Source organism: Erinaceus europaeus, chromosome 3 (genome assembly GCF_950295315.1).
Source record: "Erinaceus europaeus chromosome 3, mEriEur2.1, whole genome shotgun sequence".
NCBI classification, from domain to species: Eukaryota; Metazoa; Chordata; class Mammalia; order Eulipotyphla; family Erinaceidae; genus Erinaceus; species Erinaceus europaeus.
Window position 1 is genome coordinate 117,903,507 of NC_080164.1, and position 109,414 is coordinate 118,012,920.

The 109,414-nt window shown below is 42.6% G+C and overlaps 1 protein-coding gene across 1 annotated transcript; it reads left to right on the forward strand.

Moving 5' to 3' along the window:
- The first annotated feature begins 52,608 nt into the window (after positions 1-52,608).
- LOC103127540 (broad substrate specificity ATP-binding cassette transporter ABCG2-like) lies at positions 52,609-104,834 on the forward strand. Its single transcript, XM_060187790.1, has 15 exons — positions 52,609-52,831; positions 60,614-60,673; positions 62,189-62,303; positions 63,921-64,073; positions 66,946-67,103; positions 69,475-69,626; positions 73,253-73,357; positions 74,575-74,822; positions 81,849-81,931; positions 84,380-84,469; positions 84,666-84,790; positions 98,398-98,552; positions 101,787-101,876; positions 103,208-103,290; positions 104,625-104,834. Exons 1-15 carry the CDS (start codon positions 52,629-52,631, stop codon positions 104,770-104,772), a joined length of 1,968 nt encoding a protein of 655 aa, XP_060043773.1. The 5' UTR covers positions 52,609-52,628; the 3' UTR covers positions 104,773-104,834.
- Positions 104,835-109,414: the final 4,580 nt, after the last annotated feature.

Below are 109,414 nucleotides of genomic sequence, written 5' to 3' on the forward strand. Positions count from 1 at the left end.
TGCAATGCCACTGAAATCCTGACTAGAAGTGAAATTCAGATTATAAACTGAAAGTACCAGGGAATTGAGGCTGGGCAGTTGAGTGCACATGTTACAGTGCAAAAGGGCCCGGGCCCAAGCTCCTGCTCCCTACCTGCAGAGGTGAAGTTTCACAAGCAATGAGGCAGTGTTGCAGGTATCTCTCCCTCTCTCCCTCTCTGTTCTCTTTGTCTTAATCTCTCTGTCCCCCTCAAAGTCTCTGTTTTATCAACTAAGCAAAAGAAACAGAAATGAAAGAAAAAGTGCCAGGGAATCCCAGCCTCCAGGAACTTTACACATCTTTCTTTTTCTTTCTTTTAAGATTTTTATTTATTTATGAGAAAGATTGGAGGAGAGAGAAAGAACTAGACATCACTCTGGCACATAGGATGTGAGGGATTAAAGTCAGGACCTCATGCTTGCGAGTACAAACCTTTACCACTGCACCACCTCCCAGGCCATATATCTTTCATATAAATGTTGATTTTGGACCACTAATTAGTCACTTTGAAAGTGAAAGGAAAGTCACAGTCTGAGAAAATGTCTGCAAATCATATATGGATTTGATAAACAAATAATAGTTATAGCATAAATGCTATTTATCTCTCCAAGATAAACAACATTTCTAGATGTTTGACTTAATTCTGTACATGAAATTAAAAATACCCTTTCTTATTGTGCAGGGTAGAGAAGAAATTTGCATTCAGATTACATTTTTAGAAAACCTTATAACTCAATGCAAGAAGAAAATCCTATTTAAAGATGGACAAAAGGGCAACCCAGGAGGTGGCACTGTGGATAAAGCACTGGGCTCTTCAAGCATGAGGTTCTGAGTTCAGTCACTGACATTGCATGTGTCAGAGTGATGCTCTGGTTCTCTCTCTCCCCATAAATAATCACTCTCCTCCCCATAAATAAACAAACAAACTTTTCAAGTTGAAAACCCTACTTTAAAAACAGGGACAAAAGAGGCCATCTTTGTCTTATATGTGACCAAGATTCAAGTCTACCCTCAAAATAATGGCGGAACTTTTTAGGCTGTGGGATCTTTCCCTGTTTCCTCCTGTTGTTCTCCCTCTTTTCTGTCTTTTTCTCTGAAAGAAGTCAGCCAAGAATGGCAAAGTTCTGGTGATGACAAAAAGAATTTAATAAGTAAGTGGGCACAGGATTGAAATGGACAGTTGGCTAATGGTAAGCACAGACTAGATGTGCACTACTGGTTACTAGGGAAACCCCAATCAAGACCAAACAGAGATTGCATCATACAGCTGGAGAGGCTAACTGGCCAGAGGAGGTAGAGAAACTGGAGTCTTTATATGGAGTTGGAGAGAATGTAAAAGAGCACAAGCAGCCAGTCAGCTTATCAGACATTAACCATGTGTTTGCCATATGACTCAGCAAATTCAGTCCTAGGTATCTGTTCAAGGGAGGCAGTACATTCACAGAAAGATCTATTGGCAGATGTTTACAAAACCATTGGAAAAAAAATAAACCTGAATGAGAAGCCACCTAAATGTCCATCTGCTGGTGACTAAATACACAATCCTGGGCCACTGTGGAGCAATGGAAAGGTGTGACTTGTGAAGGGAAGTTGATAAACTTTAAAGCTATGCTAAGAGAAGGGAGCCCAGTGAAATGGTTATAGGAATCTACCTAAGTGAAACATCCAACATCCGGGCGGGGGGGGGGGGGGGAGACAGAGGTCACCAGGTAGCGCAGGTGCCTGATCACTCATGAGGTCCTGAGTCCAAGCCCCACCTAGGAGCACTGGGGCAAGTTCCATGGATAGTGAAACAGTATTGTAATGTCTCTCTTCTCTGCTTCTTTTCCGACTTCCTAGCTGGAGGCCCTGGGTTCACACCTCAGTGTAACATAAGGAAGAAAGAAGAAGGAAAAAAAGAAAGAAAGAGAGAGAGAGAAAGAAAGAAAGAAAGAAAGAAGAAAGAAAGTAAGTGAAGGAGAGAGGATGAAAAAAGGAAATAAAGAAAGAAAGAAAGAAAGAAAGAGAAACAAAGAGAGAAAAGAAAAGGGAAAGAGAAGAGAGATGGAAGGAAGGCAGAACGAGGGAGAAAGTGAGAGGGAGATAGAGAAGAAAGAAGGAGAAAGAAAGGAAAATAGAAAGAAGAAAGAGTGGTAGAGGAGAAAGAAAGGAAGGAAGAAAGAAAGAGAAAGGGAAAAAGAAAGAAAGGAGAGAAAGGAAGGAAGAATGAAAGGAAAGGAAATCCCTAGAGATAGTAGAGCTAAAAAGTCAAAAAGCTTGCATTGTTCACTGTTTAGCCATGTGCAGGACCCAGGCTCAAGCCCAGCCTCCACCACATTGAAGGCAACTTCAGTGCTGTGGTGTGTTTTTGCTCAGTCTCTGGCTCTCAGATTTCTCTGTCTCTATCTAGATGATGTTTATCGGGTCGGGTCACTGGCCACGACTGCCTGGTGTCTGGTGGGCAAGGGAATGACCGCAGACAGGCATGAGAAACTGCTCCTTGAGCACAGCGGCCCTTGCCATGCAGAGGCTGGTGCTGGCTACAGCAGCTTGTCACACTGGCTCAGAGAACCTCTCCATGTGTCCCACCCCCCCTCACCCATCACTATGCAATAAGAGGTCTGTTTCCAGAGCCCAGGTAGATCTCCAGCTTGGTCAGTGGGGAGAGGGGGGTTCTAGGAGGAGGCACAGTGGCTTGTCACTGCTCATTTAACACTGAAAGGAGGGGCCAACCTGCTTCAAGTGGCATCAGGCTCCCAAGAGGCTGCTGAAATGAGAACCCAGCACTTCAGCCTCTAGTCAGGGAGGTAAGGCTGTATTCCCAGCCCTGGGCCTGGGAGGAGGTGATACCAACACCCTCTGTGACCATCTGTCCAGGCCACACAGACTTCAGCTAGAAGCCCTTTTTGCCCCCTTGGTCTCCATCCAGCTCATCCTTTCTGTCATATCCTGTCACCTGAATGTAGTTCCACCTGACCCACATCCCTTTCACTGAGGGCCAGCTACTCAATGTCATCTTCAGCTCTAGGCCTGTGACTCTGTTATCTCTCTCTCTGCCTCTGCAACTTCAAGGACAAAAGTTCAAGCCCCTGGACCCCACCTGCAGGGGGCAAAGCATCACCACTAGAGAAGCAGTGCTGCAGGTGTCTTTCTTTCCCTCTCCCTATCTCCCCTACCCTCTCAGTTTCCCTTTGTCAGCTCAAAATAATAATAATAATAATATGAAATCATGGCCACCAAGAGCAATGGATTTTTCATGTAAGTACAAAGTCTCAGTGATAGTCCTGAAGTCAATTTAAGAAGTTTTTAAAGAAGATAATACACACAGGTTAGGAATAAATAAAAAAGATAAACCAATGTTACTCAGAAGGTCACACAGTAGATAAAACTTGGACTTGTGTACATGAGGTCCCAAGTTCAATCCCCAGCATCACAGGTGTCCAAGTGATGCTTTGCTTCTCTCTCATATAATATAAATATATATCATATATATACACCATATATATGATAGAGCATGCATATATTAATAAAAAGGAAACTGGAACACCTATACTAATTTCAACAGAACAGACTTCAAAATACACATACTTACTAGGGATATTACATATTGATAAAGGCTCTATTTTCAAGAAGGCATAACAAGGTCTTGGTAGTGACTTTCCGGGTAGAACACATAACTTACCAAGCTTGAGGCTCCAGGTTCAAGCTACCAGTGCCCAGCTGTGGGGAGGGGAAGCTTACACATGGTGGGGCATTGTTGCACCTTCTGTTTCTATTACTCTCTATCAGAAAGATAAAATTCCTACTGGGAACAGTGGAGTTATATAGACACCAAACCCCAGAAATAATCCTGGTGGAAGTGAAAAAGGAAGGCCTAGCACTATTTAATATGTATGTATCTGTCATTACATAAGCCTGTCAACAGGTGCAGGAAAAACATTTTAAATATTATCTGTTTATTTATTTATTTATTTATTTATTTATTTATTGAACAGGGACAAAAATAAACTGAGAGAGGAGAGGGAGTTAGAGAAGGAGAGAGACACCAGCATTGCTTCACAGGAAAAGCATTTTATAAAACCCAGTGTCCATTTATGATTACAACTCTCAGCAAACAAGGACTTCCTCTAGTTGTTGAAGAGGATCTAAAAACAAAACAAAGTAAATCTACAGCTATTTAGGGTACTTAATCATGAGAGATGAGAAGCTTTCCTACTCTCTCACCACTGCTTTTCAACAGCATAGTGGCAGTTCCAGCAATGCAATAAGACAAGAAAGGGAAATCAAAGTTATACTCCCTTGGTCAGAGGAGACAGCATAATGATCATGCGAATGACCTTCATATCTGAGTCACCAAGGTCCCAGGTTCAGTCCTGAACACCACTATGAGTCAGAACTGAGCAGTGCACTGATAACAAACAAAATAAAAAAACAAACAAACCAACAGCTTCCTCTAAAGTTATACCAAATGAAAAGAAAGAAATGAACCTGTCTTTAATTGCGAATGATTGTCTACACAGAAAATCCAAATGAATCAGCAACATCAAAACCCACAAGAACTACTGACAATACTCAGTGATGCTAGCAAGCCTCTGGGGCAGAGATAAATCTAGAAAAATCAACTGCTTTCCTAGAGGTCTACAACAAACAAGTAGAATTTGAAACTGAAAACACACCTTTTCTGTTAGCATGCCTCCAAAGGAAGTACAACTGTCTAAATAAAACATGCACAGGATAAGTAGGAAGAGAACTGTCAAGTTCTAAAGGAGAAATCTAAGAACATCTAAGTAATTGGAGAAGTAACCTCTGTTCAGAACAAGATGATGAGGTTGTCAAGATGTCAGGTATTCCCAAGAATGAGAAATCGGGAGTTGGGCGGTAGTGCAGCGGGTTAAGCGCACATGGTGCAAAGTGCAAGGACCTGTGTAAGGATCCTGGTTCGAGCCCCCGGCACCCACCTGCAGGGGAGTCGCTTCACAGGTGGTGAAGCAGGTCTGCAGGTGTCTATCTTTCTCTCCCCCTCTCTGTCTTCCCCTCCTCTCTCCATTTCTCTCTGTCCTATCCAACTACAATGACATCAATATCAACAATAATAACTACAACAGTAAAACAACAAGGGTAACAAAAGGGAAAATAAATAAATATTTTTAAAAAATTAAAAAAAAAAAAGAATGAGAAACCACCACACGGATATTAGAAAGGGCACAATCTGAAATGCTGGTGACATCAAATTCTTGGCAAGATCCAGAGCAGCAGAAGCTGTCACTTACTGCTCCTGGGAACATGCTGTGGCAAAGTCCCACAGGATGACAGGTTTACAGTTTCTTAGAAAACTAAATATGCCCTTATCACGGGATCCAGTACTGAGTTTCTTAGTAGCTCCCCAGTTGAACTGGAAGCCTATGTTCTTACACCAGTTCCAAGGGACATATGCACTCCTATGTGGAAACAGCGTAAATGCGCATCAGCAGATCTCTACTCCATGGAATATGATTCTGCAATCCAAAATGATGATATTGTGTCCTTTGGGACCAAATGGAAGGAACTGGAGGTGATTATGCTTAGAAAATAGGTAAAGAAATGAAGGACAACTACTGATGGTTTCACTCATATGTAGGATGTAAAGAACTGATGCTGTTTTTTGCCCGGGCTGGCTTCGCGGGTGGGAGACAGAGACGACCAGAGACTCATGGGTGAGCTGAGAACGCAGTTCAATCTTTATTCACGAGCGGGGATGCGGTTCAACAATCTAATCTAATCTAATCTAATCTAATCTAATCTAATCTAATCACAAACCAATTCTGTCTTGCATCTCTCTCCTCCAGTGGAAGAGTCAGGAATAAAGGAAATATATATGATAGGGGGCGGGGAGAAGAAAGAAGCTGGAACCAGCAATGACTAAACCAAATGTCCCAGAGGTGGGGAGTGGGGTGGGGGGAGGAGCAATGTAACAGAAGGGGTTTTAGAAGCAGAATTTAGAAGCATACCAGCAAATGGACACACATAAACTTGCAAAAAGAAAACCGGAAATAAACAAACTGTCCCTAAGACTTTGTGAGAACACAGGTGGTTATCGTTTGGAGGGTGGGGACACAGAGCTTTGATGGTGGGTACAGTGTGGAACTGTATCCTGTGTTCTCACAAAACCCTAAACACGTGTGTTTATAGCAGTTCTATTTAAATTTGTCCTGATTTACTTGTTTATTTATGAGAGAAAGAGAGGCAGAAAGAGAGGTGTAGAACCAGGGTTCATGTTCCAGCCACAGGCTATGTTTAATTTTTTAACTTCATTTATTTAATTTGATAGAGACAGAGAGAAAGTGAGAGGGAAGGGAAATAGAGAGGGAGAGAGACAGAGAAATGCCTCCAGCAGTGCTTCACAGTTTGTGAAGCTTTCCCCCTACAGGTGGGGGCTGGGGGCTTGAACCCAGGTCTTTGTGCACAGTAATGCATGTACTTAGCCATGTGTGCCACCCCCTGGTCCCCTGGCTATGTTTATAACTGATGAAACTTGGTAACAACAAGGGTAACTATCAGTAGGTGAAAGGATAGTGGAATACTCCATTAATAGTGGAACACTATTCAGTGCTATATAGAAATGAGCTATCAGGGCCCATGGTGGCACACCTGGTTGAGGGTACATGTTACAAATGTGCAAGGACCTGGGTTCAAGCCCCGCACCCCCCCCCCCCGGCCCCGGTTCCCATCTACTAGGGGAAACCTTTGACAATGGTGAAGCAGGTCTGCAGTTATCTCTCTGTCTCTCTGCCGTTCTCCCTCTCTATCTCCCTCTCCCCTCTCAATTTCTCTCTGTCCTGTCAAATAAAATATTTTTAAAAAATCAAGGAAAAAATTGCCACTGGGAGTAGTGTATTTGTAGTACAATCACCAAACCCTAGCAATAACCCTGTTGACAAAAAAAAATAAGAATAAAAGAGAATATATATATATATATATATATATATATATATATATATATATATATGCAGTGAGGCAGTGAGCTGAGTGGGTAGAGTGCTTTCCTTTCATTGGGTGAGATTTTATGTCCCATCCCCTGTACCATACAGAATGGATTATTGCTCTACTCTCTCTCAGTGAATACATAAATCTTTTCTAAGACATTAAAGAAATTTAGATCCATATTCCCAAGTGAAGGGACCAGTCTGACTCTAACATATGACCTTGAAGAAAAGGACAAATTAAGCACACAGAGAAAAGGCCAGTGACTGTCTGGAGGCTGGACAGAGGAAGGGATGGAGTGAGGATGTGTAGGTGAAACACAGGATAATGGAGACAGTGGAACTATTCTGTAAGATGCTATAGGGTAGGTACTCATACAGGTATCTAAAAAATATATAAGGTTGGCAAAAGAGCTCACTTGGATGGTGCACTGCTTTGCCATGTACATGACCCAAGTTCAAGCCTGGCCCCCACTACATTGAAGGAAGCTCTGGTGCTGGGTCTCTCTCCCTCCCCTCCTCTCTTGGCATCTTATCTCTATCCACATATTAAATAAAACCACCTACTTAACTACTCTTAAAAGAAAGAAGAGGAAGCCTGGCTGTAAACCATGGATTTTGGGTGACTATTGTGTCAGAAATTGTTCGATCACAGATAAGAAGCATACTACTCTGCAGGTGTGCTCTGTGTGTTTGTCTGTGCATGCACATGTGTCTCTCTGTGTGTGTTAGGTTGTGGGGGAGCACATGGGGAGCTCTGCAGTGAGCCTGATAGTACTCTAAAAAGGAAAATCAACTCAGAAGGAAAAGAAAACACACCACTGATTGAAGAATCATGAACCTGTAAACAGCACCACCCAAAGCAGCAAGGCCCAGGCCCAGAATTATACAGCCTGGGAGGAGACACAGTGGGTGAAACTTTAGACTCTCAGCCACGAGGCCCTGAGTTCAATAGCCAGCATCACATGATGCACTGGTTCCCCCCCCTCTCCCCCAACCACCATCCCTCCCTCCTACCCCCTATTCTTTCCTTTCCTTTTCTTTCTTTCTTTCTTTCTTTCTTTCTTTCTTTCTTTCTTTCTTTCCTTTCTTTCTTTCTTTCTTTCTTTCTCATTAGTAAATAAATGAATAATGAATATTTTTTTAAGTATGCAGCACACCCACAAAGCTTCACAACACATTTCTCCATCCTAGTTTGTCACTTTGACCAAGTTCTCAGTTGTGTCATCTCTCAAAAAGGACACAATTCCTAGGCTCCAAGGAAGACAAACTGACTTCAACCAGGTTAATGTTTAGAAAGGTTCCAGCAGTGATCAAGCACACACTTAATATTAGCTGTTGGTAGTACTGTAGAAATGAGAATAATTTGCAAAGCCCACTATCACAGATGCCACATCTGCCTACCATGGAAAAGTGGCCAAAGCTCCATCTCACCTCCTGGAGTCAGAACAGGTCAGAAGAGACCAGCAGACCCGAGGTAATGGCTAAAGGCTCAAAGCAATGAGAAGACAGAACACTCTAATATTTTGCACCAACTGAGGGATTATCAGAATACATAAAGCAATTTTAAACACTGCTTGGCAAAACAGCTCAAGGGGAGTGCACTGCTTTCTCATGCGTTTGACTCAGGCACCACCATCTGGCCGCCATCTAACTTCTTTTAAGCTGCATCCCAACACTGCTACTTATGCTTTTCTGACAACTTTTTCCTGACCCTAGTGCACATAGTTATCTGGAATCACTTCTAATTCCCTTTTGTTGTTTGAGGGAAAAATAAAAGAAAACAAGAACAAACTGTTGCCCTGTTGCAAGAATAACAGGTGTGAGACTTCGACTGTTTGCTTGGTGCACTACCTGGACACAGTGTGGGCAGAAACTTGCTCTCTCCTAGTTTCCACACGGACCTGTGCATCTGCAAAGGATTGTTCAGCTTCAGTACATTGTAGATTCTGGATAAAGGAAATTCACTTAGCAAAGCAAGAAAGTTTCATACTCTTTTCTCAGTTGAGTTGCCTATATATAAAGGCAGATAACTGAAAGTGCCTTGAAGAAATGGGGGACTCTGGGTACTTTTGGTGCAATGGAATTGATCATTCTACCAGTGAGTACTAGCTGTGCTGTTCTGAAGGCATTGGTGATGAGGTTAGATCCCATATAAGAATCTTTAGATTTTTTTGTGTGTGTGATTTAATATTGATTTATGAAATTATGAGATTACAGTGGTGTAATTCCTTATGGCTCCCACCACCAGAGTTCTGTGTCCCCATCTCCTCCATTGGAAACTGCAGTCATTCTCCCATGGTCACAGATATGAGTTCACTGTTACTTCTAAAACTATATACATTTGCTCCCCCTTGTATTCCTATGAATATTTAATTTCTTATCTAGAGCAGCTGGTTTTGTGTGGAGAATCTCAAAGCTTAGGTCCTAAGCAGCTACTACATTTGTGAGTTAAAACCAAAGTGTTTGTAGAGAGCCCATGCAACAGGAAGGGCAGGCCACACTGAACAATGCTACCCAGTCACTTAAGAGTGCTGCCAACTCCTTGGCCTTGCTTCCTTCAAGCTGCTTCCTCCTTGGCTGGCCTTGGCCAGCAGGGACATAGGAGGGCAGAGGCAAGATATTCCTGTGGTCCTATTTCCTTTACCTTCCACTGGGAGAGAATTTGACTTCCTGTCTTCTGTCCCAAAACAACACTGCCAAAGTTGTTTGTGCCATGTGCTCCACTTCCAATGGCTGGATATCCTCAAAGACCCTGGCAGCCTACGGGGTCCCAGCTCAGGGCACCTGTCCTGTGCAGGTCTTTTGAGGGTTTCCAAATTTATATGGTAGAGCCAAGATTGAACCTTCAGGGTTTCAAACCACAGCCTGCCAAATCACTTTCCCTCCACATGTTCTTAATCATTTTTTCTTCTGGACTTAAAACCTACTTGTCTGGGGATCAGTTGTACTTAAGCTGTTTGTTTTCCTTTCTCCTTCTTATTTATTGATATATTTATTTATTGTTTGTCACTACTAGGACTTCACCACTCCAGGCTAACTTTTTCAGCTAGAAGTAACAAAACAGAATCACAGAGACAGAAGAAGGGAAAAAAAAAACTCTGCAGCACTGAAGCTACTTCCAGTGCAGTGGGGACTGTACTAAGACCTGCATCTTGTGCATAGCAAAGCAGGTGAACTATCCAGGTGAGCTATCTTGTTAGCCTTTAACATTTTTTTTTTTTATAGGTTTACTTACTTATGATAGAGAGAGAATGGGCATCACTCTGGCATGTGCTACACTAGGGCTTGAACTCTGGACTAAGTTCAGCGCTCTAGCCCCAGTGCTGCCTTCTGGGCCTCACTGTCTTTTTTTTTCCCCCCACCACATCACTACTCTCAGTTCAGCTCTGGCTTATGCTTGTGCCAGGGATTGAACCTGGGACCTCAGAGCCTCAGACCTGAGAGTCTTTTGCAGAACCACTGTGCTATCTTCCAGGCCATTTAAAGTAGTTTCTTTATTCATTTATTTACCTTTTAGTGCTCAACAAAGCAGTATTTTATTTCTTATTTTATTTTTTAATTTTATTTGAGAGAGATACAGAGAGAATAGCTCATAGAAAAAAAACTAGAGCACTGCTCAGCTCTAGCTGATGGTGGTACTGGGGACTGAACCAGGGACTTTAGAGCTTCAGGCATGAAAGTCTTTTGCAAAACCATTATGTTGTCTCCCCAGCCTCAAGGCAGCATTAAAAATATGTGCATGGGGTGGGGAGACAGCATAGTGATTAAAAAAAAGACTTTCATACCTGAGGCTCTGGGGTCCCGGGTTCAATCCTCAGCACCACCATCAGCCAGAGCTGAGCAGTGCTCTGGTAAAACAAATAAACAAACAAACAAAACCACAAGTAGATCTGGGCCATGACTTCTGTCCCAGAGGCCTTTGTCACCCTTTATCAACCCAAGGAGAAATGTATCAAGTGACTTAAAGACTGTCAATAGATTACATTGGCTTTTCCTGGGTCTCACTTTAGAGCTACATGCTCTTATACAAGTTCAGCTGGACTCCCTACCTGTTGATGCTTTCTATAAAGATCATAGATTTTTAAATATTTTATTTATTCCTTCCCTTTTGTTGCCCTTGTTTTATTATTGTTGTTGGTATTAATGTCATCGTTGTTGGATAGGACAGAGAGAAATGGAGTGAGGAGGGGAAGACAGAGAGGGGGAGAGAAAGATAGACACCTGCAGACCTGCTTCACCACTTATGAAGTGAATCCCCTGCAGGTGGGGAGCCGGGGGCTTCAACTGGGATCCTTATGCCAGACCTTGCGCTTTGCATCACCTGTGCTTAACCCACTACACTACCGCCTGGCTCCTTAAAGATCATATTTTAATAGCATCAACACAGGCAGACTCTTGTGAGCTAGTGGGAGAGGCACAACATTCAGTGGTATAAACTGGGATAGAGCACAGGTTTTTTTATTATTATTATTTATCAATGAGAAAGATAGGAGGAGAGAGAGAAAGAATCAGACATCATTCTGGTACATGTGCGCCGGGGATTGAACTCAGGACCTCATGCTTGAGAGTCCAATACTTTATCCACTGCGCCACATCCCGGACCATGTATTTTTTTTTTTTAATTAAAATCTTAGTGATATGGGACTGTGAACAATAGAATGATGTGAATTTCTAGCAGAAACAAGGAGGGCAAACAGTCTGCCATATGCAGGTGAGATCTATTCAGTTTGAGCTTTCTGATACACCTGTGGGACATTTTTTGAGCCGGCTTGGGTTGTAGAAATCAGCCCATGAATGTGAACTCAGATCTACAGGGATGCAGAGATCACATAGGCTCTTAAGCTGAATATGGGCCCCAGATCACAACAAATCAATGGGGTTTACAGTCAACAATATTTATACACCTTTCTCATATTTGGGAGCTACTCTCTTCCCTGATTTAGCCTTCTGGTCCTTTTTTGCAGCCATGACATCATCTCCGCAGACAATAACTTGGATCCATTTGCATATCAGATATTAGGCTCAGGGGAAAAAAAAACTAGTATAGCCACAGGCCCTTTGGAATATAACTAAAATATGCCTACTAGTTACCTACAAAACAGAGGACCCCCCCCCCAACTCTTCATCTGCACTATTCCAGCCTTTATTTTTATGATTAGTCAACAACTTGTTTGGCTTTATATGTTAACTCTCTTTTCAGCCACCAGGTTCCAGATGCTGGAATGATGCCAACCAGACTTCCCTGGAAAGACAACCCCACCAATGTGACTTGGAGTTCTGTTTCCCCAGAGCCCTTCCCCACTAGGGAAAGAGAGAGGCAGGCTGGAAGTATGGATTGACCTGTCAATACCCATGTTCAGTGGGGAAGCAATTACAGAAGCCAGACCTTCCACCTTCTGCATCTAACAATGACATTGGGTCCATACTCCCAGAGGGTTAAAAAAAATAAGAAAGCTATCAGGGGAGGGGATTGGATATGAAGTTCTGGTGGTGGCAATTGTGTGGAGTTGTATCCCTTATATCCTATGGTTTTGTCAATGTTTCCTTTTTATAAATAAAAAAAAAGTACATAGTACATACCCCTCTAAAGTAAAACTCAGTACCTGTGCAATGTTTTGGTGCAGGAATGTCCAACAGAGGGTCTAGTGGGTTTTGCATGCTTACCTTGGCCTGCTCCAACGTCCCTGCATTAGCCATATTGTTTACACAGGCTGGCACAGTGAATCTGCCTGGTGGGGCCATTGGTGGTTGGAGGCACTCTGGACCAGCTTCCCAGATGCCAGCCAGGAGCAAGCCCAGAGAGCAGGCCTTCCTAAGTACAACAGTCTCAGACTGCTGTGTCAGTTCTTCCCTGCAAATATTGGCCCTCCTTTTTCTGACTTAGCACACGAGCCCCTCTCAAGTGCTCAGATAACTCACACACTGCCAGTGATGGAAGTGAGAAATACGGTCAGTGTGGTTCTTTTACGTGTCAGGACATCAGGGGCTAGGGAGATAGCATAATGGCTCTGCAAAAAACTTTCATGTTTAAGGCTCTGAAGTTCTAGGTTCAGTCCCCAATACCACCAGAAACCAGAACTGAGCAGTGCACTGGTAAAGAATGAGAGAAAGAAAGAAAGGAAGGAAGAGAGAAAAAGAAAGCAAGGAAGCAAGGAAGAGAGAAAAAGAAAGCAAGGAAGAGAGAAAAAAGAAAACAAGGAAGAATGAAAGAAAAGAGAGAAAGAAAGGCATGCTATTTTCTACAAATCTGATAAGATTTCATCTTTGATTCAAAACTTAACTTGGGGCCTAGTGAGTGAGCTCAGCAGCAGAACATAAGCAAGTCACCAGTGTGAGGAACTATGCAGGTACTTTGATCCCAGCCTTGCATAAGCCACAGCAAATAAATAAACATCTCTAAAAACAGAAAACTTACGTCACTCACTTAATTGAATTGCACATTTGACATTGGACTGACTAACTTAGCCTCAGACTATAACAGGTTGAATTCTACGGAATAATAGGTGTATGCTAACCTCAAATAGGTAAAGATTCTTTAAGATGGAAAAATTAACATGCACTTGAGTAATATGATAAATCCCACTCCTTTCTTCTCTTTTTTTTCTCCCCTTTCTTTTGTCTTTTCTTTCTTTTTTTTTCTCTTCTTTTTTTTGAGCTAGAGATGGAGAGGCAGAGTGAAAAATATCACAGCTCCAGAGCTTCCTTCAGTGGTAGGGGCTGGGTTTGAACCTGGGTCACACACATGGCAAATCAATGCACTATCCGACTGAGCTATTTCACCAGCTCTCTCATAACTTTCTAGAAAGAGCCCTATTAAAACAGTAAGGAAGCAGACCAGGAGGAGTAGCACAATGTTAGTATGCCTGAGAGTTAGAGGCCCCAGGTTCAGTTACCAGCACCACCATAAGCCAGAGCCGAGCAGTGCTCTGGCGCCTCTCTCTCTCTCTCTCTCTCTCTTTCTTTCTCTCTCTCTCTCTCTCCACTCTCTCTCTATCACTCATTTAAACAAATAACTCTTTTTAAAAATGAGGACAAGCAACGTCTGTTTCCTCTAGTTCTGTTAGCTCTTCTTAGCAGTTGGGTAAACTGTGGAGATTTCTACAGGGAGTGATCTTACCCTACTCCTGATTACCCAGTTCAAAAACATGTTATTGGGGACCCAGAAGATAATATCTTGGTTCTGCAAAAGTCTTTGGTGTCTGAGATTCTAAATTTCCAGGTTCAATCCATGGTACCACCATACCAAAGCTGAACAGCACTCTGGTTAATAATAATAATAATAATGTATGTGTATACACAAACATACACACACTCTATCTCTGGTTAAACACACACACCAAATAACCCTTCATTTGAGAGTTTTTTCTGGTTCTTAGCAACACTGAACAGTCGGCACAGAGGTTCGCCTACACCCAGTGCCCTCCTCACCCTAACTCAGCCTCCTCCACTCCCAAAATATCCCTCCTGAGTGGGACATGGTTCACCAAGCCTGGGCCTATCCAGAGTGAAGAGGGGGCATTCTCAGTGTTGTACCTTCTGGATTGTGACAAATGAACAAACACATGTGTTCACCATGGCAGTATCATACATGACAACTTATCTCCCCTATATCTTCTATGGGCTCTAAGCTCCCTTCCTTCTCCACACTCCCTGGTGGTGGAGTCTGGTCTTTTATGTGTCAGCGTAGTGTTTCTTTTTCCTGAATGTCGTCTGGCTGGAATCGCATAGCATGTCACCTTTCCAGAGGGGCCTTGCTAGCTCACTTCAGTTTAGCACTAAATACTATTTCACTGGATGTACCAGCCTCGTTTTCCATTCTCTACTGAAGAAAAAAAAAAAAAAAGAAACAAAATCTTGATAGCACCTGCGTTTGGGCAGTGGTGAAAACAACCAGTACAAACATCTATGTTCAAGATTTTACGAGAGTCTCTATTTTAACTCCCTTGGGTCTGTGCTAAGAAGCATAGCTGAAGGATCATGTGATAAAAAGAGCATGCTTAGGGGAGCAAAATGGCACCCTCAGCAAAGCTCATACTTTACCACAGGCAAAGACCTGGGCTGGAGCTCTTGGCCACCACATGGAGCACCATACAAAGAAGCAGGTTCACAAGTGGTAGAGTCATGAGGTAGCTCCTCTCATCCTCTTTCTAAAATACGAACAAATGGGAAAAGTCTGCCTGACTGGATGGAATTGGGCAGGCACAAGGTCTAGCAAAATGTTCTGAAGGTAAAAAAAAAAAAAAAGAGAGAGAAAGTATTTAGTTTATTTATTTATTATTAATTTTTTTTTTTTGCCTCCAGGGTTATTGCCGGGGCTCGGTGCCTTCACTACCAATCCACTGCCCCTGGAGGCCACTTTTCCAATTTTGTTGTCCTTGTTGTTGCTGGATAGGACAGAAAGAAATCAAGAGAGGAGGGGAAAACAAAGAGTAGAAAGAAAGATAAGACACCTGCAGACCTGCTTCACTGCTTCTGAAGTGACCCTCCTGCAGGTGGGTAGCTGGGGATTGAACCAGGATCGTCATGCCTATCCTTTTGTTTGGTGCCATGTGTGCTTAACCCTCTGCACTATAGCCCAACGCCCCAGAAAATAAATCTTTTAAAAATATTTATTTATTTATTCCCTTTTATTGCCCTTTTTTATTGTTGTAGTTATTATTGCTCTTGTTATTGATGTCATCCTTGTTGGATAGGACAGAGAGAAATGGAGAGAGGATAGGAAGACAGAGGGGGAGAGAAAGATAGACACCTGAAGACCTGCTTCACCGCCTGATGAAGCGACTCACCTACAGGTGGGGAACCCGGGGCTCGAACCTGGATCCTTCTGCTAGTTTTTGTGCTTTGTGACACGTACGCTTAACCCTCTGCACTGCCGCCCGACTCCCGTCCTTGTTTTTTTATTGTAGTAGTTATTATTGTTGTTGTTACTGATGTCGTTGTTATATAGGACAGAGAGAAATGGAGAGAGGAGGGGAAGACAGAGAGGGGGAGAGAAAGATAGACACCTGCAGACCTGCTTCACTGCCTGTTAAATGACCCTTCTGCAGGTGGGGAGTCGGTGCTCAAACCGAGATCCTTACACCACTCCTTGTGCTTTGTGACACCTGCGCTTAAACGCTGCGCTATCACCTGACTCCCCAGAAAATATATATTTTAAATATTTTATTTATTTACTTATTTATTTTCTTGCCCTTGTTGTTTTTTATATTTGTTGTAGTTATTATTTTATTGACGTCTTCATTGTAGGATAGGACAGAGAGAAATGGAGAGAGGAGGGGAAGACAGAGGGGAGAGAAAGATAGACCCCTGCAGACCTGCTTCACCTCCTATGAAGCTAATCCACTGCAGGTGGGGAGCCAGGGGCTCGAACTGGGATCCTTACAGCAGTCCTTGTGCTTTACGTCACCTGCACTTAACCTGCTGCACTACCGCCCGACTTCCCCAGAAAATAAATATTAAGGGCTGGGGAGACAGCATAATGGTTCTACAAAAGTCTTTCATCCCTAAGGCTCTGAGAACCCAGGTTCAGTCCCCAGTTCCACCATAAGCCAGAGCTGACTAGTACTCTGGTCTCTTTCTCTCTGTAGCTTGCTCATAAATAAATGAATAAAATATATTTTAAAAATAAAATTACATATATACAAATATAACAGTGTTGGTGAGATAACATAATAGTTATAAAAAAGAAACCTTTCATTTCTGAGGCACCAAATGTCCCAAATTCAATCCCGAGCACCACCAGAAGCTAGAGCTCAGCAGTGCTCTGGTATAAATAAATAAATAAAGAAAGAAGTCCTGAAAACAAAGAAGGGCTGGCAGAAGAGCTCACTTGTATAGTTAGCTGCTTTGCCATTAGCATGACCCAGGTTTGAGCCTGGTCCCCACTGCACTGAAGGAAACTTAGGTGCTGTGGTTTCTTTCACTCTCTCCCTACCTCTGCCATAAAAAAATAAACAAATCAATAAGGTGGGGGGAGATAGCATAATGGTTATGCAAGGAGAATCTCATGCCTGTGGCTCCAAAGTCTGAGGTTCAGTTTCCCACACCACCATAAACCAGAGCTGATTAAGTGATCTGGAAATGAAGGAAGGAAGGAAGGAAGGAAGGAAGGAAGGAAGGAAGGAAGGAAGGAAGGAAGGAAAGAAAAGAAGGAAAAGAGAGAAAGAAGATGAAAGAAAGCAAACGAGTATTTAGTTCATTAAGAGACTGCCAACCTATACTGGCTGCCGGTCATACTGGTTTGCATTGCAAGTGACAAGGAGTAAGAGTCCCCGTGCTCTCTCTGTGTTGCCCAATATTTCATATTGTCAATGTGTTAGATTTGGGCCATTCTGACTGCTGTGTGACTGTAGCTCACTCTTGTAACTTGCAGTTACCTAATGAAATCTGATGACTGAGATCCTAAAGTCATATTTACCATAGTTATATTTGCCAACCCTACAGATGTTTAGATGTACCGTCTGTTTAAGGGTCTTGGTCCATTTTTTTCCCCAGTGGCTTGATTATCTTCTCAGTGTTCAGTTTGAAGAGTTGTCTCTGTGTTTTGTGTTCAGACATCACTCACAAACGCTTTCTCCCAGTCTGTGTCTTGTCCCCTCATTCTCTCAACAGTCTCTTTCCTGAGGCAGGAGTTCCAGATTTTAATGTCACTCAGCTCATTAATGAATTCTTTTTAAAGTATTTTTATTTATTTATTATTGGCTAGAGACAGAAATTGAGAGGGGAGGCTGAGAGAGAGAGAGACAGAGAGACACTTGCAGCCCTGCTTCACCACTTGTGAAGCTATCCCCCTGCAAAACCAGTATCCAGAGCTTAGCAATGCTCTGACTAGAGGAAAATAAGACAGAAGGAGGAGGAAGAGGAGAAGGAAAAGAAGGAGAAGAATTCATGATTGGAAGTTCCACCTACACTAACTGGGGTCTCACTGAAAAAGAGCCACCCTGACTGTCCAATTGGAGCAGAAGCAAGGAGTGAGCCCCAGACATAATCTTACATGCAGCTCATTCCTGCTCTCGGAGTGCAAATTGCATTCGATTCTTCTTCCTGCTCAGAAACGAATGCACTGGGGCAGGCTGGGAGTAGCAGGTCCTGGTGCTGGGTTGTCTTCACTGAATATAGGACCAGACAGGTGGTGAGAGTGGGCTGCATCAAACAGGACTGGGAATGACAGCACCAAGGCTGTGACCTGGGGGGTGAAACACCACCTAAAGAACAGAAGAGTTCTGGGCACCAAGATGGGATATGGAATATAGCACAGTAATTTATATGTCAGACTTCCATAACCAGAATTCCCAGGTTCAATCCCCAGAACCATCAGAATCCAGAGCTGAGCAGTCCTCTGTAATACGTGTGTGTGTGTGTGTGTGTGTGTGTGTGTGTGTGTGTGTGTGTGTGTGATTGTGCACTGAAGTCACTGGGATTAAGATAGAAGCAGTGGTGGAAGAGTGTGAGCAACTACTGTGCTCAAGGACCCAAGTTCAACTCACTGATCCCCACTTGCAAGGGGGAAACTTTAGGAGTGATGCTACAGGTTCCTCTGTCTCTCTGTTTTCCTTTCTTTCTTTCTTTCTTTCTTTCTTTCTTTCTTCCTTCCTTCCTTCCTTCCTTTCCTTCTTTCTTTGTTCAAATATTTATTTATTTATTACCTTTTGCTGCCTTTGTTTTATTGTTGTATGTTGTCGATGTTGTTGGATAGGTCAGAGAGAAATGGAGAGAGAAGGGGAAGACAGAAAGGGGGAGAGAAAGATAGACACCTGCAGACCTGCTTCACTGTTTGTGAAGCTACCCCCCCCTTGCAGGTGGGGAGCTGGGAGCTTGAACTGGGATCCTTATGCTGGTCCTTGCACTTTGAGCCACGTGTGCTTAACCAGCTGTGCTACCGCCAGACTCCCGTTCTCTTTCTTTCTTCCCTCCATCTCTCTGTTCTATCAGATTAAAAAGAATAAGAAAAAAACCAGCATCAGGGAATTTGTTCTGTAAGCATCGAGTCCCAGCAATAACTGGTGCAGAAAAAAGAAAAGAATGTACACAGCTGAAATGATGGACAAATGGGAATGAGTGTACCTGGGGCCCAAACACACAGCAATCACAAGGGGGAGCCAGAAATACAGTCTGTGGCTTGAAATACAAAACAGATCTTTTGGGGGTTGTGGTTTGGGAAGGAGGTGGTAGGTGGTCTGCTCAGTTTCTGTGGAGTTTTCCCCTCTGGACAGAGAATTGTCCAAGGGGAAACCTCAGGCTCCCTAAAAGTTTTTCCTTCTTTTATCACAAGGGGGCACCATAGTCCAGCTAAAGATTTTTTTTTTTTTTTTTGGATTTTCAGTTATGTAATTATTAGTAAAACTAGTAGCAAAAGGTGAGTTCTTTATTAGGACTCAATAATTTGTACTATTTAAAATAACAGTAGTTATCTATGGTGTTGTATATTATAAAATAGAATGAACAATAACACAAAAGATAGACAGGGAGATTAATGTTATTTAGAATGTAAAATATTTTTTTCAAGTGCTAAAGCAATTATAATGGCTATATATTATATATATATATTAATTTTTAAAATTTGCTTCCCCCCCTTTTGTTGCCCCTGTTGTTTTATTGTTGTTATAACTGATGTCATCGTTGTTGGATAGGACAGAGAGAAATGGAGAGAGGAGGGGAAGACAGAGAGAGGGAGAGAAAGATAGACACCTGCAGACCTGCTTCACCACCTGTGAAGTGACCCTTCTGCAGGTGGGGAGCCAGGGGCTTGAACCGGGATCCTTAAGCTGGTCCTTGTGCTTTGTGCCATGTGCACTTAACCCGCTGCACTACCGCCCGACCCCTATATGATATATATATATATATATATATATATATATATATATATATATATATATATTAATTTTACTTATAAAATGGAAATATGACAAGACTATAGAATAAGAGGGGTACATTTCCACATATTTCCCGCCCCCAGAGCTCCATATCCAATTGCTCCCTTGATAGCTTCCCTATTCTTTATCCTTCTGGGAGTATGGATTATTGTGGGGTGCAGAAAGTGGAAGGTCTGGCTTCTGTAATTGCTCCCCCACTGAATACGGGCATTGGCAGTTTGATCTAAACTCCCAGGCTGTCTCTCTCTTTCCCTAGTGGGGCAGGGATCGGATATGGGGAGACAGGGCTCAAGGACACATTGTGGTGTCATCTGCTCAGGGAAGTCAAGTTGGCATCATGGTATCATCTGGAACCTGGTGGCTGGAAAAGAGTTAAGATATAAAGCAGAACAAATTGTTGACTAATCATGAACCTAAAGGTTGGAATATTGCAGATGAAGATTTGGGGTCTCTGTTTTAGAAAAAGTTTGTAGTTCTATTTTAGGTATATTTCAAAGGACCCATGACTTTGCTAGTTTTTCCCTGAGCCTGAAATCTAATATGCAGGTGGACCCAGGTTATTTTCTGGGGTGATCATGTCATAATTGGAAAAAAGGACTAGAAAGCTGGATCAGGGAAGAGAGTAGCTACTAAATCTGGGGAAAGTATATAAATACTGTTAACTGTAAACCACATCAATTTGATCTGGGGCCCATATTCAGCACAGGAGCCTATGTAACCTCTGCATCCCTATAGGTCTGAGCTTGTATTCTGTGGTCATGACTAGGAACATTCCAGGCTAATTTCAGGACCCATCCTCCTTGGATAGTAGGTAGAGTATATTGTCCAACCTCCCTTCAGAGAATGGAAAATTCCCTACCATTATTGATCCACATTGAGGGAAAGGTCTTATAGGGACCCACAAAGGGGTCCATTATGTTGTTCCTGATGGAGTGACAGTGACAAGAGAGTTCTATTGGATGTCTAGGCCCATCATGTCTGTGTGGGAATTCCAGGACTCCGTGACTAGGGACCAAGGTGATGAGGGTGGCCTGGTAGTGACTAAAGAGTCATCATTAAAGTATGCCAGTCTCTTGCCCTTATTCGGCTTTTGTAGTCCTTACTTTGTCTGACAAGGCTAGCCTTGCAGTGATTTAGGGAAATGTAATAGGAGGTAGGTGAGGAGGGTATCTAGGTCTAAGTAGAAACTATTTCACTAGGTACTTTAAGGTGTCTTTTTTAGGTCTTTCTACTTGCTTGCTTCATTTATTGACTCTGCAAATTATTGTGCACTTCTACTTTAAGGTATACATTTTCCCCTAACTTATAAATACATGTACATATGCCCTGTCTCATGGGCCCTGGTCTATATCTAGGTTTTGAGACTTTGTTAAGAAGTGCACCACCTGAAATGTAGTTAAGGAGTCCTGTGGGCTAGGAAAGGTCTCACCTGAGCAATGAGGCTGACGTGTTGCCACTCCTCACCTGAAGTCTCTGGACACAGTCTGAAGTGAAGCATGCGGAGGTGGTACTTGTTGGCGTTGATTAGGTTGGGATCAGCAGATGCCGTGTCAGTTGGTATGACTTGAGAGAAGCATACAGGAAAGTGAGCCCTGCCCTAGAGGTTCCAGGACTGGGAGATGTATGGACTTTGTAGAGAAGGGGAAAGTTCCTTGTTGGGAGCTGTGGGCCCAGGATAGGCAAAGACCCCTGGACCCATATGTGCAGAGCATATCTTGAAAAGCACTTAGCATAATTTATGATTAACTAGACTAAAAGATCAGAGCTGAGCTTGCTTTTTTCTACTGGTGTTACTGGATTTGTTTTTACTAAGCAGAATGTTCCTCAGAACAAAGAACTAGATGTTAGCATGAGCAAGAACAATCTATGGATAACCATGAATAAGATGTTATTGTATTCTGCTGAAATTCTGAAAGTTTCCACTAAGGCTTGCCAGTTTCTATTGCGCATTTGATTGTTTTCCCCTCTCATATTAACTAAATAGTTATTTGTGAGACTGGAAGTTAATAGGAGTGTATATTAACACCATTCCTTCTACTAAAGGTTTGTGCCCTCCCCCCATGAAGCTAAACATCTACCGTTACCCTCCACCAAAGATTTTTGTTTACTTTGGTGCCCTACTCCAAACTCAGTCACATTCTGCTTTGAGTCTCCCTTTCTGTTCTTCTTTCTCTACTTTTGTTTATGAGTGGGATCATCCCATATGCATCTTTGTCTTCCTGACTTATCTCACTTAACATAATTCCTTCTAGCCCCATCCAAGATGGGTCAGAGAAAGTGAGTTCATTGTTCTTAATAGCTGTATAGTATTCCTATGCTGCTGGTGGGAATGTAAATTGGCCCAGCCTCTGTGGAGAGCAGTCTGGAGAACTCTCACAAGGCTAGAAATAGACCTCACATATGACCCAGTAATTCCTCTCCTAGATATAGCCTAAGGACTCCATAACATCCAGCCAAAAAGATATGTGTACACCTGTGTTCATAGCAGCACAATTCATAATGGCTAAAACCTGGAAGCAAACCAGGTGCCCAACAACAGATGAATGACTGAGAATGCTGTGGTTTATTTACAAGATTCTTTTTCTTTTGCTCTAAATCTGGGGTCTCCATGTGGACTTTGGACATTGTTAATAATGACACAAGACAATATCTGCTAGTTAGCACCTCTCCACACAGCCCTGCAGAATGTAAGTTCCACCTGCTCAGGAAAAGCTCTTAATCGCCCCGACTCACTAGTGAGACTTTCGACATCAAAGAAATCAGAAAGGTAAATATGACAAAACTTGTGTTTATTTTGAAGAGAAGATTAAGAAACACCATGGTCTTTACTCCAGGTTTGAACCCCAGCACCACATGGGAATACCACAGCACCAAGGGAAGCTCTTCTGCTGTGATGCTTCTCTCCATCTCCCTCTGCCTCACCCTGACATAAAATGAACTATACATCTAATTTTAAGCGTTTTATATATAATATCTTTTTCTATATATCGAAACAGAGAGAAAGAGAGAGAGAGAGAGAGAGAGAGACCAGAAAGCCACTCTAACATTTATGATATTCTATTTGCTTTCGTTTTCTGGTTTGTATGTGGAGCCAGGGATCAAGCCCAGGATCTCACCTATGAAGGTAGATACTTTACTTATCAGTCATCTGCCTGGGTTCTATATACCTTTTTTTAATGGGAGGGACAGAGAGAAATAGAGAACACAAGAGATAGAAGAGGAGAGAAAGAGAAACACCTGCAGTTCAGCTGCACCACTTGTGAAATTTCCACTCTGTAGGTGGGGACCAGGGACTTGAACACCATGTGCACTTTACCAGGTACAGCAACCACCAAGTATCCTTTATCCTAGTGGCTGTTAATGCAGTTCTTCTTTTAGACATGACTTCCTTGGGGAGACATTCAAAAGGAGAAGTTGAAAAAATGGCTCTTGTTATACATTCTGTTCATCATATTCACTCCATTATATGAAGCTAAGCTTCCTTCTTAGTGAACACAAATAAAATCAACACCTAATTATGTCATCCTCTAAAGGTAGCTGTTTATCTCTAGCTATCACTAGCATTCATTGGGGAAACTGACGATCCTTCCTAGCCGACTGAATCCACATGGATCCCAGTCACTTTCAAAGCCAGCAACAAGCAGCTCCTGACAGCTTTCAACCTGATGCTGTTGACTGGCTACAGAAGAAGGGCAAACGCTAGAAGAAGAAGACTGGCACATACTCTTATGGGACTTGTTTGTATCTGTCTGTTTGCTTTTGCACTTTATTTTTGATCAGTGTGGAATGCAGGGCAGAGAGCACACATAGCAGCAGCTCAAGAAAGCAAGTGGAACTTTAAAACAACTGGGAACAGCACTTGGCATCAGTGGATACCAGTGGGTTTTATCATTTATGTATCTCTTAATTAATAAAATTATTAAATTATTTATATTAATTTTTAAAAGATTGACTTCTTTGTTTTTTAAATTTTATATTATCTTTATTTGTTTAGTGGATAGAGACAGTCAGAAATTGAGAGGGAAAGGGGAGATGGAGAGGAAGAGAGACATCTGCAACCCTGCTTCACTACCCCAAAAGCTTTCAGTGCTCCCACAGGGGGTGTTTAATCAATTTCCATGAATATAGGTCTTGCCAAAAAATATTGCAGTTTCAGAAATAAGATCTTTAGCACATGTCCTGGATCAGGTTTCTCTCTCTCTCTCTCTCTCTCTCTCACACACACACACACACACACACACACACACTGAGCATTGGGTCTGGTAAAAACTAATAAACAAAACATGAATTCTGGTTTAGACTCAGTGACGATAAGATCCTTGTTCATTTCCAGCTATCAGGCTTTCTTCTTTCTAGAAAATGGGGCATCCCCTGTATGCCTAGAAGCTTGGACTGTCGTCCCATCAACAGTGTAAAAAAGGAAGTGATAACTTAGAAAAATTATTATATTTATTTATTTATTGAATACAGAAAGCCAAAGATTGAGAGGAACAGGATAGATAGATAGATAGATAGATAGATAGATAGATAGATAGATAGATAGATAGACTGCAGCCCTGCTTCACCATTTGTGAACTCATGAAGCTTTCCCCCTGCAGGTGGGGACCAGGGGCTTGAACCTGTAAGGTTGGCAAATACACCTATGGTAAATATGACTTTAGGATCTCAGTCATCAGATTTCATTAGGTACCTGCAAGTTACAAGAGTGAGCCACAGTCACACAGCAGTCAGAATGGCCCAAATCTAACACACTGACAATATGAAATATTGGGCAACACAGAGAGAGCACAGGGACTCTTACTCCTTGCCACTTGTAATGCAAACCAGTATGACTGGCAGCCAGTATAGGTTGGCAGTCTCTTAATGAACTAAATACTCGTTTGCTTTCTTTCATCTTCTTTCTCTCTTTTCCTTCTTTTCTCCCCTTCCTTCCTTCCTTCCTTCCTTCCTTCCTTCCTTCCTTCCTTCCTTCCTTCCTTCCTTCCTTTCCAGAACACTTAATCAGCTCTGGTTTATGGTGGTGTGGGAAACTGAACCTCAGACTTTGGAGCCACAGGCATGAGATTCTCCTTGCATAACCATTATGCTATCTCCCCCCACCTTATTGATTTGTTTATTTTTTTTTATGGCAGAGGTAGGGAGAGAGTGAAAGAAATCACAGCACCTAAGTTTCCTTCAGTGCAGTGGGGACCAGGCTCAAACCTGGGTCATGCTAATGGCAAAGTGGCTCACTATTCAAATGAGCTCTTCTGCCAGCCCTTCTTTGTTTTCAGGACTTCTTTCTTTGTTTATTTATACCAGAGCACTGCTGAGCTCTAGCTTCTGGTGGTGTTCCGGATTGAATTTGGGACATTTGGTGCCTCAGAAATGAAAGGTTTTTTTTTTTTTCATAACTATTATGTTATCTCACCAACACTGTTATATTTGTATATATGTAATTTTATTTTTCAAAATATATTTTATTTATATATTTTATGAGCAAGCTACAGAGAGAAAGAGACCAGAGTACTAGTCAGCTCTGGCTTATGGTAGAACTGGGGATTGAACCTGGGTCCTCAGAGCCTTATGAATGAAAGTTTTTTGTAGAACCATTATGCTGTCTCCCCAGCCCTTAAGATTTATTTTCTGGGGGGCCGGGTGGTAGTGCTGAGAGTTAAGCGCACATGGCACCAAGCACAAGGACAGGCATGATGATCCTGGTTCGAGCCCCCTGCTCCCCCACATGCAGGGGGGTCACTTCAGAAGCAGTGAAGCAGGTCCTCAGGTGTCTTATCTTTCTCTCTCCCTCTCTGTTTTCCCCTCCTCTCTTGATTTCTTTCTGTCCTATCCAACAACAACAAGGGCAACAAAATTGAAAAAGTGTCCTCCAGGGGCAGTGGATTGGTAGTGAAGGCACTGAGCCCCGGCAATAACCCTGGAGGCAAAAATAATATTAATTAATTAATTAATAAAGTAAATACTCTCCTTTTTTTTTTCACCTTCAGGGCATTTTGCTAGACCTTGTGCCTGCCCAATTCCACCCAGTCAGGCAGACTTTTCCCTTCTGTCTTATTTTAGAAAGAGGATGAGAGGAGCCACCTCATGACGCTACCACTTGTGAACCTGCTCCTTTGTATGGTGTTCCATGTGGTGGCCAGGAGCTCCAGCCCAGGTCTTTGCCTGTGGTAAAGTGTGAGCTCTACTGAGGGTGCCATTTTGCTTCCCTAAACATGCTCTTTTTATCACTCGATCCATCAGCTATGCTTAGACAAAGGGAGTTAAAATAGAGACTCTCGTGAAATCTTGAACATGGGTGTTTGTAGTGGTTGTTTTCACCGATGCCCAAACGTGGGTGCTATCAAGATTTTTTTTTTCTTTGGTAGAGAATGGACAATGAGACTGGTACATCCAGACAGTGAAACAGTATTTAGTGCTAAACTGAAGTGAGCTAGCATGGCCCCTCTGGAAAGGTGACACGCTATGCGATTCCAGCCAGATGACATTCAGTAAAAAGAAACACTACGCTGACACCTAAAAGACCAGATTCCACCACCAGGGAGTGTGGAGAAGGAGGGGAGCATTAAAACCTAGAGAAGACATAGGGGAGATAAGTTGTCATGTATGATACTGCCATGTGTTTGTACATTTGTCACAATCCAGAAGGTACAACACTGAGAATGGCCCCCACTTCACTCTGGATTGGCCCAGGCTTGGTGAACCATGTCCCACCCTGGAGGGATATTTTGGGAGTGGAGGAGGCTGAGTTAGGGTGAGGAGGGCACTGGGTGTAGGCGAGCCTCTGTGCAGAGTGTTCAGTGTTGCTAAGATGTAGAAAAAACTCTCAAATGAAGGATTATTTGGTGTGTGTGCTTAACCAGAGATAGAGCATGTGTATGTTTGTGTGTGTGTGTGTGTGTGTGTGTGTATATACATATACATTATTATTATTAACTAGAGTGCTGCTCAGCTTTGGCTTATGGTGGTACCATGGATTGAACCTGGGACTTTAGACATGAAAGACTTTTGAAGAACCAAGATAATATCTTCTGGGTCCCCAATAACATGCTTTTTTTAACTAGGTAATCAGGAGTAGGGTAAGAAATCACTGCCTGTAGAAATCTCTACAGTTTATCCAACTGCTAAGAAGAGCTAACAGAGCTAGAGGAAACAGACGTTGCTTGTCCTCATTTTTTTTCCTTTTTTTTTTTTTTATTTAAGAAAGGATTAATTAACAAAGCCATAGGGTAGGAAGGGTACAACTCCACACAATTCCCACCACGCAATCTCCATATCCCACCCCCTCCCCTGATAGCTTTCCCATTCTCCATCCCTCTGGGAGCATGGACCCAGGGTCATTGTGGGTTGCAGAAGGTAGAAGGTCTGGCTTCTGTAATTGCTTCCCCACTGAACATGGGCATTGACTGGTCGGTCCATACTCCCAGTCTGCCTCTCTCTTTCCCTAGTAGGGTGTGTCTCTGGGGAAGCTGAGCTCCAGGACACATTGGTGGGGTCTTCAATCCAGGGAAGCCTGGCCAGCATCCTGATGGCATCTGGAACTTGGTGACTGAAAAGAGAGTTAACATATGAAGCCAAACAAATTGTTGAGCAATCATGGACCCAAAGCTTGGAATAGTGGAGATGAAGTGTTAGGGAGGTACTCACTCAAGCTCTAGTGTACTTCTGCTTTCAGGTATATATTTTGCAGTAGTTTATAGATACATGTGAAGATATGCACTCTCTCTCACAGATATTGGTGTATATCTAGGTTTTGGGACTTTGCTAGAAAGTGAACCACCTGAGATGAAATTAGAGTATACTATGAAAGTAAAGATCTCACCCGAGTAATGAAGCTGAAGGGTTGTCATTCCACATGTGAAGTCTCTGGACACAGTCTGAAATGAAGCATGTTGAGGTGGCAATCCTTGTGTTGGTTAGGTTGTGATAGGCGGATGCAATATTATTTGATATGGATTGGGGGAGGCATACGGGAAAGTGGGCCCTATCCAAGGGTTCCAGGACTGGGGGAAGTAGGGGCTCTATAGTGGAGATGTGAGGTTCCTGCTGTCTCAGGGTTCAAAAAGGCAATCGATAGTTAATGTTATCATCACATTATTTGGTAATTGGGTTAACTTTGAAAAGTCCTTTTGTTAGGGTTTGCTGTACAGTACCCAGTATAACCTGGGACTTTAGACATGAAAGACTTTTACAAAACCAAGATATTATCTTCTGGGTCCCCAATGACATGTTTTTTTAACTAGGTAATCAGGAGTAGGGTAAGAAATCACTGCCTGTAGAAATCTCTACAGTTTACCCAACTGCTAAGAAGAGCTAACAGAGCTAGAGGAAACAGATGTTGCTTGTCCTCATTTTTTTTTTTTCTGGTCTGCTTTCTTACTGTTTTAATAGGGCTCTTTCTAGAAAGTTGTGAGTTGAATAGTGCACTGATTTGCTATATATGTGACCCAGGTTCAAACCCAGCCCCTACCACACTGAAGGAAGCTTTGGTGCTATGGTCTTTTTCATTCTTCCTATCTAAAAAAAAAAAAAGAAAAGAAAAGAAAAGAAAAGAAAGAAAGAAAAGACAAAAGAAAGGGGAGAAAAAGGAAAAGAAGAAAGGGGTGGCATTAATCATGTTACTCAAGTGCATGGTAATTTTTCCATCTTAAAGAATCTTTACCTATTTGAGGTTAGCATACACCTATTATTCAGTAGAATTCAACCTGCTGAATACAGGTCCATGAAGGATGATAAAGGACATAGTGGGGGTTGTATTGTTAAATGGGAAACTGGGGAATGTTATGCATGTACAAACTACTGTATTTACTGTTGAATGTAAAACATTAATTCCCCAATAAAGAAATAAATAAAAAAAATAATTCAACCTGCTATAGTCTGAGGCTAAGTTAGTCCAATGTCAAATGAGCAATTCAATTAAGTGAGTGACGTAGGTTTTCTGTTTTTAGAGATGTTTATTTATTTGCTGTGGCATATGCAAGGCTGCAATCATCAAAGTACCTGCATAGTTCCTCACACTGGTCACTTGCTTATGTTCTGCTGCTGAGCTCACTCACCAGGCCCCAAGTTAAGCTTTGAATCAAAGATTAATCTTATCAGATTTGTAGAAAATAGCATGCCTTTCTTTCTTTCTCTCATTCTTTACCAGTGCACTGCTCAGTTCTGGTTTCTGGTGGTGTTGGGGACTGAACCTGGGACTTCAGAGCCTTAAACATAAACGTTTTTTGTAGAGCCATTATGCTATCTATTTCCCTTCCCTCTCAATTTCTCTCTATCAAATTAAATGAATGAAGTTAAAAAAATTAAACATAGTCAGTGGCTGGACCATGAACCCTGGTTCTACACCTCTCTTTCTCTCATAAATAAACAAGTAAATCAGGACAAATTTAAGTAGTATTTCTATAAACACATACGTTTGGGTTTTTGTGAGATAATAAGTTGTTTTTATCCGAGTCATTTTTTGCAAATTGTGGTTAAAAGTGCTTTCTGAGATTGTAAGAGTACAGGGTACAGTTCCACACTGTGTCCACCACCAAAGCTCTGTGTCCCCACCCTCCCAATGATAACCACCTGTGTTCTCACAAAGTCTTAGGGACAGTTTGTTTATTTCTGGTTTACTTTTTGCAAGTTTATGTGTCTCAGTTCTTTACACTGCACATATGAGTGAAACCATCGGTAGTTGTCTTCCATTCCTTTACTTATTTTGCTAAACATAATCACCTCCAGTGCCTTCCATTTGGTCCCAAAGGACACAATATCACCATTTTGGATTGCAGAATCATATTCCATGGAGTAGAGATCTGCTGATGGGCATTTAGGCTGTTTCCACATAGGACATATGCATAGAGTGCATATGTCCCTTGGAACTAGTGTAAGAACATAAGCTTCCAGTTCAACTGGGGAGCTACTAAGAAACTCAGTACTGGATCCCATGATAAGGGCATATTTAGTTTTCTAAGAAACTGTCAACCTGTCATCCTGTGGGACTTTTACCACAACAGCGTGTTCCCAGGAGCAGTAAGTGACAGCTTCTGCTGCTCTGGATCTTGCCAAGAATTTGGTGTCACTAGCATTTCAGATCGTGCCCTTTCTAATATCCATGTGGTGGTTTCTCATTCTTGGGAATACCTGACATCTTGACAACCTCATCATCTTGTTCTGAACAGAGGTTACTTCTCCAATTACTTAGATGTTCTTAGATTTCTCCTTTAGAACTTGACAGTTCTCTTCCTACTTGTCTTGTGCATGTTTTATTTAGACAGTTGTATTTCCTTTGGAGGCATGCTAACAGAAAAGGTGTGTTTTCGGTTTCAAATTCTACTTGTTTGTTGTAGACCTCTAGGAAAGCAGCTGATTTTTCTTGCTGATTTTATCTCTGCCCCAGAGGCTTGCTAGCATCACTGAGTATTGTCAGTAGTTCTTGTGGGTTTTGATGTTGCTGATTCATTTGGATTTTCTGTGTAGACAATCATTCGCAATTAAAGACAGGTTCATTTCTTTCTTTTCATTTGGTATAACTTTAGAGGAAGCTGTTGGTTTGTTTGTTTTTTTATTTTGTTTGTTATCAGTGCACTGCTCAGTTCTGACTCATAGTGGTGTTCAGGACTGAACCTGGGACCTTGGTGACTCAGATATGAAGGTCATTCGCATGATCATTATGCTGTCTCCTCTGACCAAGGGAGTATAACTTTGATTTCCCTTTCTTGTCTTATTGCATTGCTGGAACTGCCACTATGCTGTTGAAAAGCAGTGGTGAGAGAGTAGGAAAGCTTCTCATCTCTCATGATTAAGTACCCTAAATAGCTGTAGATTTACTTTGTTTTGTTTTTAGATCCTCTTCATCAACTAGAGGAAGTCCTTGTTTGCTGAGAGTTGTAATCATAAATGGACACTGGGTTTTATAAAATGCTTTTCCTGTGAAGCAATGCTGTAGGCATCTCTCTCTTTCTCTCGCTCCCTCTCCCCTCTCAGTTTCTTTTTGTCTCTGTTCAATAAAAAAATCATAAATAAATAAATAAACAGATAATATTTAAAATGTTTTTCCTGCACCTGTTGACAGGATTATGTAATGACAGATACATACATATTAAATAGTGCTAGGCCTTCCTTTTTTCACTTCCACCAGGATTATTTCTGGGGTTTGGTGTCTATATAACTCCACTGTTCCCAGTAGGATTTTTATCTTTTTGATAGAGAGTAATAGAAACAGAAGATGCAACAATGTCCCACCATGTGTAAGCATGTAAGCTTCCCCTCCCCACAGCTGGGCACTGGTAGCTTGAACCTGGAGCCTCATGCTTGGTAACTTATGTGTTCTACCTGGAAAGTCACTACCAAGACACTTGTTATGCCTTCTTGAGAACAGAGCCTTTATCATTATGTAATATCCCTAGTAAGTGTCTATATTTTGAAGTCTGTTCTGTTGAAATTAGTATAGGTCTTCCAGCTTCCTTTTTATTAATATATTCATGCTCTATCATATATATGGTATATATATATTTATATTATATGAGAGAGAAGCAAAGCATCACTTGGACACCTGTGATGCTGGAGATTGAACTTGGGACCTCATGCACACAAGTCCAAGTTTTATCTACTGTGTGACCTTCTGAGTAACATTGGTTTATCTTTTTTATTTATTCCTAACCTGTGTGTATTATCTTCTTTAAAAACTTCTTAAATTGAAATCAGGACTATCACTGAGACTTGGTGCCTACATGACAAATCCATTGCTCTTGGTGGCTATGATATTCTTCTTCTTCTTCTTCTTCTTCTTCTTCTTCTTCTTCTTCTTCTTCTTATTATTATTATTATTATTATTATTATTTTGATCTGACAAAGGGAAACTGAGAGGGTAGGGGAGATAGGGAGAGGGAAAGAAACACACCTGCAGCACTGCTTTACTACTGGTGATGCTTCCCAACCCCCCCACAGGTGGGGTCCAGGGGCTTGAACTTTTGTCCTTGAAGTTGCAGAGGCAGAGAGAGAGATAACAGAGTCACAGGCCTAGAGCTGAAGATGACATTTAGTAGCTGGCCCTCAGTGAAAGGGATGTGGGTCAGGTGGAACTACATTCAGGTGACAGGATATGACAGAAAGGATGGGCTTGGATGGAGACCAAGGGGGCAAAGGGCTTCTAGTTGAAGTCTGTGTGGCCTGGACAGATGGTCACAGAGGGTGGCATCACCTCCTCCCAGGCCCAGGGCTGGGAATACAGCCTTCCCTCCCTGACTAGAGGCTGAAGTGCTGGGTTCTCATTTCAGCAGCCTCTTGGGAGCCTGATGCCACTTGAAGCAGGTTGGCCCCTCCTTTCAGTGTTAAATGAGCAGTGACAAGCCACTGTGCCTCCTCCTAGAACCCCCTCTCCCCACTGACCAAGCTGGAGATCTACCTGGGCTCTGGAAACAGACCTCTTATTGCACAGTGATGGGTTGGGGGGATGGGACACATGGAGGGGTTCTCTGAGCCAGCGTGACAAGCTGCTGTAGCCAGCACCAGCCTCTGCATGGCAAGGGCCGCTGTGCTCAAGGAGCAGTTTCTCATGCCTGTCTGCGGTCATTCCCTTGCCCACCAGACACCAGGCAGTCGTGGCCAGTGACCCGACCCGATAAACATCATCTAGATAGAGACAGAGAAATCTGAGAGCCAGAGACTGAGCAAAAACACACCACAGCACTGAAGTTGCCTTCAATGTGGTGGAGGCTGGGCTTGAGCCTGGGTCCTGCACATGGCTAAACAGTGAACAATGCAAGCTTTTTGACTTTTTAGCTCTACTATCTCTAGGGATTTCCTTTCCTTTCATTCTTCCTTCCTTTCTCTCCTTTCTTTCTTTTTCCCTTTCTCTTTCTTCCTTCCTTTCTTTCTCCTCTACCACTCTTTCTTCTATTTTCCTTTCTTTCTCCTTCTTTCTTCTCTATCTCCCTCTCACTTTCTCCCTCGTTCTGCCTTCCTTCCATCTCTCTTCTCTCTCCCCTTTCTTTTCTCTCTTTGTTTCTTTCTTTCTTTCTTCCTTTCTTTATTTCCTTTTTTCATCCTCTCTCCTTCACTTTCCTTTCTTTCTCTCTCTCTCTCTCTCTCTCTCTCTCTCTCTCTCTCTCTCTCTTTCTTTTTTTCCTTCTTCTTTCTTCCTTATGTTACACTGAGGTGTGAACCCAGGGCCTCCAGCTAGGAAGTCGGGAAAGAAGCAGAGAAGAGAGACATTACAATACTGTTTCACTGTCCATGGAACTTGCCCCAGTGCTCCCAGGTGGGGCTTGGACTCAGGACCTCATGAGTGATCAGGCACCTGCGCTACCTGGTGACCCCCCCCCCCCCACTAGGATGTTGGATGTTTCACTTAGGTAGATTCCTATAACCATTTCACTGGGCTCCCTTCTCTTAGCATAGCTTTGAAGTTTATCAACTTCCCTTCACAAGTCACGCCTTTCCACTGCTCCACAGTGGCCCAGGATTGTGTATTTAGTCACCAGCAGATGGACATTTAGGTGGCTTCTCATTCAGGTTTATTTTTTTTCCAATGGTTTTGTAAACATCTGCCAATAGATCTTTCTGTGAATGTACTGCCTCCCTTGAACAGATACCTAGGACTGAATTTGCTGAGTCATATGGCAAACACATGGTTAATGTCTGATAAGCTGACTGGCTGCTTGTGCTCTTTTACATTCTCTCCAACTCCATATAAAGACTCCAGTTTCTCTACCTCCTCTGGCCAGTTAGCCTCTCCAGCTGTATGATGCAATCTCTGTTTAGTCTTGATTGGGGTTTCCCTAGTAACCAGTAGTGCACATCTAGTCTGTGCTTACCATTAGCCAACTGTCCATTTCAATCCTGTGCCCACTTATTTATTAAATTCTTTTTGTCATCACCAGAACTTTGCCATTCTTGGCTGACTTTTTTTCAGAGAAAAAGACAGAAAAGAGGGAGAACAACAGGAGGAAACAGGGGAAGATCCCACAGCCTAAAAAGTTCCGCCATTATTTTGAGGGTAGACTTGAATATTGGTCACATATAAGTCAAAGATGGCCTCTTTCGTCTCTGTTTTTTAAGTAGGGTTTTCAACTTGAAAAGTTTGTTTGTTTATTTATGGAGAGGAGAGTGATTGTTTATGGGGAGAGAGAGAACCAGAGCATCACTCTGACACATGCAATGTCAGTGACTGAACTCAGAACCTCATGCTTGAAGAGTCCAGTGCTTTATCCACAGTGCCACCTCCTGGGTTGCCCTTTTGTCCATATTTATTTATTTATTTATTTTATTTTTTTCCATATCCCACCCCCTCCCCCGATAGCTTTCCCATTCTCTATCCCTCTGGGAGCATGGACCCAGGGTCATTGAGAGTTGCAGAAGGTAGAAGGTCTGGCTTCTGTAATTGCTTCCTCGCTGAACATGGGCGTTGACTGGTCGGTCCATACTCCCAGTCTGCCTCTCTCTTTCCCTAGTAGGATGGGTCTCTGGGGAAGCTGAGCTCCAGGTTTTGTCCATCTTTAAATAGGATTTTCTTCTTGCATTGAGTTATAAGGTTTTCTAAAAAAATGTAATCTGAATGCAAATTTTTTCTCCACCCTACACAATAAGAAAAGGTATTTTTAATTTCATGTACAGAATTTAGCCAAACATCTAGAAATGTTATTTATCTTGGAGAGATAAATAGCATTTATGCTATAACTATTATTTATTTATCAGATCCATATATGATTTGCAGACATTTTCTCAGACTGTGACTTTCCTTTCACTTTCAAAGTGACTAATCTGTGGTCTGAAGTCAACATTTATATGAAAGATGTGTGAAGTTCCTGGAGCTTAGGATTCCCTGAAATTTCTTTCTTTTTCTTTCATCTCTTTCCTTTCTTTTTCTTTTCCTTATGTTATAACTGGCCAGTTGTTTTTATGAGTGAGTGTGTTGAATGACAAAAAATTTTTTTTGCATGACCCATCTGCTCAGAGTACTCTAAAAGGTAATTGGCTTTATATAAAAATGCTGGAGGTAGCCAAAGTTTCTGGAGACGTCCAGAAACATTCCAAAATTTTTGTTTTTCTCCCTCTTTTGATTTTTATATATAGTTTTGGTATATATGTAAGTGTTTAGTCTTAAACTGTGTGACTAATGATGGATATAAATTTGTTTTTAAAAATAATATGTTTTTATAACAAAAGTTCTTTTCCTCCAGTATGTTATAACTAAATGTTTGTGGGTATGTCTCAAGTTTGGTAACACTAACTTAATGGTCAAAAGTGTAACCCTAGGGAGTCGGGCTGTAGCACATCGGGTTAAGCTCAGGTGGCGCAAAGCACAAGGACCGGCATAAGGATACCGGTTCGAACCCCGGCTCCCCACCTGCAGGGGAGTCGCTTCACAGGCGGTGAAGCAGGTCTGCAGGTGTCTATCTTTCTCTCCCCCTCTCTGTCTTCCCCTCCTCTCTCCATTTCTCTCTGTCCTATCCAACAATGACAACAACAACAATAACTACAACAATAAAAAACAACAAGGGCAACAAAAGGGAATAAATAAATAAAATAAATATTAAAAAAGAGTGTAGCCCTACAGCTACACTATTACCAGACAAGGTAAATATTAATTTGTTAAGGTAACTAACTATTTAGGTAAAAGTCTGAATGTTTAACGTGACTATACATTCCCAAAACTAAAATATATAAATTTTATATACAGGACACCTTTGAAGGGCCCCCAAAGGTGCCCTGTAAACTATCTTGTGGAAATTAATCCACAACAGATCTGGCATCAATCTGGCACTGTAAACGTTAAAATCATTATCACGAAAATGCGTTAACTCTCTAAGCAATTTGAGTCTGTTTAAAATACATATTTTAGCTAAAATTGGTCTTCATGAGAAGCAGATTGTTTGTGTTTCTTTCACAGGAATCCCGGGAAAACCATCTGAACCCCTGCACACCAAGACGTCACCCACTAGACGGCATGACTACAGTGGCACACCTCCCGAAACCCTAGATGTCACTTAACGCGATCTGAAGTACCTGATACACAGACTCCAAGGACAGAACTTTCTTAATGCCTGCTTGCCATTCCTGCTTCTGATCTGCCTGTCACGTGTTGGCGGTTCCAGCTGGATATCTACAGAAAAGCAGAATTCCAGCGGCTGACCTCCCTCATGCAGCGTTGCATCCCCTGCCAATTCTTCCCCTAGCCATTTACTTTGGACTGAGACTTGTATCGGACTTTCTGACATACCCTATAGACATTTTACACAATTTTAAAGCAGCTTATTTCCCTTCACGCTGCTGGTTTTTTATAGACTGATCCTGAGTAGTTCACAGACTTTACAGACAGTTGCCTTGAGGACTATACAATGCCAAATAGCCCCTCTGTTTGGTGGGTCATGCCATCCCACCTCCCCCTCATTATGTACCCTTGCCCCTCCCCCCCCAAACAGGGAATGTTCCTTTACACACCAATCCTTCCCTTCACTTCACACTGGCTTTTACTACTCCCCTACTTGTCCCTTCCTGTTTTGTTATATCATTTAGGTTTATGCCCCAAAGGTTTCTGCTCCATGATAGTCTTTTACAGACTTTGAACCATCTTATGCTATTACTAGATAGAAAGACAGAAAAGATGTAGAGATATTGTGAAGAGATGGTTGAGCAGGCTGTACTTAAACCTAAGAGATGAGTCCCTCCAGGTAAGTCTCTCTCTCTAAAGAGGGGTTGAGCACAGGAGGACGCATAAATCTCACAAGGTTGGCAGCCATTTAAGCCTTCCCTCCTCTACAGAAAGTCCTACATCTTACCACCTGAGCACGGCATTCCTTAAAAACATTTAAGCCTGCTCTATTCCATTTTTCTTTACTGTGTCCATTTAGATATAAAGGGATAGGAGATGTTTCTGAGGAATTACTCTGATGCAGTCTCCGCCCCTAGGTTTTACCACGCCCTGCGAAATCCTAGCAGTGCCCCCTTCAACCAATCCTGGCCCCACACGTGACCCCTGGTTGTTGCCCAATAAAAAGTCCCCTCACCACTCCCCCTCACTCTCTCTGGGCTCTCGGCTCCCCCTCTCACAGATCTCGCCCCCTTCTCTCGCCCCGTGGTCAGGTAGTGGGGATGGCCATTGCCGGCTGACTCCACGTGGCCTGAGTCACCCCCCCATCCTATAATAAAGATTTGTGTACCCCCTTGCTCCGGACTTCCTCTCTCTTCTCCACGGTGCAGCCCGACACCTGGCCCCAACTACAACAACAGATACTAATTAAAAGGGAAGGGGAAATAGGGTGAGAGAAAGGAAGACTCCTGCTGACTTGTTTCACCACTTTCCCCCTTGCAGTTGGAGATAGGGGCTTGAACTCAAGTCCCTCAGTTCAAATTCCAGGCTCTGACCCATGCATATCCTGTGTTCCACCTGCTATCCATCTCTAAGCCACACCTTGTTATTGCTCTCAGTGATTGCACTTGTAATGAAGGGCACTGTTTCTTTCTTTTCTTTTTCTTGTTCTTTTTTAAAACTTAGTGATTTAGGGGATTCGACTTCCGGAGGCGGAGCTACGAGCAGCAGATCGCATTCTCTCCTCTACTCTCCTCTCCCGGATCAACTAGGAATACCAAAGGAGACCACCTGGACCGAAACAAGACAGGACTAGAATGACCACAGAAACCCAGTAAATCACCCGTGAGTACAAACACGCGTGGCTGGTGACAGAGAGGAAAGAGGGGCCTAAGGAGAGATTAAGGGACTGCTAACAGTTCGACAGTCGGTCAGTGGAGACACCACCTCCAGTCTGCTCCACCAACAAGGGGACAGCTGAAGGGAGGAAAGGACTCCCCAGAGACTCACCAAGTGCAACTCTGAGTCTCAATTGCTACTACCCTCAGAATCTGGAGCAGCAACAGGGAGGGACACCAGAGTACAGAGATCTAACTGGGAAACCCAGGAGAAGACCTATACCTCGGTGGCATAGCTGAGGGGCTGTGAAAGTCTCTTTGCATAACCACTGGATTATCTCTGCCACACCCTGCTTTATCTCTTGGTCAGGAGTCAGTGATTAAGCCAAGAAGCCTATTGATAGTTTAAAAGCCCTCAGGCTCCCATAGCCTACAGGGGGAAAAAAAAAAAAGGCTTTTACACCACTGAACTCCAACTCAGGGATTGAAAAAACTGTTAACTTATATAAAATGGTTAAAACAACAAGAAAAAATATTGGAGACTTGAAACAGGACAAGAGTCCAGCTAAAAGTCCTCCAGAGGGTGAAGCACAAAACAACGAGTTCAACATCCAAACATTAGCTAAGGAAATAATAACAGGAGTGAGTAAAGAATTTGAAAAAATTGTAATCAGAAATGCAGGAACAAAAAATGAGAATATGGAAGAAAATTCTAATTATCTCATGGTTATTAGAGAGCTGAAAGCTGAAATCGCTGAGCTAAGAAGGCAACTAGCTGAACAAGCTAAAACAGTATCAGAGCAGGGCAACAAAATAGATGAACTCCAGAAAGCAGTAGAGGGCAGAGAGAATAGAATCAATGAGGCTGAAGACAGAATTAGCAAGATTGAGGATGAATTAGAGACAACTAAAAAAGAAGTAAGAGATCTCAAAAAGAGATTAAGAGATGCGGAAAACAACAACAGAGTCCTATGGGATGACTAAAAAAGAAACAATATACGCATTATTGGCTTACCAGAGGAAGAAAGAGAAGGGGAGGAAGAAAGCGTTCTCCAGGCCATAATAGCTGAAAATTTCTCTAGTCTAGACAACACCAAAGACATAAAGATTCAAGAAGCCCAGAGGGTCCCAAACAGAATTAACCCAGACCTAAAGACACCAAGACATGTCATACTTAGATTGGAAAGGAATAAGGATAAAGAAAGAATCCTCAAGGCTGCAAGAGAAAAACAGTCACCTACAAAGGAAAACCCATAAGATTAGCAGCAGACGTCTCCAGACAAACGTTACAGGCCAGAAGAGAATGGCAAGATATCTATCGAGTGCTCAATGAGAAAGGCTTTCAGCCAAGAATACTATATCCTGCTAGATTGTCATTCAGACTAGATGGAAGCATCAAAACCTTCTCAGACAAGCAACAGTTGAAGGAAGCAACCATCACCAAGCCTGCCCTGAAAGAAGTTCTGAAAGGTCTCCTATAAACAACCAGACCACCACAAATAGGACATATATCAAAACACTCTAAAACTCTACAAGAATGGCGTTAAAATATCTTCAATCTTTGATATCAATAAATGTCAATGGCCTGAATTCACCTATTAAAAGACACAGAGTAGGAAGATGGATCAGAAAACACAACCCAACAATATGTTGTCTACAGGAAACTCACCTAACGCGACAAGACAAACACAGACTTAAAGTGAAAGGATGGAAAACTATCATTCAAGCCAATGGCCCACAAAAAAGGGCAGGAACAGCTATTCTCATATCTGACATGATAGACTTTAAAATACATAAGATTAAAAAAGATAGGAATGGACACTACTTAATGCTCAGAGGATCAGTCAATCAAGAGGACTTAACAATTATTAATATCTATGCACCCAATGAGAAGCCATCTAAATACATCAAACTTCTACTGAAAGAGCTACAGCAATATATTAACAGTAACACAATCATAGTAGGGGACTTCAACACCCCACTATCTCAACTTGACAGATCATCCAGGAAGAAAATCAGTAAAGACATAAGGGAGCTAAATGAAGAGATAGATAAACTAGAACTATTGGACATTTTTAGAGTCATTCATCCCAAGAAACTTGAATACACATTTTACTCAAATACACATGGATCATTCTCAAGGATAGACCACATGTTAGGCCACAAAGACAGCATCAGCCTATTCAAGAGCACTGAAATCATCCCAAGCATCTTCTCAGACCACAGTGGAAATAAACTAACACTTAACAATCAACAAAATATTAGTAACAGTGCCAAAATGTGGAAGCTCAACAGTACACTTCTTAACAACTTCTGGGTCAAAGAGGAAATCAAGGAAGAAATTAAAATGTTTCGAGAGTTCAATGAAAATGAAGTCACAAGCTATCAAAATATTTGGGACACAGCTAAAGCAGTCCTAAGAGGGAAGTTCATAGCTATACAAGCACACATTAGGAAACAAGAAAAGGCACAAATAAACAGCCTGACTGAACATCTTAAAGACCTAGAAGAAGAACAACAAAGGAATCCTAAAGCAACCAGAAGGACAGAAATCAATAAAGTTAGGGCAGAAATAAATAACATTGAGAATAGGAAAACCATACAAAAGATCAATGAAAGTAAATGTTGGTTCTTTGAAAGAGTAAACAAAATCGACAAACCTTTAGCCAGACTCACAAAACAAAAAAGGGAGAAGACCCAAATAAATCGGATAGTAAATGAAAGAGGAGAAATCACAACAGACACTGCAGAAATTCAACATATCATGCGAGGCTTCTATGAACAATTATATGCCACCAAGCTAGAGAACCTGGAAGAAATGAATGATTTCCTAGATACCTACCAACTTCCAAAACTAAGTAAAGAGGAAGTGGATAACATGAATAGGCCCATCACAGCTAATGAAATTGAAACAGTTATCAAAAATCTTCCCAAAAATAAAAGTCCTGGACCAGATGGTTTTACAAATGAATTCTACAAAACCTTCAAAGAAGAACTAATACCTCTACTTTTAAAAGTCTTCCAGAAGATTGAAGACACTGGAATACTCCCTGCCAGCTTCTATGAAGCCAACATCACCCTGATACCAAAAGCAGACAGGGACACAACCAAAAAAGAAAACTACAGACCAATATCTCTGATGAACATAGATGCGAAAATATTGAACAAAATTCTAACCAACCTGATACAGCAGTATATCAAAAAGATTGTTCATCATGACCAAGTGGGGTTTATCCCAGGCATGCAAGGTTGGTTTAATATACATAAATCAATCAATGTGATCCACCACATCAACAAAAGCAAGACCAAAAACCACATGGTCATACCAATAGATGCAGAGAAAGCCTTTGACAAAATACAACATCCCTTTATGATCAAAACACTACAAAAAATAGGAATAGATGGAAAATTCCTGAAGATAGTGGAGTCTATATATAGCAAACCTACAGCCAACATCATACTCAATGGTGAAAAACTGGAAGCATTTCCCCTCAGATCAGGTACTAGACAGGGCTGCCCACTATCACCATTATTATTCAACATAGTGTTGGAAGTTCTTGCCATAGCAATCAGGCAGGAGCAAGGAATTCAAGGCATACAGATTGGAAGAGAAGAAGTCAAACTCTCCTTATTTGCAGATGACATGATAGTATACATGGAAAAACCTAAGGAATCCAGCAAGAAGCTTTTGGAAATCATCAGGCAATACAGTAATGTTTCAGGCTATAAAATTAACATTCAAAAGTCAGTGGCATTCCTCTATGCAAACACTAAGTTAGAAGAAATTGAAATCAGAAATCAGTTCCTTTTTCTATAGCAACAAAAACAATAAAATATCTAGGAATAAACCTAACCAAAGAAGTGAAAGACTTGTATACTGAAAATTATGAGTCACTACTCAAAGAAATTGAAAAAGACACAAAGAAGTGGAAAGATATTCCATGTTCATGGGTTGGAAGAATTAACATCATCAAAATGAATATATTACCCAGAACCATCTACAAATTTAATGCTATCCCCATCAAGATCCCAAGCACATTTTTTAGGAGAATAGAAGAAATGCTACAAATGTTTATCTGGAACCAGAAAAGACCTAGAATTGCCAAAATAATCTTGAGAAAAAAGAACAGAACCGGAGGCATCACACTGCCAGATCTTAAACTATATTATAGGGCCATTGTCATCAAAACTGCTTGGTACTGGAACATGAACAGACACTCTGACCAGTGGAATAGAATTGAGAGCCCAGAAATGAGGCCCCACACATATGGACATCTAATCTTTGACAAAGGGGCCCAGACTATTACATGGGGAAAACAGAGTCTTTTCAACAAATGGTGTTGGAAACAATGGGTTGAAACATGCAGAAGAATGAAACTGAATCACTGTATTTCACCAAATACAAAAGTAAATTCCAAGTGGATCAAGGACTTGGATGTTAGGCCAGAAACTATTAGATACTTAGAGGAAAATATTGGAAGAACTTTTTTCCGCATAAATTTTAAAGACATTTTCAATGAAAAGAATCCAATTACAAGGAAGACTAAGGCAAGTATAAACCTATGGGACTACATCAAATTAAAAAGCTTCTTCACAGCAAAAGAAACCACTAGCCAAATCAAGAGACCCCTCATAGAATGGGAGAAGATCTTTACATGCCATACATCAGATAAGAGTTTAATAACCAACATATATAAAGAGCTTGCCAGACTCAACAACAAGACAACAAATAACCCCATCCAAAAATGGGGGGAGGACTTGGACAGAATATTCACCACAGAAGAGATCCAAAAGGCCGAGAAACACATGAAAAAATGCTCCAAGTCTCTGATTGTCAGAGAAATGCAAATCAAGACAACAATGAGATATCACTTCACTCCTGTGAGAATGTCACACATCAGAAAAGATAACAGCAGCAAATGCTGGAGAGGTTGTGGGGTCAAAGGAACCCTCCTGTACTGCTGGTGGGAATGTCAATTGGTCCAACCTCTGTGGAGAACAGTCTGGAGAACTCTCAGAAGGCTAGAAATGGACCTACCCTATGACCCTACAATTCCCCTCCTGGGGATATATCCTAAGGAACCCAACACATCCATCCAAAAAGATCTGTGTACACATATGTTCTTGGCAGCACAATTTGTAATAGCCAAAACCTGGAAGCAACCCAGGTGTCCAGCAACAGATGAGTGGCTGAGCAAGTTGTGGTATATATACACAATGGAATACTACTCAGCTGTAAAAAATGGTGACTTCACCGTTTTCAGCCGATCTTGGATGGACCTTGAAAAAATCATGTTGAGTGAAATAAGTCAGAAACAGAAGGATGAATATGGGATGATCTCACTCTCAGGCCGAAGTTGGAAAACAAGATTAGAAAAGAAAACCCAAGTAGAACCTGAAATGGAATTGGAGTATTACACCAAAGTAAAAGACTCTGGGGTGGGTGGGTGGGTGGGGATAATACAGGTCCATGAAAAATGATGAATGAAATAGTGGGGGTTGTATTGTTAAATGGGAATCTGGGGAATGTTATGCATGTAAAAAAAAAAAAAGAAGTAGAAACGCAAAGCAGAAATTGCCTGAGTTTGGAGTATGGCACCAAAGTAAGAAAGCAGAAGTATACTAGAGTTTGCAGTGAGTACCTCCCTAATACTTCCTCTCCACTTTTCCAAGCTTTGGGTCCATGATTGCTCAACAATTTGTTTGGCTTTGTATGTCAACTCTCTTTTCAGTCACCAGGTTCCAGGTGTCATCAGGATGCCGGCCAGACTTCCCTGGATTGAAGACCCCACCAATATGTCCTGGAGCTCAGCTTCCCCAGAGACCCACCCTACTAGGGAAAGAGAGAGGCAGACTGGGAGTATGGACCGACCAGTCAACGCCCATGTTCAGCGGGGAAGCAATTACAGAAGCCAGACCTTCTACCTTCTGCAACCCTCAATGACCCTGGGTCCATGCTCCCAGAGGGAGAGAGAATGGGAAAGCTATCGGGGGAGGGGGTGGGATATGGAGATTGGGCGGTGGGAATTGTGTGGAGTTGTACCCCTCCTACCCTATAAAAAAAAATTAAAAAATTAAAAAATTAAAAAAAAAAAAAACTTAGTGATTTAATAGTTACTGATTAGGGAGTCAGGTGGTAGCCCAGCCGGTTAACCACATGTGGCACAAAGAGCAAGGACCAGCTTAAGGATCCCCATTCATGCCCCTGGCTCCCCACCTGCAGGGGATTCGCTTCACAGGTTGTGAAGCAGGTCTGCAGGTGTCTATCTTTCTCACCCCCTCTCTGTCTTCCTCTCCTCTCTCCATTTCTCTCTGTTCTATCCAACTTCAAGGGCATCAATAACATCAGTAAAACAACAAGGGCAACAAAAGGGAAAATAAATAAATATAAAAAAATTTAGAAAAAAATTAAATTATTATGCATTCTTTTACGTAGAGGCAAAGAGAGAAAAGAAACCAGAGCACCTAGTGCAGTGGGGGCTGGACTAGAACCTGGGGTGCACACATGGCAAAGCAGTGCACTAAGTGAGCTCTTACTTTTCCCTAGCCTGTTATGATGCATTTTTCTTAACCAGAGCAGAGCAGTGTTGTGCCAGGGATTCAACCTGGGTCTTGCACATGTAAATGTCATGCCCTTTTGCTGAACAATCTCTTCAGCCCTTCTTGGTTTCCCTTCCTTTAAATACTTATTTTATTTACTACAATAAACTTAAGAATGGGATAAAATATAGAAGGTCTAAGAAAGAATAATGGGTTTTATTATCAGTTCTAATTAAGTATAATGATTGTGTTAAATTAGGAGAAGAGAGGAGAGAGAACAGGTAGTAAGCTGATGATATTTTCACCAAAAGCCCCAGTGCCAGGCGGTATGAATGCTGGGCAGATACTCCTCAGCTGCAGTAACAGAGGCCTTGGAGTGGAGGGTAGAGGGCTGTGATCTAAGACACTGTGAGTCACCCATTTGTGCCCTGAACCCTGTGTAAACTCATGTCCTGGACCTACTGAGTCATTTGTAAAATTAGAAAGTAATTTTTAGTGTAAAGCAATAACTCCCCAATAAAGAAATTTATATAATAATATTAATAGCTACAACAATAAAATAAGGACAACAAAAGGGAATAAATAAATATTTTTAAAAAGATAATGAAAATTAAAAAAATAATTTTACTGGCGAAAAAAGAAGAAAGAATTTTGAGCTTCTTCCTTAGTTTTCTGAGTGACCTCAAGTGACCAAACACTCAAAAGAGAAATCTGGGTGTATGCCTGTGACTAGCCCTCGAATAAAATGCTAACTTAGACATTAAGATGGCACATATCCTTACAATGCAGTCTGCTTATGTAACCCTGCCTTTAGTCTGAACTTGGAAATCAGATTTTGATGGCAATGATTGACTTGACAAAGTCATTTTTATTCTGGGTACATAGCAAAAGCCCCTTAGGAAATGCTGTTGTTAGGCCATTGAGGTAATTCACTTGGATAGTGTGCTGCTTTGCACACTGCTTTGAACTACCCAGGTTCAAACCCATCTTCCACCGATTGGGGCCCAGATTTGAGCTCTGGCATCCCCTCAGGAGAGCCATGGTCCTGGGGAAACTGGTGCTTAACCAGCTGCACCCCCCCAGGCTCCTGTTATTTATTCATTATTCATATATATACATATATATGTATAATTTAATATTGGATAGAGACAGAAATTGTGAGGAGAAGGAGATATGGGAGAGAGACAGAGACAGAGACAGACAGAGAGAAAGAAAGAGAGAGAGAGAGAAGCTTCCCCCTGCAGATGGGGACCAGGGGCTTCAAACCTGGATCCCTGCACATTGTGATGTGCATGTTTAAGCAGGTGTATCACCACCCAGACCTCTGTCAGTCTTTCTTAAAAGGTTTTTTTATCAGTGACAGAAGAGAGGGAAGGAGAGAATCAGAATTATGTGCATGTACTCTGGTACATAGGATGCTGGGGATGTCAGTGTTGAGCCCAGGTCTTTATTTGGGATCACACAATTTTAGGTAGAAAAACCTTAAATAAGCCTCTCAGGTAGGGACAGAGTTATGGTCATCTGTCATGGTGATTATTATTGTGGGAGGAAAACAGGAAGATACTAGTAACTAGTTGATTTTCCTTTCTTTCTTTCTTTCTTTCTTTCTTTCTTTCTTTCTTTCTTTCTTTCTCTCTCTCTCTTTCTTTCTTTTTTTGTAGTTGATTTTCTTTTTCTTTTTTTTAACCAGAGCACTGCTCACCTCTGGCTTATGATAGGGCTGGGGATTGAACCTCAGACCTTAGGGCCCCAGGCATGAGGGTCATTTGCATAACCACTTTGCTACTTCCCCAGCCCATAAAGATAGATGACTAGTATTAAAGGTTTCAAAGTACTCCCAGCTATGCATGATTGGTTTTTGGTTGTTGATTCTCTGGGAAGAATGAAAATGGGACTTCTATCTATTGATAAAAACCCACTGTCAATTCTCAAAATGATTGGTTAAGGGGCCAGGTGGTGGTGCACCTGGCTGAGTGTACATGTTATAGTGCACAAGGACCTGGGCTCAAGTCCCCGGTCTCTACCTGCAGAGGGAAAGCTTCACAGGTGATGAAGCAGGGTTGCAAGTGTCTCTCTGTCTCACTTCCTCTCTCAATTTCTGGCTGTGTCTATCCAATATATATCGAATAAATAAATAAGGATTTAACTAAAAAATTTTTTTAAATCATTGGTTAATCGATGGATTCCTGATATGGATGCTTTAGGCCCAGCACAGAGGTGTCTGGCTCAAGTCAAACTTGACACACTCTGTAATCATCTTGTTTTGACTCAAAGGCTCCACTTTATTTATTTGTTTATTTATTTATTATATTTTTATTAGTGATTTAATAGTGATTGACAAGATTGTGGAATAGAGGGGCACAGTTCCACACAACTCTGCCACCAGAGTTCCATATCCCATCTCCTTTACTGGAAGTTTCCCTATTTGTTATTCCTCTGGGAGCATGGACTCAGGATCATTATGGGGTGCAGAAGGTGGAAGGTCTGGCTTCTGTTATTGCTTCTCCACTAGAGATGGGTGTTTGCAGGTGGACCCATATGCCCAGCCTATTTCTGTCTTTCCCTAGTCAGGTAGGACTCTGGAGAGGTGGGGTTCCAGGACACATTGGTGTGGTTGTTTGTCCAGGCAAGTCAGGTTCGTGACACAGTAGCATCTGCAACTTGGTAGCTGAAAAGCATTAAGATATAAAGCAGAACAAATTGTCTAATAGTCAGGAACCTAAAGGTAAAAGTATAGCAGATAAAATTTGGGGTCTTCATGTTGGAAGGAGCTAGAACACCTTTCATGCCTGCTTATAATATATATCATAAGCAGGGCCCAGAATACAGTTCACCCAATTAGCAGTGTGTCCTGCCATGTTTGACACCTGGGTTCAAAGCCTGGCATCACTTGGGAATGCCACAGCTAGACATTCTCTCAGCGAGCAATTTCCTTCCCTGACACTTAGCCCAAAGGGGAAGGTGTGAAAAGCTGTCATCTGTGAAGCCATGCTAAAATGGAGCCTGCAATTGGCGAAGTCATGGGCCCCTTGGAATATACCTAAACTAACATTTATTTGTTTGTTTATTTATTGAGAGAAAACCATAGCATCACTCTGTTTTGGTTTTGTCTTAGATAAAGACACAGGCAGATGATAACAATAACTATCCATTGTATTCTTGAACCCTAAGACAGCGGGAACTTCACATTTCCACTATAGAGGCTATATTTACCCCAGTCCTGTAACCTTACTTAGGGTGGGGCCCACTTTCCTGCATGTTTCTCTCAATCCATATCAAATAATATTGCATTTGCCAATCGCAACCTAATCAACGCAAAGAGTGCCACCCCAGCATGCTTCACTTCAGACTGTGTCCAGAGACTTCAGGTGTGGAATGACAACCCTTCAGCTTCCTCACTCGGGTGAGACCTTTCCTTTCATAGTATTCTCTAATTCCATTGCAGGTGTTCCACTCCCCAATAAAGTTCCCAAACCTAGATATAGTCCAGGTCCCCTGAGATAGAGCATATGTTCACACGTGTCCATAAACCAGGGGAAAATATATACCTGAAAGCAGAAGTACAAAAGAGTCTGTAGTGAGTAGCCCCCCCCCCCAACATGTCATCTATACTATTCCAGCCTTTAGGTCCATGATTATTTTGTTTGGCTTTGTATGTTAACTCTCTTTTCAGTCACCAGGTTCCAGATGCCAGCAGAATGCCGACCAGACTTCCCTGGACTGACGACCCCACCATTGTGTCCTGGAGCTCAGCTTCCCCAGAGACCCACCCTACTAGGGAAAGAGAGAGACAGACTGGGAGTATGGATTGACCAGTCAACATCCATGTTCAGCGGGGAAGCAATTACAGAAGCCAGACCTTCCACCTTCTACAACCCACAAGGACCCTGGGTCCATGCTCCCAGAGAGATAAAGAATGGGAAGGCTATCAGGATAGGGGATGGGATATGGAGATGGGATGGTGGGAATTGTGTGGAGTTGTTCCCCTCCTATCCTATGGTTCTGTTAATGTCTCTTTTTAAAAATAAATAAATAAATAAATAAATAAATAAACAAACACAGGCATAAAGGGACAGAGAGGCTAAGACCCCAGCGTCAAAGCTTCCTTCTGTGTTGTGTGGGCTGGGCTCAAACGTGGGTGCGCATGGCAAAGTAGCTCACTATCCAAGTGAGCTATTTTCTAGCCCAGAGCATTTCTGAGGCACATGAACTTGGGACCTCATGCTGGAGATTCCACTGTTCTACCTCCTGAGCCCCAATGCTCATGGATTCTGAAGAACCTCACCCACGTGGTTCCAGGTGCTGACCTCAAAAGTTCTCTGTTTCCAGCTGTTTGGGGAAGAAGAAAGGGCCAGGGAGGCTCAGGACACACAACATGCATCCTGCCTCCCCCAGGAAGTAGGGCAGGGCACAGCCAGCCTCAGCTGCACCAAGCCAGGTCCCCTTTGGCTTCTGTGTGTCTCTCCAGCTCTGGGCTGGGCCAGGCTCTGGGCAGATGTATTTGTGATGTGCTATTTGCCTTTGTCTTGCTTTTCTGAATTGTCAAGGCTGGCTCTCTATACACCTACTCAGCCACCTCCTTGGACCTTCCTCAGGCTATTTCCAGTTCAGTGAATTAAAATAACAGTAAACATTCACTATCTGTGAGGCCCAGTGCAGGGGCCGGGGGTGGGGTGGGGTGGGGGGCTGTGAGAATCAGATGGAATGAGGTGAAAAGTGGGTGCTGAGGAAAACTAATCTTCCTTTCAGACTCTCTCTATCAGAGGTTGAGCATGGAAGAGGAATAGACATCAGAATTGCCTTCCTGTTAGCTACTCCTCTTCTCCAGACACCCCTGCATTTTCTGCCTCCAGGGGCTTGGCATTCCTTAAAACATTAAGCCAGCCCCCCCTGCCTCATTCTGCATTCCCTGATAAATGGCTTGCTCCCTTATTATCTACATATCAATGTTTTGCCTGACCTAATCATTGTTTTGCCTGAAGATCCCCTCCCTATTTCCCCAGCCCCTTTTTCTTTCTCCGCCCCCTTTACCACTTCCTGCCCCAAACCTTCAAAAGTCTTGCCTCTCTGGTCAATAAAGAATCCAATCGCCTTGCCACCATCAGCTGGGTTCCCTGGGGTCGTCTCTCTCCTGTCACTGAGTAAGTTTCATAAACCCCCATGCTAGCCAGGCAGCCCAGGAGGTGGTGCTGGGGATGGAGTGATGGACTCTCAAGCATGAGGTCCTGAGTTCAGTGCCTGGCATCATATGCCCTACAGTGATGCTCTAGTTCTGTCTCTCCTCCCTTAGGTTAATCATAAATAAATCCCTTGGTGGAGGTGGGGTGGGAGAAGAGCTCAGGATCTGTATTTTAAATGCTGAATGTCTAGTGCATAGCACTCACTATTTACTCTTCCTGCTCTGTAGCTAAGTATGTGGTAAGAAGCTAAGAGGGGACCAGTGACATAGCTCACTGGGACAGTGTGTTGCTTTGGCATTGCATGACCTAGACTTGAGCTTGGCCCCCCACCACACTGAAGGGAGCTTTGCTGTTGTGGTCTTGCGTTCTGTCTTTTTTTGTCTTTCTGTCTCTATCTAAAGTAATAATAAAGACTAAAAAATTCAGAGGATTCCTTTGGTCTTATTCATAGACTTAAAATATTTCCTTTACTTTTTTTCCTTCCCCTCCAGGGTTATTGCTGGGCTCCGTGCCTGCACCATGAATCCACTGCTCCTGGAGGCCACCCCCCCCTTTTCTGTTGCTCTTGTTGTTGCAGCCTAGCTGTGGCCATCATTATTGCCATTGTTGATGTTGTTCATCACTGGACAGGACAGAGAGAAATGGAGAGAGGAGGGGAAGACAGAGAGGGGGAGAGATAGACACCTGCAGACCTGCTTCACCGCCTGTGAAGCGACTCCCCTGCAGGTGGGGAGCCGGGGGGCTCGAACTGGGATCCTTAGCCGGTCCCTGCGCTTTGCGCCACATGCGCTTAACCCACTGTGCCACTGCCCGAACCCCTTTCCTTTACTTTTATGAGAGAAAGTGAGACCCCAGAGTCCTGCTTAGCTGTGCTATGTGGTAGTGCTTGGGATTGAACCTGTGCCGCAGGCATGCAAATCCTTTGTGCCTTCACTGATCTAACTCCTAGAATTTTTTTTTTTTTTCTATTTTACACCAGAGGAATGCTCATCTCTGGCTCATGGCAGTGCAGGGGATTGAATTTGGGATCTTTGGTGCCTCAGGCATGAAAGGCTCTTTGCATAACCATTATGTTATCTCCCCTAGCCCTCCCTTTCTCTTTTAAAGATATTAATTTATTTATTGTTACCCAGAGCACTGTTCAGCTCTGGTTTATGGTGGTGCTGAGGAGTGGGGATACTGAACCTGGGACTTCAGAATCTCAGGCATGGGAGTCCATTTGCATAACCACTATGCCTTCTAACCTCCACCCCCTAGCCCTTTATAGATATACTTCAGAAACCATATCATAAACTTGGAAGAAGGGAATGTGTTGTTTACTCTGTGGGGCTGGGAGCTATTCAAGTGTGATCTTGTCAGATTCCTTTCATGGGTTTAGGTTTTTGGGTTTTCTTTGTCTTCTAATTATTTACTAGATTAAATAAAAGAAAAAAAAATAGTGATTGTTTCTTGTCACCCCCAACATTTCAGTTTACCAAAGTAGGCTAAGAGAAGAATTTGTTGAACAGTGATCTGTGTTCCTGGCCTGGAACTAAGTCTTCTGCTCTCCATTGTCCCCTCATGCTGGAGGGGCAGGGCAAATGGCTCAAGGCAGGAACACTTGCACTGTGGCAGCAGACAGTATGACCATTATCTTCTCTCCTCCCTATTGCCAGAGCATTCAGACCCACTCCTGTCCCACCTTATCAAAGGGAGAAGGAAAGTGGGACTTCCAGAATGGGGGGTGAGGGGCAGAGGCAGAGGAGAGCTGGGGAAGACACAGCTGATATGGCAGAAGGCCACATCTTCCACTTCTATTGCATGCTGGGCACCAATTAAAAATGCTTTTGGAATTCACACAAAGAAGCCTTATTCTGACAATCTGAATGAAAGCCTTGGGGCTCCAGTCTGGAATTTCTCCTCTAGCTACAGTATAGGGAGTGGGAGGCAAGATTCCTTCCCTCCTCAACCCTGCTTAATGGTGAGGCTAGGGATTGAACTGAGGTCCCAGAGCCTCAGGCATGAGAGCCTTGCAGAGCCATTATGCTATCTCCTCAGCCTGGTAGTCAGCTGAGGTAAAGAACAAACACCTCATCACAGACCCCTGCAAGCGTCAACCCGGCTTTGACCTAGCACGTTATGATTGGGCCCTCCTCAATCGCTATCGAACAGGCCATGGCCGGTGCGCCACTATGTTCCATCGCTGGGGAGCCAGAGACGACCCGAACTGCCCCTGCTGCTACAGACAGACTACTATGACCCACATAGTCAACGACTGCCACCTCTCCAGATTCAAAGGAGGTCTTTACATCAGGCTCAACCTAGCTACGGAAGAAGGGCAAACGCTAGAAGAAGAAGCCTGGTAGTTAGAAATGAAAACTTGAGTGCCCCTGTGCAGTGAGTAGAGTGCTGCACTTGGACCATGAAGTCCCCAGTTTCATCTCTGGCATCACAGGGGCCAGAGTGATGCTTTGGTTCTCTATCTCAGAATTAACTAAATAATCCCTTTAAAATATCAATAAAAGAAATTGAACTGGGGAGACAGCGTAATGGTTCTGCAAAAGATTCCCATGCCTGAAGCTCTAAGGTTCCAGGTTCAAACCCTGTACCACAAGCCAGGGCTGAGCAGTGCTATGGTAAAGGAAGAAAGAAAGAAAGGAGAGAAGGAAGGAAGAAAGGAAGGAAGGAAGGAAGAAAGGAAGGAAGGAAGGAAAAAAGGAAGGAAGGAAGGAAGGAGGGAAGGAAGGAAGAAAGAAAGAAAAGAAAGAAAGAAAGAGAGAAAGAAAGAAAGAAAAAAGGAAAGGTCATTCTAAATACCATCTTCCTTGGGGGAAGGGAGACGTGTTAACTAATAGAGAACAAGTTGATGAGAGACACAGGCCGAAGCCCGGGAGCTATGTCCTTGAGAAACAGGTGATGGGGAGGACATGACTTCCCAAGAAGAAAAGGGCCTCAGGCATGTGCCTTCCTGGCTGAGCTATCTCAGGGAGAAGGTGGAGGCCACCTGACAGTCAGGATAATTACCCTGGGTTAGGGTTCAGATTCCCAGTCCCCCATCTGCCAGTGTTCAGTTTCTGTCCTTTCCTGAGCATGTGACAACCCTTCCAGTGACCTGAGAGTGTTCCCTTCTGCTCTTGCATCCAGTGAGTCCCAGAGGAGGCATGTGCTGGAAGGTGGATGCATCTCTCCATGTTCAGCTACTGTTAGGGACACTTCCAGCAGCAGGTGCTACCTCCTCACTTGGCCAGCTGTCTGTCATGTTTGCAGTCCACCTGGCTGCTTTGTCCACCCGCACACACTGTAAACACTATGTTATAGTACATCCCTTCTTCCTTTAGGACTGGACATTTCTACCCAAATAGGCCTGTTTTAAATGCAGCACTATGTGGTATTTACAACTTTGCTTGTCTCATCTGCGGACTTCTTGCTTCTTTTTCCCTTCAGAATGGCGACAGAAGAAACTCCTCAGATGTCTTGCAGAACTGAGCAAGTTTTTATCACAATGTCAGAAAGAAACGTTAATGGGCTCCCTGGAGCCACCCGCAACAACCTGAAGACCTGTTCTGAAGGATCCGTGCTGAGTTTTCATAACATCTGTTACCGAGTCAAAGTGAAGAGTGGCTTTCTATTTTGTGGAAAAACAGTTGAGAAAGAAATACTGGCAGGCATCAAGTATGTTCCTGAACTCTCTATTTCATAGAGTTTTTTTGGGTGGTCAGTGGACTTTCCAGCTGGTACCTGGTATGACTGAAAATGCTAGAACATTTGTGTATAGTTATGCAAACACCTGCTTTCATTTTTTTTTTTTTATTTTGGCTAAATTAGGAGTCAAATGTTTGGGAGGGTGCACTGGGTGGAGGTGCCCAGGGTTAAGCACACATAGTACGAGGTGCAAGGACCTACACAAGGATCCTGGTTTGAGCTCCTGGCTCCCTACCTGCAGGAGGGGGAGGGACACTTCACAAGTGGTGAAGCAGGTCTGCAGGTATCTATCTTTCTCTCTCTCTGGCTTCCCTTCTCAGTATCTCTCTGTCTTATCAAATGTAAAATAAAAAAATAAAAAAGTTTTCCAGAGGTGGTGGATTTGTAGTGCTGACACCAAGCCTCAGTAACTGGAGGCAAAAAAGAAAAAAAAAAAAAGGGGTGAAGTGTTTGATAGGTGTTTTTTTTTTCTTTTTAAACTATCTTTATTTACTAGAGACAGCCAGAAATTGAGAGAATGGGGGTGGGGATAGAGAGGGAGAGAGACAGAGAGACACCTGTAGCCCTGCTTCACCATTCATAAAGCTTTGACCCTGCAGGTGAGGTCCAGGGGACTTGAACCCAGGTCCTTGCACATTGTGACATGTTCACTCTACCAGGTGAGCCACCACCTGGCCCCGGTGTTTCTTTTTTCTTTTAATTTTTATTTATAAAAAGGAAACACTGACAAAAAACATAGGATAAGAGGGGTACAACTCCACACAGTTCCTACTACCAGAACTCCATATCCCATTGCCTCCCCTGATAGCTTTCCTATTCTTTAACGCTCTGGGAATATGGGCTCAGGGTCATTATGGGGTGCAGAAGGTAGAAGGTCTGGCTTGTGTAATTCTTTCCCCACTGAACATGGGCTTTGACAGGTCAATCCATACTCCCAGCCTGTCTTTCTCTTTCCCTAGTGGGGAAGTGGGGCTCCAGGACACACTGTTGGAGTTGTCTGCCCAGGGAAGTCTGTTTGGCATCATGGTAGCATCTAGTAACTGATGGCTGAAAAAAGAGTTAACATATCAAGTCAAACAAATTGTTGACTAATCTTGAAGTTAAAGGCTGGAATAGTGCAGATGAAGATTTGGGGTCTCTGTTTTGTAGGAAGATAGTAGGCCTATTTTAGTTATCTTTTAAAGGGCCCATGACTATACTAGTTTTTTTTTTAAGCCTGACATCTGAGAAGCAGGTAGATCCAAGTTATTGTCTGGGGAGATGATGTCATGGCTGGAAAAAGGACCAGACAGCTGAGTCAGGGAAGATAGTAGCTTCCAAATATGGGAAAGGTATATAAATATTGTTGACTGTAAATCCCATCTATTTGATGTGATATGGGCCCCATATTCATCTTAGGAGCCTATGTGACCTTTGCATTTCCTGTAGATCTGAACTCACATTCTGTAGTCATGGGTAGGGATGTTCTAAGCTGCCCCAATTTCAGAACCCATCTTCCTCAGGTTGAAGATAGAGTATGTTGTCCAACCTCCCTTCAGAGGATGGGGCACTCTCTACCGTTGTTGATCCATGTTGAGGGCAAGGTCCTATGGGGGCCCACAAAGGGCTCGGTTGTACTGTTCCTGATAGAGATGACCAGTAACAATGGAGAGAGGATCTATTCAAGTTCTAGGCCCATTAAGTCTGGGAATCTCAGGACTCCCCAACTAGGGCTCCAGCTGATAGGGTGGCCTGATAGTGACTAAAGAAAAAGTCATCAATCATTAAAGTATGCCAGTCTCTTGCCCTTATTCAGTTTTTGCAGTCCTTACGTTGATAATGTTAGCTTTGGAGTGACTGAGAGAAATATATAGGAAGTAGGTGTGGAGGGTATCTAAGTCTAAGTAGAAACTATTTTATTAGGAACTGTATGGTGTCTTTTTAGGTCTTTCTACTTGCTTGCTGCATATACTGACTCACTGCAGACTATTGTACACTTTTGCTTTCAGGTATATATTTTGCCCTAATTTATGGATACTTGTGAACATATACTCTGTCTCATGGGACCTGGTCTATATCTAGGTTTTGGAACTTTGTTAGGAAGTGATCCACCTGAAATGGAATTAGAGAATCCTATGAAAGGAAAGGTCTCACCTGAGTAATGAGGCTAAAGGGTTGACATTCTACACCTGATGTCTCTGGACACAGTCTGAAGTGAAGCATGCTGAGGTGGTACTCATTGCATTGATTAGGCTGGGATCAGCAGCTGCAATATCATTTGGTATGAATTGAGAGAAGCATGCAGGAGAGTGAGTCCCACCCTAGAGGTTCCAGGACTGGGGGAAATAGAGGCTATAAAGAGGAAATGGGATGTCCCTGCTGTCTTAGGGTTTAAGAAGGCAATAGATAATTATTGCTATATTCAGATTATTTGGCAATTGTGTTAACTCTGAAGATCCCATTGTTAGGATTTGCTGTATCATACACAACATCACCATAATTTATGTCCTTTGACATTATTTACATATAAGCTGTATCTTATGGAGTAATGCCCCCCAGTTGCTTCTGTTTTCCCTGTTCTAAGCTTTTAGGAGAGTCAACATTTCAAAGACTCAGCCCATGTATGGTCTGTGCACCAAAAAGTTTGAGTAAATCAATTTCCCCTCTCTCATATTAATTAAATAGTTATTGATATAACTACAATTTAATAGGAGTTTACATAAACACCATTCCCACCTCCAAAACACTATGTCTCACCCCATCCCCCCACCCCCCCACCTCAGTGATGCTGAGCATCTACCCTAACCCTCCACCCAGAGATTTTTACATTGGTGCCCTACTCCATGATAGGTGTTTCTATTTGAAGGATCTACCACACTGTTTTTTAAAGTAGTTGTACCATATGCACCTACTTTTGTTGGAGAGGCATAACAGTTCACAAGTCACTCAGTGTTGTCTGAGTAAGGCTTGGGCTTTAGTAGAAAGAAGCCTGACTGTTTGATTCACTACGTCTTGATTGTGGGGGCATGATTCTAATCTCTGTGCTTCCAGTTTCATATCTGTGAATGAGAGTGATTTGCCCTTATGTTCAATGAGCATGACACTCTCTGGATACTTAAATGTCCTTTATGCTCTTAAAGCAAGAGTTGGAAAGTTTAAGTAGCAATATATTGTGAACTTATGTTGGATTTCAAATAGACATATTTTAAATAATTACTTATTTATAGGGGGAAAGAGAGAATGAAACCAAGCATTACTCTGGTATATGCCAGGGATTGAATTGAAGACCACATGCTTGATAAATTACACACGCTAGCCATTGTGCTACTTTATTTTTTAAAAATATATTGATTTGTTTTATTATTATCTTTATTTATTTATTGGCAGAGACAGCCAGAAATCAAGACATATATGGAGAGAGAGAGAGAGAGAGAGAGAGAGAGACAGGGAATACCCGAAACATTGCTTCACCACTTGCAAAACTTTCCCCCTGCAGGTGGGGACCAGGGGCTCAAACCTGGGTCCTTGTGCACTGTAATGTGTGTGCTACACCAGGTGTGCCACCGCAGGCCCCATGCTACTTTCGAACTGCCAAATAGATGTTTTATTTGTTAATTTTTAAAAAAAGATTTATTTATGTTTATGTATTTATGAACAAGAGAGAGAACAAGAGCATCACTCTTGCATATGTGTTTTTGGGATCTAACTTTAGAACTCATGCCTCAGGATCTAAGACTTTATCCACTGGCTCCCAGGCCTAAACTGGTTTCAGTGAATGACCTCTTGAGCAGTAGTTTAAAGTCTATAACAATTTACTTAACACTTTCATTCATTAGAGAAATGGACGTTTTTAAAATATAAGACAATTATAGGATGATTAATGGAACCAAAAGAGAATTTAAGAGCCAAATGAAATGCATTTAACTGTATTTCAGGCTCCAGACCAATAGAAAATGCAGTATCACATCCTATTCTAATGTGTACATCTTAGAATGGTAACAGAAAAGGGAAGATTCAGGAGACAGTGTGTAGATTTTGCTCAAGGAATATAGCCTATGTGATTAGTTTCATTTAGTTGGTTGTTTAATAAGGGAAATAATGACTCTGAGGTGAAACAAACCAATCCTGGCTCTCTAAGACTGGCAAAGTGGCTGTAAAAGAGGCCTTTGACCCTGATTGTCCTGCGAGCATATGGAACTAGCTATTTCTCATACTTTCATTTTGCTCCCCCCATATAGTCTGGGACTACGTATTGAGTATGGGACTGTGGCTCTCCACCAGTTGCTCTTCAAGGGCTTGGAGGTGACACATAGTGCAGAAGCCTTGGGCATGTGGGTGGGGAAGAAGCGGCAGGAACCTGAGATAGAATGGCCTCTGTCAAGTGGCCCTGTGGCAATTAGCTGGACCGAGCTCCCCGGGGCAGGTGTCGTGGCTTTCCTTGTACTAGTTGACAAAATCTGTCTATGAGAATATGGAGAGGACTGGTAGATGTAAATCTTTTGTCCTTTGCTGCTTGCCTGAAGTAGAAGTGACCTTTCTGAAGAGCTGATGCTTCTTTGCTGTTGAACTTAACAGCCAAGGATGTGTTGGCCAGGCTGGCACGCCAGCTAGAGCACATGTTACTGTGCATCAGGAATCCTGTTCAAGTCCCCCATCCCCATTGACCAGGGATGCTTCACAAGTGGTGGAGCAGTGCTGCATTTCCCCCCCTCCCTCCCTCTCACTCTCCCTTCCTTCCCCTCTGTTCCTTCACTCTCTATCTCTCACCCTCTATCAAAAGCAGAAAGAGGGAGTTGGGCTGTAGGGCAGCAGGTTAAGGGCACATGGCGTGAAGCCCAAGGACAGGCATAAGGATACTGGTTGGAGCCTCAGGTTCAAGCTCCCGGCTCCCCACATGCAGGGGAGTTGCTTCACAAATGGTGAAGAAGGTCCCCCTCTTTGTCTTCCCCTTCTCGCTCCAATTCTTTCTGTCCTATCCAACAATGATGACATCAACAACAGCAACAATAATATCTACAACAAAAACAACAACAAGAAGGACAACAAAAGGGATAAATAAATAAAAACAAAAAGGAGAAAGAAAAAACATGGCCACCAAGAAAGGTGGAGACGTGTAGGCAGTGAGCCCCAGTGCTATCCCCGGAGGTGAGATAAATAAATAAATAAATAAATAAATAAATAAATAAATAAATAAATACAATTTAGTGATGGAAATGTTGGTGACCTCAGATTTGATAATGTTTAGTGGAAGGCACTTTGAATGGTTTCAGCACTTCGTAGTTGAACAGTTTCGAACTGCATGCTGTCCATTAATCCTGCATGTGTCTGAACACTAGCAGATGAGTAACTCCTGCTTGGACTTTCCCAACACTTCTTACCCTCGAGTGCATCATTCCTTAGGGTCATAAAAACTCAGTCAGTGGATTAAGTGCACATAGCATGAAGTGCAAGGACCCACTCAAGGATCCCAGTTGGAGCCCCCAGACCCCCTACCTGTAGGGGGGTCGCTTCATAAGCATGAAGCAGGTCTTGCAGGTATCTGTCTCTCTCTCCTTCTCTCTATCTACTCAGCCCTCTCAGTTTCTCTCTGTCCTATCAGAAAAAAAAAAAGGCCCAGATTTCACAGTTCTCTGAATGGTGGTGATGTTGCCAGGCAGAATTCATAGCTAAAATAGGCAAGAGCTACCTTTTCCCTATCCTAGAAACACTACTCCAAGGGAGGGAGGCGGATCGACTTTCTCAAGGATGACCAGAACAGAAATGTGAGTAAGCAAGAAAGTCAAGCCCACGTGTCCTTCTAGTGTACAATAAGAGGACTGTGAAGGAGTTGATAGAGACTGGAATTCTTATTTTCCTGTGGCCATTTTATAATTAATCTCACTTGTGTTACTCAGCAGCTAGAATCTGGGGCATCCTCTGTGTGTACTAGGGGGATGGGGGAGTATGGACAACACTGAACTATAAGATTATAAAAAGCTGATGTTTTCTTACCTGATGAAGAATCTTTGTTATGTTACGTTTGTCTTCTGATGTAGCATTTGAGCTTTTGCTCACAGTGCTGAGAAATCTGTGGATGAGTGAATAGCCCATAACTTCTTTATCCAGGCATCTGTAGATGGATGTTTAAGTTGCTTCCAGATTTGGGCTCTTGTGAATAACATCGGCATGCCTTTTTATACTTGGGGAAGCTCACTAGGAAGTGAGAGTTCTCTGGTTTACCTAAGTTCTGCATCTATCCTTTCAGTGAGAGATGCCTCAGTTCATGAGTGAAGTGAAAGGGGGCTTCACACTGTCTCCTGGCACCTTTCCCACTGTGACAGCCAGGCACAAAGATCAGCTCAGTGGAGGCCTGCCCTGTGGTGGCAGCTGCTCTGCACAGTCTATGGCTGGATACTGATGGCTCTGGACTTTGAGAAAACCCTCATCTGGCAGTGACCCTCAAGCTTCGGCCCTGATGCTTGGAATACATGCTCCTGTCTCCAGGATTTTCCTGCCCGTTCTTGAAAGATATAGGTCTCAGACACTCTGGTTTTAACAGAGTGTTTTGGCAGGCCCTTGTTAGGCTTTATTGTGCCTGTGTGACTGTAGTGGACCTCTGTCCTTCTTCCTCACTCCCTCCTCCGCTCTCCCCAGGGCCTTCAGGGCACAGTCCACACTCTGCCTTCTTGAGTCTTAGCACAGTCACCAGCACCTCAATTTTCTCTCTTGTTCTAGCTGTCTCTGAATATTCATGACCCACATATGTCTTTGGGGGAAACCTGTGTCTACAGCACCTTCTCTGTAAATTTATAAAGCACATCCCATAGAAAGCTTCTTGGATATTGCACCAAAGTAAAATACTCTGGGGTGGGGGGAGTGTTTAGGTCCTGGAACATGATGGTAGAGGAGGATCTGGGGGGGTAGACTGTTATGTAGAAAACTGAGAAATGTTACACATGTACCAACTGCTGTATTTTACTGTCAACTATAAACCATTAATCCTCCTAATGAAGAAAAAATTAAATTAAAAAAGAAAAGAACGGAAAAAACTTTTTGGGATTAGGGACTGACACACCAGGTTGAGCACACACAGTACCATACACAAGGAACTGGGTTCAAGCCCCCTGGTCCCCACCTGCAAGGGAGAAGCTTTCCAAGTTGCGAAGCACTGCTGGAGGTCTCTCCCTCTCCCTATCCTTCTACCTCTTCCTCTTCCTCTTCCTCCCCACTTCCTCTCCTCTACACCTCCCCTCCCTTCCCTCTCTTCTCTCTCCTCCCTTCCCCCATTTCTCCCTCTTCTAATGTGAATCTCTGTCTGTGGCAGCCCAGGAGGTGGTACACTGGATCACTGGACTTACAAACATGAAGTCCCAAGTTTAATTCCTGGTATCACATGTGTCAGAGGTGATACTCTGGTTCTCTCTACCTTCTCTTTATTAAAAATATATAAATATGGGTCGGGGTAGGTAGCATAATGGTTATGCAAAAAGACTCTCATGCCTGAGGCTCCGAAATCCCAGGTTCAATCCCCCACACAACCATCAGGCAGAGCTGAGCAGTGCTCTGGTAAAAAAATTTTTTAAAAATTAAAAAATGTATATATACATACACACACATACACACCCCATACTATCTCATATGAAGGAAAGAAAAATGAATTTTTAAATCAGAGTTGATTTGTGCTTATTTTCTGTCTGTTTTTGGCAACTTTCCAGCAGTGTGAGAAGTGCAGGTCTTGGCTTACCAGAGCCAGCTTGACAGGGGCCCTGACTTGGTTTGTTTCTGTGTTTACAGTGGTATCATGAGACCTGGCCTCAACGCAATCCTGGGACCCACAGGTGGAGGCAAATCTTCGTGAGTATGGCAGAGAGCAGATGTCTGCTTTTCCTCTGCTGCTGTAATGTTCTTTTTTCATACTGAGCAAAATATTTCTTTTTAAATATTTTATTAATTTATTGTATAGAGACAAGGAGAAACTGAGAGAAGAAGTGGATACAGAAGAATAGAAAAAGTGAGATATGGAAGAATAAGAAAATAAGAATAGAAAAAGTGGGATACAAAAGAATAGAAAAAGAGAGACACTTAGAGCACTGATTTACTGACTGTGAAGCTTCTTCCCCACTGCAGGTGGGACCTGGAGGCTCAAACTTGGGTCCTTGCTTGTCATAATAGTAATATTCACAACCAACTGGGTGAACCACCACCAGTTCCCATAATGTTCTTTTGAAGCTCTGTTTACACAATCAAGTGTTGAGCATTTGTTGTATGTCCACTCTGGTTCTGGGAAGGCTTACTAGGTCAACTTAACAAGCAGGATAAGGTCACTGGCTCTTAGGTTTGAGCTAGCAGGAAGGAAAGGAGTGAGGTGAATTTATTTTTAGTTTTCTTAAACAGAGCACTGGTGAGCTCTGCTTATGGTGGTGCCTGGACTTGAACCTGGAACCTCAGTGCCACAGACATAAGAGTCTTTAAAAAACAAAATTATTGGGAGTCAGGCTGTAGTGCAGTGGGTTAAGCACAGGTGGTGCATAAGCATCCCGGATCGAGCCCTGGCACCCACCTGCAGGGAACTTTCTTCACAAGCAGTGAAACAGGTCTGCAGGTGTCTATCTTTCTCTCCCCCTCTCTGCCTTCCCCCTCCTCTCTCCATTTCTCTCTGTCCTATCCAACAACAATGCCAACAATAATAAATACAACAATAAAACAACAAGGGCAACAAAAAGGAATAAATAAAATAAATATTAAAAAAAATTCCCGCCAGGGTTATTGCTGGGGCTCGGTGCCTGCACTATCAATCCATCACTCTCAGAGGCCAATGTTTCCATTTATTTATTCATTTATTTATTTATCTTTCTGTGTTATTTGAGAGAAATTGAAAAGAGAGAAATTGAAAGGGGAGGAGGATAGGAAGGCAGAGAGAGAGAGAGAGACCTCCACCTACAGACCTGCTTTACTGCTTGTGAAATGCCCCCGCCCCCCGTAGGTGGGGAGGGGGATTCAAACCCTGGTCCTTGTGCATGGTAATGTGTGCACACAGCCAGGTGCGTGCCACTGTCTGACCCCAGGCATAATAATCTTTTCATAATTGTGATGCTATTTTCTGGGGCCTCTGAATGGGCTAAAATGAAGTGAAAGTCAGAAAGCAGGAAGGACCCCTTTAGGGGTGTGGGGAGGGGGCGTTCAGCAGTGCCTTGCCTACTTAAATTCTAGCTTTGTTATTGCATGCATTTATTTAAAAAAACAATTTTCCATAGATATTCTTAGTGAAAGCAGGGATTTCTTGAGTGAACTTTGTAGTTTGAGTAGAGTTTGGATTCTGAGTAGCTTCTGCCTAGCTGGAGAGCTGAAGTCATGTCACCTGCTTCACAGGTTGTTAGACATCTTGGCTGCAAGGAAGGATCCCAGGGGTTTATCTGGGGATGTGCTGATCAATGGAGGACCTCGGCCAGCCAACTTCAAGTGCATCTCAGGCTATGTGGTGCAAGTAGGTATCTCTGGGTTAGCAGCTTGGAGTGCCCTGCCTGCCTGCTGTCTTTGTGTCTTCTCTCCTCCTCTTATTCTGCTCCTCCTCCTCTCCTTGCCTCCCTCCTTTTCTTTGATCAGCACTATGAAGTGAGGGCTTGGGGCTGTTTTGTTACCATCAGCTGCCAGTCCCTACCTGCAGGGTGAAGTTTCACAAGCATTCCTACAAGTCTCTCTATATCTCTGTCTCTGTATTTATCTTTATCTCTGTCTCCATCTCTATCTCTTTGTTCCCTCTCAGTTTCTCTCTGTCTCTGTCCAAAAAGAGAGAGAGAAGGATAGCATATCATTGCTTTGTCAATCCACAGAGCTCCTCTGAACCCTGGTGCTCTGATGAAGTGGTAGGGCTCAATCCAAGGCCTCCCACATAGCAAGACATGCTCTGTTGGGTGAGGGATTTTCTTTTTTTCTTTCTTTCTTTTTTTAATCTTTATTTTTATTTATTGGATAGAGACAGCCAGAAATCAAGAGGGAAGGGCGTAATAGAGAGGGTGTAATAGAGAAACCCTGGCAGCACTGCTTCACCACTTGTGAAGCTTTCCCCATGCATGTGGAGACCAGGGGCTTGAACCTGGGTCCTTGTGCACTGTCACCTGTGCACTCAGCCAGGTGTGCCCCCACCCGCCCCTCTGGGTGAGGGATTTTCTAGACCCTCATTCCTTTTTCTTTCCATGGGCAAGTGCCCTGAATGATGTTTAGTACACTTTTAATTGGTTACTGGCTTTCTTCCTCCCCACCCCTCCCCCAATCACTTTATTGGGAGGGTTAATGCCTTACAGTACAGATGCTGACACATGGGTACAAAGCCACATCTCCCCTTGGTAGGTGTCTATAAAATGCTCACCCCCCCCCCCCAACTTAGGTTTTTTCTCACCATCAAGCTCTAGGACTGCAAAGTCCTCTCTGTCCCTCCCCTCTCCTCCTGATTCCCCTCCTCATCCTCTACCAGAGTGTTGGTGCAATATGCCACACCCTGTCCAACTTTCAGTTTGTGGTTTCTTTTCTGCTCTTGATTAAGTTCCATCTATGAGGGTGATCATCCTGTATCCTTCCTTCTCTTTTTGGTTTGCATCACTTAACGTCATGCTTTTGGGTCCCATCCAGAAAGTAGGGTTGACTTCATGACTGCTTATAGTTGAATAGTAGACCCCTGCCTTCCCATACTCTCCCATAAATGAAAAGGGAGAATCTGGAATAGAACTTTTGTAGGCGCACTGACTTCAATTCTGGTCATCACTATCATTCCAAGAAGATAGTACTATTGTGCTTTTTTTTTTTTTTTTTAATCCTGCCATCGCCTTTTCTTCCCAATTAAAAAATGTTTCTGCAGATGGCTGCAAGAAGCAACCTGGAAAGATCTGCTAGTAACCCCCCTCATTCCCTGCAGATGAGGAGCAGACATTCCTGTTTGTTGTAGCTGTGTGCCCATGGAGTTACTGTCACTTATATAGTTGCAGATTCATCCTTCCCTGGAACTTAACGACGGCTGGATCATTTCTGTGGGTGGAGTTACATGTTCCTAAAGAATGCTGAAAAAAGATCTCGGATGTCTTGTTAAACCTTGACTTTTCACTTTCAGGATGATGTTGTGATGGGAACTTTGACTGTGAGAGAGAATCTACAGTTCTCAGCAGCCCTCCGGCTGCCCACAACGATGGACAGCCGGGAAAAGAATGAACGGATCGATAAGATCATTAAAGAGCTGGGCCTGGACAAAGTGGCCGATTCTAAGGTAACGTGGAAAGAACTGATGGTATCATAGACTAAACCCAGCATCTTCCCTCGAGAGTAGTTTACCTCCTTTTTTTTTTTTTTTTAAAAAAAGGAAATATTTGTTTTATATTAATTAATTAATTTATTTGCCACTAGAACCTCGTGCTGGTGCTGTGAAGCCACTGCTCTCAGTGGCCTTTGATTTTACTTTTTTTCCAGATAGAATAGAGAGAAATTGAAAGACGATGGGGAGATAGAGAAAAGGAGAGAAAGATAGATACCTGCAGACTTACTTTCTCACTCATGAAACAGCCCCCCTGCAGGTGGGCAGCAGGGGCTTGAACCCGGGTCCTTGCACTTGGTAGTATGTATGTTTAACCATGTGTGCCACTGCCTGCCCCCTATTTTATTTTGTTTATTTGTTTTCTGGATGAAGACAGAGAATCTGAGAGGGAAGTAGGAGATGGAGAGGGAGGGAGAGAGGAAAAGAGAGATGCTTGCAATACTGTTTCACTAATTGTGAAGCTACCCGTTAGGTGGGACTGGGGGCTTGAACCCACGCATGTCCTTGAGCATGGTAACACGTGCTGTCTCAGGTGCATCAACATCTCCCACCCTTGGTATAGCTCTTGTTCCAGAAGGTTTCGGCACTACTTGTGGTCAAAAGTGATTGCTATCTGTAATGGCAAGAAATATTTCTATTTGTGTTCTCTGAATGTGAAAATTAACCAGGAACTAAATCTGAAAGTGACTCAGTTCTGCAAATAAATTATGGTCAGGTGACCTAGTGGCAAAAGTGTTCTTGGCAATGAACGTGCAACATTTTCTTTCCCTGTGACTTGAACTCTGTCCCCCACTTGGCTCAAGTTTCAGCCCACATCTTCCCACAAATTTTCCTTCTGCCTGTTCTCTTTTTTGTTCTCCTTTTTTAAAAAACATTTATTTATTTATTCCCTTTTGTTGCCCTTGTTTTATTGTTGTAGTGATTATTGTTGTTATTGATGTCATTGTTGTTGGATAGGACAGAGAGAAATGGATAGAGGAGAGGAAGACAGAGAGGGGGAGAGAAAGACAGACACCTGCAGACCTGCTTCACTGCTTGTGAAGCGACTCCCTGGTAGGTGAACCTGGATCCTTAAGCTGCTCCTTGTTGTGCTTTGCGCCGCCTGCACTTAACTCTCTGTGCTACTGCCCAACTCCCATTCTGCCTGTTTTCTTTATCCTTTCACCTCTTCTCCCTCCAGGAGTCTTTGTTCCATTAGTTTTGGAACATAATTCTAGAATTGCTAACTGATGAATACCCAAGGGTTCTTTCTCTGTATGTTTCAGTGTGTAATTCTGCCCAGATTTGTGCTTTATGTAGCTTCCAAGTTGTTTTTCTTTTCTTTTTTAAAAACAATTTTATTAGTGATTTTATAATGATTAACAAGATTATGAAATAATAGGGGTACAGTTCCACAGAGTTTCATGACCAGTCCCCTTCATTAGAACTTCCCTCTGGGAGTATGAGCCAACACTTTATCCAATGCACCACTTCCTGGACCACACTGCCTTAAGTTCTATGCTTGGATTTTCAGGAAGAGTAAGTTGGTGAGATTGCTGCCTACTAGATAAAATGGCTTGATTGCTAATTCCATTCACCTAGCTCTCACTATTGTTACTATTTATTCTTTGGGATACCTTTTTTTTTTTTTTTTTTTTTTTTTTTTAGCAAAGCAGGAAACATTGATTAAAGTGAAAGTAAGGATCAGTCATTATGTCCTGGAACCTCACCTCCCCAGAGCCTTACCCCACTAGGGAAAGATAAAACAGGCTGGGGGTATGCCTGCCAATGCCTGTGTCCAGAGGAGAAGCAGTTATAGAAGCCAGAACTTCTACCTTCTGCACCCCAAAAACAGTCTTGATCCATACTCCCAGTGGGGGAGAAGTGATTGGAGAAAAAGGATAAGAAGCCTCTGAACTGCAGCTCCATGCAGTACCTGGGGAGAGAGGAAGAAGGAGGGAGGAACATTTGACTGTAGTAATAGTGTCATGTGTGGCTTGGGGAGGGGAGGGGAGAAGACTGGACCTGGAAAAAAAGGGTCAATTACGTACAAGTGTAGACAGTTTAGAAGATGATAGTTAACCCATATCTGTAACCTTGGAAGAACCACTGTGGTTTGCAATGGAGGGACTGGATGCAAGTCTTGCATTCTGCCACTGAGCCATCTCTCTGGCTATTTAGTTATTTATTTGTCAGCTTATTTGCATATTTATTTAGTTATTAACATGATAAAAGAATCAGAACATTACTCTGGTACATGCAGTGCTGGGGATTTTATTTTTATTTTTTATTTTTTATTTTTAGATAAAGACAGGGGATTAGAGAGCTAGACAGACCACAGCACCAAAGCTCTCTGCAGTGGGGACCAGGCTCTAACCTAGGTCGCACACCTGGCAGAGCAGCACACTATCCAAGGGAGCTATTTAGTTTTCTTTGTTTGACTTTTAAATCTTAGTTTTAGTGAGGGGAAAGAGAGGGGGGCATAGAAAGAGACACACCAAGAAAGACCAGAGCACTGCTCAGTCTGGCTTTTGACGGTGCTAGGGATTGAACCTGGGCCATTGGATTTTCAGGCATGAAAGCCTTTCGGCAGAACCATTGTGCTCTCTTGCCAGCCCTTCAAATGAGCTATTTCTTTATTTTTATTTATAAAATGGAAATATTGAGAAGACCACAGGATAAGAGAGGTAACAGCTCCACATAATTCCCACCAGCAGCACTCCACATCCAGTCTCTCCCCAGATGAGCTAGTTCATGGGCTCTGGACCTCATGGTTCTGAGTCCAATGCTTTGGCCACTGAGCCACCAGCCATTACTGATAATAACGATAATAATATTGCTGTCCTAGGTTGGAACTCAGTTTATCCGCGGGGTGTCTGGGGGAGAAAGAAAAAGGACGAGTATCGGAATGGAGCTGATCACGGACCCGTCCATCCTCTTCCTGGATGAGCCCACCACGGGCCTGGACTCCAGCACGGCCAGTGCTGTCCTCCTGCTCCTGAAGAGGTTGGTGCTCTGGGGACATTGCTCCAGCCTTCCTTCAGCATGTGGTGACCTGCCTGCCCTGGACTTGCTGTCACTCATGGCACAGGACACTCAGCTGCCAACACACCTATCCAAACTCTCTTCTTTCTTGGAGGGAAACGCTCAGTGAACAGATGTTAAATGTTTCCAGGAAACTTGAGCAGGGAACTGTGTAGGGGCAGGTGGCCATGGTGGCAGTGCACATAGGTGTGGATGAACTTTCTTTTTTTATTTTTAATTTCTGTATTGGGGAATTAATGTTATACATTCACCATTAAATACAATAGTTTGTACATGCATAACATTTCCCAGTTTTCCATATAACAATAGAAGCCCACTAGGTCTTCTGTCATCCTTCTTGGATCTGTTTTCTCCCCACCCACCCACCCTAGAGTCTTTTACTTTGGTGCAATATGCCAACTCCAGTTCAGGTTCTACTTGTGTTTTCTCTTCTCATCTTATTTTTCAACTTCTGCCTGAGAGTGAGATCATCCCATATACATCCTTCTGTTTCTGACTTATTTCACTTAACATGCATTTTTCCACGTCCATCCAAGATCAGCTGAAAATGGTGAAGTCACCATTTTTTATAGCTGAGTAGTATTCCATTATATATATATATATATATATATATATATATATATATATATATATATATATACATATATATCACAACTTGCTCAGCCACTCATCTGTTCTTGGGCACCTGGGTTGCTTCTAGGCTTTGGCTATTACAAATTGTGTGGCCAAGAACATATGTGTACACAAATCTTTTTGGATAGGTGTGTTAGGTTCCTTAGTATATATCCCCAGGAGAGGAATTGCAGGATCATAGGGTAAGTCCATTTCTAGCCATCTGAGAGTTCTCCAGGCTGTTCTGCATAGAGGTTGGAACAATTGACATTCCCACCAGCAGTGCTGGAGGGTTCCTTTTACCCCACACCCTTTGCAACATTTGCTGCTGTTACCTTTTCTGATGTATGACATTCTCACAGGAGTGAAGTGGTATCTCATTGTTGTCTTTATTTGCATTTCTCTGACAATCAGAGACTTGGAGCATTATTTCTTGTGTTTCTCAGCCTTTTGGATCTCTTCTGTTGTGAATATTCTGTCCATGTCCTCTCCCATTGTTGGATGGGGTTATTTGTTTTCTTGTTGTTGAGACTTGCATGTTCTTTATATATGTTGGTTATTAAACTCTTGTCTGATATATGGCATGAAACGATCGTCTCCCATTCTGTGACTCTTACTAATCCTTTGTTGATTGTTAAGTGTTAGTTTAATTCCACTGTGGTCTGAGAAGACTCTTGGGATGATTTCAATGTTCTTGAATTTGCTGTTGCTGTCTTTGTGTCTTTGTGACCCAACATATGGTCTATCCTTGAGAATGACCCATGTGGACTTGAGTAAAATGTGTGTTACAGTTTCTTGGGATGAATGGCTCTGAAAATGTCCAAAGTTCTTGTTTTTCTACCTCCTCATTTAGCTCCCTCATGTCTTTATTGATTTTCTGCCTGGATGATCTGTCAAGTTGACAGAATGGGATGTTGAAGTCCCCTACTATGACTGTGTTGCTGTTAATTCATTGCTGTAGCTCTTTCAGTATATGTTTGATGTATTTAGATGACTTCTAATTGGGTGCATAGATGTTAATAATTGTTAGGTCCTCTTGATTGACTGTTCCACTGAGCATTAAGTAGTGTCCATCCCTATCTTTTGTAATTTTATTTTTTAAAGTCAATCATGTCAGATATGATAATACCTGTTCCTGCCCTTTTTGTGGCCTGGCCTATTTATTTTAATTAACTCTTTTTTTGCAACCATGGTTTTTACTAGGGCTCAGTGCCTTCACAACTCCACTGCTCTTAGCAGTCATTTTATTTTTTTCATTTTCCTCATCTGCCTTTTTGCTAGAGGATGAGAGACAGACTAGAGACACCTGCAACACTGCTCTACTCATTAAAGAAGACATGTATGATATTTATTATTTTAAAGAGAGAGAGAGGGAAGGAGAAAGAGAAAGTGAGAGAGAACCAGAGCATCACTCTGACGCATGCAGTGCCAGCAAGTGAACTAGGGACCTCATGCTGGAGAGTCCAGCTCAGTATCTACAGTGCCACTTCTCGGGATGCAGGAAGCTGTCTTTACTAATTATCTGCATTCCTAATTGATTCAGACAGCCAGCTGAGCACACTTTGAATGATAATAGCCTTGGCTCTCTTGCTGGTTAAGATGAGAAGCCAGCTAGAGAAAATCAACTTGCTGTGGTAGAATGATCTAGAGGCAGCAGTGAAGTGTTCTGTGAGCACGTGCAGGTCTTGTTCAGTGACTTGTATTTTCCCTTCTAATGTAGGATGTCGAGACAGGGACGGACCATCATCTTCTCCATCCACCAGCCTCGCTACTCCATCTTCAAGTTGTTCGACAGCCTCACGTTACTGGCCTCAGGAAGACTCATGTTCCATGGGCCAGCTCAGGAGGCCTTGGGCTACTTTGAGACAGCTGGTATGGTGGGCTTTCTCTTCCAGAATGAGCCTCACTCTTAGAATCCTCAGAGAGCAGAGAGGGTTGGTAGGAGGGTTGTTTGGTCTTTGACCTTCCCGGTTATGTTTGGTCAGTTGTGACAAAATTCCAGCTTGTGTATTTTGCTTTGTTCTGTTTTGTTAACTAGAGCACCACTTAGTGCTGGCTGTTGGGAATTGAACCTGGGACCGTTGGAATGCCAGTCCTGCCTCTAGATAGTACTCCCATAGTGCTGTCTCCTTAGCCAGAGGCTAGACATTTGATTTACTTTCCAGCTTTGGGTTGCTAATTCTTCTTCTTTCCTGTCCTGGTTGTGCATGCATTATTATGAATGCATTCTTTTAGGCCGCTTCCCAATTCTGGGGACTTTTTCCTTCCTTTTACTTAATTTTTTTTTTCATATATATTTTTTATACTGGATTACTGCTCAGCCCTGGCTTATGGTGGTTGGGGAATTGAACCTGGACCTCATGTCATGCATGAGACTCATTTGTATAAATACTATGTTATTTTCCCCAACTTCTCCTCCTCCCCCCTTTTTTCTTTTTCTTTCTTTGTTTTCTTTTTCTTCTTTTTTTTAGAGACAGAAAGGCAGAGAAAAAGACAGTGAAAGAGTCTACAGAACTGAAACTTCCTTCAGTATGGTGGAGGCCTGGATCAAATCCTGTTGCGCACATGGCAATGCAACGCACTATCCACGTGAGCTATTGTGCCAACCTCTCCCATCTTCTTCTAGCATTTGCCCTTCTTCCGTAGCCAGTTAACAGTGTCAGGTTGAGCCTGATGAAAAGTTTCGAGACCTCCTTTGAATCTGGAGAGGTGGCAGTCGTTGACTATGTGGGTCATAGTCTGTCTGCGTGAGTTCAGTGAACGAATCCAGGTCTTTGCCAGCTGAATGTTTTTGGGAAAGACCCAAGGCCCACAAGACATTTGTTTTCCTGATCACATACAGACCAGCCTTTTCCTTTTTTTTCTCCTTGACTGAGATTTTGGTCTACTTTGAAGAATCAAATTATGAGAGTTACTTAATTTTAATAATGTTAGAGTCACATGTAGCGCTGAAGAGGCTATGGATGCCTTCCCAGCCCACACAGAGGCTAATTGTGAGTATGACATCAGTGGCCTGGCATTTTTGGACAGCCTACTTTTATTTAAAATGGACAAATATGGCATTTTTAAAAAAATTTATTTATTAATGAGAAAGATAGGAGGAGAGAGAAAGAATCAGACATCAGTCTGATACATGTGCTGCCAGGGATCAAACTCAGGATGTCCTGCTTGAGAGTACAATTCTTTATCTACTATGCCACCTCCTGAACCAGCAAATGTTATAGTTTTTAAATAACTCAGACAGTCTGCTTCACTTTTAGAGATCACTGAAAATGGCTGTCAATAAGGCTTCATGGTTTAAGTATTCACCAGCTGTCTATCTTAATTTATTACATGTGATTTCTTCTATTTACATTGACAGGGGCTTGGGAAATAATATAGTGGTTATGCAAAAGATTTCCATGCCTGAGGCTTCCAGGTCCTAAGTTCAGTCTCCAGCACCACCATAAGCCAGAGCTGAACCATGCTCTGGTAAAAATAAATAAAGAGCTTTTAAAATAATAAAGTAAGGGGGCTGGGTGTTAGAACATTGGGGTAAGGACACATGGTGCAAAGCGCAAAGTCCTGTGTAAATATCCCAGTTCAAACCCCAGGTTTCAACATGCAGGGTGGGTAGCTTCACAGGTTGTGAAGCAAGTCTGCAGGTGTTTATCTTTCGCTCCCCCTCTGTGATTTCTCTCTGTACTATCCAACAAAAATGACAATTATAACAACAACAACAACAATAAACAACAAGGGCAACAAAGGGAAAAATATGGCCTTCAGGATCAGTGGCTTCAAACTGCAGGCACCAAGTCCCTGCGATAACCTTGGAGGCAATAAATACATAAATAAATAGATAAATAAATACATAAAGTAATGAGATACCCTGAGTCGAAGGAGGGCTTATATAACAGAGGTCTCCATTCAACCCATGATGCCATAATTAACTAGAGGTGGGTAGTTCTCTGTGGGAAGAAAAAAAAAAGATAGAGAGGAAGGAAGAAGGGAAAAGAGATAGAAGAGAAAAAGAGAGTAAGAAAACAGAGAGCGGGAGGCGAGAGAGGAAAAGGAAGAAAAGGAAAGGGAGGTCTTGTTTAGTTGGAACAGAAGCAAATGGCAGCTAAGAAATAAGGGGCTGGGTGGTGGTGCACTGGTTGAGTGCACACATTACTGTGTGCAAGGACCTGGGTTCAGTCCCCTGGTCCCCACCTGCAGGAGGAAAGCTTTGCAAATGGTGACACCTGCAGGTGTCTCTCTGTCTCTCTCCTGCTCTATCTCCCCTTCCTGATTGATTTCTGTCTGTCTCTATTCAATAAATAAAGATAATTTTAAAAAGGGAGAGAGAAAAAAATGAGATACAGAAGCAAAACAGTTCTCTTGGGTAGCGCGCTGCTCTGCCATGTGTGTGGTCCAGGTCGGAGCCTGGTCCCCCATTGCATTGGAGGAAGTTCTGGTGCTGGTTGCCTTTTCTTTTCCTTGTCTCTGGCTCTAGCAGTAATAGTCACCCAGGGTCACCAAAGTCCCAGTGACAGCAACAACCCAAAACAGTAAAAGCTGCAGCCCTACTTGAAGAGACTAGTCAAAGTCCTCGCAGCACCAATCCTCAACTACTGAGGTCTGTCAGTATTTCCTTTCAACTTTGGAAGTTACCAGATTCCAGTTTGAGAAATGTGACCTGAATGGTGAACGCAGTCCATCAATAAGTAAGGAACATGGCCTAGTAAACAGTTGCTCAATAATACTAATAACAACAATAGTAATACACATGTGAATTTTAGAGAACTTACAGAGTTATATTTTAAAATATCACTGGGCTGGGGAGACAGCATTATGATTAGGCAATAAAGACTCTCACACCTGAGACTCTGAGTTCCTAGGTTCATTCCTCAGGAAGAAATAGAGTCGGCTGGTAGTGCACTGGGTCAAGCACAGGTGGTACCAAGCTCAAGGACAGGCATAAGGATCCTGGTTAGGGCACCCGGATCCCCACCTACAGGGGAGTTGCTTCATAAGTGGTGAAGCAGGTCTGCAGGTGTCTATCTTTCTCCCTCTCTGTCTTTCCCTCCTGTCTCCATTTCTCTCTGTCCTATCCAACAACAACAGCATCAATAACAACAATAACGACAACAGTACAATAACAAGGGCAACAAAAGGGAGTAAATAAATATTAAAAAAAGAAAGAAAAAGAAATAGAAACCAACCAGGTGGTGCCTCACCCAATAAAAAGCTCCATGAGCAATGAAGCAGTATCAGATATCTTCCTGTCTCTCTGACTGTCTATCAAAAATAAAGGAGAGGGGAATAAAATGGCTACCAGGAACAGTGGAGTCATATAGGCAGTGAGCCCCAGTGATAACCCCGGGGCCAGAAAATATAAAAAGGGAAGAGGAGGATAATGGCAAATGGTGTCTCCATAGCCACAGCCCCAGCCTGCACCCTCATTGCCTACAATGCAGCGAATCCTGTTCCTTTCCTAGAAGATGAGGTTTGCAGAGCTGTGTTACCCTCTCTTGCAGGCTACCACTGTGAGGCTTACAACAACCCCGCAGATTTCTTCCTGGACGTGATCAACGGAGACTCCACAGCTGTGGCGCTGAACCAAGAGGAGGAGGCTGACGCAGGTAGGCAGGTCTGCTGGGCGCTCACTTTTCTTCAAAGTTACTCACTGTGTGTCTTCCTTTCTGTGAGGTACTGGGGCCTCTTGAGTGCACAGCACCACTCTCCTCACCCAACAACCCCCACTCACCCACACCACAGCATCCCCTCCACCATTTTTTCATGGTTTATTCTAGAGAGGGAGAGACAAGCAGAAAAGGAGAGGCAGACATGCTGCTTCTCTGTGGTGCTGGGCTTTGAACTCAAGGCCTTTCATATGGTAGGGTGCATGCTCTAGAGGGTGAGTGCAGTCCTAGTGCCCTTATAATCTTTGAAAGATCAATGTCCAGTGTAATTGGCTGAAGCGAGGTGATGTGGTAGCCCATCCAGTGCAGCTCTGGGGGTAGGAGAGGAGTTTATGGACGTCCACAAGCCAGTTAGCTATAGGCTAGTTTTCTCCTCTCCCATCACTCTTGGGGGAATTAAAATTTTTAAGACATTTTCTTATATCCCCATGAGAGGTGTCTGTGTACCAACTTAGATTTCCCTCCACTATGAACTGGGTCCCCAATGCCCTCTCTACCCCAACAACACCCCCCACCACCACTGCATCTCTGGAGGTGGTGCGGTGGATAAAGTGCTGGATCTCAGGCATCAGGTCCTGAGTTTAATTCCTGACATTGCACGTGCCAGAGTGATGCTCTGATTCTCTCTGTCCCCTCCCTGTCTCTCTTTTTCTCTCCCTTATCTCCCCCTCTCTCATTATTCATTTTAAGAAATAGAGTCCCTTGGCTCTGGTGCAGTAGACCACAGTCAGTCTTGCTTCCCCCCTGTGTTTTCTTTCTTTGTTTCTTAATTTCCACCCAAAAGTGAGATCATCCCATATGCATCCTTCTCCTTCTGCTTATCTTATGTCAACATGATTCGTTCAAGTTCCATCCAAGATGTTTTTCTTTTTAAGTATTTGTTCATTTTTATGGGGATTGTGAGGGGGGTGCCTGAACACCAGTCCGGCATGTTCAGTGTCAAGTACGGAAGCCGTAGCCTCACACATACAAGGCCTGTGCTCTGCCTGCTGAGCTACCTTCCCAGCTGCATTTCTATTTTCTGAATGTCTGACGCAATGATAGAATGAACTTTTTGTACTCAACTTTTGAATCAAGGCACTGGGAAAGAAAGGAGCTGCAGAAAAGTGAGTACATCTGCTGTTACTTAGCAGGTGAAGTGTTCCCTCTCTCCACAGCCAAGGACCTGACAGAAGCTCCCAAGAGAGACACATCAGTCGTCAAGAGGCTAGCTGAGTTCTACATCAGCTCCTCCTTTTTCAGAGACTCCCAGGCTGAGTTAGATCAGCTCTTAGAGGTCCCCCCAAAGAAGAACACAGCCTTCAATGAGGTCACCTATGCCACCTCCTTCTTTCACCAGCTCAAATGGGTTTCCAAGCGCTCCTTCAAAAACCTGCTGGGCAACCCCCAGGTGTCCATGGCCCAGGTGAGCTGCCCACTGCTAACTGTTCTGAGACTCCTGTCTGGTTGAGAGAAGACCCCCTCCTGGGTCTTCTGCTCATCTTCTATCCCTCCTTCTATTCATTCCTCCCCCTCCATTTGGGATGTAAGATATAAACAGAATTAGGTTTTTAATTTTGGAAAAATTTTTTTTTCTTTTTAGTATTTTTTAGGGACAAGCACTTTATTCAGAATTTTTATTGACTTAGATCTCTTGTAGGTGTAACTTCATTTTTGTCTTTTTAAAAATTTATTTTGGGAATCAGGTGGTGGCACACCTGGTTGAGGAACATGCTACAGTGTGCAAGGACCTGAGTTTGAGCCCCCAGTCCGCACCTGCGGGGGAAAAGCTTCACAAGTGGTGTAACAGTGCTGCAGGTGTCTCTCTGTCTCTCATCGTCTCTATCCCTCCCTTCCCTTTAGATTTCTGACTTTCTCTATCCAATCAACAAATAAAGATAATAAATTTTTTTTTTAAATGTATTTTATGTGGTCCGGGAGGTAGTGCAATGGATAAAGCACTGGATTCTCAAGAATGAGGTCCTGAGTTCAATCCCTGGCAGAGTGATATCTGGTTTTTTCTCTCTCTCCTCCTATCTTTATCATTAATAAATAAATGATTAAATAAATAAATAATATTTTTAAAAATTTATTTTATTATTGCTCAGCTCTGGCCTGGGGGTGTTGAGAATTGAACCTCAAAGTCTCAGGCATGGAAGTATTTAACCATTATCCTGTCTCTCTCCCTTAGATTTTGAAAAGGGGCTGATAGGATAGCTGAGAGGCCAGGAGGTGGCACACCTGGTTCAGCACACATGCTGCTGTGCACAATGTCTTGGGTTCGAGACCCCCGGACCCTACTGAAGCAGGTCTGCAGATGGCTCTTTCTCCCTCTCTATCCCCCCATTGCCTCTTGATTTCTGTCTCTATCCAATAAATACATATTTTAAAACTCTTAAAATAAAAAAAACTTAAAAAGAGAAAAGAGAAGGATCCAGTGGCAGCTGTTTGAGCTTAGGCAGGCTGCACAAGGTGTTGGTGTCAGGTGTCCCTTTGAGAGAGAAAGCAGTCACAGGCCCTGTAGGTTTGCAGCCATGGCTGCCTTCTGATACAGCAGTCCTCTTGGATGTTGGGATCTGAATTTCATATGTATTTATGCACTGGGCATGAAATAACATTCTTTTGGATTAGAAGGGGTTTTTTTTTCTCTTTATTTTATGAACAGAGGAGACATCACAACTCTTCTCTGATGTGTTAGGTACTTAGGAATTGAACCTGCATCCCCAGCCATGCAAAGCCTGTGCACTAGCCTCTGAGCCACCTCCATGGATGCTCCTTGCTGCCCTCTTCCTCCCTCCCTCCCTCTATCTTTCTTTCTTCCTCCACCAGTCATTAAAACTGGGAGAGCACTGGACTTCTGTGTCTCCGGTTCCCAGAATGATGCTCTGCCTTCTTTGTCTGTGTCTCAAGTGAAACTCTCTCATATGTAATAAATCAAATAAGTCTTTACAAATAACACAGTAAAAATTATCTTTGGCTCATGGACTGGACACCAGCAGACAGCAGGACAGGAGTGTGTGAGGGGCCCTGCTTGACCTGCAGGCCTCAGCCCCTGACCTTTGAGAGTTTCCTTCCAGTCTGGTATACAGACTTCACTGAAGTGTTCTAACTTGGGGCTCTTGTAATGTTTTACAGCTTCCTCCTGATAACATCTGCAGAGTCTTACAGCAGCACTTAGGGTTGAACTTCTCACTTACACTCTTTAGACTGCTTCTGATAGTGCCTTTCACCAAAGGCTGCACTTTCAAGACTTTGGAGTGAACAGGTTGTCTGTAAGAAACTGGGTGATCCTTCAGTGAGCCAGTCAGCTTCAAAAGCGCTGCTTTATCTTTGGGAGATCTGTTAGTTCCAGTAGTATATTTAACACTTGACAGTGGATTCTTTTTTACTTATTTTTTTAACTGTCATAAACACTGATCACAATCACCTTGAGAGCTATGGGCAAACACTTGTGACAAGGACAGATAATGCTTTTAGAGAATTTCTTGCTCCCACATATTTGGAGACAGACCAAACCCACGGACTCCACAGTTTCAAAATAGTGTTTCCTCCTAATGTGCCGTGTTAGGCTTAGTTTGCCTTTGCCTTTTCTTTTCCTTCCTTTATGCAAAAAACAAAACTGACAACAACAACAACACAGATACACCTTCTGAAACAGCATGACAAGATGGCTGATGGCTGGATTAATTGTTTTGTTGAAAATCTGAAGACTGACTTAAAATACTTTTAGAACCTTGAGGTCATAGGGAAACACCCTGTCATAATATTGATAGTTAAAGTAGGGTGTCAAGTTTGAGAACAAAAAAGCACATAATGTTCAGTTCATGAAGATTGAATATCCTCTTTTTAGCTGCCAGGGTTATCTCTGGGGCTTGGTGCCGGCACTATGAATCCACTGTTCCTGGAGGCCACCCCCCCTTCTATTTTATTTGCTAGGGCAGAGAGGAGTTGAGAAGGAGAGAAAAAGAAAATACTTCAACTACAGCACTGCTTCACTGCTCATGAAGCTTTTCCTCTACAGGTGGGGAACAGGGCTTGAACCAGGTCCTTATACATAGTAATATGTGTGCATAAGTGGGTGCCCCACCACCTGCCCCCATATGGTACTGGGGATATGCTTATAGTACGCAGCAAGGCACACGTCCCATATAGTGAGCTATATTCCAGCCAGTCTATTAGAAGTTGAGTGTGGGCCCAGCAAATCAGCTCACTTGGATAGTGTGCTGTTTTGCCATGTGCACAACCCTGGTTGGATAGAGCCCAGCCCCTGCTGCACTGAAGGAAGCTTCTGTGGTGTGATCTCTTTCACTGTCTGCTTTTTTTCTTTTGCTTCTATCTCCATCTAAAAAAAAGAAAAAATAGATGAAATGACTTATGAAAGTAGACAATTGCATGTTTGCACACATGCATGCTGATATAGTTAAGCTTTGTTTTGGAAGCTTGATCTGTTGAGAAATATAATTAGAATATGCCTAAATAGGGAGTTGGGCGGTAGTGCAGCGAGTTATGCGCATGCCATGCAAAGCGCAAGGATTGGTTAGGATCCTGGTTTGAGCCCCAGACTCCCCACCTGCAGGGGAGTTGCTTCACAGGTGGTGAAGCAGCTCTGCAGGTGTCTCTCTGTCTCTCTTTCTCTCTATCTCCATCTTCTCTCTCAATTTCTCTAATAACAAATAAATAAATAGAATATGCCTAAATATTAGATCTTCCTCCACACTTTTATTAATAAAGACTTCTCTCCTTACTTCCAGAAGTCTTTCTTTTCTTTTTCCCAGATAGAGGGTGAGAGACAGAGAGGTTTTTTTTGTTTGTTTTAGTTTCACAAGTAGTGGTGGTGAAGCACTCCTCCACTGCTTGTGGAATTCCCCTTTGCAAGTGCTCCCTCCATGTGATGACCAGGGACTTGAACCCAGGGCCTTGTAAATGTGAGCTCTAGCAGGTGAGTTAACTCCCAGCACCCCTTGTAAGAGGTGATTTTAACGTCAGCAAATGATGTTATTTCCACTTGGTAGGTACTCCCCACAAATATTTGTTTGCTTCTTTGTTTTGCTCCATGGACCCCAGGCCTTGCATTAATTTCATTCAGATAGAGGGAGAGATGCCACAGCACCAGAGCTTCTTCCAGTGCTGCAGCACCTCACACATAGCACAAGGGCCCCAGCCTTGGCCATGTGTGTGTGAGACACTCGCCCTACCAGGAGGCTCTCTCTCCAGCCCTCAGCTAGTCTTGTTGGACCATGGTCCTGTTTTTCTGCTTTGGTTTCCCTCATGACAGGCCACAGAGTGTTTCCATCCTGTTGAGCTGCTGTGGCACTGAGATGCTTCAGTGTTGGACTGTGAGGTCCCAGAGTGGGGTGATAGCATAGTGGTCACACAGAAAGACTTTAATGCCTGAGCATCAGAGGTCCAAATTTCAATCCCCAGAACTACCATAACCGGAATTGAGCAGTGTTCTGATAAACATAAAACAAAACTTGAACTGTGTGGTTTCTAAGCTAGATAATGAGATGTTTAGATGATTGTTTTTTTTTTCCCCTCAGTTTTTTAAAAAATTTATTTTATTTTATTTATTTATTCCCTTTGGTTGCCCTTGTTGTTTTATTGTTGTAGTTATTATTGATGTAGTTGTTGTTGGATAGGACAGAGAGAAATGGAGAGAGGAGGGGAAGACAGAGAGGGGGAGAGGAAGACAGACACCTGCAGACCTGCTTCACCGCCTGTGAAGGGACCTGCCTGCAGGTGGGGAGCCGGGGGCTCGAACAGGGATCCTGACGCCGGTCCTTGAGCTTAGCGCCACCTGTGCTTAACCCGCTGTGCTACAGCCCGACTCCCTAGATGATTGTTTTTTATGTGTGTTTTTTTTTTGGGGGGGTTGTTTGATTTTCTTCACCACCAGTGTTTTTGCTGGGGCTCAGTGTCTACAGGATTCCACCATTCCTGGTGCCCTATTTCCTTTTTTATTTTTTTATAGAGGCAGAGAGAGGGGAGGGAAGAGAGACCACCTGCTGTTTACGCACATATTAAATTTTTAAAAATATATTTAGTACTGTATACTTAACAAAGTGAAGTGCATCTAATACAAGGAAATAGACTGAACACATAAAGTAGGATTTCTTCCAGAGCAAGTCTGCATGATAGAATCCTTAGACTTTCTCACATGGAAGTATCTTTCACTGCCTGCTTGTGAGTCAGGAAAACAAAGGTGCTGCTTGCCCAGCCTGCTCAGAGCCATCAGATAGGCCCAGCAGGCAAGCTGGGTCAGAGGGCAAAGTCTCAGCAGTTGCCTTAAGAACTATTGGTCCTGGTTGCAGGGTGCAGTGAGGAGAGAAAGTGCAGGGTCCTGCTCTGGAGGTGGTGACTCTGCATTTTACAGGGAGCTGCAGGTGCTGCCAGGTCAGAGGAACCTGCCCCAGTTCATCCTGCTTCCTTATTGTGCACCATCCCATTGTTTCCATTCTTCTCTGGGTGCTCTAAAAGTGTTGCTTTTATTTATTTGCTTTGAATGCTAGGGGTAGAGAGATTTGGTTTTCACTTGAGTCCCTTAAAATATGAAATGACATGAGTTAGCCAGCACAAAGGTCAAGAGTTTAGGTCAAAAACTCTTGAGTCGCTTGTTTAAATGTTTTTCTTGTTTTGCCATCGCTTAACCAGATGCATCTCCTTTAACCCGGCCTCTTCTTTCTCCCCTTCAATTTTGATAGAAGGTGAGATACAGAGAGAAACTAAGAGCATGCTACATCACTGCTCTAACGCTCATGGAGCTTCCCCCACTGCAGGTGGGAACCAGGGCCTTGAACCTTGGTCCTTGCTCATGGTAATGTGTGCTCTCTACCTGGTGAGCCATCATCCAGCTCTATGGGCAGTTATTTTACTGCTCAAGCTGCTTCTCTGGGAATGTGCATTGCTCTGCTATTCAGTCTGCATTTCCAGGCCCAGATTCCTGCTCTGGACCCTGAACTGGCCAAGCCTAATGAAGGACTCAGGTGTGAGTCTTTCTCATCATTTTCTTACTGAGGGAAGGCTTACTTTATTGAAGTAAGCTTGGCTTACAGTAATATAAATGCTTTAGGTTCAGTTTCTCACCTCTTCAGAATGTGTTACTACACTTTACCCACCACCAGAATATCAGTATTCCTTCACCAAACCCCACTGGACTCCCACCACCCTCAAAACTCACCCCATTTCTCTTCAGTTTCTCCTAACCCCTAACCACCTCAGTTCTGCAGTCTGAATCCAGAAGCTTGTCTTCATTTGATTTAGCTGTTCCCAAGTTTTGTTTTCTTTAACCCCTTTGAATAAAATCCTTCATTGTTTTCCTACAAGTGTCCCTTGTAGGCTGGTTTTATGGTAGTGGATTCCTTTAGCTGTTATTTGTCTGAAAAGCTTCTCATTTCTCCTTTAATCTGATAACCTGACTGAATAGACTTTTAGTGAGTAGAAGTCTTTTCCATTCAAAATTTTGAATATATCCTTCCTTGTCTTTAGACTTCCTTCCTTCCTTCCTTCCTCCCTCCCTCCCTCCCTTCTTTCTTTCTTTCTTTCTTTCTTTCTTTCTTTCTTTCTTTCTTTCTTTCTTTCTCTCTCTCTCTCTCTCTCTCTCTCTTTCTTTCTTTCTTTCTTTTTTGCCTCCATGGTTTTCACTGGGGCTTTGTGCCAGCACTATGAATCCATTGCTCCTGGAGGACATTTTTCCCATTTTGTTGCCCTTGTGGTTATTGTTACTGTTATTGTTGTTATAGATGTTTTTGTTGGATAGGACAGACAGAAATGGAGAGAGGAGGGGAAGACAGAGAGGGGGAGAGAAAGATAGACACCTGCAGACCTGCTACCACTTGTGAGGCAACCCCCCTACAGATGGGGCGCTGGGGGTTTTAACCAGGTTCCTTACACCAATCCTTGCTCAGGTCCCTGCACTTTGCACCATGTGCACTTAACCCGCTGTGCTACTATCCAGCACTAAAAACCTCAGATTTTCTATTGTAAAATCAACTGATTTTCTTATAGAAGGTCCTGTATAAGTGAATCTGCATTATTATTACTACTACTATTACTATTGGATAGAGACATTGAGAGGGGAGAGGGAGATACAGAGAGAGAGAGATAGAGAGACACCTGCAGCCCTGCTTTACCATTCATGAGGCTTTCCCCCTGCAATGGGACCCAAGAGCTTTGACCAGGTCCTTGCTCACTGTAGTATGTGCACTTAACTAGATGTGCCACCCCCTGGCCCACTGCTTTTTTTTTTTCCTTTATGTTTTTCAAACTCTGTCATTATCTTTGCTCTTTTCCATTTTAATTATTATGTGCCTTGGTGAGCTTAGGTGTGAATTTATTTGGTTTGAATTTTTGCTTTGTTTTGTTTTTATAGCCGTATACATGATATTAATAAATGTCATGTTGAGTTTCAAGATTTAAGTAAAACTTTTAAGATTTTTGTTTACTTTCTGTAAAGATCTTTATTGCCATCTTCCTGGGACTGGTTGTGGGTGCCATCTTCTCCAGCCTGACAAATGATCCTGCAGGAATCCAGAACAGGTAGGTCCTTTTGGAACTTGATTTTGAGAATGTGCTGTAAGTTCTTCTAAACCTGAGAAAATCCATTAAGGATTTGGATTAACAAAATAAGAAAATTTCCTCTGCATCCCACCAAATTAAAAATGAAAAAAAAATAGCACAGAAAAGACAAAGACAAAAGAAATAACAGAAGAGAATTTTAATTGGAGACGTGTGCAGGAAAATGAACAGTGAATTGACAGCTGAAGGGAAGAGTTGTTGTGTATGTGCACATGGCAAAGCAGACTCCCTTCCAGGTGGGCTACCTCACAGGACCCTGATGCCCATTTTTACAGTGTATTTTTTTTATTGAGGTGTCGGAGTTCTCTATTACCCTCACATATATAATTAGCAAATATTTTCTGCCATTCTGTGGGTTTTTCTTTTGCTCTGTTGGTAGATTCCCTTGATGCACAAAATTTAAAATGTTGCTTAGTCCAATCTACCTCCTCTATGGCTTCTGCCCTTCAGTTAATTTTTTCTCTGGATCTTGAGTTGTTTGAGAAGGAAAGGTACTTGGGACTCACCTCTTAGCCACTGTTAGGTGGTTACCACTTAGTGTTAGTTTACCTCCTCTAGTTCCTGTGAGAGTATATCCATATCAAGTTAAAGAAAATGAAAAGACATGTTTAGAATTTAAGACCAAATCAATGGTTACAGGAGTGGAATGAAGGAGAAATAGATAGATAGATAGATAGATAGATAGATAGATAGATAGATAGATAGATAGATAGACTGAGCGCAAGAGTATATGTGTGCATGTGTGAGTGCAGGGCTTGTCCTGTGGGGAAGGATGGAATTTGGGAGATGGTTGTGAGCTGGATTTTATCAATAGACACTGACTGAGAATGATACATGCCTGAAACCTGTAGTGTCACTTCAGCACAAAATAAAGAGAAGAAATGTGTTTTTTTACAGTAAAGCTTTGTGTCAGGGTCTTGTCAACAGGAAAAACCAAAGCTTCCCCTTGAGCTGGTCTCCATGTTCCACCACCACTGCCCCCCTCCCCTCCAGGTCTCCCCTCCAGCCAGAGGAGAGATGGTTTCATCTTCTAAGGAAAGTTGCAATCACTTCAGCAAAATCCATTTTCATGTCTAGAAAAGGATAGTGGTAGGAAACAGATGCATGTAAGTGGCTCACTCAGGAAACACCAAACATCTGCACGGGAGCAGGAAGTGTCACCTTACAGTGAGATTATTATTACAGCTGTTTCCCAGAGTCATGTCATGGTTTCTCTTCTTACCTTCCCTGAGGGGTGAAGGCTCTGGGTTGCTCCCAAATGTGCTGGGAAGTGATATTCTGTACCCTCTGGAAAGACAGAACATATAGCACCAGTGTCAAAGGAGGAGAGGACAGGGCATAGGGGGTCCCTTTAAGCTCCTGGGGGTGATGGTCCTCGATGAATTAACTTCGTGGAAGAATCACAGGAGAGTGTCAGTTGCATGGAGACAGGCATTTATTGAAGCAAAGCAGGGAAAGAAAAAAAGAGAGAAAGGTAAAGGCATGGACATGTGTTGGCTCTCAAGACTGAGAGAGAGAGAAGTTTCCTGGTCCTGGAAAGAGACCAGAGCACTGGTTTCTGGTAGTGCTGGGGATTGAACCTGGCACTCTTTGGCATGAAAGTCTTTTGGCAGGACCACTGTCTCCCCAGCTTTAAAGTGACCATTCAAGCTGCTGAGACTGAAAGCAAAAACTAGTTGTGTTTAGTATATCTGCCATGTTTTAAAGCAGAAAGGAACAGCATTCATTCTCTGATAAGAGTTAGCTCTTAGCCCCTTCTTTTCCTTTCCTAGGTGGCTCAGCCACTTGAATTTTTTAAAATTTTTAATTATTTATTATTGGATAGAGACAGAGAGAAATTGAGAGGGGAGAGGGAGATAGGAAGAGAGACAGAGATACACTTGCAGCTCTACTTCACCACTTTTGAAGCTTTCCCTCTCAGGTGGGGGTCAGGGGCTTGAACCTGGGTCCTCACACACTGTAATGTGTGTGCTTAACCAGGTGTGCCACCACCCTGCCCCAGCCACTTGGATTTAAAGTGACCAAGCCCCATCTTTTTTTTTTTCTCCTTCCTCTGTGCTGCTCCCTTGTGAGAACCCTACCCACTACTCCTCACTGCTGAAAGACACCATCTCTAATCACCACCACTCTGAGGGAGACGGATTTCACAGAGGAGTGTGTGTGTGTGTGTGTGTGTGTGTGTGTGTGTGTGTGTGTGGCCACCTTCAGTCCAGAGCCACATTCTTTGACTAGAAATTTCCAGCTGTGCTCTGTGGAGCTCCAGGTCACCTCTGTGGAGACAGGGAGGTGGAGAGATGCCCCAAGGGGGGCTCAGTTGCCTGTGTCTCAGCCACAGGGTCACATGTTCAGTGTCTAGGAAAGAATCAAATGGGGAGAAACTTGATCTCAGTTTCCTTCCTCTCCTCACAGAGCCGGGGTGCTCTTCTTCCTCACCAATGACCAGTGCTTCAGCTGTGTGTCAGCAGTGGAACTCTTTGTGGTTGAGAAGAAGCTCTTCATGTGAGTGAGTCTCAGCTCCAGCAAGGGTCCTGCAGACCTGGGGGTATGGGCTTCCCTCCAGAATTAGGTCCTCCATGGGATCCCGGGTTGCTGCCAGAGCCCACTGAGCACAAAGAGCCAGAGACCAGGAAGAAGATTCTGGGGAAGGGGGACTGAGGCTACTGTGGGCTGCCTGACATGGGCTTCTGTGTTCCAGACATGAGTACATCAGTGGATACTACAGGGTGTCATCCTATTTCTTTGGAAAACTGCTGTCAGACCTGGTATCCATGAGGATGCTGCCCAGTATTATATTCACGTGCATAACATACTTCCTGCTAGGTGAGCAAGGGCACAAAGGGTGTGCCTCTTGAGGGGTGAAGGGAAGTCCATTACTCTCTCTCTCTTGCAAGTTTGTTTGGGTTCTCAAAATTATAAGCTGAGTTAGGAGATAAAGAAGCATCTGCCATTGTTTAGTGTATGGGGTGACTGTTTCTGAGGATGCTTTTCTCAGTACTTTTTCCAAGCTGACCTCTTAAAATAAGAAGAGAAGAGAATAAAAGAAAAGAAAAGAAAAAAGAAAAGAAAAGAGCTATTATTAGTGATCCAGGAGGTGGTATAGTAGAATAAACATTTGATTCTCAAGCACAGGGTCCTGATTTAAATGCTGGCATCACGTGTACCTGAGTGATGCTCAATTCTTTTTCTCTCCTTACCATCTTTCTACTCTCTCCCATAAATAAATAAGTTTTAAACAAATTATTATTATTATGGCCTACCAGAACACTGCTCAGCTCTGGCTGTTGACAGTACTTGGGGATCAAACATGCAGCCTCTTCTACGCAAGCCCTGTGCATAATTACCACTACACTGTCTTCTTAGCCCCTGAGTTTTGTTTAGTCATTATTTTTTGTATTCCCCTCCCCCCAAAAAAGATACTATTGTCCTACTGTTGTTTTACAGTGGTATGAAGTTTAGGAAGTACAGGGCAGGCAAGATATCTCCCTTGGAGTTCACTTGCTTAGTTATGTTTGGGATCAGGGTTCAAGCCCAGCCCTCTCCACATTGAAGGAAGTATCAGAGCTATGGTCACTTCCTCTTTGTCTCTGTCTGAAAAGTCAGCCTGGAGCAGTGGAGCTCCAGTGACAGAAAGAACAACAGCACAGTTTGGGGAGAACAGACTCACATTGTACAGTGATCCCACTTCCCACCTGTCCCACCTTTCCTCATATTCCTCTGGCAACTGCCGTTTTTATATTTATTTTTACCAAGACTAAATATTATTTGTCTTATTTTGCTCATTTGTATGCTTTGGTTATTTATGTACCATATTTGAATGAAACCAATTCCAATCTAAAGTTTTGAAACATTTAAACATTTAGTTCATTTATTTATGTTTGCTATGAAGGTTATCACTGAGGGTTGGTGCATGAACAACTCCACCATTCCCATGGCCATACTTGTTTGTTTGTGTTCGTTTTTCAACTTCTGTCTATGCATGAGATCATACTACATTCATCCTTCTCTTTCTAGTTTATCTCACTTAACATCCAAGATGAGGTGAAAAATGTGAATTCACCATTTTAAATTTTTTTTAATTTTCTGTATTTAGGGGATTAATATTTACAATCTATAGTAAATATAATAGTTTCTACATACGTAACGTTTCTCAGTTTTCCACATAACAATATAATTCCCACTAGGTCCTCTGTCATCCTTTTCCAGGACCTGTACTCCCCTCCCCCCTCCAGAGTCTTTTACTTTGCTGCAATACACCAATTCCAGTTCAGGTTCTACGTGTGATTTCTTTTCTGATCTTGTTTTTCAACTTCTGCCTGAGAGTGAGATCATCCCATATTCATCCTTCTCTTTCTAGTTTATCTCACTTAAAATGATTTTTTCAACCTCCATCCAAGATCGGCTGAAAACAGTGAAGCCACCATTTTTTATAACTGAGTAGTATTCCATTGTGTATATATACCACAACTTGCTCAGCCACTCATCTCTTGTTGGACACCTGGGTTGCTTCCAGGTTTTGGCTATTACAAATTGTGCTGCTAAGAACATATGTGTACACAGATCTTTTTGGATGGATATGTTGGGTTCCTTAGGATATATCTGCAGGAGAGAAATTGCAGGATCATAGGGTAGGTCCATTTCTATCCTGAGAGTTCTCCAGACTGTTCTCCACAGAGGGTGGACCAATTGACAGTCCCATCAGCAGTGCAGGAGGGTTCCTTTGCCACCACAACCTCTCCATCATTTGTTGTTGTTACCTTCTCTGAGGTATGACATTCTCACAAGAGTGAAGTGGTATCTTATTGTTGTCTTTATTTGCATTTATCTGACTATCAAACACTTGGAGCATTTTTTCATGTATTTCTGGCCTTTTGGATCTCTTCTATGGTGAATATTCTGTCCATGTCCTCTCCCCATTTTTGGATGGGGTCATTTGTTTTCTTGTGGTTGAGTTTCGCAAGCTCTTTATATATTTTGGTTATTAAACTCTTGTCTGATGTATGGCATGTAAAGATCGTCTCGCATTCTGTGTGGGCTCTCTTTGTTTGGATATTGGTTTCTTTTGCTGTTCAGAAGCTTTTTTGTGTTTGGTGAAATATAGTGCTTCAGTTTCATTTTTTACAACACCATCTATTGAGGAGACTCTACTTTCCCCATTTAATAGTCTGGGCACCTTTGTCAAAGATTAGATGTCCTTAGGTGTGGGGGATTACTTTTGGGCTCTCAGTTTTGTTCCACTGGTCAATGTGTCTACTCATGTTCCAGTACCAAGCAGTTTTGATGACAATGGCCCTATAATACAATTTGAGATCTGGGAGTGTGATGCTCCAGTTCTGTTCTTTCTTCTCAATATTGTTTTGGTAATCCTAAGTCTTTTCTGGTTCCAGATAAACATTTGTAGCATTTGTTCTATTCTCCTTCTTCTTCTTCTAGCATTTGCCCTTCTTCTGTAGTCAGTTAAATGGCTTTGAAAGTGACTGGGATCCATGTGGATTCAGTCGGCTAGGAAGGATCGTCAGTTTCCCCAATGAATGGGTACTCACGGGATGCACCACGAGAAGGTCGATCCAATTCTATTCTCCTAAAAAATGTGATTGGGATCTTGATGGGGACAGCATTAAATTTGTATGTGGCTCTGGGTAGTATATTCATTTTAATGATGTTAAACCTTCCAACCCATGAACATGACTATCTTTCCACTTCTTTTTGTCTTTTTCTATTACCTTGAGTAGTGACTCATAATTTTAATTTATAAGTCTTTCACTTATTTTGTTAGGCTTATTCCTAGATATTTTATTGTGTTTGTTGCTATAATAAAAAGAATTGATTTCTGGATTTCAACTTCATCTAACTTAGTGTTTGCATAGAGGAACACTGTTGACTTTTGAATGTTAATTTTGTAGCCTGACACCTTACTGTATTGTCTAATGATTTTCAAAAGCTTTTTTTCTGGACTCTTTAGGTTTTTCTATGTATACTAGCATATCATCTGCAAATAGGGAGAGTTTGACATCTTCTCTTCCAATCTGTATCCCTTTAATTCCTTGTTCCTGCCTGATTGCTATGGCAAGAACTTCCAACACTATGTTGAATAGTAATGGTGATAGTGGGGAGTCTAGTACCTGATCTGAGGGGAAATGCTTCCAGTTTTTCACCATTGAGTATGATGTTGGCTGTAGGTTTGCTATATGTAGACTCCACTATCTTCAGGAATTTTCCATCTATTCCCATTTTTTATAGCATGTTAATCATAAAGGGATATTGGATTTTTCAAAAGGCTTTCTCTGCATCTATTAGTATAACCATGTGGTTCTTGGTCTTGCTTTTGTTGATGTGGTGGAGTATGTTGATTGATTTACATATATTAAAATCAACCTTGCTTGCTTGAGATAAACCCCACTCGGTCATGATCAACAATCTTTTTAATATACTACTGTATCCAGTTGGCTAGAATTTTGTTTAGTATTTTAGCATCTGTGTTCATCAGAGATATTAGTCTGTAGTTTTCTTTTTTAGTTGTGTCCCTGCCTGCTTTTGGTATCAGAGTGATTGTGGTTTCATTGAAGCTGGAAGGGAATACTCCTGTGTCTTCAATCTTCAAAGTAGAGGTATTAACCTTTCCTTGAAGGTTTTGTAGAATTCATTTTTAAAAACATCTGGTCCAGGACTTTTTTCCTTGGGAAGATTTTTGATAACTGTTTCAATTTCGTTAGCTGTGATGGACCTACTCATATTATCTAGTTCCTCTTTTATTAAATTTTGGAAGTTCATAGGTATCTAGGAAATAATTAATTTCTTCCAAGTTCTCTAGCTTGGTGGCATATGATTGTTCATAAAGCCTCACATGATATGTTGAATTTCTGCCATTTCTGTTGTGATAGCTCCTCTTTCATTTACAGTCTGATATATTTGGTTGGGTCTTCTCTCTGTTTTCTGAGTCTGGCTAAACATTTGTTGATTTTGTTCACTCTTTCGCAGAACCAACATTTACTTTCATTGATTTTCTGTATGGTTTTATTCTTTTCAATGTTATTGAATTCTGCCCTAACTTTATTGCTTTATGTCTTTCTGGTTGCTTTAGGGTTCCTTTGTTCTTCTTCTTCTAGGTCTTTAAGATGTGCAATCAGTCTATTTGTTTGTGCTTTTTCTTGTTTCCTAATGTGTGCTTGTATGGCTATGAATGTCCCTCTCAAAACTGTCTTAGCTGTGTCTCAAATATTTTGATAGCTTTTGTCTTCATTTTCATTGTACTCTCAAAACATGCTGATTTCATCCTTTATTTCCTCTTTGACCCAGTAGTTGTTAAGGAGTGTACTGTTGAGCTTCCACATTTTGGGACTATTACTAATCTTTTGTTGATTGTGAAGTGTTAGTTTAATTCCACTGTGGTCTGAGAAGATGCTTGGGATGATTTCAGTGCTTTGAATTTGCTGATGCTGTCTTTGTGGCCTAATATAGGTCTCTCCTTGAAAATAACCCATTTAGACTTCAGTAGAATGTGTATTCCAGTTTTTTTGTGGTAAATGACTCTGAAAATTTCCAGTAGTTCTAGTTTATCTATCTCCTCATTTAGCTTCCTCATGTCTTTATTGATTTTCTGCCTGGATGATCTGTCAAGTTGAGAGAGTGGGGTTCTGAAGTCCCCTACTATGACTGTGTTGCTGTTAATATATTGCTGTAGCTCTTCCAGTAGAAGTTTGAAGTACTTAGTTGGCTTCTCATTGGGTGCATAGATGTTAGTAAATGTTAAGTCCTCTTGATTGACTGATCCTCTGAGCATTATGTAATTTCCACCCCTATCTTTTTAAATTTTATCTATTTTAAAGTCTATCCTGTCAGATATGAGAATAGCTGTTCCTGCCCTTTTTTGTAGGCCTTTAGTTTGTATGGTATTTTTCCATCCTTTCATTTTGAGTCTGTGTTTGTCTTGTTGAGTTAGGTGGGTTTCCTGTAGACAGCATATTGTTGGGTTATGTTTTCTGATCCATCTTCCCACTCTGTGCCTTTTAATAGGTGAATTCAGGCCACTGACTTTTATTGACATCATAGATTGAAGATATTTTAATGCCATTCTTGTAGAGTTTTAGAGTGTTCTGATATATGGCCTATTTACGGTGGTCTGACTGTTTATAGGAGACCTTTCAGAACTTTTTTCAGGGCAGGCTTGCTGACAGTTGATTCTTTCAGCTGTTGCTTGTCTGAGAAGGTTTTTATGCCTCTATCTAGTCTGAGTGATAGTCTAGCAGGATACAGTAGTCTTGGTTGAAAGCTGTTCTCATTGAGAACTGGATAGATATCTTGCCATTCTCTTCTGGCCTGCGGTGTTTGTGTGGAGAAGTCTGCTGCTAATCTTATGGATTTTCCTCTGTAGGTGACTTTTTGTTTTTCTCTTGCAGCCTTCAGGATACTTTCTTTATCCTTATTCCTTTCCATCCTAAATATAATGTGTCTTGGTGTCTCTAAGTCTTGGTTACTTCTGTTTGGGACCCTCTGGGCTTCTTGAGCCTTTATGTCTTTGATGTTGTCTAGACTAGAGAAGTTTTCAGCTATTATGTCCTGTAGAATGCTTTCTTCCCCTCTCTCTCTTTCTTCCTCTGGTAAGCCAATAATGCATATATTATTTCTTTTGAAATCATCCCATAGGTCTCTTTTATTGTTTTCAGTATCTCTTAATCTCTTTCGAGATCTCTTACTGCTTTATTAGTTATTTCTAATTTTTCCTCAATCTTGCTAATTCTGTTTCACCTCATTTATTCTATTCTCTCTCCCCTATTGTTTTCTGTAATTCATCTATTTTATTACCCTATTCTGATACTATTTTATCTTGTTCAGCTAGCTGTGTTCTTAGCTCAGCAATATCAGCTTTCAGCTCCCTAATAGCCTTGAGATAATTAGTATTGTCTTCCAGAGTCTCATTTGATGTTTCTGCATTTCTGATGACAATTCTTTCAAAGTCTTTACTCACTCCTGTGACTATTTACTTAACTAGCATTTGGATGTTGATGTCATTATTTTGTGCTTCAGCCTTTGGGGGACTTTTAGCTGGACTCTTGTCCTGCTCATTTCTCCAATATTTCTTCTTGTTGGCTTTATAATTTTATATAGTATGTTATGAGGTCCCTCTCTCAGTGTTTTTCAAATTACTGATTGCTCCTGGCTGGATGGACTTGTGTTTAAGCAAGGAACTTAAAGAGTTTGGGAGTTGGGCAGTAGCGCAGTGGGTGAAGCGCAGGTGACACAAAGCACAAGGACTGATGTAAAGAATCCAGTTTGAGCCCCCGGCTCCCCACCTGCTAGAGAGACACTTCACAGACAGTGATGCAGGTCATTTGTACAGGGAGAGGACAAAGGCCAAGGATATTTAACAGAAAGCTTCGGGACTTCAGATAGGTAAAGAGCCTAGCTCAGTTCCTCCTCCAGAATAGCCTCACTCATTGTATACATTCTACCCATGTCTGCATGGGACACTGGTTTTTGGAATAGCTCTAAAAATTGGCTTGGAGCATCAGAGAGAATAGTACAGCCTTTTGTGCCTGAGATCCCAGGTTCAATTCCTGGCATCTCCATAAGCCAGAGATAAGAAGCATGTTGGGTCACCCTCTTCTCATTAAAAATAAATTTTGGCTGTGTGGTGGCTTACCTGCAAAAGAGCACATGCTCCCATGTGTGAGGACCAGGGTTCAGGCCCCCAGCCCTCACCTGCAAGGGGAAAGCTTCCCAAGTGGTAGAGCAATTCTGTAGGTGTTTCTCCTTTCCTCTGCTTCCCCTTTCCTCTCTTTCCCTCTGTCAAAAAATAAACCAACAAGGCATACCAAAGGAGAACACCTGAGACCTCAACAAGACAGGACTAGACTGACTTCAGGAACCCACCAAATCACTGGAGTGAGTGATAAAGCTAAGAAGCCTACTTACAGTATAAAAGCCCTCAGGCTCCCATAGCCTACAGGGAAGAAAAAAGACAAAAGAGGCTTTTTTTTTTTTTTTTTTTTTTAATCTGGGACTTCAGCCAAAAGAGGCTTTAACAGCTACTGTGCTCCAACTCAGGTACTGGAATAATATTGAAGCAACTGTTAATTTCCACAACTGTGAACTCTTTAAGTACTTTACTTAAACAAAAGTCAACCCAGATGAGAGTAATCAGTAATTTGAAAAGTACTGAGAGAGGGACCTCTATACTCTATACTTTATAAAATAGTTAAACCAACAATAGGAAATATTGGAGAAATGAACCAGGACAAGAGTCCAGCTAAAAGTCCCCCAAAGGTTGAAGCACAAAATAATGAGGTCAACATCCAAATGCTAGTTAAGGAAATAGTCACAGGGGTGAGTAAAGAGTTTGAAAGATTTGTTCAGAAATGCAGAAACAACAAATGAAACTCTGGAAGAAAACACTAATTATCTCCAGGTTATTAGAGAGTTGAAAGTTGAAAAAGCAGAGCTAAGAACACAGCTAGCAAACCTTGGTGGTGTGACTGACTACACACATGTGCTATATAAGATAGTCACCTGAGAGTGTTGGTCTAATTAAAAAAAATGTTAAAGCATCCTGGTAGGTTGTGCTGTGGCAAAACGCTGAACTTGCAAGCATGAGGTCCTGTCTTGAACAGAAATGACCTTGATATTAATTAATTAAATAGGGTAAAAAAAAAAAAAAAAAAACTGTCAATGGAGACCGAGGCTGTTATTTTCTATATGCTGCAATATTCATTTATTTCGTCTAGGTGGCGCTCTAATACCATGTCACAATCTAACACCACATTCTTATATTAAAATACAGTTATAAACCCTGGTGTTCTGACATCATTGTCTTATATATAAATACAATTATACACCCCAAATACCTCCTCAGAATAGGACAAATAGGTGCGCAGGTAAGGCCACGCACGACACATGATGTTCTCAGGTGTAGGAAGCTGGTCCTGGCAGAGAGCTGGTCCGGGTGGATCCTAGTCCTGGTCAGGGTAACTGGTCCAGGCAGCTGGTCCGAGTAGAGAGCTGGTCCTGGTCCTTTTCCGGGTCTGGTCAGTGAATCTGCAGACACTTCTGTGACCTTCGGTGTGTTGATTGCGGCGGGATATGCTAGATGGGGGCTTCTGAATTTACAGACTACCTTGCAATTCAAAAGTTGCCCTCCATGTCCAAAAGTCCTGGGCTTTTATCCCTGAGCCAGGCTGGGGTGTGGATTAGATCACTTTCAGGCAATGAGAATTGGGGTCTTTCTGACACGTAGGTCTAAACTTTATCAGGCTACACAGATATAAGGCTTGCTCTGCACAGGACTTTATCTTATGCAGGCCTTCAGGGGCATTTCAGAGAACCCAGGGGCTGCATAGGGCTTGCTCTGCACAGGACTTTATCTTATACAGGTATACGGGGTGTTTCACGGCGTTCATTCCGCATAGGACCTTATCTATGTGGGACTGCAGGTCTTGGGGGCCAGGGTTCTAAGTTTTATCTTTCACTCTACTTTGTCACTTTAAACTCAAGAATTATTTTAACACTTTAATTTTAACAATATTCCAACACTCAAATAAGTATTTAACATTTCTGACTTATTTTAACATTTCAAACTCAAAATAATATTCTCACACTTGAATATTCACTTTAACAAATATTTCAACACTCTAAATTTAAGCAACTTATCTTGATATTTCCAACTTATTTAAACATTTCATACTCAAAGAAATACTTTCACACTTCATATTCTCACACTTCTTATATATATTATAAGTACACACTTCTTATTTCCAGTACAAACTTCTTTTTCTTTTTATTTAAGAAAGGATTAATTAACAAAACCATAGGGTAGGAGGGGTACAACTCCACACAATTCCCACCGCCCAATCTCCATATCCCACCCCCTCCCCAGTAGCTTTCCCATTCTCTATCCCTCTGGGAGCATGGACCCAGGGTCATTGAGGGTTGCAGAAGGTAGAAGGTCTGGCTTCTGTAATTGCTTCCCGATGAACATGGGCGTTGACTGGTCGGTCCATACTCCCAGTCTGCCTCTCTCTTTCCCTAGTAGGGTGGGTCTCTGGGGAAGCTGAGCTCCAGGACACATTGGTGGGGTCTTCAATCCAGGGAAGCCTGGCTAGCATCCTGATGGCATCTGGAACCTTGTAACTGAAAAGAGAGTTAACATACAAAGCCAAACAAATTGTTGAGCAATCATGGACCCAAAGCTTGGAATAGTGGAGAGGAAGTGTTAGGGAGGGTACTCACTGCAAACTCTAGTGTACTTCTGCTTTCTTACTTTGGTGCCATACTCCAAACTCAGGCAATTTCTGCTTTGCGTTTCTACTTCTTCTTCTTTTTTTTTTACATGCATAACAGTCCCCAGATTCCCATTTAACAATACACAACCCCCACTATGTCATTCATCATCTTTCATGGACCTGTATTCTCCCCACCCACCCACCCACCCCAGAGTCTTTTACTTTGGTGTAATACTCCAATTCCATTTCAGGTTCGACTTGTGTTTTCTTTTCTAATCTTGTTTTTCAACTTCGGCCTGAGAGTGAGATCATCCCATATTCATCCTTCTGTTTCTGACTTATTTCACTCAACATGAGTTTTTCAAGGTCCATCCAAGATCGGCTGAAAACGGTGAAGTCACCATTTTTTACAGCTGAGTAGTATTCCATTGTGTATATATACAACAACTTGCTCAGCCACTCATCTGTTGTTGGACACCTGGGTTGCTTCCAGGTTTTGGCTATTACAAATTGTGCTGCCAAGAACATATGTGTACACAGATCTTTTTGGATGGATGTGTTGGGTTCCTTAGGATATATCCCCAGGAGAGGAACTGGAGGATCATAGGGTAGGTCCATTTCTAGCCTTCTGAGAGTTCTCCAGACTGTTCTCCACAGAGGTTGGACCAATTGACATTCCCACCAGCAGTGTAGGAGGGTTCCTTTGACCCCACACCCTCTCCAGCATTTGCTGCTGTTACCTTTTCTGATGTTTGACATTCTCACAGTAGTGAAGTGATATCTCATTGTTGTCTTGATTTGCATTTCTCTGACAATCAGAGACTTGGAGCATTTTTTCATGTGTTTCTCAGCCTTTTGGATCTCTTCTGTGGTGAATATTCTGTCCAAGTCCTCCCCCCATTTTTGGATGGGGTTATTTGTTGTCTTGTTGTTGAGTCTGGTAAGCTCTTTATATATGTTGGTTATTAAACTCTTATCTGATGTATGGCATGTAAAGATCTTCTCCCATTCTGTGAGGGGTCTCTTGATTTGGGTAGTGGTTTCTTTTGCTGTGAAGAAGCTTTTTAATTTGATGTAGTCCCATAGGTTTATACTTGCCTTAGTCTTCCTTGTAATTGGATTCGTTTCATTGAAAATGTCTTTAAAATTTATGCGGAAAAAAGTTCTTCCAATATTTTCCTCTAAGTATCTGATAGTTTCTGGTCTAACATCCAAGTCCTTGATCCACTTGGAATTTACTTTTGTATTTGGTGAAATACAGTGATTCAGTTTCATTCTTCTGCATGTTTCAACCCATTGTTTCCAACACCATTTGTTGAAGAGACTCTGATTTCCCCATATAATAGTCTGGGCCCCTTTGTCAAAGATTAGATGTCCATAGGTGTGGGGCCTCATTTCTGGGCTCTCAATTCTATTCCACTGGTCAGTATGTCTGTTCATGTTCCAGTACCAAGCAGTTTTGATGACAATGGCTCTATAATACAGTTTGAGATCTGGCAGTGTGATGCCTCCAGTTCTGTTCTTTTTTCTCAAGATTGTTTTGGCAATTCTAGGTCTTTTCTGGTTCCAGATAAACATTTGTAGCATTTGTTCTATTCTCCTAAAAAATGTGCTTGGGATCTTGATGGGGATAGCATTAAATTTGTAGATGGCTCTGAGTAATATATTCATTTTGATGATGTTAATTCTTCCAACCCATGAACATGGAATATCTTTCCACTTCTTTGTGTCTTTTTCAATTTCTTTGATTAGTGACTCATAATTTTCAGTATACAAGTCTTTCACTTCTTTGGTTAGGTTTACTCCTAGATATTTTATTGTTTTTGTTGCTATAGAAAAAGGAACTGACACCAGGTTCCAGGTGTCATCAGGATGCCGGCCAGACTTCCCTGGATTGAAGACCCCACCAATATGTCCTGGAGCTCAGCTTCCCCAGAGACCCACCCTACTAGGGAAAGAGAGAGGCAGACTGGGAGTATGGACCGACCAGTCAACGCCCATGTTCAGCGGGGAAGCAATTACAGAAGCCAGACCTTCTACCTTCTGCAACCCACAATGACCCTGGGTCCATGCTCCCAGAGGGATAGAAAATGGGGAAGCTATCGGGGGAGGGGTGGGATATGGAGATTGGGCGGTGGGAATTGTGTGGAGTTGTACCCCTCCTACCCTATGGTTTTGTTAATTAATCCTTTCTTAAATAAAAAAAATAAAATAAAAATTAAAAAAAAAAAAGGAACTGATTTCTGGATTTCAATTTCTTCTAACTTAGTGTTTGCATAGAGGAATGCCACTGACTTTTGAATGTTAATTTTATAGCCTAACACCTTACTGTATTGCCTGATGATTTCCAAAAGCTTCTTGCTGGATTCCTTAGGTTTTTCCATGTATAGTATCATGTCATCTACAAATAAGGAGAGTTTGACTTCTTCTCTTCCTATCTGTATGCCTTGAATTCCTTGCTCCTGCCTGATTGCTATGGCAAGAACTTCCAACACTATGTTGAATAGTAATGGTGATAGTGGGCAGCCCTGTCTATAGACCTGATCTGAGGGGAAATGCTTCCAGTTTTTCACCATTGAGTATGATGTTGGCTGTAGGTTTGCTATATATAGACTCCACTATCTTCAGGAATTTGCCATCTATTCCCATTTTTTGTAGAGTTTTGATCATAAAGGGATGTTGTATTTTGTCAAAGGCTTTCTCTGCATCTATTGATATGACCATGTGGTTTTTGGTCTTGCTTTTGTTGATGTGGTGGATCACATTGATTGATTTACGTATATTAAACCAACCTTGCATGCCTGGGATAAACCCCACTTGGTCATGATGAACAATCTTTTTGATATATTGCTGTATCCAGTTGGCTAGAATTTTGTTCAATATTTTCACATCTATGTTCATCAGAGATATTGGTCTGTAGTTTTCTTTTTTGGTTGTGACCCTGTCTGCTTTTGGTATCAGGGTGATGTTGGCTTCATAGAAGCTGGCAGGGAGTATTCCAGTGTCTTCAATTTTCTGGAAGACTTTTAAAAGTAGAGATATTAGTTCTTCTTTGAAAGTTTTGTAGAATTCATTTGTAAAACCATCTGGTTCAGGACTTTTATTTTTGGGAAGATTTTTGATAACTGTTTCAATTTCATTAGCTGTGATGGGCCTGTTCATGTTATCCACTTCCTCTTTACTTAGTTTTGGAAGTTGGTAGGTATCTAGGAAATCATCCATTTCTTCCAGGTTCTCTAGCTTGGTGGCATATAGTTGTTCATAGAAGCCTCGCATGATATGTTGAATTTCTGCAGTGTCTGTTGTGATATCTCCTCTTTCATTTACTATCCGATTTATTTGGGTCTTTTCCCTTTTTTGTTTTGTGAGTCTGGCTAAAGGTTTGTCGATTTTGTTTACTCTTTCAAAGAACCAACATTTACTTTCATTGATCTTTTGTATGGTTTTCCTATTCTCAATGTTATTTATTTCTTCCCTAACTTTAGTGATTTCTGTCCTTCTGGTTGCTTTAGGATTCCTTTGTTGTTCTTCTTCTAGGTCTTTAAGATGTGCAATCAGGCTGTTTATTTGTGCTTTTTCTTGTTTCCTAATGTGTGCTTGTATAGCTATGAACTTCCCTCTTAGGACTGCTTTAGCTGTGTCCCAAATATTTTGATAGCTTGTGTCTTCATTTTCATTGAACTCTCGAAACATTTTGATTTCTTCCTTGATTTCCTCTTTGACCCAGAAGTTGTTAAGAAGTGAAGTACAAACTTCTTATATGTCATTATTTCAAGTACACACTTCAATATTATTCTAAGTTCACACTCCTTATACATTAATATTATTCTATTCTAAGTCTGGGTAGAAGTCGCAACATATTTGTTCAGGAATCTGAGGTCTCAGCCCTTGTGTTGAAGGGGTCCTGTTTTCTTCATCTGGTATATGTAAGGGACACTTAACTGAATGCTTGAATATTCCTGTTCCTGACAGGTCCCAAGTTTGATCCCTGGCTCTGCATGTGCCAGAATGCTGCTCTGGCCTTATCCCTTCTCTCTCATTCATTTGGGCCTCAGATTGTTATTTGTGAACAGTTAGTGTAGAAGAGCCAGTGGTGAGGACTTCGCACAGTCATACAGTGAAGAGGCTGGGTGCTGGTAGTTCATCAGTTTCTGTTGCTGTACAGCACACAATCCCAAATCCACACAGGGATTAACCTGCTCCTCTCTCCCCAAGGGCTGAAGCCTGTGACGACATCCTTCTTCATCATGATGTTCACGCTTATGATGGTAGCGTACACGGCCAGCTCCATGTCCTTGGCCATCGCCACGGGCCAGAACGTGACGCTTTTAGCCATGATACTCGTGAATATCTCCTTTGTGTTTATGATGGTGAGTAGCAGCTACCTCCTAGAACACTCTTTGGGGGGGGGTCTGTCTGTGGGGCTTTGGAGGTCTTATACGTGAAGTGTGAGTTTTTAATTAGAGAATGTATCAGCTGTTCTGTGACCATCCTCAGAGGTTTTGTTTTTGTTTTTTTGCTGCAGTTTGAATAGAATTTCATGAATGAGCTTCTAAAAGATGGTTCTTGGACTGAGGAGCTAATCCATCTTGGTTCACTTGCCTGAGGCACCAGAGTTCCCAGGATTAGTCCCTAGCACCATTCTAAGCCACAGTTGTGCAGTACTCTGGTCTCTCTGTCTTATTCTTTTATAAAAGTAAATAAGTACTTCAACAAGCAGAATCACCTCCAGCTCCATCCATTTTGATTTTAGAGTAGTCTTCCACAGAGTACATATCCCATAACTTCTTTATCAAGTCATCTGCTGATGGAGACATAGTCTGCTTCTACTCTTTGGCTATTGTGAATAATACATCTATGAATTACACAAGTAGAACCTGAAATAGAATTGTGTGGGTGGGGAGAATACAGGTCCAAGAAGGATTCAGAGGACCTAGTGGGGGTTGTACTGTTATATGGGAAACTGGGGAATGTTATGCATGTACAAACTATTGTACTTACTGTAAAACATTAATTCCCCAATAAAAAAATATCATTTAAAAAATTTAATGATTAGATAAAATTAAAAATTAAAGTGTGGAAACTGATGCCACCCACCACCACCTGCACCGTGCCCCCCCCCACAAAAAAAATACATCTATGAACATAAGGGTGCACATGTCCTTTTGAAGTAGTGTTTACTTTAAAAAAACATTTCATTTAGCTGATTTCTTTATTTTGGATAAAGATAGAGAAATTGAGAGGGAAACAGGGAGATAGAGAGGAAGAGAGATATTAAGATACCTGTAGCACTGCTTCACTTCTTGTAAAGCCTCCCCCTGCAGGTGGCTTGAACCTGGGTCCTTGTTCACTGTAGCATGTATGCTCTACCAGGCGTATCACCACCTAGTTCTCCCCCCCGGACCCCATATTTTCATATATTTTGGATAAAATACCCAAAAGTGGTATTGCTAGATTATAATGTAATTCCATTTTTTATTTCTTTAAGGATTCTCTATACCATTCTCCAAATCTTACAATCTTATAAAAAAAAACAAAACTATTTTATTGAAGGAGAACTACAGAGTGAAAGATGCAGAGATATGTGACCAGAGAGTACTGAGCAACTGCTTGAGAGAGTTCTTAAATTTTGTAAACCATCATTAATAACAAATTAAAAAGTGGCTTGTAAAAAAAAAAAAAGAAAAAAGATCTTGGTGATGTATAGTAAGGCTCCACAGATCAGAGCTAGAGAGCAGCCCGAGTCTGGCTGGAAGAGCCCCTGGTAGACTGGCAGGGTAACAGCCTGACTTCTGCCCTGCCGATAGCAACTCATAGCCTCTTTGCCCTGAGGTTCTGATAGTTCAGTTAGATGAACAACTAATCTTCCCAGAGAACAAGCTAAACTCCACAGGAAACAGAGTCTGTCTGGCTGGGCTAGTCGACCTGTTTAGTCTATCCTAGTTCTCTCCAGTCTATTGAAAAGGGAGTATTTAAACATACTGAAAAGTTCTCAAGTCCACCCAGTGCTAGACCTCCTCCTTTCTGAGCTCCTGACCTCCTCTTAGATCAGCCTTTTTCTGCTTGCTTCCTCCCTGCCACCACTTTCTAATCATCACTTCATCCTCACTTCACACATGCCTACATTTTGAAAGTGCAGAGAGGAGTCAGCAGAAAGGAGTACTGGTGGCCTCCTTGCTCCACCCCCTGAACCAAGTGCTTAGCATCTGTCTGATGTATTAGGTATTTCAATGTATTAGAATTTAAAAGTTGTGTAAAGGACATTTGTTGTGGTCCAGGAGGTGGCGTAGTGGGTAAAGCATTGGATTCTCAAGCATGAGGTCCTGAGTTTAATCCCTGGCAGGACATATCTGATTCTTTCTCTCCTCCCAACTTTCTCATAAATAAATAAAATCTTAAAAACAAACAAACAGGGAGTCGGGCTGTAGCGCAGCGAGTTAAGCGCAGGTGGCGCAAAGCACAAGGACCGGCATAAGGATCCCGGTTCGAGCCCTGGCTCCCCACCTGCAGGGGAGTCGCTTCACAGGCGGTGAAGCAGGTCTGCAGGTGTCTATCTTTCTCTCCTCCTCTCTGTCTTTCCCTCCTCTCTTCATTTCTCTCTGTCCTATCCAATAACGACAACAACAATAATAACTACAACAATAAAAAAAAAACAGCAAGGGCAACAAAAGGGAATAAATAAAATAAAATAAATATTTAAAAAATTTTAAACAAACAAAAAAACAAACAAAAAAATAACCTTTGTTGTTGTAGCTGCTGAGGTTTTACTGCTCCAGGCTTGATTTATTCTGATAGCAGGAGACAGAAAAAAAAGAGGGGGGGAGAGAGAGAGACTGAGACTACAGGAGCAAAGCTTTATCTCCAGTATGGTGGGGGCTTTAGTGGAACCTGTGTTCCATGGCAAAGCAGTGTATTGTCTAGGAAGTTACTTTACCAGCCCATATAGGACTGTATTATTATTATTATTACTATTATTGCTAGGAGAAAAAAATTGAGAGGAATGGGAAATAGAGGAGCCCTCTCTTTGGAGCCCTCCTTCACCATTGTATGACATTCTGGAGAAAGTGAAAGCTTTGACACCTGAAGATCTTTCTATCAATGAAATATGTGTCACAGTTATGTTGTCATGCCATTAAGACCATAAAAAGCTTGGGCTTGGCAGTGATAGAACTTGTAGAACTTAGTGGAGTATGGATATTATTATATACAATGGCCCTGATTCCCGTCCCTGGTCCCCAAGTGCAGTGGGGAAGCTTCACAAGTGGTGAAGCAGGTCTACAAGTATCTCTCTCTCTGTCAATATCTCTCTCTCTCTGTCTCTTTTTCTCTGTCCTTCCTCCCTCCTCATATCCCTCCCCCTCTGTCCTACTGAATAAAAAGGAAGAAAAAATAATATAAAAACTGAAAGGCTGGAAAACAGCTGGAGTTAACCACATGCCACAACTCAGAGTAGTGGACAGGAGTTCCAGGACAAGGTGGTCTTGCCTGAAATGAGTATGTAATTTGAAGGCACTGCTGGGAAGAATTCTTTAGGTTAATCTAGGAAATGACTCTACCAACCCTTATTCTTGGGGTTCACTTTTTTTGTTCTTTCTTTTCTTTAGATCTTTTCAGGGCTGTTGGTGAACCTCAGAACGGTGGTGCCCTGGCTCTCATGGGTTCAGTACTTCAGCATTTCTCGTTATGGCTATGCGGTAAGGTCTGCTTTCCTGGTCTGTGTGGCCAGGTCTCCCTGCTAGGAGCAGCCTGTGTCACATCCCGGGCTGGGAGCTGTGTGCATCCTGTGGGTGTCTCTTGGTGGGAGCAATGAATGAGGGTCTCCTGTGAAGTCAAGGGTCCTCTTTATAATCCTCAGAGATGTCTCCACTGGCCCTGCTGATGGAGGGGTTAAGGATAGAGAGACAACGCAGGGTGAGGGAGAAAGATAGACTAGCTGATGAAAAATAAAAATAACTAGAGGGATGGGGAGACAATATAATGGTTCTGCAAAAAGACTTTCATGCCTGAGGCTCCTAGGCTCCAGGTTCATTCCCCAGCACCATCAGCCAGAGCTGAACAGTGCTCTGGCCTCTCTCTCTCTCTCTCTCTCTCCATATATATATATATATATATATAATTAAGATAAAATAAATGAAATTAAATGATGAAAAAGAAGAGAGCCGTGTTTCAGGTCAGTCAGGGGCTAAGAGGAGATGGTGCCCGAGTACACCGAAGATGGAAGGGGGAATGGACGAGAAGCAAGGAGCAGAGAGTGCAGCCAGCCCAGGCCTCCCACCACTAGTCAAGCCCAAAGTAAATTGTCCCCTATCCTCCTGTAATTAATGTATGGTTCCCAAGATTTGTATCTGGTTCTGATGGAAAACAGACAGGAACAATGCAAAAGACTGTTCACTTCCATTAAGAAGTACTGTTGGGAGTTGGACAGTAATGCAGCGGGTTAAGCGCAGCTGTAGCGAAATGCAAGGACCAGTGTAAGGATTCCAATTCGAGCCCCTGGTTCCCGACCTGCAAGGGAGTTGCTTCACAGGTGGTGAAGCAGGTCTGCAGGTGTCTTTCTCTCTCCCTCTCTGTCTTCCCCTCCTCTCTCCTATTTCTTTGTCCTATCCAACAACAGCGACATTAATAACAGCAGCTGTAATAACTACAACAATAAAAAAAGAAACAAGGGTAACAAAAGGAAAAAAAAGTATTGTTTCAATGATAGTGTTTACAGGACTCCAAACAGGCTGAAGAAGAGAAGGAGGTATGGAGGAAGCCAGCCAGAGGCCTTTCTTCTTGACCAAATACTTTATTTCCCTTGGATTAGAAGCCAACACCTCACCCAATGCCTCTCTGACTGCCAGGGAAAATAAGAGAGCTCTAGTTGTTCAGATGCATAACAAAGACAGGATGGTAGGGAATTTGAAGCTCAGGTTGTTTTTAGAAATAACAGCAACAGGCTGGGAAGATGCAATTGTGATGATTCTTTGGGAGCAGTTTGGAAACTTCAAGCCACTTACTGCAGCCACACCCCTCTGTGTTCCAGGCTCTGCAACATAATGAATTCCTGGGACTGAACTTCTGCCCAGGACTCAACTTCACCACAAATGACACCTGCAGCTATGCCATGTAAGTGACACTCAGTGTCAGCAGGGCTCCTCATGCTGGCCTGGCAGAGGGGCAGAGCTGATGTGAGTCTCCTCCCCCACCCCCATGACATGAGTGGCTGGGGTCAGTATTCTGTTTCACCTGGAGAAATGTTTCCCTTGGCTACTTTTTTTTTTTTAACAGTAGATTTTTAAAAAATCTTTTTTTCGTTGGTAGAAGAAGTTGAGGGGAAGAAAGAAAAATTGCAAGAGAAATCTAGAGAGGGAAAGAGAAAGAGAGACCTGTAGCCCTATTTCTCTGCTTCTAAAGCTTCTCCCCTGCAGCTTTGGAGAAGGGGCTTGAACCTGGGTCCATGGTTTGAACCTGGGTACCTCGTCTGGGGTACTTTTTTGCTTGGTGCCTTCTGAAAGATGCTTTGGGTGTCCTGACTGTGGGTTTAGGTTTTGGTTATTATGTACATCAACGTTGCTATTCCTACTAGGCTTCACAGGGTGTCTGAACTGTAGGTAGCAGCACCACAAAGGAGTATGCGTCAGCCAGCCTGGCCCATGGCATCTCTAATAGTTAAAGCCCTCCTGTTCCTCTTGTCTTGGTTTTAGAGTTTCACCTTTTCTGATCTCCCTGCCTTCTGCCAGTTTCCGATTTCTCCTTTTGTATGGGCGATTTATGGGTGGAGGGCTCTCTCAAGAACTTGGGTTATTTTAGGAAAAACTCTATGGCCCTCAATGAAAGACGAGGTTCTCCCCAATCAGATGTAAGTGTATCATTACTTAAGGGGCTCAGTGGGGGCACACCCAGTAGAGTGCATACATCACCATTGCAAGGACCTGGGTTCAAGCCTCCAGTCCCCAACTACAGGGGGGGAAAGCCTTCAGGAGTGGTGGAGCAGTACTGCAGGTGTCTCTTCTTCTGTCTGTCTCTATCTCTCTCTGCGTCTTACCCTCCATCAAAAAAGTGAGAGATAATGTGTGCCCCAGGATCAGTGAAGTAGTGTAGACATTGAGCCCCATGATAACCCTGATGGTAAAGAAAGAAAGAGGGAGGAAGGTAAGTAGGTGGGTGTCTGCCTTTTGTAGAATGCAGCATCGGAGCTTGGAGGTTCATGGATTTGGGGGTGGTAGTGTCCTTACAAGGGTAAGTGAACTTGAGCATGTTCCTGAAACCTAGTGAGGAACTTGTCCTCCACGATGTGACTCAGTAACCCTTCCATGGGGGTGTTTTCAGGATTGACTCAGCATCAGCTATGGGTGCTTAGCACAGTGCCTGGGTGGGGGGAGCATTGCTGAGGACCTGAGGAGCAGTGACTGCACCTGGTGCCTATAGTGAAGCCACACCCTCCCTCTCTTGCCTTTCAGATGCACTGGAGAGGAGTTTCTGGCAAACCAGGGCATCGATACTTCCCCCTGGGGCCTGTGGCAGAACCACGTGGCCCTGGCCTGTATGATCGTCATCTTCCTCACCATTGCCTACCTGAAGCTGCGCTTCCTGAAGAAGTATTCTTAAATTGTCTGAGATCATACCCATCCCCATTAAAAAGCTCTCATTTATTTAAGTATCCTGCCAAATGTCTTGTCTTGGTTTTCTGATTTTCCTTCGCCATTACCATCTTGTTTGGAAAGGATTATTTCTAACAAAAGAGCTCAAGGGGCAGGGTGGTAGTGCTCAGAGTTAAGCACAATAATGCAAAATGCAAGGATTGGCTCAAGGATACTGTTTTGAGCCCCTGGCTCCCCACCTGCAGGGGAGTCTCTTCACAAGTGGTGAAGCAGGTCTGCAGGTGTCTGGCTTTTCCTTTCCATCTCTATCTTCCAGTCTGCTCTCAATTTCTCTCTGTTCTGTCCAAAACACCCAAAAGTACTCATTTATTATTTTTTGTCAATGAGAGATCAAGACTTACAATCCCACTTTACCACTTGTTAAACCTGCCCCCTGCCTGTGGGCCCAGGGTCTTGAACCCAGCTCTTTGTGCACAGTAGCGTGTGCATTTAACAGGTTCAAAACCACCACCTGGCTCTCTGGACTCTTGATATTTAACAGGCAATTAAAAGAGGGCAAAGTTTTTTGTTTTGTTTTTACCAGAGCACTGCTTAGCTCTGGCTCATGGTGGTGTGGGGGACTGAACCTGGGACTTTGGAGCCTCAGGCATGAGAGTCATTTTGCCATCATATTTTTTTTTTTTTTTTGGCACTGTTACTAATCTTTTGTTGATTGTTAAGTGTTAGTTTAATTCCACTGTGGTCTGAGAAGATGCTTGGGATGATTTCAGTGCTCTTGAATAGGCTGATGCTGTCTTTGTGGCCTAACATATGGTCTATCCTTGAGAATGATCCATGTGGATTTGAGTAAAATGTGTATTCCAGTTTCTTGGGATGAATGACTCTGAAAATGTCCAATAGTTCTAGTTTATCTATCTCTTCATTTAGCTCCCTTATGTCTTTACTGATTTTCTTCCTGGATGATCTGTCAAGTTGAGATAGTGGTGTGTTGAAGTCCCCTACTATGATTGTGTTACTGTTAATATATTGCTGTAGCTCTTTCAGTAGAAGTTTGATGTATTTAGATGGCTTCTCATTGGGTGCATAGATATTAATAATTGTTAAGTCCTCTTGATTGACTGATCCTCTGAGCATTAAGTAGTGTCCATTCCTATCTTTTTTAATCTTATGTATTTTAAAGTCTATCATGTCAGATATGAGAATAGCTGTTCCTGCCCTTTTTTGTGGGCCATTGGCTTGTATGATAGTTTTCCATCCTTTCACTTTAAGTCTGTGTTTGTCTTGTTGCGTTAGGTGAGTTTCCTGTAGACAACATATTGTTGGGTTGTGTTTTCTGATCCATCTTCCTACTCTGTGTCTTTTAATAGGTGAATTCAGGCCATTCACATTTATTGATATCAAAGACTGAAGATATTTTAACGCCATTCTTGTAGAGTTTTAGAGTGTTTTGATATATGTTCTATTTGTGGTGGTCTGGTTGTTTATAGGAAACCTTTCAGAACTTCTTTCAAGGCAGGCTTGGTGATGGTTGCTTCCTTCAACTGTTGCTTGTCTGAGAAGGTTTTGATGCTTCCATCTAGTCTGAATGACAATCTAGCAGGATATAGTATTCTTGGCTGAAAGCCTTTCTCATTGAGCACTCGATAGATATCTTGACATTCTCTTCTGGCCTGTAGTGTTTGTATGGAGAAGTCTGCTGCTAATCTTATGGGTTTTCCTTTGTAGGTGACTCTTTGTTTTTCTCTTGCAGCCTTCAGGATCCTTTCTTTATCCTTATTCCTTTCCAATCTAAGTATGACATGTCTTGGTGTCTTTAGGTCTGGGTTAATTCTGTTTGGGACCCTCTGGGCTTCTTGAATCTTTATGTCTTTGGTGTTGTCTAGACTAGAGAAATTTTCAGCTATTATGGCCTGGAGAACGCTTTCTTCCTCCCCTTCTCTTTCTTCCTCTGGTATGCCAATAATGCGTATATTGTTTCTTTTGAAGTCATCCCATAGGACTCTATTGTTGTTTTCAGCATCTCTTAATCTCTTTTTGAGGTCTCTTACTTCTTCTTTAGTTGTCTCTAATTCATCCTCAATCTTGCTAATTCTGTCTTCAGCCTCATTGATTCTATTCTCTCTGCCCTCTACTGCTTTCTGGAGTTCATCTATTTTGTTGCCCTGCTCTGATACTGTTTTAGCTTGTTCAGCTAGTTGCCTTCTTAGCTCAGCAATTTCAGCTTTCAGCTCTCTAATAACCATGAGATTATTAGAATTTTCTTCCATATTCTCATTTGTTGTTCCTGCAGTTCTGATTACAATTTTTTCAAATTCTTTACTCACTCCTGTTATTATTTCCTTAGCTAATGTTTGGATGTTGAACTCGTTGTTTTGTGCTTCGCCCTCTGGAGGACTTTTAGCTGGACTCTTGTCCTGGTTCGAGTCTCCATTATTTTTTCTTGTTGTTTTAACCATTTTATATAAGTTAACAGTTTTTTCAATCCCTGAGTTGGAGTTCAGTGGTGTAAAAGCCTTTTTTTTTCCCCCCTGTAGGCTATGGTAGCCTGAGGGCTTTTAAACTATCAGTAGGCTTCTTGGCTTAATCAATGACTCCTGACCAAGAGATAAAGCAGGGTGTGGCAGAGATAATCCAGTGGTTATGCAAAGAGACTTTCACAGCCCTTCAGCTATGCCACCGAGGTATAGGTCTTCTCCTGAGTTTCCCTGTTAGATCTCTGTGCCCTCCCTGTCGCTGCTCCAGATTCTGAGGGTAGTAGCAATGGAGACTCAGAGTTGTACTTGGTGAGTCTCTGGGGAGTCCTTTCCTCCCTTCAGCTGTCCCCTTGTTGGTGAAGCAGACTGGAGGTGGTGTCTCCACTGACAAACTGTCGAACTGTTAGCAGTCACTTAATCTCTCCTTAGGCCCCTCTCTCCTCTCTGTCACCAGCCACGCGTGTTTGTACTCACGGGTGATTTACTGGGTTTCTGTGGTCATTCTAGTCCTGTCTTGTTTCGGTCCGGGTGGTCTCCTTTGGTATTCCTAGTTGATCCGGGAGAGGAGAGGAGAGGAGAGAAAGCGATCTGCTCTTGCCATCATATCTTTCCCATCCAATACTACTTTTTTTTTTCTTTCTTCCTTCAGGGTTATCTCTGGGGCTCAGAGCTGGCAGTAGGAATCTACTGCTCCTGGTGGCCATCCCCTCCCCCAATTTACTGGATAGGACAAAGAGAAATTGAGAGGGTAGGGGGGATAGAGGCTGTGACTGAGCATTGGGGAGAAGGAAAGTTGCCATCCTAGAGACCAGCTGGCCACCAGCAGCAACTTTCAGTTTGCCTCTGAGGTCTCTGAAGACCACAGTTAGTCAGTGAGTCCTGCTGGAGATACTGACTCCAGGGAGAGTTTGTCTTACTTGTGACTTCACCTCACATGCCCTTGTGGCAGCTGGTTCCTGCCTGAGAGCTCCTGGTATCACTTTGACTCCTGGCCCAGCGGGATAGCTCATCTGGATAGTGCACCTGCTGTGGGAGATGCAGCCCTGATTACAGAAATGCTGGTGGCACACATACTTCTTCTATTGTTGAAAATGGACAAAGGCTCACTGAGAAACCGATGATCTGGAGGACTGGGCAAGGAGCCTGGGGTTCAGATGCAAAAGCCAAATGTTCCCGGTTCAGACTTCAGATCCATACCATTGAACCCACCTTCTCCAGGATAACTGGGCTGGGTCCCTTACAGGCATGGAGGGGGGATTCCATTCCCAGGAAGTGCTGGTCCCTTCCCAATGGAAATAAGAGAGACCACCCCACTGCCGTTTCCACACCCCAGTAGCAAATTCCCCTTCTCTGGCAAAAATGGAACTTTTCTCTTTCCTGAATTCCGTCCTTTATTGGGTTTACTTATTGTCAGCTCTCAGAGTGGAAGGAAATCTTGGAGACCAGCACAGGCAAGGGACAAGGTTCCACTCTGGAACTGGTCCGGATCCCCTACCACACTCTCCCTGAGTGATGAGCCCAGGCTGTCTCCCAGTTGAGGCTGGGCCTGTTTTGCACGTTTCAGGGACACATTTTTTTTTTCCATTGCAGCCAAAGGAGTTGGTGATGTTCTCAGGAATGGATTCTCTCAACGCCCACCTGCAAAATGATTCCATAAACCAAAGCTCCACTGTACTAATATTTAAAAAAATATTAAATTCATAAAAGATTGAGTTCAGAAAGAGGGAGAGGACGTTAAGAGCTGTACTCTTGGTGCCTACAAGTTCAAAGTTAGAACCAGGAGCCTCAGGCATGCAAATCATGAAGTCTAGCAGCTGAGCTATTTCTTGGATGCATGAATTTAATGATTTAAACTATGAAATGTTATGCAGATGCTCACTTGTGACATTCTGATATTTGCGCTCTCTCTCTCTTTCTCTCTGTGTGTGTGTGTGTGTGTGTGTGTGTGTGTGTGTGTGTGTGTGTGTGTGTTCTTACCAGCTCTGGTTTATTGAGGTGGTGGGAGTTGCTGGGAGGGAGACCGTGGAGGCTCAGTTCATGACAGTCTTTTGCAGAACCACTCTTGTTATCTCTCCAGCCCAGATTCTGATTCTCCTGTGATAAAACCAGGCTTGAAGACTAGTTCAAGCTGCTGTGTCCATAGGCACTGGCTGGTCCAGCTGACTCAGAAGGTTG

Excerpts from the sequence above, each read along its gene's own strand:
- LOC103127540 (XM_060187790.1), top strand. The coding sequence starts at position 52,629 with ATGTCTTGCAGAACTGAGCAAGTTTTTATCACAATGTCAGAAAGAAAC. Across the intron at positions 74,823-81,848 it reads CCCAGGTGTCCATGGCCCAG|ATCTTTATTGCCATCTTCCT; the intron begins GTGAGCTGCCCA and ends CTTTCTGTAAAG. Across the intron at positions 101,877-103,207 it reads TTTCTCGTTATGGCTATGCG|GCTCTGCAACATAATGAATT; the intron begins GTAAGGTCTGCT and ends TCTGTGTTCCAG.